Source organism: Scleropages formosus, chromosome 25, assembly GCF_900964775.1.
Source record: "Scleropages formosus chromosome 25, fSclFor1.1, whole genome shotgun sequence".
Lineage (NCBI taxonomy): Eukaryota > Metazoa > Chordata > Actinopteri > Osteoglossiformes > Osteoglossidae > Scleropages > Scleropages formosus.
This window is the reverse complement of record NC_041830.1, coordinates 5649772-5793950: the sequence shown is the minus strand read 5'-3', so window position 1 is coordinate 5793950 and position 144179 is coordinate 5649772. Positions and strand designations below refer to the sequence as shown.

Below are 144179 nucleotides of genomic sequence, written 5' to 3'. Positions count from 1 at the left end.
TACGATGCATTTTAGGCAAGGAGTAACCCACAAGGGTTTCTTCTAAAATTCAACAACTCGGATGTTTTAGAGCACTGGCTGCCTGAACAGCTCAGAGCCTGAAACCTTTCAGTCGGATTCCTCCACTTATTCAACGCTTGCGTTGTGTCAGACTAGGGAAACGTAATTAGTTGGAGATACATTTCATTTAATTGGCCAAGTGCTGAGGTTCCTCTTAAAAAATGCATCCTGTCAAATTTCGACTCACTTGAAAGGTCTCACGTTAACTCGAAACTGTCTCGTCCACTCGGTCTTTTTCTCCCCCCATCTCTCTCCCACTCTGTACCTCTATTTCAGAACATTTCTCAGACTATGCAAGTTTGAAAGGTGGAAATGGCGGAATGCAAGAGACTTGTTACAACCCCCCCTTCACCCCCCAGAGAAATACCACAGCAGATGGCTTCTATTCTGAGTGACAAACCATGCTTGGATTACCAAGAGCTTCTACACTTTGTTCCTTTACACTTCCTGGAACAAAAATGTGCGTGTGAAAAAAGTTTAGGTCTGCTTCGAACTCGCCAAAGTACTGTTATGAAACGAGGCCTCACAAAAGTGCCGCGATTTCACAATAAAGAAAATCGTCAGAAGGATTAAAGCAACAAAACGACCAAAACCAGAATGAAATTCTGGACACTGCAGAATAAAAACATCAATGGAAGCTTGTCTATGACATTACTCAGTTTTTTTGCCTTCTCATGAAATGTACCATTGTTTACAAAGCTTCCTGGACATTAACAGATACTAGGGTAGAATAGAAAATAAACCAGAGAATAATTCTGACTAACCCATTACTATATGCCAGTATGTTATAATTTGAGAGAGAAAAATTATGCGTTTGCCTCTTCTACTCATGTCTGTGTGGGTTCCTTCAGTGCTCTGGTTTCCTCCCACATTTGAAAGACATGCAATTCATGTGGATTGATGCCAAATTGTTCTTAGTGTGGGGGTGGATGAAGGGCTGTATGTGTGTGGCTACGCTGCAATGCATCAGCATCTTTGCTATAGTCCCCCCGTCAGCCTTGTCCATCCATCCATCCATCTTCCTCCGCTTTTATCCGGGGCCGGGTCGCGGGGGCAGCAGTCCGAGCAGAGTACTCCAGACCTCCCTCTCCCCGCACACCTCCTCCAGTTCCTCTGGGGGAACCCCAAGGCGTTCCCAGGCCAGCCGGGAGACATAGTCTCTCCAACGTGTCCTGGGTCTGCCCCGAGGCCTCCTCCCAGTGGGACAAGCCCGGAACACCTCCCCAGGGAGGCGTCCAGGAGGCATCCGGAACAGATGCCCGAGCCACCTCAACTGGCTCCTCTCGATGCAGAGGAGCAGCGGCTCTACTCCGAGCTCCTCCCGGGTGACTGAGCTCCTCACCCTATCCCTAAGGGTGCGCCCAGCCACTCTGCGGAGGAAACTCATTTCTGCCGCTTGTATCCGCGATCTCATTCTTTCGGTCATGATCCAGAGTTCATGACCATAGGTGAGGGTAGGAACGTAGATTGACCGGTAAATTGAGAGCTTCGCCTTACGACTCAGCTCCCTCTTCACCACAACAGACCGGTACAATGACCGCATTACTGCGGACGCCGCACCGATCCGTCTGTCGACCTGCCGCTCCATTTTTCCCTCACTCGTGAACAAGACCCCAAGATACTTAAACTCCTCCACTTGAGGGAGCAACTCCCCCCTAACCCGGAGGGAGCAATCCACCTTTTTCCGACTGAGAACCATGGCCTCGGATTTGGAGGTGCTGATTCTCATCCCCGCCGCTTCACACTCGGCTGCAAACCTCCCCAGTGCACGCTGCAAGTCTTGACTTGATGAAGCCAACAGGACCACATCGTCCGCAAAAAGCAGAGACGAGATCTCGCGGCCACCAAAACAGACACCCTCCGTTCCCTGACTGCGCCTAGAAATTCTGTCCATAAAAATAATGAACAGAATCGGTGACAAAGGGCAGCCCTGGCGGAGTCCAACATGCACCGGGAACAGGTCTGACTTACTGCCGGCAATGCGAACCAAGCTCCTGCTCCGGTCATACAGGGAACGAACAGCCCGTAGCAACGAGCCCCGAACCCCATAATCCCGAAGCACCCCCCACAGGATGCCACGAGGGACACGGTCGAATGCCTTCTCCAGGTCCACAAAACACATATGGACTGGTTGGGCAAACTCCCACGAACCCTCCAACACCCTAGTGAGGGTATAGAGCTGGTCCAGTGTTCCACGGCCAGGGCGAAAACCGCATTGCTCCTCCTGAATCCGAGGTTCGACTATCGGTCGGATTCTCCTTTCCAGTACCCTGGCATAGACTTTCCCAGGGAGGCTAAGGAGTGTGATCCCCCTGTAGTTGGAACACAATCTCCGGTCCCCCTTCTTAAAAGAGGGACCACCACCCCGGTCTGCCAGTCCAGAGGCACCGTTCCCGAACTCCACGCGATGCTGCAGAGGCGTGTCAGCCAAGACAGCCCCACAACATCCAGAGACTTGAGAAACTCGGGGCGGATCTCATCCACCCCCGGAGCCTTGCCACCGAGGAGTTTTTTGACTACCTCAGCAACTTCAGCCAGGGTAATGGACGAGTCCCCCTCCGAGTCCCCAGCCTCAGCTTCCTCTACGGAAGGCGTGTCGGAGGGATTGAGGAGATCCTCAAAGTACTCCTTCCACCGCCCGAGAACATCCTCAGCTGAGGTCAGCAGCGCACCACTTCCACTGTAAACAGTGTTCGTGGAACACCGCTTCCCCCCTCTGAGTCGCCGGACGGTTTGCCAGAATCTCTTTGAGGCCGACCGAAAGTCTTCCTCCATGGCCTCACCGAACTCCTCCCAAGCCCGAGTTTTTGCCGCGGCGACTGCCAGAGCCGCGCTCCGTTTGGCCCGTCGGTACCTGTCAGCTGCTTCAGGAGTCCCATGAGCCAGCCAGGCCCGATAGAACTCCTTCTTCAGCTTGACGGCATCCCTTACCTCCGGTGTCCACCACCGTGTTCGGGGATTGCCGCCGCGACAGGCACCGGAGACCTTATGGCCGCAGCTCCGAACAGCCGCACCGACAATGGAGGAGCGGAACATAGTCCATTCAGACTCAATGTCCCCCACCTCCCTCGGGACCTGGTTGAAGCTCTGTCGGAGGTGGGAGTTGAAGACCTCTCTGACAGGGGCCTCCGCCAAACGTTCCCAACAGACCCTCACTATGCGTTTGGGCCTGCCAGGTCTGTCCAGCTTTTTCCCCCGCCATCGAATCCAACTCACCACCAGGTGGTGATCAGTTGACAGCTCAGCCCCTCTCTTCACCCGAGTGTCCAAGACATATGGCCGAAGGTCAGAAGAAACGACTACAAAGTCGATCATCGACCTCCGACCTAGGGTGTCCTGGTGCCAAGTGCACTGGTGGACACCCTTATGCATGAACATGGTGTTCGTTATGGATAAACCGCGACTAGCACAGAAATCCAATAACGACTCACCGCTCGGGTTCAGATCAGGGAGGCCGTTCCTCCCAATCACGCCCCTCCAGGTATCACTGTCGCTGCCCACGTGGGCGTTAAAGTCCCCCAGTAGAACGACAGAGTCCCCAGTGGGAGCGCTTTCCAGCACGCCCCCCAGGGACTCTAAAAAGGCCGGGTACTCTACACTGCCGCTAGGCGCATAAGCACAAACGACAGTGAGAGACCGTTCCCTGACCCGAAGGCGTAGGGAGATGACCCTCTCATTCACCGGGGTAGACTCCAACACATGGCGGCTGAACTGGGGGGCTATTAATAAGCCCACACCAGCCCGCCGCCTCTCACCTTGGGCAACGCCAGAATAGTGGAGAGTCCACCCCCGATCGAGTAGAGTGGTTCCAGAACCCAAGCTGTGAGTGGAAGTGAGCCCGACTATATCTAGACGGTATCTCTCAACTTCCCGCACCAGCTCAGGCTCCTTCCCCGCCAGTGAGGTGACATTGTGAATTTGTGCCCAGTGAATTTGGGATAGGCTCTGGATCACCATGACCCTGCTCAGGACAAGCAGAGACCAAACTTGCCAAACTTGGACAGCTGGATTTACTTTTTCAGTCAGGGAATCAAAAAAGTAGCACATTGTATGGATTGTTATATTACATCATTACATGAAGCCTTTTTTTTTTGGCTTTTTTCTGTTTATGCATAAATATGAAGGGTGTGCAAAGTGAATTAAGTTTTACAGTGGTGTCCTTGAGGCCTTACACCTATGTGCATAGAAATAATGAAGACTGATTAAAAAGGATAATTAATTAAATCTATATTTTATTATCTTTCGCACTTGAAACATACAATATAACAATACCAATTTAAGTCAAAGCAGTGGTCTTGCCATAGTAAATCTGAAAAGGTGTATAACGTGCATTGCTTCAGTACCTTATTGAGCTTTATGTCTCAGTCTCCATGGATGAAAACACAATCAACCCATTACACATTTGTTCCTTTTTTCATTTATATTCACCAACTACTTGCCCTGGCAATCTTGTTTGATGTTTCTTATACTGGACTAAAATATACTCAAATTACTTTCAGCCTCATGTCTGAGAAATATTGATTCTCTCATATGTTAAATATGCATTTGCTCATTTTCTCTAGTCTCTCCCACATCCCCACCCTACACCACTCATACTCGTCCGGTTTTCTGAATTATACAGATGGAATAATCAGGCAGTTAATGTGTTAGGAAAAAATTCTCGCTGTACTCTCAGAAAGGCCACTTTTGTAGTATATATTCAGATCTTCTACATCACAGAAACAGTGCGTTTTTAGAAACTCAAGCTGAGGCGTAAACAAAACATTTAATTAATGGAAGAATCAAATTTTATTTGGGCAGCATCAAAACATGTTATTCCAGTTAAATTAACTTTACAGCATACATCTGACCCTTTTTTCTTAGTTACTAAAGTAATTTAAGGTTTCTGTTTTAACCATTTTGTTTCCTTTCCATTTTTCTTCTGAAATCATATAAAGGGCTGTATTTTAAAGCTAGAAGGGGGTGCAGTGGCGCAGTGGGTTGGACCGCAGTCCTGCTCTCCGGTGGGTCTAGGGTTCAAGTCCCGCTTGGGGTGCCTTGCGGCGGACTGGCATCCTGTCCTGGGTGTGTCCCCTTCCCCCTCTGGCCTTATGCCCTGTGTTGCCGGGTAGGCTCCGGTTCCCCGTGACCCTGTAAGGGACAAGCGGTTCTGAAAATGTGTGTGTGTGTGTGTGTGTGTGTGTGTGTGTGTATTTTAAAGCTTTCAGAATTTTTGGTGCTGCTCAGTTTATAGCATCTCCACCGTTGCAAGGCAGATCCCTCCAACCGTTTGCCTTAAAAAAAGGGGTATTATCAGTAATCACTACCACTGATGTATGGATGAATGACCCAGTGTAAGCCACCTTGGTCAATAAGGTGTGTGGGTTCATAACACTATAGTATCCGTTGGAAGTCGCTTTGGAGAAAAAAAAAAAAAGAGTACTAAAATGTAAATGTAATCTGGCTGCATTAAATCCACTTTATTAACTCGTGACACCACCCTCTAAAAAATAACCATGGCTAATATTTTGAGCTTAACTTTTACTTTTCAGCATGCCATCTATACAAAAGATGTTGAGCATGAAGCTGCAACTGAACAAATCTGCCTTGAGACAGTAGTTTCGAGGTCCCAGGTAACACTAAGTGGCAATTGGCCATTGTGAACTGTTCCTTAGAAACTACGGAGAAACACTTGATAAATGTGGCTGGCATTGTATAGAATAGAAAGTCAGGACTGTTGCTTTAAAATATGAGTTAGAGGATACTGATTAAAACTCAACAAGACCATCATATGGAAATTCTCTTAAAATATAATCATAACTTAGCCAATATAACAGGCAGCATGATGGCACAGTGAGTAGCACTGCTGCCTCAACGTTTGGGCATAGGTTGGCTGGCTCAGCATGTGTGGAGTTTGCATGTTCGTCCCATGTTTGCTTGTTTCCTCTGCCACACCAGAACATGTAGTTTACATGAACTGTTGACACTAAATTGCCTGCAGTGTGTGAATGTGTGGCTACTCCTCAATGGATTGGTGTCCTATCCAGGATATTAACCCTCTTGGCTTGTGCCGAGTGATTTTAAGATAGGGTCTGGACCTTGGTAACCCTAAACAGGACAAGTGGCACCATAGTGGTTCAAGCTCCTGCCTTCGGACTCAGAGGTCACAGGTTTGAAATTTATCTCCAGCTGTAGCACCCTTGAGAAAGGTACAGATCGCTCCAGTAAAAATTACCAAGCTGTATGAATGGGTTATTGTCGGTAGATTAACATTGCAAGAGGCTTCGGAGAAAAGCATTAGCTAAAAGAAAATTACAGGCAGTTTATGAAAATGGATAGGAAGTCAGTATAAGTTTGAAATGCACAGAATATAGGAAAATATGCACCTCACAAATAAAAATACAAAATCATTCATATCCTTGGAGAGCATGACGAATTGTTTGACCTGAAGAATGCAAATGGCTATATTGTTTTTATATCTTTTCCTTTGAAATCTCAATTTTCTTTTCCATCTCATTTTTTCAACACCACCAGAATATCAACTTTGCTAGTCATTGTAAAAATAGCAAGAAGGGGGGGAAAGGGGAAAAATGTCTAAACTTAACATTTTTGCAAATAAAACATCTTTAATAGACACACACTAGTAAATGAAAATGGGAGCTTTGGGACATCATGGCTAGCTGATGTTCTTGTACAGCACGGAGAGTGGTTCTCATCAGATGTTAAGACCTGAATATAGTATTAGTTATAAATCCAGGTTGTTTTAAGTTACATATATTGCAAGTCAAGGACAATCTGTATTCACTGTAACTGAAATAAATAGTATATCCAACTTATGCCAAACAGCTGCGGAGAACACACCTAAGATTTTCACCACCTGTACACTTGTGGTTATGATGACTGACAAAATGGTTTGATTTGATATTAGTATAGTAAGGACCCACATTACTAAAAAGCATCCCATTTGAGCAGGAACGTATTTTAATTGTAACTAGTTGGTAATAACGGGAATTGTGGTAAATGTAAAATAGTTCTTCAGCAGTCATGGGGGCTGTCAAGGACTACAAGGAGGTGAGTGCCTATTGAGGAGTACGTTAGGCTGGCTTGAGGCGCAGGTCCTTGAGTGAAAGGAGTCCTCGGACCCAGAGCATTATTTCCATATACTCGCTGATGCCTTTTGCTGTGTGCCTGTGTCCCAATAAAATGAAATCATGAACGTGTCCATATGGCTTGCTTTACTCCATCAGAACCCAAAGTGGCATGCACTACAGTGTAAAAAATATATAAAATTTACAAGTCCTCAACATGAGGTCACGCATGGACGCAGTGGCATAGTACTGCCGTAAAAGTCCTGTTTGTGTTGCTTTTTCTCGTTTATTGAACACTGCCTAATTTTTACCCCCCAAATACACAGATAATACATGCAACTACACATGCACTTTGCCTGTCTTATTTGTAAGTCTTTTGCCTGTCTTACTGATCTGCTGTATTTTGTTTAAATTGTTTAATGTCTTATTTTTATACGTAAGTGTTTGTGTTTTTTACTGTTGTCTGAACTCAGGGAATACCACTAATTTCCTTGTATTGCACAGCAGTACAATGACAAAGTCTTCAATTCATAATGAATCTTTTTATATGCATCCTCCTTTAGTGGGGGAAGAAAGCCTTTACCAATCTGAAAGGACCAGAAATAAGGAAGGGGTATCAATTATAAAAAAGTAGATATCCAAATGACAACTTGATGAAAGCATCTAAAATGAGAATGATAGACCTTGACTAACTAGAATGTGGAAAGAGAAAACGGAGGTAAAAACAGCCAGAAATTCTCAAGTGGTGGCGGGTTGGAGACTTCCCAGAGCACACTCTCGGACTGACAGTCTACTGGAGACAGCTTGTTATGGAAGAAAGGAACACCAGGTACGGCCACCTCAAACGAGAAAGACATAAAACGGACTTTGGGAGGGTAAATAGAACTGTGGAAATTTTGATTTGATGCTGAAGTCAGAAAATTGTTAATCTGGAAGTCTTTAAATTTTAAAAGAAAATTTGGTGATTTGCAGGAACAATTCTTTGGTTATTGAGAATGTTTTATTGTACAGTTGCAATTTTCAGCTGATGGTCTTAGTTTGAAGCCAAAAAGTCAATTTCATCCCAGTTTATTTTTTGAGGGTTTTAATGTGCTTTACAGTGGTATTTAGAGGTTTGTGAACTCTTTAGAATTTTTTCTATTTCTCCATAAATATGACCTTAAACAGCACCAGATTTTCAAAGTCCTAAATTTAACATACCAGAAAAAAATTATACTTTAATGAGGGAAATAACCAAGTGTTACATATGTGTATAACAGAAGTATGCAGATGGCTTTGTAACCTTTTCCAGGCCGTTGAGTATCAAACTTTTTCTGATATCCTCATAAATCTTTGTTCCAGCCATGACACTTCCACAAATTTGTTGTGAATATTAGATTTGATAGGGAAGCCTCAGATTTCTATTCTTTAGACATCAAAAATATCAGAACAGTATGAAGGCATATAGGAAGAGAGCACTTCCAAAATTGCCCAAAAAAGTTATTCCACAAATAACTCTCTAATGGCCTCCTGGAAGTTTGTGAACTTGGGAAATCCTGCCTTTCCAGTTCAAAACATGCCACCTCTCCCAGATTGATTGACGGACAAATGTCATTGTAAATGACAGTCAGGGAGTGGGGAGACCAAGAATGGAAAACAAAATGGACAATCTTATGGATGCAACAGTATGTATGCATTGTGTTAACTTCTGTAAGTCCACCCATTACCGCTTCATATCTGATGTGCTGCATGTTATATTGGCAGATGAGCAAACTTTCCTGTCTAAGCTGTTGCTGACAATAAGTAGGCTTAGAAGCCATCAATTGGGAAGTAGCTGTTTTTTTTAAAAAACACCCACCACAAGGGGGCAGAGTATCTAGTGCCCAGGACAAACAGCTAGGCCTTTGGATTTCCCAGACTAACCAGGGGAAACAGTAAGAGACATTCAAGATACATAGGAAAGGATATTATACCCCATGTGCATTTTTCAACAGCTGCACACAAAGACCCAGTCCACCCACACGAAGAAGCCATCAAACCACAACCACCCACACGAAGAAGCCATCAAACCAATTCAGACCCACCAAGTCTCACCCACCAACACAAAGAAAAAAAAAAAAACCATCAGCCAACCTCAACAAAGTCAAACCAACAGACCAAGCCTAACTCACCAACCAAACCAACAATCCACACCAGCCAAGTACCAACACGAGTATTTCATTGAGGTTATCAAGTGGGCACTTCCCTTTGTGGGTGTTTTGTTGAATTAGGCCCACAACACCTCTGGAAGGCTCAACAGTGCAGTCTGGTGACCCAGACCCAACCCCCTCCAGACATGTTCAATTCCCTTCACCCTCAACAAATACTGCACCCCCACCAACTCAACCAGTTAAACCACAGCTCCATACATGCCTTCTAACCTTTACCTCCATACCTACTGCCAAACGAACTGAAAATGCACCATTCCACAAATTTAAACTATCCTACTCAACAAGGCCACACCTTCTTAATTATCACTAGCTGCCTTCCATTACTCACCACCTGCCACCAATTTTCCACCACTACACACCTCCCTCCAAACCTGTAACCCCAACTACCCTGCTCTCTTTTCAACCATAACCATTGACTTGCCTTCTCAGCTGCCTCAGACAGCTCTTTCGCTGCCACCTTTAACGATCGGCCTCTAACATCAAACTCCCCCAACAATTTCGTAGCTGATTTAGCCACAAACCCTCTAACACCTACCTCTACCGGTCTCACACGAGCCCGCTATCCGGGGTTCCTTGCCTCTGCCACCAGATCTGTATACTTTAACAGTTTCTGCTTGTATGCCTCCCCAACAGCATCCTCAAACAGCACTGTTAACCCTACAAAGTACACAAATTTAAAAGGAACTAAAATTTATTTGCCAAGCAACACTTATGAGAACTCCCGGCACTAGAACTATTAAACAATTAATGGATAGGACAAAACAAAAATAAATACTACACATCAACCTGTAAAATTTTCTGTGCATAACACACCAACCCAATCCAGAACGTGTCCAGCAAGGTTTGCTCATACCAACGTGGGTCGACCTGCTCACTAGTCCAACAAGTTGGCAACCCCTGTCCTTGCCGATGTAAATAACAGTCCACTGCTAAAAGCCAACTATATTTAAAAGTTCAGTGATGAATGGTGAGGGAGGCCACACTGCACCCAACTCATCACACTCACTGGCCACTCACTCCACCTGAAGATCAAGCAGCTCAGGTTCTTGGCAATCAAACCAAAAGGAAAACAGCACACAAAATACCACAAAATACGGACACTCCAACAAAAGCTGTAAAGAGGGATACTTCCCATTGTGCAGCTGAACTGCTGGCGATTTCTCCACTTAATTCGGTCCGGTTCAACAGTATCTGACTGGCAGCACGTCCTTCTTAATAAATATCATCCGCGGGCCTGTCTTTCCCATAGTAAAAAAAGGACCCGCAATCCAAATTCTCTTTGCTCAAATAGTCTCTAAATTGCTGATTGTCTACCTTTGAATCACTTCACATAATATCACATAAAGACATCCTTTAAGCAATGTCATCTGAATGCCCAGGAAACAAAACATATACTTGGTGCCAATATGTAGAGTTATAATGGTCCAATGCAAAGAGGGGCTCAGAAGTACCATAGAAATAGAACTAGCACAGCCTAGACAGTCTTCAACAACTGAAATAAAATTTGGTTTTTAATGTCATCTGGATAACATTTTTTGGGCACCACCCACATTTTTACAGTACACTGTGGTATGAAAACATTCCTGAGCAAGCCTTGTAATGGAAAGTGACTGATTTTAAACATCGAGAAACTTCCCTATTTGAGCAACAATTTAAATGAAGAAATCCTTTTGAACCTGTGCCAAAGCACTGTGTTAATTAATATGACATTCCGATCTTATGTTATGGCGTAAGTTTTTTAGGTTTTGCAGCAGCATAGAGTATCTGCAGCTAAACAAGGTTATGCAGTCACAAGCACTGAAAGCTTTCTTAACTCTAGCTCATAAAACCCTTTATACTGACTTGTGGCTTTTGATCAATTGTAAGGCATTCATTAAATACAGTTTTATATATTTACTGAACATGTTACTATCACGTGTTTTTATGTGCAGCATAACCGTAAAAAATTTTTTTTATATATTTACTGAACATGTTACTATCACGTGTTTTTATGTGCAGCATAACCGTAAAAAATTTTTTTCCTTTACAGATAAAGGTATAATAATGAATCTATTTGAAAAAAAGAGAGAGATATTTGCAGTATAACAAAACCTAGAGGTGGAAATGTCTTCTTTTGCTCGTCTCTTTACATTTCTCATTCGAACATTGCTGCTTTAAGCAGTCCTAATCAATGTATTACTGTGTTATTGTTGAAAGAAGAGAGCAACCAAGGTGCTCACCCTGACTGACAGTGGCTGGAGTTGTTGATGCCGCGACAACTTCAAGTTCAAGTTTTATTTGTCACATACACAACCATACTTAGTACGACGTGCAGTGAAATGCTTTTCCGGCCGTCCGTAATAGACTGATGGAAGAAATAATATAAATAAGGCAATACAAATAAAGTAGAAATTAGAAGCATGCTGCACAAGTATGAAAAATATATAATGATGAAAATAGGATAGAATAAATAATAAAAGAAATAATAGAAGAAATAAAGCCAAACCCGCTGCGCCACTGTGCCCCCCCCCCAGGAAATGGGTGTCCTTCATTTCTAATCCCTTTGCCTTCACCAAGAAATTGCTAGGGGATAAGAGCAGTGCCCACTCAAGGATTCAGTGGAAGAAGTGGATACCTTCCTTCACAGCACCCTGAGTGACCCAGATAGAGGATGAGATTTTGAACACCACAAGGCCCTCATTAACCCAGCACCCCCCCCCATACTTCAATTTGCTACTGGAGGGAGGTTCAAGAGGTGGTAAAAAGAGCAAGATCAGCCTCCACCCCAGGACCCAGCGGAGTGCCGTACATTGTTCACAAGCGTTGCCCAAAAATTCTTTGCCTATTGTTTAAAATCTTGAGAGTGATATGGTGCAAAGGAAAGATCACTTCCCAGTGGAGGTACCCAGTGGAGATTTGGATCCCCAAAGAAGAGAACTCAAAGAATATTGACGAGCTTAGGGCCACTTCACTTCTCAGTGTGGACTGCAAGATATTCATTATTCTTATCGCTTCGACTGACGGAGTTCCTTTTGAAGAACGCGTACATATTCCCCTCGGTGTGTCTATGTCTCTGCAGTGCCTGGTGTCACGCCCACGCCCTCAGCGCAACCGCAAGCACCTGCTCAAGGTGAAAGCAGCCGGATATAAAGAGCACCAGTCCGCCGCTCCCGGCTGCAGAATTTTTTGAGACAACCGTCCCTCCTGCTAAGGCTAAGGCCAATTTTTATACAGTTTAGTTCAGTAAAATGTGATCTGGAAAATCAAAATATTGCTGTATTTACACTATGGCCCTTAGCAAGGTATAAAACAAAGCAGGATTTAAGGACATTAGAGGACATTTGAGGACATTTAAGATCAATTTTGTTCAAGCTAGACTCTGTTACTGTGTAATTTTGATGTATAACATTAATAACAATAATTGTAATAATAGAGTGCTGCAGAAAAGGGGGTGTGGTGGTGCAGTAGGTTTGACTGGGTTCTGCTCCCTGGTGGGTCTGGGATTTGAGTCCCCCTTGGGGTACCTTGCGATGGACTGGCGTACTGTCCTGGGTGTGTCCCCTCCCCCTCCAGCCTTACATTCTGTGTTGCTGGGTTAGGTTCCGACTCCCCCGTGACCCTGCATGGAACAAGCAGTTTCAGATTGTGGGGGTGGGAGAGACAGTGGTGTAGAGGATACCACTGACTCCTCACTGTACCTGGGTTTTTTGGGCATAGGTTCAATCCATCTCAGATTGTTTGGAGCTTGCATGTTCTTTCCATCTCTGCATGGGTTTCCTCCCGCACTCTGAAGACATGTAGTCCAGGTGAATTTGCAGCACTAAACCTCCTAAAGTGCTCTGAATGGGTAAGTGTATGTGCGTACCCTGTGATGGACTGGCATCCCACTGCAAATAACCCCATAGCTTTGCACATAGTGATTCTCTGATAGGCTCCAGATAGAGTGTGAATGAATATATCAATTTCTGCCTAACTATAAAATTATATCTGCTACTTTGACAGTAAAAATTCTTAAATTGTGGCTAACCCTTCAGAGTTTTGCTTTTGTTTGGATTTCAAGGATCTGAACATTTGCCTTTTTAATTTGTTAGTCATTTCAATAGTGTTATTGAATCTGATTTTTCTTATTGTGGAATAGCTGGTAGTGTAGCATTTAAGGATCATATCTTGTAAATTAAAAATTATTCACCTTCCCCCTTGAACTCACATTGAATTGCAGTGTCAAATGACAAATGAATGATGTAACCAGTGGAGGCAATGGGTTGTCTGGGAGTTACAGCCACTCCTTTGCAATCAAAGTACGCCAGCAAGAATGTCTTTTCCTGCTGTACTGACCTTGATCAAGTCACAGATCCCAAACGGCTTGAGTAAAAAATTACCCTGCTGAATAAATAAGTGTAAGCAGCTTAGTATACACTTCTGACTTCATACAATTCCTTGGACAGAGGTGTCATAATGGCTAATAGCCTACAGACTGAAGCCTTTCATTTGAAGTAATCTGATTAATATTAATTAATATTTGTCAATTAATAATACTAGTAATAGATCATTTTATTGGCACAGCTGATTTAATGTAATGAATAGACATACACATTCGTCCTATTAAAGAGCCCGAATTCGTTCTTGAAAATTGACCCAATATTGAAGCAACAAACATGACATTAAGGAAAACATTCACATCACATGTTCACCCCCCACACACACACACACACATTTTCAGAACTGCTTGTCCCATACGGGGTCACGGGGAACCGGAGCCTACCCGGTAACACAGGGCGTAAGGCCGGAGGGGAAGGGGACACACCCAGGACGGGACGCCAGTCCGTCGCAAGGCACCCCAAGCGGGACTCGAACCCCAGACCCACGGGAGAGCAGGACTGCGGTCCAACCCACTGCGCCACCGCACCCCTGCTCACCCCCCAAATCACGTTAATTAATGTAAAGTGTAACAAGGAAAAAGGAGTGTCCAATTTTTCTGCTTGACGTTTTTGCTGCTTTTCCTGAAAAATAATTTTAAATAATTTATTTCTATTTTTTGTGAGCTCTATGAAGTGTTTCTGCATGTATGTGAACAAGCACTATTGATTTTTTGTACAGCTGTTTTAAAAATGGGTGCACATCTAAAAAGCTTCCTTACAATTCCACATTTGAGAGTTTTTTAAGTCTACATCTGGAATAGTGGTAAGAACATTAAAAAGGAAAAAAGTTTAATGTTTAACAGATGTGGTTAGGAATCGGTGGTATTCTGGTAAAATTTTATGCAGCTAATTGTGTGATAAACATCAGTGCATACGGTGAAGGAAACTAACTGTACATAAGAATCACACATCTGAAGCTATGTCTCTCTCCCCTAATGTAATGCACAAGTTGTATTTTCAAATGTACGTCACTTTGGAGAAAAGTGTCTGCTAAATGAAAAAATGTAAATGTGACATCTGTTTTCTTTACATTTTAAATGATACAGAAACAGTTAGAGATTTGTTACTTTAAAGTGCTATTTTTTCTTGGTTCCCTCACAGCTACTGATGATGATACGGTCATAACCGCCCCCCCCGCCACAGAGTACACACTCTGGGTCTTCAGGGTAACACCGAGTTATTTGAAGAAATAATAAAGAAATTTCAATGAAAAGATCTTTGTGGTGCTGAATGTCCTGTGCGTGGTTTTCTGTGGGTGGCACGGTGGCACATCGAGCAGCGCTGCTGTCTCATAGCGTCTGGGTGGTGTGAGAGGACATGGGTCCTCGCTGAGTCTGTGCTCTGGTTTCCTCCCACAGTCCAAAGACATGCCTGTTCAGGTTCCCCCATAGTGTGTGAGTGACAGAGAGAGAGAGTGTGTTACACTGATGCATGGATGAGTAACCCAGTGTAAGTTGTGTATCTAGCAGTGTAAGTCACCTTGGTGAATACGGTGCGTGGGCTGGTAACACTACATAGAGTTCAATGGAAGTTGCTTTGGAGAAAAGCATCTGCTAAATAAATAAATGTGAATAATGAAGGGTCTAGTGTATGTGAAACAAATTTTAAAAATAACAAATTTCATAAATGAACCTTCCTGGGGCAGGATGCATAGACTTGCTTAAGGAAGACAAAGGCTATACATCACATTTAAATAAATGAATCATTAAGGTACAAGACGACTGGCGTGAACTCCAGCACGCAGTTTATTTACGAGTGTGTGGTGCATTTGATGCTGACTGTGGGCACAGTGCTGCGCTGATCCAGAGACTTGGTGATGAGTCGTCCCAGCGACATAGACCTTGTCAGATGAACTCAGGTAAACACAGAAAAACAAAGACAGCGACCAAGAGCTACATACAAAGACTCGGGACCAGCTTTCACTCGCTAATGAGGAAGTGACACTGATCAAGAATGTACAACTCTGACACACAACTGCTGGCCTTTACTCTTTTCAGAGAACTTTTGATTAACTCATCATGACTAGGCGAGTCAGGTTCAACAAGGTGAGCCTGTACGGCACCTCTTGGGGTGTGTAAAAAATGAATAATAAGAAAACTAAATGTCAGTGCATCTTAGTATCTCTCACAAAGCCACTTGATACAGGTTCAAATGTGGTCTCAGTATATTGTAAAAGACCAGATGTTGTAGGCCTGAACTGAATGCAGCAGACTGTATTAATGACTATCTGGAAAGATAACGATCAGCGATTCTAATATTCTGGTGATGGATGGAAGTATGGATATTCGGAAAGGGAGACAATTATGAACAGTTTATGTTGGACAATCCAGTGCATTACAATTTTATTTGTTAAATATTTCTGCGGAATTTTAAAAAAACCAAACCTTTAAAAAACCACTTAATTAAAAATAATTTTCAACATCCATAACTTTTTTGGAAATACAAACCTGGAACAAATCTTGTTGTCCTCCCTCTAAAAATCATTGTTAATTTGTCTCCCTGTCTGACAAAATTAAACACGTTGTTTAAAATTATTTATATTATTTCCTATATTATTTTTGTAATAATAGCAATGATCATTTTTAATGTCAAGGAAAATGAAAGCATGCTACTACAAAGACACAACGCAAAAACTGTTATTAAAGTTTGCTAAAATAAATTTGTGTATCACATGATTATCTTCATTCCAAACTGATATTAAAAAATCACATATATAATATATTGGAATGATTAGCCAATTACATGACCAGACCCCCTTCCAAGCAGACCAATCATGAGAGAATAAACAATAAATATATAATTTTTCCATGAGCTTAAAGTGTATCCAAGCTGTTAACACTGCTAGAGGTTCATAACATTAAAAAACCTCATCTGAAAAAAGTAGAATGAAGCCTGAAACAATTTTAGAGCCTTAACTTTTACTCACATAAATTTTTAGATGGGTAGTTTAACTTTTATTTGAGCACCTTTCATTTATCTCAATAACAATACTTTAATGTGAAAATTGATTTTGAATATTACCACTACACGCCAACCAGACCGCTTAGCTCATCTGCTTTTGCCCAATTGGTGGTCCCGGGCACAAAAAGTAAAGCACGGAGGTTCTCAGTTCTGGTTCCGTTGTGGTGGAATGACCTCCCCCTCTCACTCAAAACTGCTGAAATTCTGTCCACATTTAAGAAGGGTCTGAAAACTCACCTCTTCTGGTCTCGCTTGATCTCTCAAGCTCATGTAAGATGTAAATGTTCATGCACCATAACTTCATGATCATTCCCAGACAAGCCTTTACACAGCCGCTACTCCTGTATTGTACGTAAATGTTTGTTTATCTGAAAAAAAAAAAAGTTGTAAGAAGGTGATCAGGAATTGTCTAGTCTGAGTTTTCATGCACCTACTCGTGCGATGAACATCGGTGCGTATAGTGGAAAGAAATAAATTTAGATTACTAGGTTTACTTAAGAATCACACATCTGCAACTATGTCTCTATCTCCTAATGTAATGCACAAATTATATTTTCTTTGAGATGTACGTCACGTTGGAGAAAAGCACCTGCTAAATGAATAAATGTGAATATAAATGAATATGCATTTATGTCTGCCCGTTGTACGAGAAACAGAAATATGATATTATGATTACATGGGGAACCGTAGCTACACCGTGAGGAGGGCATCCATAATTGGAAAGCGGAGGTGAGTTCACGCTGGGCAGTGAAGAGGGAGGTTTGAACACACCTCTGGGGAGAAAACTAAATAGAAGCAAGGTTATGGTAACAAGGCCCTGTACAGGGGATACACCTGCAATCCTCTCTTTGTCTCCCCGGTAGGTGCCTGGAGCAAGGAGACAGCACGCTGAAGAGAAGCAAAACTGACAGCCAAAGCCCGAAAAGGATGTAGTATTTCCATCGCAGCATCTTTGCGTAGTTTATTTCTGCTGTTTTGATTTGCTCATTCCAGGGAAGCCATGAGGCAGAACTGGGAAATATTAACTTTATTTCATTTAAACGTTGTGCTCAGTATCCAATTTTTAAAAGGCAATAAAACATGAAGTCTTGTCTAACTTCAACAAAAATGGTCAGTAGGGCAGCTTGTCCTTGACCTGCTGAACTTTTAAAGTCCAGTGCATATCACATGTGAATGCACACACAAATGACCTTTACATACCTGAAGATAATAATGTGAACTGCAAGTAACATATTGGTTAATAACAAAGACCTGAAAGCCGACTGACTGACAAAGTACCCTTGAGCAAGGTTAACTGGAATTGCTCCAGTAAAAAAAAAAAAAAAAAAAATCCACCTGTTCTAATGGAAAAAACATTGTTGTCACGTTCACACCCACAACCCAATTGACAGGACCTGATTCCAGTTCCTGACTAACTGCTCACCCTTTAAACAACCCTCCTCAGCTCCCATACCTTTGCGGAATCTCATCAGAGACAACCGCCCTCCTTCGTAACGTCCAGTGCACACTCAACCCTTGTTCTCAGTTCTCGTCCCCCGGTTTTCATCCCTTCGCTTTGTTTCCCGACTACGTCCACGGATCTTAGTTTCAACGCCGACCGCCGATCGACCGACTCTTCGCTTTGTCTCCTGACTTCACCCATGGATCCCCGATCGACCAACCATTCGCCTGTCCCCGACACCGAGAACTTGCCTGAACTCTTGAATCCAGACGAACGACTCTACGCTTGAGTCCAGCCGTCCCGGTTCCCTTGGTTCCGCATGATAAGTTTAAGTGGCTTTGGACAATAGCATGAACTAAGTGACAGGATAATAACAATTGTAATAAACATGAAAGAAAACTGCTATCATTGACTTGTTCAAAAACTTTATATATTTTTATCCATTGATAAAGAAGGGTAATATTTTGAAAGAGCTGCATACTGTATGTTGCCATTAAATTTCATTGCCATTCAGGTTTCATTCCCAGCAGCTCTGCTTACAGTAGACTGGGCCACGGTGTCGTTTTACCACAAGACTGGTGAAGTTCAATGAGACACAAACCACAAGCGATTCAACAAATTCTCTCTGTGTGCTAGATGTGGCCTGGATGTTTGGTTGCTAGACGTTTTGTAGGCATGATCCTGGTCCTTCCCATGCCAGAGGGATGTCTCTTCATATAGAGTATCACCAATATAGGGAACTTTTAGTTAACTGTTGTTTGTAAACAACAGGCGCCCATGTTTTGTCCCAGTTTCTGAATAAGTCTGTATAAACACACCAGATCCTTCTTCACTGTAAGCAGGTGCTTAAGTCCAAGTTCTTTCTACTGTCTGAATTGATGCAGATATTCAGGTGACCATGTACAAAATTTAAAGAATGTAAAGTCCGGGGGGGGAAAAATGGAACTAAGACGGTGCATCCTACGATTGACAACAGACCTGTACAAGGAGCAAAAACACACAAAGACACACACACACACACACTGTCTAAAACTGTTTGTTCCAAGGGGGGGTCGTGGCGAGCGGGAGCCTAACCCGGCAACTCAGGGCGGAAGGCTGGAGGGGGAGGGGACACACCCAGGACAGGACGCCAGTCTATCACAAGGCACCCCAAGCAGGACTTGAACCCCCAGCCCACCAGAGAGAGGGACCCATCCAAACCCGCTGTGCCACCACACCCCCCTACAATAGATAAACAGAGAAAGGAATAACAAAACACACCGAAAACCTGTACAGAGAGGTAACATCCCCACCCATAAAAGCAAAACCCCCCAGGCATATGCACAACAAACACAAGCATACACTTCATACATGAGAAAGAGCATCAGCCACCACATTAGTAGTCCCTTTCGTGTGTTTAATGTTTATATTGTAATTTTGGAAAATGAGAGACAAATGCATGTGACGCTGATTCTGACTGTACATCCGGGAAAGAAATACCAATGGATTGTGGTCAGTATAAATTATCACAGGTAACACCCTGGAACCCACATAAACCTTTAAATACTGTCAAGCTAACAGCAGAGATAAAATCTTTTTTTATACAGTGGAGTAATTCAAGAGGATGGCCAACCCCGTTCCCATCTTTTTGAATTAGAACAGCTCCAGTACCAACAGCCCTTGCGTCTACCTTGAGTTTAAATGGTCTGGTGCAGCCAGAATAGGAGCGCTACACAGGAGAGCCTTCACACTTTAAAACAAGGATATAACAGCATCCCTGCTTTACTTTATGAAAGGCATAAAAGAAGATAACAATAATTGTGCCCTGCTCAGCGAATGCTTTTGAATTCCAAGCGAGGTGTAATTGTTAAAGGAAAGGAGTGCAGGTGTCTAACGCAGAAATACAGATGAGCCTCCAAATGTCTTTCCGACAGGGGTGATCCTTTTTGCATACGCAAACAACAACAGGTGAACACCCATCGCTGTCAATGACGGACAGCGAATGCCTCCCAGCCGTCGATGGGCGACATGCAATTGAGCAAATCCAGTTTCCTAGGTGTTCTTTCTTATGTGTCCTTTGACAGGTGTTTATTTCTGGCTGTTAATGGGTAAAGGGCAGATGACTACTCTTTGGGAGAGTTCTTGCAGGTGCACTAAAAGACTGCAGGCTGTAATCTAGACATTTGTTTTGAGACCATTTTTAGGAGGTAGACAGGGAGCTGTGTTTTCCCACACACCTCAAGTTCAACCCAGACCCATCTGCACTCTCCTTCTGCTATGCAGAGGAAAGGTGCTGTAAGTACACTTACCCAATGCTTTTCTCCAAAGCAACTTACAATGTTAAGGTCACAATTATTACATGCTTACAGTCATTTACCCATTTATACAGCTGGGTAATTTTACTGGAGCAATTTAGGGTAAGTACTTTGTTTATGGTTATTACAGCTGGAGGAAAATCAAACCTACAGCTTCTGAGTCCAAAGGTGGTAGCTCTAACCACTATACTACCAGCTGTCCCTGATGTGCTCATTTCATGTTGAAGAATTACACCTTTGTCTCAATTCTAAATGACTATGAAAACTTTTTAAACACTAGCTGAGTAGAGCTGCAGGTGGAGTTTCTGCTAAACTTTGACATTAAATATTAAATAAGCAGTCTGAGAAAATTCATGGGCTGCTCTAAAGAGGCCAGATTAGAAGGACAAGGTCTAATACAGGGCAAAGTGACATAAACACAATACATAATGTAAATGGCTAGAAGACTTCTGGAATCCACTTCTCCTCTGGTTATATCTGAAGGCTGTACAAGGTTAATGCAGGAAGAAAGCATCTTCTCAAGCACCCCTGCCATAGCTGAAGGCTATGCACAAACGCATTATCATGCCATAATATTCCAAAACCCTGCATACAATTTCAGGACCCTTACACCTCTAGTATTCCCTTTGTAGAGTGGAGCAAAAGCAATGGTCCGTAATTTTGCAGCGTGTATAGCCTGTGGGACCCTGTGAAAAGCAAGTTTAAATTCTGACAGGGACACCCCAGCTCATACACAGGACAATTATGTTGGAAGACAAAGGGTCTTCAGATGTCGGCTCCATATAGCTGCCGCCGACTCCAGAGTAGCAGACAGCTTTGCGATTCAGGCCCAATCCAAAAAATAGACTGTTCCATGAACACCTTCCATCCTTTTTGTGGAGGGGTGGGGGAGTTCCAGATATTATCTAATTAGACAGCAAGTGTCCCTCTAGCAACTGGTGGGCCCTGTCAGAACAGTCTTCCCCTCATTGCGCATAACAAGGTATTTCCAGGGGCCTCGACAGCCGCCAGAGACTTGACAGCTCCACAGAACATGTGGGCGAACCTACACCTGTCCACACAGCCTTGATTAGGTAGGTAGTCTATGGCAGCAGTCCCATTTATGAGAGGGGGCCCAGTCCAAGAGGTTGGTCCCAGTCCTGCAGCTGCTTGTTGAAGACCCTACTCAGCAACTTCTGTAATTGGAAATGGGCAAAAGACAAGGCCACCTGAGGAATTTTCCTCCACCATGTCAAATCTAAAGCAATGGAACAGTGAGGGTAAGTGAGATCCTGCGCTGGAAGCTCTATGCGATTTATATGTCTCGCAAAATCTCTTAAGCCAGCGTTTAATCAGAAATCAAAGAGGGTGTGCACTGAAGTATGCCAAAATCTTCTACAGTAATATGATAGTGTATGTGTATTGTGTAAAGGCTTTTTGTCATTGTGTCACAATTTTACTCTCAACAGTGTCGTTCTGTTAACATTTTTATACTGCATTATACATATGTATTCATTCTATTACCTGATAGAGCTCTAATCTTATCACAAAACATGGAAATCACCTGTCACTACTCTAAACTTAGACTGTGAACAAGTAGGTCAAGTGGAGGGAAAAGATGAATTATGAAGTATAATTAGCAAAAGGAGAGTGAGGAAGAGAAAATACAGTGTTGGGCCAATAAAGATCAGTTTACCTCTTGTACTGCCAAGGACATATAGGTCAACCTTGCACTATTGTAAAATTAAATTTGGGGAAAAAAAAAACCATATTCACTTATTCACTCTCTCTGCTTGCCCTTCTGGACAGTCTCTCCTTCAGAAGTCCTCAGCTAAGAAAAGATTCCCTGCACGAGATTCATTGCCGCACCTCTGCTGGAATTCCCATTCAGACGAGATAGAGAGAGATCCAGGATCAGAGCAGGCTGGAAAGATCTGAGTTTCAGCAGTTATCAGGGGGCAGAGATGAACTCTTTGTGACCCCCCCCGCCATCTGTCCAGCTTACCCCTGATGTTCAAAAGAGGCACAAAGACTCGGGAGTTGAGGGAGGATGAGAGACTGGGCCTCCCACTGTCTTCTCTCCCAATATCCAGTTCAAACACAGCTATTAGGTCACTCCCAGGAAGGCGTTAAGTTAAGCTTCAGGGGCCTAAATGGACATGTAAGTGCAGACACTGAAAATGGCAGCCTCTGCTACAATCCTGTTTTTCATCTATTTTCTTTTATCCATTTTGTGCCCATGGGGACACAGCAGGTAAACCATCCATTTGATTTAAGTAATACGGCCCAGGTGCTTTTAACCATCTCTCGGTGTATTATTTGACTCTTCTCTGATGACCTCTTCTTGTCATCTTGCAGCATCACGGGAGAAGAGCCTGAGATTTGACTGGCTCATTTCAAAGGTGTTGAACCACGAGAATGGATGGTGGAGAGATTGGCTGCAGTCTACACGTACATTGGTCTCAGTCCCTCAACACCTCAGTGAAGCTCCTCTAAGTCCAGACAGCTTTTGCAGAGTAATTAATAGCAGTTCGTAAGACCGATTATCATAGCTCAGAATTAACTCATCTTTTATTTAAAAGCTGGTTCTTGAAATCTCATGGAACATTTATGTCTGCTGAAAACAGATATATGTCACGTTCATGCCCACAACCCAATTGACAGCACCTGATTACAGTTCCTGACTAACTGCTCGCCCTTTAAAAGACCCTCCTCAGCGCCCATACCTTTGCGGAATCTCATCAGGGACAACCGCCCTTCCTCGTGACGTCTCGTTCGCACGCATCTCTAGTTCACAGTTCACGTTCTCCGGTTAGTGACCCCTCGCTTTGTTTCCCGACCACGTCCACGGATCCTCGTTCCAACGCTGATTGCCGCTCGATCGACCCTTCGCTACATCCCCTGACCACTCCCATGGATCTTCGCTCTGACCCCAACCGCCGATCGACCAACCATTCCCCTGTGCCTGACACCGAGAACTTGCCTGATCCCTTGACTCCAGACGAACGACTCTGCACTTGGGTCCAGCTGTCCCGGCTGCCTTGGTTCCGCGTGACAATATAAACTGTGTGCCATGAAAAAATAAATGAACTTTAATAGAATATTTATTAAGGCCATGTTAGTGCAAAAAAAATGTCACAAAAGCAGCGGTCTTTGTTCTCCTCATAGAAAAAGAGCACTTAAAACAGACTGCTGGAAATTTATAGGATTCATTAGCTTTCTCTCACAACTTGTCCTGGTCAGGAGGTCTGGAGCCTACCCCAGCATCACTGGCCACAAGGCTGGGGGATACATCCCAGACAGAACATCAACCTACTGTTAGACACACAATCATTTACACACTATAAGAAATTTAGTGTCACCAGTTCACCTGGATTGCATGTCTTTAGAGTGCGAAAGGAAGCCTACACAGGCATGGAGAGAATATTCAAACTCCACACAGATTGAGCTGCATTTGAACCTATGCCCAAATACCACAGATACTATAAAAAGGCAGCGCTACCACCTGTACCACCATTTCACCTTTTTATAATTTATAGAACAGTGAATAATTATACAAACGGGATTAATGTTAACCATGACTCTCATTTGAAAATACAAAGGGAGAGATTCTGCAGTTCAGTAATAACTGAAGATCACTGCCCTCCTGTCAACTGCTACTGATTCTGACAGTTCCGACTGGTCCCTGTGAACCTGTTGAAGTAACACTCAGCCTCTGCATTCTTCACAATGCTGGAAAGAAAAACACCACTGCTGGATCACGATGGGAGAGAACACACTGACGTCCCAGTCTTTATGCTTTCAAGTCATTGTCATAATGCATTGTACAAATTTGTATGAGGTCATATTCCTGTGGTGTTTTTACAGAACCATTTGAGGTATGTGAGAAGACAGACCATGCAGATGCAGCATAGCATTTTACCATGTTGTATGGAATATCACGCACACACACCTACACCTATTCCAGCTCCTAGTTATCATGCTGGTAACCATACCACTATAGCACATACATTGCATTACTACAAACACCCAGTTGCCGTGACTCTCCTGTTTAAGTCTTGGCGGTGAAAAAGTACTTTCTCTGGTGAGTGAAAGACAAGGAAGGACCAGTTTTTACTCCTTTCTCCCTGACACCTTGCTCAGGCTAAGGTTTCAAAAACAATCACTACTGAATCCAGAATTCCTGATTTATTATCTTCTTGTCCCACTACATTTATCACAGCATTCATGGCTGTTCTATAGAAATTTTTGCATTTGGTTATTTTTTATGACCCAGTGCATTAGTTAAGTATGAACCATAATGCAGTTTTACCTCTATAATACAAAAAGGTGCCTTGACATACAACCCAGCATGTGTTGTGCTCCATATTGATCCAAAACATTTTATTCTTAACATTTTTTCATGGAAAGGTTTGTGACCAGTAAATTCGACAAAAGAGCTGCTCTGATTGGTTTAATGTCACATATACTACCAGAAAAAGTCATTGCATATTATTTCTTTTCTGTTTAGGAATCTTTTACAGACATTCATTTGGTAGTTGCATGACAATGTGGGCTAATGGTGGAAATATTTCAGCAAAGCGATATCTGAAAGCTTCTGCATCTGCTGAATTCAGTGGAGGGTGAAGACTTAGAGCATTACTACTCTCAGCAATGAAAGCAAAACACAATTTGTGATTTCTACACTGCTGCCAGACTTAAGACTGCATCTGTTCCTAACAGGGATTTGTTTTGCATGGTCTCATGTGGTGTATTACAAAAATGCAATTGCGCTTTGATGGATATGACATACATAGGTAGTTATTTACATTCAAAACTGTTTCCATCAAGTGTTGGGACAAAAGCATGTAATAGGAATATGGACTGCTGTCTGTTCCTGTTATGTATTTTGTTTTCAATGTTAAGACGAACGCCACAAATAAAAGCACTGATTTGACATTTACTAAAAGAAAAACGTGAAGACGTCTTGTGCTTTTCAAATATCTCCCTCAAAAAATATCAAGTTTTATTGCCTTCTAATTTGGCTGTAACAAATATCAGGATTTTCTCAGTAGAATAATACTTTTTTCTTCTCTGAGCACTGAAGAGGAACAGTCCAATCAACACAGCCATTACGATCTAATAAGTTACTGTATGAACCTGCAGGTGACATAGTAACAGGCATGCAGTCCTGCAAAGACCAAAATTATAAACAGTAGGTATTGGCAACACACACATTTTCAGAACCGCTTGTCCCTTACGGGGTCACGGGGAACCGGAGCCTACCCGGCAACACAGGGCGTAAGGCCAGAGGGGGAAGGGGACACACCCAGGACGGGACGCCAGTCCGCCACAAGGCACCCCAAGCGGGACTTGAACCCCAGACCCACCGGAGAGCAGGACTGCAGTCCAACCCACTGCGCCACAGCACCCCCATCGGTATTGGCAACATCTATTAGAAATCTGAAAGTGTCTTAGTTGTATCACACACACACACACACACACACACACACACACACACTTTCAGAACCGCTTGTCCCATACGGGGTCACGGGGAACCGGAGCCTACCCGGCAACACAGGGCGTAAGGCTGGAGAGAGGGAGGGGACACACCCAGGACGGGACGCCAGTCCGTCGCAAGGCACCCCCAGCGGGACTTGAACCCCAGACCCACCGGAGAGCAGGACTGCAGTCCAACCCACTGCGCCACCGCGCCCCTTAGTTGTATCAATAATTTTAAATATTAGATGTATTGTGGGGAATTTACAGGTCTCACAGTTAAACATGGGAACAAAAACATTATAAAAATTGATTTTTTTTAATCTGTGAGAATACTGCTGAAGAAAACGCATGCTAATGTGATAACATTTAAATCTCGTCATTGACCTGGAAATTGAAAAATTCTCATGAAAACGATACATCGCTGTTAATTCTTAACTCGTCAAAGGGCATGAAGTTTGGCTGGGATTTTTAAACAGTTAACGTTGAAGAGCAAGTTAAATTGAAAGTATTGAATGCATAGGCGTAACAGTTTGGATGGGGGATTGTGTCCCTCCAATGATCAAGCCAACCTTCTACTCCCCCCTGCCCCAGCATTCATGTATAATTCCGCAAAGTGTGAGGTGTTCGGTTGTTCGCCGAGCTTGGCATTTAGGTTGCAAACGTTTCATCACCAGTCAAGGTGACATCATCAGTGCCCAAGTTGTGTGATTTGTGTTGGATGCTTCCTCCTTTATATAAGGTTTGATGGGTGGGATTGCCTGAAGCTTGGACGTGATTGGTTGGTTTCATGTGACCTTGAGCATGAGCAGTTCTTCTGATTTCTGATTGGTCGGTTGCTGGTTTCGAACCGGAACCGGTTCTATATCGGTTAGGTCCTCATTGGTCCTTGCATTGTATTGGCTTGTAGATGGGGTCCAGTTCGATATGTTTGTTTATGGAATTGACCGAAGAGTACCAGGCCTCAAGGAACTCCCTCAAATGCTCCACTAAGTGCTGCTGATCTTTTTTGTTGGAAACAAAGCTGAAAGTATTGCATTCTTAGTACACACATGCAGCTGATGTAGCTTTAACTACACATCAGAGTATAACAAGGAGCTACAATCTATCCCAAGCTCAATTTTCCTTAAAGAAGAGTCGTTTTTCAGCTTCCATAATTCCATTTCAGGGCCTTCCTCTCTTTCCCGTTCAACTTTCTAGTTAGTTAACAATCTTTTTCTGCAGCTAAACAAGTTGCTGTAGCAAGAGGGGGATGGCGTGTAGAGGAGTGATCCCACGGGCCTTTCTCTGACACCTGCCTGGTCTAAACACTGCAGCTGGTACTCATTTTCACATTAATAATGTTAAGCCCTCCCTCAATGCTCACAGTGACATGTTTGGTTTGGACCCCACCTATTCACAATCACAGACAGACACACACACATAAACACCCAGAGAGCACGGAAACACACGCTACCCTTCTGTGCCCTCTTTCGGTTCTCTGCTAATAAGCCTCATTTGCAGTCTACCCTCTTTTTCTCACCCTGACAAGCAGAACAATGTAAACAGCCCACTAATCTCACATAAGCCTCTATCAGGAGTGATCTGGCTTGGAAAGGTTCCTGTCACTGAGTGTTGGTTTGGGTCTTTCACTGACTACTAAAGATCCTGTTTGCGTCTTCAGCGCTTCATTAGATGCAACATTCGTGAGAACTCTGCAGCTATAGCTATCAATGCTAATCTTCATTGCAGCGCATTCTTCAGGTGCATGTAGCCCATATAGATGTGAAGTTGCACTGGTATGACTGCCGGAAATCCTTCGAAAGCAAAACTCAGTTGGACCGTACATTTTGGATCGAGGACTGCAGTATCGTGTCTGCGGAAACAGAGGCCTAGCTGTAGCAGTAACCATCTTTTGTCTTCCACTGTTTATGCTCCTTATGGAAACAAAGTAGGGCTGACAGAAATATTTTAACCGAAGAACTGCAGTGGAAAGGAATGTTACGTTATTTAATTTGTCTTACTGAACTCAACTCTTTCACTTGCTTTTTGTTTACATGTAAAGGCACCTTCTCACAGAGAGCAGCAACTCTGTAGAACATTCTTGTCCTTTACTCTTTTCTTCAAAATGCTTGTTCCACCTGGAATGGAAATGGAAAGAAAATTCAATTTATCTTTATTAAAGTTAAATTCCAATTTACCTTCAATTAACACTTTTCTCTGAAGTCACGTACTATGACTAAAACTATGTAGTAATTAGCTGACACCATGATCCAAGGTAACTTAGTGTTAGATTGCCGTTGGCAATAAAGAGTCAACAGTTCACATTAAACACATGTCTTTGGACTGTGGGAGGAAACCAAGACAAACGCAAGAAAAGCAAATTTTCATAAGACGAACTAGGATTGAACCCACGTCCAATTGCAAAGCCTAGGTGGTGTGAGACAGTAACGTTACATGTTGCACTACCACACCATCCAGGGACTTAAATGTGTAAATGTACTGAGAAATATTCTCCATGAGCCATGTGTTTGCAAGTCTTGTTCAATGCCGTATTCTGTGTGCTGAGAGAAGTGGGCAGGGAGGCAGTTGATGGGAAGATGCTGATGTGGAGGATAAAGAGAGAATGGCGGTGGTGGTGCATGGCAGCGAGTGATGAATGAAAGATCAGATATTCAAAAAAAGTCACGACACATGGGCACCCAACTTGCTATCTCTAAAGCTATTGCCACTTGTTCATAGACCCCGATAGCCTCTTTATCTTTTTTTCTCTCGCATTTTTCACATTGCACTGAGCAGACATTTTCAGAAGTTGTTAAATAGCCCAGTACAGGTGTGATAAAGAAATGATAAGATAAGCTCCAACCATCCACCTGCAAATATGAGACAAAGACTTGGCATGGCTGTCTGCTTTACCATGTACACAAGGGAAGTTAAAAACAGTACCTTGCTTTAAGTTATTTGCAACTTAACCCATTTCTAACATTTTCTTTTTTTTTGACTTAGCTGATGCTTTTCTTCAAAGCTCCTTGGGATTATTTCCCCCCCATTCGTGCATCTGGGTAATTTTTACTGTATTGGTTCAGGGTAAACACCTTGTTCATGGGTACCACAGCAGAAGGTGGCTATCAAACATGGGTCGTTCAGGTTCAAACCCAGCAGCTTTAACCATTATGATCCCTGCTACCCCTACAATTTTCTAGTAATCATTGCCAGATGTCCAGTGGTTATCACTTCCCCATTGAAACAGGACACAGGTTCAATGATTCCAGTAGAGGAGAAATATTCTCCTTGCAATTCTGTAGACACAACTCTGAACAGTGAGGGGAAAAGAACCCCTTTTATGCCCCTCACCCAAGGAAACACAGGTCAATTTATTGTTCCCTGAGTTTCCCCACCTCACTGCTACCTGGCATACCACTAGGGAGGCCACCTGTCTTATTGACATCTGCAGTCCAGGGCAGAAAATTATATCACACAAAGCAAGTGCACTGACCAAACGCAATCTCAGTTACTTAAAAGTTGTTCCTTTAAAGTTTAATCTACAGACCATAACATAGCTTTATTACTGTGACTCAGAAGATACCAATATTTTTACAGTTCCCTTGTACCTTTTTATGTCATTTAGCAATAGAGCAAATGGATTCTTCAAAAGAAAGGAACAAAAGGAAACAATGATGAAGGTAACCTCCTTCACTGCATGGGAAAGAAAATATATAAATATATAGTGCACTGGGTTTATTAGGGGTCTTCCCTGGCATTTTAAGTGCAGGATTTTGCCTTCACGCCTTACAGCAGCTACCATAAATCCGTTTTCAGCTGGCTGTGACAGCCATTAGGCCGGATCCTGACAGTAATCCCTCAGTTTCTCTGCTAATAAAGGCAGGGAGGCAAACCGGCTGTCGGGTGCGACGGCACGTCGCAGGAGAGCCAGCATGCATTCTGAGGAGGTCATTTTCAGCCACCAGGGCTGCATATCAACAGGTCATTTATAAACTCCAACAGTGAAGAACCTCCTAAGTTGGCTACGGTATTACATTCATCTTACATTATTTTCCTTTCTCCTTGACCATGGTCTTCCTGCCATCCCACAGTCCTTCATTATCTTTCATTCATTCTTTCACTTTTGAGGTTTTATTCTGCACAGATAGTCTGTACTAATGAAGCACAGATTTTTTGGTTGATAGCATATGCTCCCTTTCTTTCCATTTCCTCAATATTTACTAAAGGGTCCTCGTATGTGTCAACCCAACTGTTTTAAGTGACAATATTTCTCGGAAGACTCATTCCAAGTTACCAGCTGCTGTTGCTAATCAGCATTTTGTTAGCATGCATCGCAGTAAGCTTAACTTTAGTGTTTAAATACTTGATATTTTGCTTTTCCACCATCTCCTTGATCATTATGTGTGTACCTATTTGTAACTTACTATCTGTTTAGCACTGTATTGCACCTGATATTGACTGTAGGCAGAAGCGTCTGTAGGTTTTAAGCCTCAATGCTTACATAGAGACAAATCAATTACACTAAAGTCTCTTTAAACTGATTACACATTTTATAAACCTGAAAGGGAGACACTTTACTGAAGCAGCTGAAACTCCTGACAACATTACATTTAACAGAAGCTTTTCTCCAAAGCAACCTATAGTTGTTGTTAAGCTATTTACAATTACTAACCCATTTATGTAGCTGGGTAATTTTATTGGAGCAATTTAGGGTATGTACCTTGCTCAAGGGTACAACAGCTGGAAATGGAATTCATACCTGCGACCGTTGGGTCCAAAAGAAGCAGCTCAAACCAGCACGTTACCAACTGTCCTACATTACATAATAAAACATCTTAAATTATTTCAGAGAAACAATTTAAATATTTTCCTCAAGGGAACAAAGGGGACAGAATAAGGGTCCAAGTGCACTGTCTTGACCTCAATACTACATACTGCTTAGAGTAATTATTTATTGTCTAATTGCTTAACAAAAGTATTTTACTGGTGAGTCAAAGTGAATGCAGCTCAAGTGAATGGACTAAGGAAGGATTGTGCCACATTCTCTCTTTTTCTGATGCAAATCAGCCTGTCAAAAATTAATGAATTCCCCAATCATATAATCATCTATACCAATAGGCTGGCCTTTACAACCCATGATCATCTTTCCTATTTAAATATATAAATAATTTTATAGATATAAAAACATGTAGGGGGTCACCACATCCCTGAAAGTGCTTGATTAGCTAGGCCTGAATATTCATGAGGCTGCTCAGTGGTATTATCTTATTCATTTATGCAGTTAAAATTCATATATCATGCCAATATACAAGAATATTGATGAACCCCATTAATAAAAAAGCAGATTTAAAGCATTGAATTAAGTTCCATCAAAGAATTGAGGAGCTGCATAAATTGTGAATTATCTGTTGCTGAACTACAGTTAAACTACTAATCTAATTCTTCTAACTCATTTACAATAAATTTACAGCCTAACAGTCAACATATATGTGAACAAGGGTAAGAGGGACTTTCTATTGTTTTCTCAATGTAAGAATGTAACTTGGATGGCAATACAATTTTACTATGCTAATCCAGAAGTGAAATGTTTTGCTGAAAAGTATTGTGTTTGCTTCAGAATCAATCTATACATAATACCTTCATTATTCATGTTTCAAATTTCTCCAAAAAAACACCTCTTTGATGTAATACTTGCATTACATTGATTCATTTAACAGACGCTTTTCTCCAATGCAACTTCCAGTGAACACTGTATTACTATCATCCCACACCTCGTTCATCCAAGGTGGCTTACAATGCTGGATATGATACCTAGACCAAATAAAAAAAAAAGTGTTGCAGTTCCCATAACACTACCGACCCTATTGAAATAGACTTAGAGTCACCCTGTTGACTTTTCTGGCAGCAGACGGGAGTTTTAACCATTTTGTTTACAAATTGCATAATACAATCAAATATTCATCGGCAGTCCCTTAAGTGAAAATTCATGTCAATTAAACACCGCCATGGAGTACACATTTTATAGACTGATGTGCATCACAAGTAACAAAAATGGTGGAAAGAGGTACAAGGTTCTTTTAATAATTTCATGAAAAAAGAATACAAATATGGTTTTAGATACACTCAAATACAGATGGTCCCTGATTTACGATGGGTTTACATTCTGATAAACCCATCGTAAGTCAAAATACATTTAATACACCTTAACAGCATATCTTTGCACTGTGAGAAGAAACCAGAGCACCCAGAGGACCCATCCACACAGACTGAGCAGAGATTGAACCTGCATTCTCTTACACCACCCAGGTAATATGAGACAGCAATGCTATGTGCTGTGCAACCATAGTGAATATAAAGTTATCAAGTTCATATTGTTTTAAGAATATGTAAAAGTAAAGAGAATGGTACTGAAAATATGTAATGCTGTTATGTTACAGAATATGTAATACTGTAGCTGCGAAAAAGACTAAAAATGTGTTCCTACAGTGATAAACAGGTGCTTTATTTGCATAAAATGGAACCTGTGGTCAAATGCAAATATGGGAATTGGAATTTTTAGACACTATTAGTTAGAGTCCATATAAAACCCACACACACATTTACTGAAGCTGCTTGTCGCAAGTGGGGTCACAGTGAGCCGGAACCTAACCTGGCAACACAGAATGTAAGGCGGGAGGTGGAGAGGACATACCCAGGATGGGACGCCAGTCCGTCACAAGGCACCCCAAGCGGGACTCAAACCCCAGACCCACCATAGAGCAGGACCTGGCCAAACCCACTGCGCTGCTGCCGCCACCACCCAACCCAACCCAACCCAACCCAACCCAACCCAACCCAACCCAACCCATATGAAATCAGATGGTGAAAATGGATACATTGTTTATGCTACCCGAACTACATTGTAGATGTATGAAATACTGTTTGAAAAATGTTAGATTATTGGATGATTTTGTCGTACTTTAACTATAAGGTGGATTTTTTAATGTTATTTATGCTAACTGGACAATGGAATGGCAGAAGATGGAGCCTATTGTATACAGGAAGTCTTGTTGTTAAGGCTGCTGCTGTTATTCACTAGTGGAACTCTTAAGTCTAGATGGCCATTATTGGTTTAGTTGCACCATCTCATTGCTAGGCCAACCAAAACACAGCCTCGCTTAAATTTCTCCAAGACAGTGGAGGCTCTGAGTGTAGAGTGTTACTGCAGACTGCATACTGGGCCCTAGCCTTCGGATGCAAAGGGCGCAGGTTCAGATATCACTTACTGCAGTAGTCCCTTTGAGCTTTGTACTTATCCTGAATTGCTCTAGTGAAAATTAGCAAGCTGTATGGGTAAATAGTTGTAGGCATCTTAACATGCTTAACACTGTAAGTTGAGAAGAGTGTCAGCTAAATAAATGTAGTGAAACAAGAAAGGATAACGGGGGCAGTCCAAAAAAAAACGTATACATGGAATTATTTTGAGAAGTCAGATTCCGTGTTAGCAACAAGAGGAAACTGTGAACACAAAGCTGTTATCGCTTTCAGCACAGGCCTCACCCCAAGGTAAAAACAGCGGTCATGGGACTGAACTCTCCCTGAAAAATGTTTGTTTAAGGAGCTGTAAACCATTAAGCTACAGAATCACAAAGTTCTAAACCATGACAGGAGATGCAACACGGGACAAAGCGTAAAGCGACGCCTGGGCAATTTTTGACTGAGAGTGTTTGAACAGGGCTGGAAATATCCTCTCATGAAAGGGTGATACGGCTTTTGAGACCCATTTGCAGCGCCAGGATTGCTGGGTGGGTGGTCGAGGCCAGGCTGGTGAGCCGGGCTGGGAGGATCAGCACCAGGCGGCTCTGTCTGTGTGCTGGTGCCAGGGCAGCCCTTAGCCGCCGGCTCTCCAGGGGAGCCAATTCATCCACAGGGCAGCCAGCACCTTCATCTGCTTGTGGAATTTATGCAGTGCTCTAGGGGGAGGAACAGAGGGCGGACCAGTTTCCGTTCCCCTGTTTCATGAAGGTCCCAGCATCAGCAGGCTCCAGGAATTTGTGGCCTAGAGGGTCAGATGGACAGGGTTTGGAATCCTTTTGAAACAGCAGGCTGACCGATATAGCAGCATTCACAAACTTAGAGGAAAGGACAAAGGTTTTAGAAAAGGGGTCAGGGAATTTGGGGTCTTCTTTCCATAAAGCAAGAGGTACGTCTAAAAGTAGAAGCTTGAAACAAGACTGACGTTTAACCGTGAGCGTAAGCTGATGTCATACAAATGTTTGTAGAATATGGAAGACATATAAACTTAAATAAGTGTGTTCTCAACCATTCCCCAGCCCACATATGGGACCAGTGTTCACAGACTGTTTTAAGAATCACGGACGCATATACTTGTTGGTCCACAGATAGATGATGCATTCTACAATTCATGAGCCCAAAAATGAAATGAAGTCATCGTAACTCCCATTATTTCAATATTAACTTTATTTTTTCCTATCTGTCTCAAGACCTTCCCCAAAAACTTATACCATGCCGAACTTTTTTCCTCTTTCATATTTTGGTTGTTGTTCTGCAACGGAAGAACTCAGGGTGCTATATTACAGGTCCAGAATGTTCCATGTTCTTTCCTTTTGGCCTCTGTAGCCATCCAAAAAAACCTTGTCACACCCAAACCAAAAAAAGTGAGGTATCTTCAAAGACAAGCATTTTTTTGTGTTTTTCCTGTTTAGCCCCACTTTTGGCTGCCTAATGGACGTAAAGACTAGGAGAAAAGCCAGGCAACAATAAACAATGCCGTGGTAATTTATTTATGGATCGTAATCTATTTGGGTTGCCTCCGCAGAGATCCAGTCCTGTCAGACAAGTGGAGGGCGATGAGATTTCTCCTGTCAATCTGTTTTTTTGCAGCCTGTAGAATAGCAGTCCAGAAGAACAAAAGGATCCTGTTGCTTCAGAAAGACAGAAAAATAGTGGTTCATTTTAAAGTATAAAACTAAGTGTTTTGTTCAGTTTGATCTCAGTTCCTACATTTGAAACTACTGAACTGCAGTATTAATACCTACTGAACTAAAAAAAAAAAATTGCTAAATTTTACAAAATCACAGCACCAGGCAGCTCTGCTATTTAATGGGTTCCTTTCTTAACAGCTGACAGACACTGAAGATGCTCCACAAACTTTTGCCTTCCCTTTCGCACACACAGGCAGCTGTCTCAGAAACCGTTCCCTTCTACTGGAGACTAGAACAACGGAGCCTTGGCACGGTTGCCATGGAAAAGGCAGAAATGGGCCAGAAAACAGTTCAATGGGAGAGCAGAGAATTGGTGGGTCTGGGGGGAGATTGGGGAGTTTTACAGTCTCTGCCTGTCAAGCCATCAGGTTCTTTGATGCGTGAGAAACAATAAGAAGGAAGGGGAAAGTGGGAAAAAATGAGTATTTCACTCAGAACGGGGAAAAAAAAATGTTTTGACATGTTGGATGATGCCGGCAGGGTGCTTGGTTTTTAGGGGAAAAGCTCAGAGTGCTCGAACAGGGGAATGAGTCAACAGTCCCTTTCTCAATTTCGGGTGTGAACTATTGGCTGAACGAGAAGTCAAGTTCTGGTTGAGTTTCTCTTCTATGTTCCTGGACTACAAATGGGCTTCATTGAGAGCTAGCTGGCGTATCACACCTGAACCACGGTGAGCCCGTGGGATTTGGAAGGTAGTGCTCGACAGATGTCTGCTTCTTATTTGTTCTTGAACTAATAACAGGAAGACATTTGTCACTTATTACCACAATATACAATTATTCTTCAGTGAAGAACAAGTCTTCAAACCTGCATCTGCAATAATGATGATTAGAATTCAAAAAACGGTATTTTGTGTAATGCCATGTGAATGTGAAATCTGAGCTTAAAGAAAAACAGTATGGGAAAAGTATAAACAACTTCAAACTGCGATGCTGGAAGAGAGTTTTAAGGATAACATGGCAAAGGCAACAAGCAGATGGATATTTGATCAAATCAGGCTCAGAAACTCTCATTAGAAGTGCAAATGCTGACACTGAGGTTACCACGTGAACATCAGATTCTGCCAAAAAGCCAGTGATGCTTGGGAAAGCTGAAGGGAAAAAAAGAAACAACCAGAAATCAAGAGGACACATCCCATTCCCTGGCTGGCAGCATACCTAGAGAAAACTCACACACAGACACACACACTGTCTGAAACCGCTTGTCCTGAGCAGGGTTACGACAAGCCAGGGCCTAACCCAGCAACACAAGGCTGGAGGGGAAGGGGACACACACAGGATGGGACGCCAGTTCATCACAAAGCCCCCCCAAGCAGGACTCGAACCCCAGACCTACCAGAGAGCGGGATCCGGCCGAACCTGCCGCGCTCCCCCTGCCCTGGAGAAAACTAATTGAGAGAAAACAAGTACCAGGTGTGGCCAATAAAGCTCAATTCATGACCTTTTCAAGGAAACTCAGGGAAGTGCTTAAGGTAGAGTTTTGAGAGTGAATTTTGATGTTAAACTTAGATATGGGCTTGGAAGAGTTGCGCGCATGTAAATGTCAAGACTGTAGGCCATGAGGTACAGGATGATTTTTGTTTCTACCTCCCCCCATTAGCTCATTGGTAACACCTGAGTGCTATGTAAAGACTTTTTTTTAACCATCCACCCATCAAACTGAATACAGTGAAGCATTCCTCAAACAAGACAACAAAATGCTTTTTAGCCAATTAAAATACACTTAGCCCCAGTTTTCTGGTCCTAATTCATTCTTGAAAATGAACTGAGTATGAAAATGAGTATATAAAAACCAGATAATGAAATTATTCCATTATTTTTTATAGGGAAAAATTCCGGTTCATTCAAAGGCCATCTCAGGTTCACTCTAAAATCACCCTAAATGATATCTAATGTCGTAAGGGAAAAGTTGTGAGGGATTAGAACAGTATAAAAGCAAAATAGTATAAAAGAATAAAAGCATAAGTAGAAAAGTGTAATGGGGAATATGTGTTCCACTCCCAGTCCAGACCTCCCCCTATTTTCCTCTTGTAATCCCTCAGGGTTTTTATGCCACTGCCTACAAAAATAACAATAATATAATTTAAAAAATAACTTAAATAAATATAAATCAGTACACATACACAAATATAACACCATGGTAAACACTGACAAAAGCACAATATGTATTCAACTTCACAAGGAACTGCAACATTTATAAACTTATCAGTTCATAAAAACTGACCATGGAAGTATCTAGAGAATATAGTGAAAAACAGAGGGACTTATTAAAGCTTAAACAGCTATAACAGTGTTTTTGCATGTATTGTCTCCAAAATTGTTGATATTATTGGGGTGAATGGCAAAAATAATGGAAAACGGAAATAAGGTAAAGAAGAAAAGTATCACAACAAATTGCTCTCTCCCAAAGCACAATGTTTTCAACACCCCGTGCAGTATTTGCCTGAAAATAAAGAAGATAATGGTAGCAGGAATCAGGAATATCCCATCCATTATAGTTTTGATAATCCCTAACCCATTGGAACACCTCATAATGGTGTTTTTGGTAAAGGTGAGCACAGTAATTGGAATTTCAGTATAAGTAAATTATGAAAATGGATTTATCTGAATATATATGTGCCACATTTTTGCTCTGAGAATGTAACATCGAGCTATTAAAATTTGGTTCACGAAGGCGAAGTCCAGCAGTTTTGTTAGTTCTTCTTGCAAATCCAAAAACAAATGCATTGAATGCTTTTGATATGCAGTGCAAGTAGAACAACATCAGCATTTTAATTTATTGATTGAAAAATTTTTATGGTGTTTTAGTGACAACATTTTTGTAGATTTAAAGGAGACACCGTATGAATGAGATATTTAAATTGTTGTGGGGATTCACCTAAAATATTTATTCACCTTTTCTTGTGTAAGAGGCACTGGAAATATATATGTTTGTTTAGCTGATGCGTCTATCAAAGGAACCTTAAAGTGTTCCTTTGGTATTTATAGTTGGCTGCTTACAATGATTCACCTATTTAAGCACATGGGTAGTTTTTACTGAATCGATTCAAGGTAAATACTTCTTTTACAGGAGTGGGGATTTCAACCTAGGAACTCGAACTGTCTCAAAGATATCATGTGTTTATGCAAAATATAGTGTATATGCAACTTTAACAACATAACAGATAAAACAATATCAGGATTTTGTGCTCATAACATTTCCAAGTATGACCTCTTTTACTCATATGGTGCGAGGATAAAATTACACACACTTTACGGGGTATCACTGATTGCAGTTTTGTGTAATGGTTTACGATTTTTCATTTTTGCCTCAATTGACATTTTTATTCTAACTTGCTATATTATTAAACAGAATGACAGGAATAACAAGAGCATTATGGTGTCAAATGTTCACATGCTTTATAAAGACTTTTCTCTAATTACAAATGTTGACAACAGTGAAACCCTGTGAAGCCTTCTATATGTGGCTCAACCATAGGGGACAGAGAGTATCTCTTGCTATCTCTTGAAGCCAGCCGTCCCTGTGCTGTCAACTCTGCTGACAAATCTGACAACATTATACAGCCTGTCACTATAAATAAATAATCAATCAATCAGGTTTAAAAATATTAAGGATGCTTTGCAGTTTCATATGTGTCCAGGTATAAAAAAAAAAAAAAAAAAAAAAAAACGCAAAGAGAGGAGAGATGTGACGTTGCATTTCAGTAGATCCAGCCCTCATTCTGGCCACACCTCCAAGAAATGGTCAATAGGAGTGTGATTAAACACAAGGGACTTTCTAAGGGCTGAACTGCTTCACAGCACTTTTCCACTGGCAGCCTCAAGTCGGAGCTTAAGAATATGTTCCTGAGCAGCACCAGGATCCAGGAGTCGTCATCTGTTCTACCTGAGGTTGCTGACAAGCTGTCCTTGCTCAGCAGAAAGAATACAACAAAGAGACTCAATCATTGACCCTTTTTGATTCTTTTCCCATGGATTTTAACTTCTGAGGAGGGTATAAAGTGTGAGGGCCTGACCAGTGGATTCAGAACAGGCTCACAGTCATGTTTCTGCTCAGTGTGGGTCATAATGAAGCAATGTTGCCTCAAAACTCCATAGATGCAGAAACTCATCCATCCGTTGAAGTTTGCTCATCCCCGCCGGGTTTCATGTTTTCTTTTCTTCAGGTACTCCACTGTAAAGGTGTGTGTCTCCAACAGCAGTTATAGTAGCTGCAATTGTGTGCCAGCTCTTTCATGTCTGAGACATGTGCCACCTGTCATGCATGTTACTCCTGATTCAGGATCATATTAGCCATACAATTTCATTATATATGGTTGTAATCAGTATGTAGGGGTTGGTGACTTAAAAAAATGCTAGTGCACTCAGGAGAGAGGTTGTGGGCCTGTAGTCTCTTGGGATGATAAATGATTTGGGGCAAAGTATTTCATCTTGGCACTAATAATCATTTCTAAAGAAAGGCGAAAAATAAGAAGGAGCAGAGACATATAAGAAGCTAGTCAGGTCATCATGCACCTGTGACCCCTCACTAGACTTGATTTCATCCTTCTAGATGTGATTTTTGTGTGCCCTTCTCTCTGCCCCTCTGCCATCCATGTAGAAAGCCTGTCATCTGCTTTCTGTGACACCAGTAAAAAACCGGGGAAGGATTTCTGGGGCCTAAGGATACCTGGAGGAGTTCATTTCTCCCAAATATATTTTGAGATTGCCTCCTCCTTTATTAGATTTTGCCCTGAAATCTGCTTTCTCACTTCTCTCTGTCTATAAATGGGCCTTTCAAAGTGATAAAGTGATACTTCAACATCTTAAGAAATGTCTGGAGGTAAGCTGTGCTAAGGACAGACATGCACAACCTCTTCAAAGAGTAAACTCCGGAGAAAGACAGAATGAATCATGGTTATGTGGGGTGGAGATGGATAGTGAGAAAGAGACATCTTGGAAAGCAGGGGGACTTTCTCACTTTAGTGATAGGGGGTTGGTTTCCAAGAAGCAGATCTGGCTGCGGGGTCACTTGTCACATCGGCTAATGCGATAGGGCACAGAGAAGCCTTCTCAGGGCAAGTCGGACTGCAGAACTGGACCGGAGTACCATGTTGGCACTGTAAATATTTCCTGGCTTCATATATTCTCAAATGCCTCAGGTTGTATGGGAAGAAAGTTGACAAAGGCTGCAAAAGTGGGACTCCAGGAGCTATAAGTATGTATTGCTAAGGGAAGCTGCTAGAATGCTGCACTAAGTCAAGTCAAGTCAAGCTTTATTGTCATTCCACTACATGTGTGGACATACAGTGGGACGAAATGTCGTGTCTCGCAGGACCACGGTGCTGTGTAAAATAAGCATAAATATAAACATGCAACACTAGACCTAAGGACAGCTTTTAGACCTACATAACTAATTTACTAAGTCGATAATCTGAAATTAGTGCAAATATACATATACTATAAACAGTTAACTATACAATACAAGTACTTACATAATAACTGTGCAGTAGAGGTATTTAAGAAGGAATAGTGCAATATGATTTGTAGTGCTATTTGCATTACTTTGAATGTAATATTGGAATCATAGAGAATCAAAGTTATTAGTTATGTAAAGTTTTACATATAGTGCAGTTGGACATTAATATAAAATCCGCTATGTTATATCCAGTAGGGAACACAATACAAAAGCTGCTTTGTGAGGCACTGCATTCAAATACCGGATAGATAGGCTGTCACATCTGTGGCAGGAGAGGTAACAATAAAATGCATAAATACAATTTTTTTCAAGCCAGGATGGGGAATTGAATGTAAAAATCCCTAGTAAAGGGAATTAAATGTAGAATCAACTATTACTCACCAGGATTTTAATATTAAAAAAGACAACAGTAAAACAATTAGCACAGTGAAATAGAGATTCATGTAAAAAGTGAAAGAGTGAAAGTTTCATTTTCCTTATTGAATTTAATGCACGGGATATTTAAACCTTTTATAACACATGACTTTTCCTAAATTTTGTAGGTGAAAAAAATTATGGGCAAGTCTTTGCACATATAGCAAAGCCAGCAGTCCAGAATGCCGGGATAAGATGTGCGAAATGTGCAATAATAATGTCAACATCACTTTGAAAGGTTACTTATAAGCATCTTACAGCATTTTCACAAAGCCCTAGCGTGTATTACATACCAGGTTCTATGAAATCTAACTAACTTAAGAGTAATTCGCTGACCGATGGTCCTCTTTGAGGTTACCGCTGTGCATACTATAGTGTACTTGAATAATGATTTTTATACCTTCAAATCTCATCTCCAGCTGTAGTTACCCTGAGCAAGGTACTTACCCTAAAATTGCTTCAGTATGAAATTACCCAGCTGTATAAGTGGGAAAATAATTGTAAGTATTTACAATTCGGTTTCCTCCCACAGTCAAAAGACATGCTGTTCAGGAGGACTGGTGACTCTAGGTGACCGACAGTGTGTGAATGACAGAGTGTTTTTCACTTATGTATGGATGAATAACTGACTGTAAATGGTGTCTATAGCAATGTAAGTCACCTTGGATGGGGGCTGACAACACTTCATAGTGTTCATTAGAAGTCAGTTTGGAGAAAGCGTCTGCTAAAAAAAACAATGTAAATGTTTGTATCATGGGGGTGAGTTTTCATGAGAAAAAAGTTGACATTTCAACCTGTATACTCATATTTTTTACTGGTAAAGGTGGGACGTAGCTGTTTTTGCTGAGAGTGACATTGTAAGTAAATGTATAGATGCTGTATGTGTGTTATTTTTATATTCTTTCAAATTCAGTATTCTTATTATACTTTCTTTGACCTGTGCTATCTAACACTACACTGTACACAATGTCTGCTCCATGTTATAAAATATTCATTTACCCCAGCCTAGGAGTTACTTGTGTCTTTCGCAAGACATGATGAGGTTTTGTAGATTGCTTGCTGTCTGTCACAAACTCAGATCTGCATGGAGAAAAATTTTATTCCCAGGTTATTCTGATATAAATATATCACTGCTTAGGTAACATTTAACTCAAAGTGTCATACAGCATGTAGGATCAAACTGTAAATCAGAATAACTACTTTGTTCAAGGCTACTAGAGTGGAGAGTGTTTTGGGACATTAACCATTAAACTTCAATTTACATATCAATGTCCATAATCAATACACTGAATTCAACATTAGGAACTCTGAGCGGCAGTGAAGCTTTCATGTGTTATAAGAGAGACATACGGGGAGGGTAACCAAAATACATCAGCTTCTAAGCTAGGGTATAATCATGGTTGCTGTGCCTTGTATTAAAGGATCTGGTCTTTTCCTTGAAAGAGAGATTATCCTTGGTATGACACATGGCCCATATTAAAAATGCCATACAGGACACTGACAAGGCATGCTATCAAATAAGAAGGATACAGAACATGCATGCTAGCATCCAAAGTAAATGGTTCAAAGCCAACACTTCAAGCTCCAGCTAAAATGCAAGTTAGCTGTGTTTGAAAATAGAAAAGTTTTGTTTCCTTCACTAGGACAAAAATTTTTTAATGTCAGACAGATTTCAGAGAAAACTCCTGTCTCCCTGCCACCCTCTCAGAGCAGCGCTGATCCTTCTATTATTCTCCGATCCCCCTACCCAGAAGGGATTCTTATTCCCCAAGTCCCCACCCTGTGAGTAAGACTTATATTTTTGGCAGATAGAAATATTAAATGCATGGCTATTTTGCTTTCATGGTTGACAACTCAAATGAGCTCTCAGACCCAAAAATCAGAGGCTGCAACATTGCCGGAATCCATTAGAATTGTGCTCGTATGTGGGCATCACTGAGTTCTATTTCGTTGTTGAAAGATGGGGTGTGCTGATGGTGGCTCCAGACTTTGGCTTGTGGTGGGTTCTACCACTGTGATGCATCCGCACATCCATCTTCAAACAGCACAAAGTCAGCACTGCAGCCTGCCATTGCAATTGCATTGACACCTTTTCCAAGACAACATAGAATGATGCAAAAGAATATTTACAATGATTTACAGTCATCGCCCGGTTAACACCCTATGAGGTCGATGATGAGGCATCTAAAGTATTATGGCATTACTCACTGATCACTTTATCTGCCATGTAAGTACTTATTTATGAATGCTCACGTTTTGGACCAAACCTGTGTGACCAATAATACTGAGTTATTCACAGCTCATGTTGAAAATTATTTCTGTTTATAGTCAATGACTGAAGTCAAATACAAGTTTTGCAATGTTTTTTTTTTCACAAAAATAATACACGAAAAAGAGCTAGTTCTAATTATTGTTATGTGTGAAAATAACCCACTAACTTGATAAAAACTTTTTTTAAATGGAACACAGGTGACAGAGCAGTCCACCACCAGCACAACAAACAATAAATCAGCTGAAAACGGACCAGGTTTCTTGCTTTCCCTTGCGACTTTATACAAAAAAATATCAGCTACTGAAACACTGGCTCTGCAGATACAACAATCAAGACAAATTGAAATCCAATAATAGCCCACAGATTCAAATATGCACAGCACTTTGTCACTATTAGGTTACCAGAGCGGAAAAGCTTCCTCCAATTATGTAATTAGAAAACAAAGAGGAAGAGGCAACAGGGATTTACGGTTACACTCATTTTTAATGCACCTTTACATCTTCCAACCTTTCATTGATTTGTTCTCTTTGTAGGCGAGCTGAACGATTCGTCAGTGGTTGGTTCCCAGGCAAAGCAAACACATACAGTATAAAGATGATGTAAGATCACCGGTGTTAGATAAGGAATCCAGGTATCCATGAGGGAGCACAGTTGCAGATTTTGTCCAAGGGGTTAATTCATGGGCAAATGCATGAGCGACAACAAATGCTCTTAATGAGGATCTCAGGGTCAGTGACAGCAGTCAGTTCTCATCCATATCTAAGAGTATTTATGGTCCGCAGGGTGCCACCTCAGTGGAGGAGGCAAGGCAGCGGTTCGTGGAGAGCGGAGGCTTGTCAGGACCATGACTAGAGAGCAGGTGGTGACATCACGCCAGGGTTGTTATGGCCTCAAGGACCAAGACACTGTGGGCACAGACACATGCATACACACATTGTTGGAGGCATGCTTGCCAATGCTCGCAGGCATACATTCCAATCCTCCTTTCCCATCTTTAGTTACCACGAGGCAGTGGTCCGCAGGAAGCTGCCGTTTGGCCCACACATAGACGTCTGGCTCAGGTACGAAGAGACCCTGCGGGTCCCCGGAAGCAGATGTCATGCCTTCGCTGTTTGAAAAACTCCAATCCCGGTTCCAGCAGAGCTCATCCACCTCGCAGAAGCAGGAGGATCAAAGCAGCGGGGCTTTCTGTTCAAACGGGATCGCGTGAGAGGAACAGAAGGGTTTAGTCTCTCTTGCGTAGGTTCACTGTAACAGGCCCAGATCAGCCCATTGTTAGATACATTTTCTGTGCATTTGCACTAATCCACAATGAGTTCAGCCATGCGTCTTCCTGCTCTCAATTTTCTTTCTCTTTCACTCCCCTCCCATTTTAAATTGGAACTTTACAAACTACAAAAAATTACAAACCTAGACACCTAACATGCTAATTCAGTTTTTAGAGTTCCATTGTCTTAGAGCTAAGGTGTTTAACTTTCAGATTGCTCCTCTGTTTTGCGGAGCCAATGCCCCTTGGCTCTTGTTATTAGTCTGACTTGATGAACTTAAATATTTAATTCACTGGAATCTCTTTGAGACTTAATTTAGAATCGGAAGTAGAACTGCAAGTTAATTGGGCAAAGAAATGAGAGAAGTCAACGAAGGGAATGACATGATAACTACACAGATGAGTCTTACAAAAACTTATTTAATGCAAGTACATGCAAAGTTTTCTAAGTAGGCTAATATACATCATTTTTAGCAGTTTAGATCAATATTTAACAAATTGATCTGTATTGCCTCAAAACTTTCATATATTCTTGGAGGACTTTATTATTGATATATGTCCAGTGTATTGACAAATAAACCAATCAGCTGACCTTAGTTAATTTGGTTGACCTTATTAAAGCGGCAAAGCCGAAAACCACATAAGCTAAAAAATAAATAAGTGATCGTGACTGGGAGGAACTGGGAAAACTTGTTTTGTCAAGCTTTATTTTGAGCCAGGGGCATGTAGAGAAGGGACTTTGTTGCAGGCACTTTTGTTAAACAGCACCACAAGGTAGTATCTTTACAGAGCTCATACCCTGGATTTATGAGAACCGTGGGGGGGGGGGACAAAGAGAAAAGAAAAACAAAGCAATTGATATAAATGATCTGCCGGCTGCGCAAGCCCTTATGGTAGAGGTGAGAGTAGGCTTTGCTCAATACAAATTGATTGTAGGGAACGCCAGACATTTGTCTTAATTCTGACTAATTATAGAGACGGCTTAGAAGGGCAGAGTGAGGTACAGACTGGGGCCCCTTGCAGGCACCATAAACAAAGTCTCATTCACAAAGAGAAATGAGCCTAGAGTTATGTAAACCAGTGCGCGGGGCAGGTTGGTCTAGGCGGAACGCAGGGAGGGAATACATTTTTGTCACCTCATTGACATGCCACCAGCACAGATACACGGCAACATCTCTCTTTATGAAAGCTGTTTGTTACTTGGCTCCCTGCTGTCAGAAAACAGTCCGAGGCTGACTTTAGTTTTCTACATTCTGAATATCATTAGCCGGCAGGGACAAAAAAGGGACACGGCGAGAGCAGCCCAATGCGGCGAGCAACACAATAGGTTTAAAGCCCTAAAAACTTTGGGTGAATTATCAGACCGCAGTCTTTATGTGAGGCATTTGGAGAAGGCACCAAATATAAGTCATTGTAAAGGTAGAGGCCTTGAGAGGGAGGTCTTGGGAGCTGGCACGTAGGCAGTAGATGGAAAAGTCTGGGAGATAACGTGCAGCGGGAGATGCCGATCTCTCCTCATAACAAAGCGCGTGCCAGCCAGCGTCCGAAAAGGCAAGAAAGGAAAAATGTCATGGAATATAATAGAGAGGAAGGGACATGCCTGACAAGTGGACAAAAGATCCCAGAATGGTTGACACCTCCCTGTCTTTGGTAATGTCCCTCCCCTCCCCGTGTTCAGGAAAACACTGCACGTATCAGCACCCAGATGCCACGGTATCAGCAGAATCAGAGCTCCATTCATTGCTTACCCACCTCGCCTCCTTCTTGCTCTTCAAATCTTTAGATAACTGCAGAATGTCTACAACATTATAAGTTTACATTAAAATTCAGCAGCATCATTGACTCCTAGGTGAACGAGAGCTGAGGCCACACTTCAGTTGTTGCAAGTTCTAAAGGTGTATAAATAATGTATCTGCTGTTTCCTCTTTGAATTACACCATTTACATAGAATGCAAAGCAACATTAAAATGTAAAGTAAAAACAAATAAAAATGGTTATGGATAATAATGTGTGAAAACCAAAAACGACTTCCTTTTTGCCTCTGAAAAAAAAATCTTAATGCAAAGACTCTTCGGAGGCTGAATAACTTTATGAAACATGAGAACACATAACTAGGCTGAATATGCTACGCCTCCTGGCTTTTATTTGTCGAGAAATATAGGATGGAAAATATGCTGTGCGATATTTAGGTTGTACTGAACATATGGATTGTAAAATATTCCATTTGAATCAGGCAGGCTATTCAGAACTATTGCTGTGACAGGGATGGTAAAGTCAACACCTTTGGTGGCTAGGTACGGTAGAGAGAGTCTCTTACTTATGAAGGTAAGAGCATGATCTCAAGATCTCTTTGATATTAATAATGGAGCATTTTGAAGTATATTATCTATAACAGGAAAAGGGAGTTCCTTTCAGGGCTGTAGTTCTGCAACATTTACATTTACATGTATTCATTTAGTAGATGCTTTTCTCCAAAGCGACGTACATCTTATAGAAAATACAATCTGTGCATTACCTTAGGAGAAAGAGACATAGCTGCAGATATGTGATTCTTAAGTACAGTTAGTTTCCTTCACCATATGCACCGATGTTCATCACACAAGTAGCCACATAAAACTTCACCAGAATATCGAGGATTCGTAATCGCCTTCCTGAAGGATTATTTGTTTTTGGAGATACATAGAAACGTTTATGTTACATTGCAGGAGTGGCTCCGTAAAGGATTGATCCGAGCATGACCTTAAAGTTATGGTGCATGAACATTTACACCTGACATGAACTTAAGAGATGATGGGAGAAATGAATCTGCAAGAGGTGAGTTTTAAGACCTTTTTTAAATGTGTGGACAGAGATTCAGTAGTTCTGAGTGAGAGGGGGAGGTTGTTCCACCACAATGTAGGCAGAACTGAGAACCTCCTTGCTTTACCTTTTGTGTGTGGGGCCACCAACCAGGCAGAAGTAGAAGAGTGAAGCGGTCTGGTTGGGGTGTAGCGGTTGATCAAGTCTTGTAGCTATCTGGGAATAGTTCCATTGATGCATTTGTAGGCAAAAACCAGGGTCTTGAATTTGATCCAGGCAGCTATAGGAAGCCAGTGGAGAGACATGAGTAGAGGAGATACATGGGAATGCTTTGGCAAGTCAAACACAGCTCATGCAGCAGCCTTCTGTATCAGCTGCAGAGGTTTGATGGCAGTAGCAGGAAGGCCACACAAGAGAGAGTTGCAATAGTCCAGACGGGATGTCACCATGGCGTAAACACCATGTATTTAGCATACATTTCAATTTGCACTTAATATACAGCTGTAATAACATACTGTATAACATTGTTCCCAGGGAAATAAGAACTGTGCTTGAAATTGTCGCACCCTGCAGCATTATGGGATTTCATTTTCACCGACTGGTGTTTAATCACTTAGTCATATCAAATAATTGGTTTAGGGCAAATTGTCAGTACGTAAAAACGTAAACTGACACTAAATTGAGAAAAAAAATATGGATAATGTGATTTATTTTTATCGGCGCTTCTGGTCTGTAAGTTCGTTTAGGCAGAAGCCTTTGCACATCGTACGAGGAGGAGTGCTTTGGATGACATGAATAATACAGCAGCGTTAATATAATCGTATTGCAGCGTGTCCCTGTGGTATTCACTGTTCCCTTCAGACTACATGCACCCCTTGGCTCTGCATGCCAGTTGGGTTTTTCTCTGCTTGTTTTCCAAGTTGTGTAAAGGGATGGGGATGACGCCTGCTGCGCAGACAATGTAGGACGTTTCCCTGGCGTGTCCGTATTGCTTGCTATGGAACGTAAGCAACGCTGCAGTCTCAGTGCCCACATTCTGTGTGCATAATGTAGCCTTTAATAGTGTCATTAACTAATGTGGTGCTAGACATGCATAGCTCTCTTTTATTAAAGAAATGTTGCTACTTTTCTAAGTGCATATGTTTCATAAATGCAGAATGTTCGAAAGATTTGCTTTAAAAATGCATCTAGTCAATTTTTGCTCATTGCACTTCAAAAACCCAAAATAGTGATGTGGAAGTTATAGAGATTGTCGAAATGGGTTAAATTGTGATTAGAAGTTATAATTCATCGTCATCTGTACTATAGATGTGGCAGCTTTTGAAATGCATTAGTTTTATTCTTTACAATAAAACTTTAAGTGTAAAACTTTCAGTCCTTCATGCTCCCGATTCTCATAATTATATTGGTTGCAGACTGAACCGTCAACCCCGGCAACATTTCATGGAGCTTAAGCCTGTGTGCTCTGCGCATATGAACACGTTTCTCCCTCAGCTAAACACTGCTGTCACTGCCACGACGGCAGGTAAAGTTTTTCTGGTAGAGGTCTGGGTAGCCAGATGACATTAGAATTGTTTACAGTATGCTTTACTGTTACTCGACCAGAAGGATTTAAACTGACATTTCTGGCTGACATTTAAGTGCCATTTAACTTTTGTGATGGTACAATCTTGATTTTGATTATATCAGGATTGGCTGCAGGACTTCTAGCCCAACATAAATGCATTGATTCAATTTAGAAAAATCTTGGACATTAAACTCAAACTTTCGGCACCGTAAGTTTCTTGGTCACATTGTTGCTGCTGCTATTACAGCTAAAGGGGGTAGAAGGTCCTGTAGTGGCTAGTACCATTGCCTCTATTCCAAAGTCCAAGGTTTGATTCCCATCTCCTGCTTCAGTTCCCTCAAGCAGGGTACTTACCTTAAATTGCTCCAGGAAAAATTGCCCAGCTGTACAAATGGGTAAATAATCAGAAGTCATTTTGGGGGGAAATGTCAGCTAAATGAATAAATGCAAACTATTAAAACTTTGCTGTAATTTTTTATTCAGCTCTTGTGAACTAGGATTCGTGACTGAAGAAGACTTTACACCAGAGAGTCCGAGAGGTCCTGCTCTGCTTTTTCATGGTATGATTGTAACTAGCCCTCAGGGTCTCCGCTGAAGTGTCCATGTGACCGGACAGGCACATTGACCTCTCCCAGCGCTAAGGCAGCTTGGCAGGTGAAACCTTACGGCAAACTACTGATGGTGCGTCCCCTCCTGCTGGGGAGCGAGGCTCCGACAGACAACATGCAGGAGTGACTTGTGTCATCACGTTGATCTGACAGCTCCTCTGTGATGCCCTTGGGGCAAATGTAGGAAACTTGCTGTGTGTGTGTGTGTGTGTATCTTTCGATTTTGTCTATGACTCTTTAACCTCATCTTCTGTCTGTATTGGAACACAAGAGCCCTACCGCCGAAAGCGCTTTAACAATGCAGCATGGGGGGAGCACGGAGATGAGTGAAAGAAGTCCTACTTTTGTAGTGTTGTGTACTATATAGATGAGCAAAACTGTAAAAATCACCAGCTATCAAACTGAACAAATAAAATATACTTCTGCATAAAATTCTGAAAATACTTTATTATACATTATTTTGATTTATCGCAGCTCTTATTCTTCCAAACTGCCCTTACCGGGTAACATGAAGGTCTAATACCTTAGAACGTCCGTTTAGGCCATATTGTAAGCTTGCGGGTGACATCGCTGGGGTCTTGATGGGCTCTGACCTTTGCAGCTGCCACTGTTGAGAGCTCTGCAAATATTTGAATGAGGGCATTGCAAACAGCCTGACTCTGAGGTTTGCCTAATCGCTGACACATCTCTCTTCGGACGACTTTGCCCCACTCAGAGAGGATGAGCCCTCTCCTCACGTGTGGGTCATTGGCACATTCACAGCAGCAAGTCACCTGATGACTGACTGACACAACTACTGGTATCCTGTTTTCGGAGAAGACCACTAAAAGGAAAACAGTGTTGACAATGTTCGAGGTTCTTTCAAGGCTCATCGACACAAAACATCACCAAGCTGACATAGATTGTCTATTAGCTCCACCGTGCCTTCCAATCAGTCAACATGAAGGATGCGACCTGAGTGAAGGAATGGATGAAGAACACATAATGGCAGAAACACTTAAGAACGATCCCTGCGAAATCCCACTTTTAAAAAGGAGGCTATGATTTTTGAGAAGACAGGGCGTCAGGATAAGGTACGGGTGACAAATGTACGTGGCCATCATTTTCTTGCAGTTTGTCTTGTCAGGAGATTCGCCATCAGGACATTTTTGTTCAATCCTCTTTAACCGCCTACCCCGCCCCACAACACCACAAATCCCAGACATCAAGCGAACCCTTCCAGTTTAATCTCCTTTCAGCTGCACACTTGAAATATTATCCCTGAAATGAGAAATGTGACCCTGAATACAAAGAGATGGGGAATCAGCAGGAACAACAGCTAGATCGTAGGGCTACATCTGTCTCTGCATCTAGGGGAGGACCAGCAGAAGAGAGGAAGCCCTGAAAACTCACTTCAAACTACAGAGCTAAATATTTCTCCTTTGTGCCACAGCCACCTAGAGTGGAAACTTACAGAGCCTGAAATATATGCCCCGATCTAACTTCTCTCCTGAGCCCAGCAGAAGCAGCATCGTATGCTAAAAAACTATCCCCCAAACCAGCCAAACTACTTTAATGAAAAAACTAAGAGGCATACATCTAAATGTGTCATCTCGCAAACAAGAACAAAATAAGGAAATTTATGCTATTTTTGTCTCTTGTATTATTTATTTCCAGGGGGTGCGGTGGAGCAGTGGGTTGGTCCTGGTCCTGCTCTTTGGTGGGTTTGGGGTTCGAGTCCCGCTCGGGGTGCCTTGCGATGGACTGGCGTCCCGTCCTGGGTGTGTCCCATCCCCCTCCGGCCTTACGCCCTGTGTGCCGGGTTAGGCTCCGGTGTGCCGTGTGGGGCGAGTGGTTCGGACGGATTATTTATTTGCTACAGGTACAGTACCAGAATGGTGCACTTGGTCAGGGTTGTGAAAGTGCAGAGCCTACCCTGGAACGACTGGGCCCTAGGCTAGGCTAAATACACTCAGGACATGATACCAGTCCATAACACACACTCTACAAGCCATTTAGAGCCAACAACTGACCTGAAATTGACTTGTCTTTGGACTGTGGGAGAAAACCTGCAGAGACACAGCGAAAACATGGAGCAGACTTGAACTTGATTTGAACCCGTATTCCAGAAGCCGACGTGCTGTGGCATTGTCGAATGCCTTGTTTGCGCGGTCATGGGCCTAATTCAAGAAAACACTGACGAAGGGAAGTGCCCACTTGACAACCTCAGTGAAGTACTCATGTTGGTACCCTGCTGCTTTGGTTGGTTGGTGGACGTGTTGGTTTGGTTGGTGGGTTTGTTAGTTTGGAGGGTTTGGTGGGTATGGTGAATTTGTTGGTTTGGTTGGTGGGTTTAGCATGTTGGTTTGGTTTGATGGGTTCGGTGTGTTGGTTTGGTTGGTGGGTGTATCGGTTTGGTTAGTTCAGTTTGTTGGTTTGGTGGGTTCGGCGTGTTGGTTTGGTTTGTCGGTTTGGCGGGTGTATTGGTTTGGTGGGTTCGGTGTGTTGGTTTGGTTTGTTGGTTTGGTGGTTTGGTGGGTTCAGTATGTTGGTTTGGTTGGTGGGTGTGTTGGTTTGGTTTGGTGGGTTCGGTGTGTTGGTTTGGTTTGTTGGTTTGGTGGTTTGGTGGGTTCAGTATGTTGGTTTGGTTGGTGGGTGTGTTGGTTTGGTTTGGTGGGTTCGGTTTGTTGGTTTGTTTGGTTCGGTTTGTTGATTTGCTTGGTGGGTGTGTTGGTTTGGTTGGTTGGGTGTGTTGGTTTGGTTTGGTGGTTTGGTGGTTTTGTGGGTTCAGTATGTTGGTTTGGTTTGGTGGGTTTGGTGTGTTGGTTTGGTTTGTCGGTTTGGCGGGTGTGTTGGTTTGGTGGGTTCGGTGTGTTGGTTTGGTTTGTTGGTTTGGTGGTTTGGTGGGTTCAGTATGTTGTTTGGTTGGTGGGTGTGTTGGTTTGGTTTGGTGGGTTCGGTGTGTTGGTTTGGTTGGTGGGTGTGTTGGTTTGGTTTGTGGGTTCGGTGTGTTGGTTTGTTTGGTTCGGTTTGTTGATTTGGTTGGTGGGTGTGTTGGTTTGGTGGTTTGGTGGGTTCAGTATGTTGGTTTGGTTGGTGGGTGTGTTGGTTTGGTTTGTCCGTTTGGTGGGTGTGTTGGTTTGGTTTGGTGGGTTAGGTGGGTTCGGTGTGTTGGTTTGTTTGGTTCGGTTTGTTGGTTTGGTGGGTTCGGTGTGTTGGTTTGTTGGTTTGGTTGGTGGGTGTGTTGGTTTGGTTTGTCCGTTTGGTGGGTGTGTTGGTTTGGTTTGGTGGGTTCAGTATGTTGGTTTGGTTGGTGGGTGTGTTGGTTTGGTTTGGTGGGTTCGGTTTGTTGGTTTGTTTGGTTCGGTTTGTTGATTTGCTTGGTGGGTGTGTTGGTTTGGTTGGTTGGGTTCGGTGGGTTGGTTTGGTTGGTTGGGTGTGTTGGTTTGGTTTGGTGGTTTGGTGGTTTTGTGGGTTCAGTATGTTGGTTTGGTTTGGTGGGTTTGGTGTGTTGGTTTGGTTTGTCGGTTTGGTGGGTGTGTTGGTTTGGTTTGGTGGGTTCGGTGTATTGGAGAAGGTAGCTAAGCTCCTTGGTCTCGGCTCATGGAGATGTCTGTTGACTACGCTGGATATTCTCTGTGGCTTCATGTTGGTTGGACTGAGTCTTTGTGTACAGCCGTTGATAAATATGCATGGGGTATAACATCTTGTCCTGTGCATCTTGAATGTTTTACAATTATTAAGAGTAATCAGACACAACAAAAACATGGTTGCCCATATCATTAAAGATCTGCATTGCTGCTCAACACCTGGCAACAAGCAATGCTGGTTGAATACATAGTGTGGTAATCTTAAAGAGTTCAAGGACCACATTTTTAGGAATCTAAGTTTTGTTGTTATTATTCTGTTAGTTTTTCTTTTTTTTCCCCCCAAACTGGCCTTGGGCAGAATAGCAGACCAACCGTATTCTGTTATTTTTGAAGCTGAACCTAACCCAGAGCTATCGATTCACTTCAGTCTAGTCATTACGTCACGGCTGTTTTGTGATTTTTAACAACTGTAGTGTTCGCCTGACTCTGTCGGAGACTTTGACTTGTGAAAACCGTTCTTCTTTTCCAGCGCCGATTTTCCTTGTTTGCCATATGTGGGTTCCATGTCCTGTTTCTTGACAGCGTTCGAAATTTTTCGTGCTGCTCAAAATTATTAAATAATTTAATCTTTGTAGTGACTGACACACCTATGTTTTGTACACTGACTGTTGCTGTTCAGCCTCTTTCTAACTTTTAGCTGTCTTACGTGACTTTTTTTAACTGCTGATTGTCAGACCTCTGCTGACATATTCAGTAACTGGGATTTAACTGAATACGGGTCACTTGCGCAGGTGATTTTGTGAATGTGAATACGTTACTCCAAACTTATGTGGTTCCATGGTTATGCCTATACCTTACATATACTGTATAAACAAGTCTAAAACTGGCCACTAAATGATAAAGCGAAACAATTCTGTCAACAAATAGTTACTTTACACTCATCCCTCAGCACATTAGAAATCAGTTGTATGTGTTGCTGTCATTCAGGTCCTTTACGGACAGGTTAACCTATAAAGTGAATATGAAGAGAGTGTCATTCTGAAGAAGAGGGAATTAAAACAGTTTCTTGGCCTTGTCACCTTTTTTTATTGTTTTCTGTCACTGATTTGCATGTGTGTGGATAACTAATGACTTTTCATTTGAAACCATCATGTTTTATATTGTTTGTTTGTATTAGGGGTCCATGCGGTAACACTGCTGGAGTCCTACTGTTGTTATTATTCTGCTGCTCTTCGGAAAATATTCCAGATCACGTCAGTGACAACCTTTTATAAAAATTAGCGGGAATCCTAGGCCATGTGCCCAAACCATTTGCTTTGCTAGATCCTCGAATAGGAGGTGGTAGAGCAGCCTTTAGAAATATTTAATCATTTTAAACTTCTCAGAAATCAGTTTTTCCAAGAAATTCTGCAGGTCTAGCAATGCCCGTTTTGTGCATGCAGACTGTTTGACATTTTCTGCAAAATTTTCAAAAGAAAAATAAAACTTGTAAAAGCTTGCTGACTGAGTTGAGCATGACCAGCATGTTGCTGCAGCTGGACTGCCTGGGCTGTGCAAACGGGTATCGCTTCGGTTTGTGTGGAGACCTCATGTTCTCCCTGTGTTTGTCTGGGGTCCCTCCAGGTGGAAACAAAGACTGCGTTTCAGGCTACCCTGAATTGCCCATAGTGAGTGAATGTGGTTATACTGTGATGGAGTGGTGTCCTGCCAGCGGTGCACCCTGCCTAGCCTCTCGTACCTTGTGCTTCTAGGATAGGCTCCTGATCATCATGACCCTGGGTTAGGAAAAGCAGTCACTGATAGTGAGTGAGAGGATTGCACATGGTATATGTTTACTCTGAACTCGTATATAGTACAGGTGGTTCTTGACTTACGATGGTTCGGGTTACGGTTTTTTCGACTTTACGTTGGTGAGCTGGCGATAGACGTTCAGTAAAAACCATACTTCGAATTTTAAATTTTGATATTTTTCCCGGGCAAGCCACATGCGGCGCGATACTCTCTCGCGATGCTGGGCAGCAGCAGCGATCCGCATCTCCCAGTCTGCCACGCAGAGGTGTGTATTAGGTGTATTTTCAACTTACGATGGGTTTCGTGGAATGTAACCCCATCGTAAGTCGGGGACCACGTTGTGTTCACGTTTAATTTTCAGTTTCACAAATCGTTTGTCGTAATCGGGCTTGCGGTGGTCCAGAACCTATCCAGAACACAGAGAGTAGGGCACACCCATGATTGGATGCCACACCATAGCAGGGAATACACACACTTTCACATGATATAAGCAATTTTACTCTTTCACATTTAGTAGATACTTCTCCAAAGCATCTTATAACTATTATTAATTCTTATTATTAAGCTGATTCTTTTATCCAAGGTGACTTAAAATGGTAGATACACGGCTCAACGATTTATCTATTTATACAGTAGAGCAATGTTACACACACACACACACACATAGACAGATACTAAATTTAAATTTAAAGTCATCACTTAACCTTGAAGCACAAGTCTTTGGCCTGTGAGAAGAAATGAGAGCATTTGGAGGAAACTCACACAAACACAGGGAGAAAATGCTAATTATGCCCAGAGTTAGCCAGACTCAAACCCATATGCAAATGTGCAGCTGAGGAGCTGTGAGAAACCGGCACTACCTGCTGTGTCACTCAGGGACTTTTCAAATACAAGCAAAGAGTGCCTCCTAAATAGACATTTTGAAACATCTAGAGGGGATCCAGACCAATGTGCAGTAACTCAATGTTATGCATTAAAATTACAAATTATATTGTTAATATGCACTCAATGTTATGCACAAAAATTGCAAATTATATTGTTAATAGACACATTAATATTATTACTGAATACTGAATTAGTCAATTATTGTATTGGAATTAGAATTATTAGCATTATTACTACTACTCAGTAATATTATTACTGATTACTGAATCACTGAAAACTGATTTTTTTTTTAAATTATTTTTATTTTGTGTTTACCTCGCTAGTGTTCTGTTGTATTTTGGACTTTAATATTAGTTATTAGTATTTATGTTAACAAAATAATTTTTAAAAATTATGAAATGGGTAGTTCTGGGCGGCACGGTGAGTTGCACTGCTGTCTCACAGCACCTGGGTGGTGTTTGATCCCTGCTCAGTCTGTGTGGAGTTTGCATGTTCTCCCTGTGTCTGTGTCGGTTTCCTCTGGGTGCTCTGGTTTCCTCCCACACCCCAAAGATATACTGTTCAGGTTCACCCATACCGTGTGAGTGACAGAGAGAGTGTGTTCCACTGATGTATGGATGAGTGACCCCTTGTAAGTAGTGTATCTAGCAGTGTAAGTCACCTTAGTGAATAAGGTGTGTGGCCTGATAACACTACATAGAGTTCATTGGAAGTCACTTTGGAGAAAAGCATCTGCTGAATATGTAAATTATATTATTACATACTTTACATTTGAAATGTATCATTTTTCTTCTTCAGTCATCACAGACCTATGTGATGTGTTCACCATTGTGCTGAACTTGTCACGTATGCTAGCATAAAACAACATGGCTACAACAGCAATCTTTTGGTGTATTGTGCAGAATGTAATACCACATGTTGCGAGGGTTTTCCTTCAGTCATAAATATTTTTGTTGTTGGCACTGCCTTCTTCCTCGATATTGTGACCAACGGGGAGTGACTCAGTTTCTTCGCTGAGTGTCTGAATTTTTACAGTTACACTTCATCCACACCACTAGGGTTTTATTTAATTAGCCACATAGATGGATGAGTTCAGGGTGGCACCCGGGTGATCTGTGAGAGAATGTGGATTTGAGCCCCGCTCAGTTTGTATGGAGTTTGCATCTTCTTTCTGTGTCTCCATGGGTGTGCTCTGGTTTCCAAAGACATGCAGTTTAGGCGGATTGATGACTTTAAATTGTCTGTAGTATAAGCCTACTGTGTGATGGACTGGCACCCCCTCCATGGTGTGCCCCTCAACTTTGTGCCCTGATTCCATTAAGCACAAAATCCATTAAGGGCGATTAACACACCAGTGTTGTTGGGAGTGCCTCCATATATAAAGTATGACAGTTTGAATGAAATGAACCTGAGATCAACAGAGGTGATCTTATTGAACACCTTATTGGTCAAAATAATCAGTGACACGCAGTAACGTCACAATCGGGTGTCAAGGAGCAGCTAGATGAATGTCCTGTGTGTGATTTTGGAAGTTATGCTCTGTTCGCTAGTTGGTTATGGCCTACAAGACCATCAATAGATCTGCTCCCCAATATCTACAAGACCTGATCACTTGCTACACCCCAACCAGAATGCTATGCTCCTCCACCTCTGGCTGCTTCATGGTCCTACACACAAAAGGTCCAAAATCAAAAGCACAAAGGCTCTCAGTTCTGGCTTCACTATACTGGAATGAGCTCCCTTCCTCACCAGAACTGCTGAATCTCTCTCAAAATTCAAGAGTCTCAAAACACATCTCTTTCATGCTCACTTCTGCCCTGATCTCCTGTGGTCTCCATGAAAGTGTACTATTTTGTCCTTAAAAAAAGAAATGATATGCAGTTACTAGTGATATGTATACAGGTATATATGGTGGTATGAGACAAACTGACAGTCTGTACTCTAGAATTGCATATCTGCATCTAGAGCTCTTCATCTGTTGGTGCACTTTGGAAAAAAAAGTGTCTGCTACATGAATAAATGTTCATGCAAATGAAAGAAAAGTTTACTCAGAGAACTCTGTGTCCACTCGGACTCTACAGAAGGGAATTTTTGGCAATCTCAAAACTGAAGAAAACTTGCTCCCATCTTTTTGTTTGTATTTTCAGTTACTCCCTGCAAGCAAAGGGGCACTGACCTCCTGGTCTTGGCAGCACCATTTGCAGCAAACAGGGGCCTGGATCAACATTGGATCTAGCTGGCCTCTTTCAAAGTAACAAATTGACTGTCATTAAAAAGTTTTATCAAGATGCTTGCCCATGCCCTGTCACCTTGAGGGACATGTGAAGGCGCTATTGACAAAGATGCTGCCATTGACAGAGGCCTGTGGGTTATTTGGAGGGGGTGGCACTAGGAAAGGTGGAGATCAGAGGCAAGGAGTTGGGTGGGGGGGGCAACTTGTGACGTTCTCTCACTCTGCGCCTCGCAGGCCTAGTCACTTTGCATCAGCCAACAGTCCCTTGAAATAAAAAAAATAGGACTACAGAGGATCACCAACACAGTGTATGAGGTGACCCAGAGGGCCTATCTTTTACTGATTCACACACACACACACACACACACACACACACACACACACTGGTAGAAACCGCTTGTTCCATGCAGGGTCGCAGCGAACCGGAGCCTAACCCGGCAACACACGGCGCAAGGCTAGAGGGGGACACACCCAGGACAGGACGCCAGTCCATCACAAGGGACCCCACGCAGGACTCGAACCCCAGCTCCAACAGGGAGCAAGACCCGGCCAAACCCGCTACGTCACCGCACCCCCTACCCCAAAAATACTGACACACATTACAGACTACACACAGATAGACTCCACACTGCACAATAACACAGCATACAATGTAAAACAAATAATAAAACAGGCTACATGTCACTGTAAAATCACTGAGGCTGAATTCCCACGTTTCTGAATTCCTCCTTTAGCCACCTCTCCCAGAAATGCAACTTCCCTGAGTTTGAAATGTTTATTTCCCTGCTGCTCATTCATTTCTTTTCACCCTTAAAATATGCTACTTTCTTCTTGTATGAAAAACCCAGGCCTTTAAGATGCTTCCTTTCTTGATCCAACATGTATTTTTTTTCTAATTAACTGTTCATATGCAGTGATCCTTTAGAGCTTCAGTTTAAGAAATTGTACATATACACACTATGTCCAAAGTCCAATCGTGAGCAAGCTATAAGTTCAGCAGCTTCACTAAAGATCACCAGTTAACCAGAAGTCCCAGTATTCCCAGCAAAGTTATCATAGTTGTTGTGATTTGGCATTCATATCACTGGTGCATGTTTCTTTTGTGCAGTTGTTTACAGTACACAATATAGTACTTCTAAAAATTGCTAAAAAATTGGTAAATTCATCACTATGGAAACAGAATAAGAAATAATTCAGTTGAAAAACATTGAGAAAACTACAGATGTCATCAGTGCTCCCAAAAATTAAACATTTGACTTTCAGACAAAATTGCTACCATATTTAATCCAAATGATAATATTTTGATTTAAGAACAAATCAACTCTGAACAGATCTCTGGTTGTCATTATGTTTATAAATTATGTTTGCTGGTATGATGCTTCACCACCCATTCGCCATTCTTTCTGCTTCTTTTAAGAGTTCTTCCCTGTAAATTCTTCCTTTAGATTTCCTGGTACACAGACTTGGTCTTTCTCTATATACTCAGTTTTTTTTTTTCCTTTTCTTTTCCAGCTGAACTGTTATCTTGACTGAGTGGCATGTTGTGACATGTCATTGAATGAATGGCATGATTCAAATCACATTAAACTCAACAGAAAAAACTAAGGACTTACTAAGTTTTCCCTTTTATACTTTTTGAAACTTGGAAAACAATAAATACCAGAAAATGGGTTAAACAACCTATTTACCAAAACTTACAAACAATAATGTATGCATGTATGGTTAATAATGAATCACTTAAATAAAAACACCACATTTTGTATGTCATAAGATAAAAGGAAGTAGAAACCTGTTTACTGATCCTGTCACATTGCAGGTATTCCATAATATTACATTTATTACCGGTATTCCATGAACCTTAGCTAATCCCTTTGGATAAATGAATCTGAATTATGCAATGAATGGCTCAGTGAAGAATAAGATTCCAAGATCTTCAAAACTGGCATACATGGTAGGTGTCCTACTAAGTCTAGAAATCAGAGCCATTGCCTCCAAAATACACATCTATTATTGTTATTATAACATTACTGCAAAATACCACTGCCCTAGTTTTATACTGCAGTATGGCGCTATGTAATTTTGAGGAACACAGAACAAAATTTAAGTCTGGAGTATACAGCTACAGCACAATGACACACACACACACACACACACACACACACACACACACACACACACACACACACACACTTTCTGAACCGCTTGTCCCATACGGGGTCGCGGGGAACCGGAGCCTAACCCGGCAACGCAGGGCGTAAGGCCGGAGGGGGAGGGGACACACCCAGGACAGGATACCAGTCTGTCGCAAGGCGCCCCAAGTGGGACTCGAACCCCAGACCCACCGGAAAGCAGGACCCGGTCCAACCCACTGTGCCACAGCGCCCCCCTTAGCACAATGACAAAGCGCTGAAAATGTAACAGTGGAAGGGGCTACAAATAGTACTAATTCAATTCTGTCAGTCTCTTTGAGCATATAAACATTTACATGAGTTGACCGATGGGTTCTGAAGACAGCATTTAGTATTTTAAAAATAGCTGATATTTTATGCATTTATTAAAATACAGTGGTGTTTGAAAGTTTGTGAGCCCTTTATAATTTTCTCTACTTCAGTATAAGTGGGGCCTAGAACATGATGAGATTTTCATCTATCTATTTTCCTCATTAAATAAACGAGCAAGTATAATCTTTTTGTCTCAATTGTTTAACTGGGTTCTCTGTCTTTAGTTTTATGACTTGCATGAAAATCTGGCCATGTGACTTTTTTTAAAAATATATATACAGTGTGTGTGTGCGTATATACATATACACAGTGTATATACGCGCATACACAGTATATATATTTTAAGCCATTCTACTTGACTCAGTATACACATTATAAAAAATGAGCAATGCAGAATATAAAGCATCATCATCCTGCCATAGTCTACACTAAATTTGTTGCTGTTTTCACTGGTAATTTATTAAAGTGTAGTAGTGATGATGACATTTATGTAAGGGATTTTCCAAAGAAAATGTGTACGTTGAAAGAGATTTTTTTTCTTTTAATTCAGTAATGGAAATAGGAATGCACAATAAATGTGAGCAATGTGCAAAATGAAAGTGCAAAAGTTTCTTTAATTTACTTGAATGGTTTCGCTCCTGTGATAAGCTCTGCACTGGTATAATGCATTTAAAACTCGTGACAGGCACACAAAGAAGATCTAAATTATTTTTCACACAGTAGAGTAGAAAATAAATCTAAAACTCTTCTGTAATTTGTATTTTGTGCTATAAAACTGATACAAAAGTTCTCCTCGTCTGTCCAGCTTTAAGAGAAACTTTGCTAGCCTGGTTTGTGTTAACTGTACAGATGTATTGCATCCCCATCTAGTGGTGAAGGTTGCTGCAATACCTGATCTATACTCCTAATAACTCTAAATAAAAACACTCATGAGCTTTATAGTGGTTTTGTTTATTAGGTGAAACATAAATATATATAGTATCTGTATTTTCGATATTAATTTTGAGAGGAATAATGTAGCAAAACTAACATGAAACACTTTGCAGATCATATTAAAAAGTTCCACACCACTAGATTACACGACAACTGAGTCGTAGGAATGAGACAGTAGCATGAGATGTCAACATTGCTCTGATCTTTCTGTCAAACATCAGCAGCTAACACCAAAAATCTTTAAAAATTGTCCACCGACATTCAATAAAAATAAAAAATCTAATTCGTATTAATATAAATATTTTAAAAAGTTGTGTTTCAGTGCACATTGCACAATTAGGAATACTAAACTGCACTGCAACGCAAAGTAGTGATTTCTATAGCCTAATAAAGATGTACTCAGTGCTATGATCCCAACAACTTTACTGTATAGAGAAGCAAGCCTCCGAGTCCCAGTGCTAAAGCGACTGCCAGACCCCTCACCACTAGGAATTCCATCGAGTCCTCCAGCTTGGAGTGCAGCCTGAGAACCTGTCTAAGGGTGTCCTCACGGCTGCCTGAGTTCTCAATGACATGGTTAGCCAGCCCGCGCTTCTCGTTCAGGGGCATCTGAGCAGCAATGCGCTGCTCTGCCTGCTGCTGGGTCAAGCTGTCCCTCTGCATCAGGCGTGACAGCTGAGTGGTGGGGTCACTGAAATAACAGCAAAGGGACACAGGGAAGTGGTGAACTTGTATCAACACTCCAGACACTGAAAGTCAGGTGCGGGAATTACAGTGTTAACCAGCAGGCTATTTCAGCTGCGGTTATTCCAACCTTCATTCCTCCATAAACACAGAATAACACCTGCAGTATGACTTGGACATTTTAAGAAATGACAATAGGTCAACTTCCAGTTTTTTGACCGTTTCCCTGCTCACTATCAGATTTTAATTATTCTTTTTCAGTGGGAAATGTTTTGATCACAATTACCGAGATCAAGCGAAGTGAAAATTTGTTGCTTCACGGGACAGATGGTCATGTTCACAGATCTTTATTTGCACAGACGCAGTGCAGCAAGATTGCTGGCCGACACAATGAAGAGAGAGGCAGACCTACCAGTACACCACAACTGTGTGATTAAGGAAGCGTGTGAGGCGGCGTGTCTCAAACAGCAGCGGCACATCCAGGATGATGTAGTGGTATCCTAAGTAAAAGAGACAAGGGGTGGATCTTCACAGCAAGGACACTACAGCTGGTTCTGCAGTTATCAGAGAAAGCAATCGGAGAGTAGGAGAGGCACAACCGCACCTCTACCATCCTCACCTCGGAGGAAGTAGAGAAGAATGTGCTTGAGCATGGCCTTGTGGATCTCCGGGTGAGTGATGGAGTTGAGCAGGCGTCGCTTTTCTGCACTAGTGAAGATGATCTGGCCGAGCTTCTGCCGGTCGATCTCTCCATTCTCAAGAAGGACTTCCTGGCCAAAGTGTTGCACAATGCGGCAGTATGCTGAGCTGTTGGGTTCCACCACTGACAAGCATGGGATTAAAAAATGAGCACAGTATTACCGTTGGGTTCCGAACACTTCTCGAGGGGGTAGGTAGTTGTCAATGGACTCTCACCTTGTCTGGCAACGACATCGGCATCGATGACGGGACAGCCGAGCTCTCTCAGCATTGAGGATACCGTGCTTTTCCCTGAAGCTATCCCTCCTGTTAGTCCCACCAGAAACATCCTGTTTGCAAACACAGACAAGACACACACATGGTGAGCATGACTCTGTTGCCAATGCTAGGAGGAGGAGCTAAGAAACTTATTTTCTGATGGAGCCCAGCATTTCCATTATGGGAGTTTCAGGTTGGTCAGTGATCACACTCTGCTGCAATTTTTTTGGGATGGGGGAGATGTTTCTCTTAATTGTTCTTCCTCCTGCACTGCATAGTACCACATTTTTACACTGGCTCACCACAAAAAGGCACTGAACCGGACTCAACCCATGTTCAAACACCACTTTGGGTTGGGTGAAGTTACCCACTGTTATGAGAAGAACAGGATCTTTACACCTACTACCGCTGGCACTCTGTGTACAGAGAATAGGGAATTCAAAAGCCTTTCTGGTTCCTGATCATCTGAAGTGTGTTAAGTGTTCCCATTTTGTATTATATGAGGAAGAAGGAAACAAAAAAAGTACCTTTACTAAAACTGCATCAGTTCTTATTTTCAACTGAGAACAAAGGGGATACAATTTCAAAGAAAACTGCTGTGCAAATTATGCTTCAATTTATTCTCCAGTTATGCTGTAGTTATTCCCCAGTTCACGGAACAATTTTGGCAGCAAATCACCCGAGAAGTGTCATTCATACAAGATAAAATCCATTTTCATTTTGTTACTGGTACAGTGCAAATCGTTTCCAAACTTAGGGCAGCAGGTAGATGACTGGGTTAGGTTGTGTGTGGCCTTATAAACGTAACACTTGATCACAGTTCTTACCCTGAATTCATAAGAGCAAGGATACCATTCTGTACAAAATGTGCAAGTTCCTGTAAATCTGAATATTCATACGAATCATAGCCACCCCGCACAGGCACTTTTCTCTTTCCTGCTGTTTGGAAAGCGGCTCAGGTCTGTTCGCACCCGCATTGCTAGGTACAGGAACAGCTTTTACCGCACTGCTGTAAGAGTATACAACACTCACCAATGTGCCACCTTTTGTAACTAGAGTTGGACTTCTCCTTCCAAGCACATTGCTAGATTACACTGTCACTTCAAGCATTCTCATTCTCATCTTCTGAGTTCTCTGGCTGCCTACTGTCATTTATTGTTATTAGCATTCCTCATTGTCATTGTTATGTGCAGTATTATCTACTGATGTTGCTAAAAGTCTGTGAAGAAGTGTTCAAGAAGTATTTCATGATACTTGTACATGGTAACGAACGATATTTGAACACCAGCACAAGGGAAATGATGCTATCGGTCCGATAACCCCGTTACTTCCAGGCCGACCAGCCAGCACCCCTAGGTTCTCTTTCCTGACATTAGGAGACAGGGTCACCCTACCATTTTCCCCATAAGTGTCCCCAGTGGTTACACACATTTAACATTATTTCCCATAATGCAACTATTTACATTGAATCAGTAACGCGAGTCGTTACAATAATATTATATAGTATATACTGTATATATATTAATGTAACAGCTCTAGCTGGCTCTAAAATACAGTTTTACTAACAGTTTAGGTATGTTAGGTATGTTTGTGTGTCTACATAAAACACAGAGATTCCAATAACCTTTCACAAAAATTAAATGAAATATAAGTGATTTACATGTTTTTTGTAGTCAGAGAATACAGATCACATCCCCAGTACGCGGACAAGAGCTGTGATGTACTTTTGTAAAAAGAAATATATTAGTAATAATTAAATTAGTAATTAAAATTATTAATATTACATACGCAACAAAGAAGACTATTACTACTAATAAGAAAAAAAGTTAATAATGATAATCGTATAATTAATAAAACTTTGGACGTGCCCCGACAAGTCGTCATGTCTAAATAAACTAAAGATTTTCACTTCAGTTAATTAAATAAGTAAGTCGGCATGAAAGAGTGAGTCAGATGCTGTGTTAAGACTACAATATGATTTCGAGCTTAATTTCCACACTTTATCGTGTTATAACGCAATCTATCCATTTGCGCCACTTCTAAAAAAACAAGATAATATTAATTTTGTCAGCGGCTGTTACAGAACACTTCCGCGGTCGCTACCACTTACATTCAAGTCGTTCACTTCTTTCCCATAAACAAGTTGCCTTTGGTTTAACCGGAAACTGAAGACAAAGTTACTGCGGATGTAGGAAAGACGTCAGAGGTTAAGATGGATCCAAAATGGTAGCCCTGAGGCTTCACGAGAGCGTGCAGTGGCACTAATAAGTGCGTGCTGTACTGTGATCGCGACTGCTGAACGCTCCTATACAATAGCCCAGTCACAGGTCTCTACAGATCCAAAATGGCCGCCCGGATGCTTCGAGAGCCTTCAGTAACACAAACTGCATGACTGAGCGTCTGCCAAATGAATAAATATTATTGTTAAGTGCTTAAACTATGAATAAACTCTGAGTAAATCTGGTCCAGGGTTTACCTTTACGATTTCAACTTTCTCTTCATAAATATACGGTCATCCCCGAGATACGCCATGAGAATTCGGTTTAACGAAAAGTTTCATTTTGTCGCTACTTCGTTGTAGCAGGTTTTTCTTCAGGGTTGGATTTCGCGCGGCTGTGGCCAGCTGAGCATTGCAAGACATTTACATTTACTTATTTAGCAGTCATTAGAACCAACACTAACTAGTATTTTGCTGACTGCTTTATCCCAAGTGACACAAAAATGCTAGACACACCGAATTACCCACTCAATTACCTACAGTCGTTCATCCATTATACAGCAGCAGAGCAGTGGAACACAAAGACACACACATACACAGCATGTAATTTAGGGTCAGTCTGCCTGATCTACATCTTCGGACTGCGGGAAGAAATTCAGTCAAACATAAGGAGAAGGAGAGGAGAATTTATTTGTGGGGAGAATTATATGCACATTTATTCTATGTATATTGGTGTTTTTACAATGTCTTTTTATACGTAATTGCAATGTGTTTTATGAACATGCTTAGTATTCTGGCAAGTAGAAGTTTATTTGCAGCATAACCCATAAGGTTTATGTGGTGACAGGATTGGTTGCATGCAATATAGTCACCAATCCACTTGAAACACAAAATCCCAGACAATCAATTCCCCATAACAGAGCCAGTCTCTCCAAGACCACCTTTTTGGCAGAACTGCAGTTACTGTAGTAATTTAATGTACAACCAACATCTTATTTATGACTCTGCTCCTTTGTTCAGACCTCTGCGTCACTATTAGAGAATGTTTGTAAGTCGTTTTGGGGAAAAAAAAGCATCAGTTGAATACATGTAGAGAAGAGCGCTCTATGAAAGTGAATTGAAAATTATAATTTGATACAGAATTTATGATGAGTCTCTGGCCGACCATGTCCCATTTGACTTACAAACTTTGAGGAAAAGCCTCTGAGGTTTGTCAGTAAGGGACCAATTACACTCATCATGTGCTGGCATATGAAAAAAAATTCTACTCCATGGAAAATTTTGGCTTTTCTAAGAAATTTGGACATGCAGACATTTGATCTTTATTTAAACAGTTTCTGTAGATAAAAAGATGATATACTTTTCATCTACAGAAACTTTAAATGAAACAATGAAAAATTGATTTTCAATTATTTATTCAACAAAAAAAAAAAAAAAATTAACTGATATAATATGCCCAAGTGGAAAAATTTCTTTAACTGTGAAATGTTTGAGGGTTTTCTTACATGTACAGCCCATTTCAAATCCCCCCACAACATTTCAATGGGATTCAAATCAGAATCAGATTTATTTGGCCAAGTATGTGTGCACACATACTTGGCCAAATAAATCAAAAATACAGGCTTTGACTTACGCTATTCCATAACCCTCCATTTCTTCTTTTTGAGGTATTCCTTAGGAGATTTACTGGTATGCTTCGAATCACTATCCTAGTGAAAGGTCCATTTCTAGTTCAACTTCAGGTTTTGGACAGATGACTTCATATTGTCTTACAGCACTTTCTGATATGATGCAGAATTCATAGCTGAATATATGACTGCAAGTCAACCAGGCCCTGAGGCAGCTAAGCAACCCCAAGCCATAACATTTCTACCACCATGCCTTACAGTTGGTATGAGGTTCTTCTTCTCAAATGCTGTCTTTTGGTTGGCGCCAAACATGTCTTCTGGTACTGTAGCCAAACAACTATCTCTGATTCATCAGTCTAGAGTACATTGTTCCAGAAGTCCTGGTTTTTGCCTAGGTGTCCATTAGCAAACTTTAGTCTTGTCTTGATGTTGTTTTTGCACAGTAAAAGCTTCCTCCTAGCATGCCTCCCAAGCAGATTAAAGTTGTGCAATCTTTTTCTGATGCTAGATGGATGCACGTTAACAACAACAGTTGCAAGAGTTACCTGCAGATCCTGGGATGAAATCTGAGCATTCTCAGAGACTGCTTTAAGCATCTTACAGGCTGCTCTCAGGCTGAAGTGGCTGGGCCGGCCTGTCCTACACAAATTGGCAGTTGTTTCAAATCTTTTCTACTTGTACATGATTTACTGTACAGTACAATAATTGATGTCAAATAATTTAGAGCTCTTTTAAAATCCATTCCCAGACTCACTGGCATCCAAAATCTTCTTTCTGAAGGCCTTAGAGAGCTCCTCTGATCAAAGCATGGTGACACCACACAATTCAGTAACAAAGAGCAAACCACACCCTAAACGTCTGAGGTTTAAATAGCACGGATTCCTCTGGGATACTCTCTAACAATATTCTAATCATTGGCACTTCATCTGGCTCACCTGATTCTAATTTCGTGCATTGGAAGTTGTGATAAATTTAGGGGTGTACTTACTTTTTCCATGTAAGAAATCTGTGCTTCTGTTTAAATTATAAAAAGGACTACATAATGCGAGTTTGAGGTGTCATTTGTTCAGGTATTTCACTTTTATATATAGGCAGTTATTAAATGAAGATGAAATGTCAACATGTCCAAATTTGTTGAAAAAGGCAAAATTTTCCATGGGGTGTACTTACTTTTTCCACATGACTATATAGCTTACTATAAAACAAGACTAGGGCTCGTCTTCAAATGCATATTAAAGTTAATAAAAAAGTAAGTCACTGATTAACTACACATTAGCATTCACCAATGCTACAAATTCTGACCTTAGCAACACAGGAATTATAACTAATTATTATCAATGAATGCTGCAGTGTGAATTGTTTTCACAAAAGAATTAATTCAAACAAATATTCATTGTATTACAGTATGAATGAAATAAAATTAAACTCAATTTTAAAAAATAGTTCAGATAAAAAGCATCAGTGAACAACAAAAAATCAAAACATGACCTACATTTTCTTAATCCTGGTCAGTCCCCATTCAGCTGGAGGTCAGAGGTCAGATATATTAGTTACACTGGACTGATGGCAGGATTTCTCCTGACATTTTGCCCTTTTGCCCCTGTGTACAAACTCTTCACCATCCTCGTCCTTTTCACGCTCGAGTCTGCCTCTTTTAACAAAATGCTCTATTCTAGACTCCAAGCTTTCACAGCAAGGACGCTCAAGCAAGGGACGGTAGTTGCGCTGTTTAGTTCCCTCAAGGAGCCAACAGGGGTGAGATGACGACTTCTCCTCTGTAACAAAAAAAACACAAACAAGAACACTGAAATTAGTAAAGATTTTGCTTTTTTTCAGTTTTTCTTTTTTTTTTTAAAGCATTGCTTTTAAGTCTAAAATACTTCCACTAATGTAATAACTGTTCACCACATATTTCATGAAATTTGTAACAGTGATCAAAAGGGAAAAGGTATGAAAATTTTTGAAAGGCAGGTCATGCAATATCATGAATTTTTTCCTAAATCACTTAAATCTTTGGTATTACTAAAGCCATGCTTCAATAACTTTCTTAGACACCTGAGCTCTGGAGGCCCTGGATCATTCCCTGCAGAATTTGGCTCTTCACCGCTGAGAGGGTCCAGTGCTGCTGCAGCGTGGCCAAAACACGATCCACCTCTTCAGCTTCTCTTTGCCAGCTCAGCCCCTCAAAGTGGCAATCATACAACACCAGGGGGTAGTCCATAGCCATGCTGGCAAAGTATATGGAACAATAATTCCTTTACAGAAGTGCACAGATCAATGGGCCCTTCCCTCCCCTCCCGCCCACTGCACCGTAGTAAAATCTAACAGTTTAAATTTTACATGTAGTCACTTGGCAGACACTTTTCTAAAAATCAGTGCACACCTAAGAGTAAACAAAAGTGCATTACACCAAAAGATGAAGAGCGAGGTACAGACACACAGTTCAAACTAAAGTCAATACCAATACCAGCTCAATACCACCACTTTTGCCAGCAGACATTGCACAAATAGCTGCATTATAGGATTTTAGGGCATACATTTTAACAGAAAATGTACTGAAATTTTGTGAAACAGACAGAAGATCAGGAGAGAAATGAGTCCAAAAGAGTTGAGTTTTGAGAGTCCTGAATGTTGAGAAGGATTCAGGTCTGAGTGAGAAAAGGAGCCCATTTCACCATACTGTAGCCAGAGCCGAGAACATGAAGAGTATAAATTTCTATCAATATTTTTATCCATATATTGTTACAAAAATATATATGATGGGCCTTAACTGAAGTATTCTGCAGATACATTTAAGTAACGAACTGCTGCCCCCCCCAACATCAGCAATGAAGTCTTCAAAACAAACGTGACCAGAATTTGCTGACAACCACAATAGCACAGAGACCAAGTTGTACAGTTTTGCTGAAAGATAAAAATATCTCTGAGAATCCATGCTTACTATACCTATACTGGGGTTTCCTTGGGTTCTTCTCAACATCCAGTAACTGATCAATGACGTCTGGTTTCTCCAGTTTCTGTCCAATCATGAACAGGACAGCCATCATGCAGCGCACCTGGAGGAAAGTTAAACACTCTTGTACTCCACGACAAAGTCTTTTGATCTTGGATTTGCTCATTTGGGAATCAGCAATGAATTCCTGACCTGGTGGTACAGAAAGGCCAGACCCTTGACCTCGAAGAAGAAGAGGTCATATGAGTCACTGGAGGCTGTCTTTTGGAGCTGAGCTGCCTGAATAGAAGCTGACAAGATAGTCCTTTGGAACTGAAGAACCCCGTTGCCAACATCCATTTTGCAAAGGTTCCGAAAATCATGGGTACCTTCGTAGCTGCAGACAAATGCTAAATATTAGATGATACCACCCCTATCTGCCCTTGTTTTCGGTTTCACGGTCATTTTCACATCAAAATGACATAAATCCTCATCTATTCACCACTGAGACATGGCTTAAAAACAAACGAAACATGCATCTTTAACGAAAAATAATATCCAGTTACCGTTTTGCAGCTTCAGTCATGAGTTCCACATCCAAATCCCCACGAGGAAAATAATACCGGTAAGTTCTGGACTGACAGTCAAAGCGCGCGCTGAAGCCAGTCTCTACAGCAGCCCAGTCTAATACTCTAATGTCTGGGGGCAGAACTCTGTTCAGTATCTTGGTGTAGGGAAGCTCTGCAGTGTTTGGCTTCTGCTTGTCATCAATATTAGGCGGGAGGATCACCCCCAAACCGCCACAGAACTGCGTGGAGCGCAAGTCAATGGTAATAACCTAGAAAAACAAATTGTCATGTCATGATTGCAAGACACAGAAACTTGCTGCTTTGGAGATGTGCATTTTTTTGTGCTACCTGAATAAACTATGTTTTATGAAGAGCAAACTTTAATCTTTTCAAAATGAAGGAAAAAAAAAAACATTTACAAATACACATGCCTCTGCATTTTTTGCAAATGTTTCTATTCAGTGGTACTGAAAAATTTCAAGCATCCAAGATCCTCATTAAATTTTCTAGTGTTGCATCTCCATACACAATAATGAAGCAGTAAACAGACGTCATGGCGAACGGAAAAGCCAGTTTCTTAAAAATTATTAATAATAATTAAATAGTTGATTCACGTACAAAAAGTATCCGACACATTTCTAGATTAGGATATTTTTTCAGGAGCAGTTCAGGGTGAGCATCTTGATTAAGGGCAGCATGAGTAAGTGGGGTTTAAACTGGAAATCTTGAGATTGTAAATTCCTGTCCTTTACCACTAACTTTCCTAAAACTTGACCAATTTCAGTCACAACTCTTCAAAGACAAAGTCACAGCTACAGAGCTATTCTAAAAACTTATTATATATTACATATGTATTATGGGGACAACTGGGGTTGTAGTGGTTAAAGCTGCTGCCTTTGGATCCAAAGGTCACAGGTTCGTTTCCCACCTCCAGCACCCTTGAACAAGGTCGTCGTCCGTACCGCTCACCGCATAGGGGCACGGGGAATCGGAGCCTAACCCGGCACACACCCAGGACGGGACGCCAGTCCATCGCAAGGCACCCCAAGCGGGACTCGAACCCCAGACCCACCAAAAAGCAGGACCTGGACCAACCCACTGCGCCACCGCACCCCCCTTGAACAAGGTACTTACCCTAAATTGCTCCAGCAAAATTACCCAGCTGTATAAATGGGTAAATAATTGTAACCGTAAGCCACTTTGTAAGTCACTTCAGAGAAAAGCATCAGCTAAATGAATAAATGTATTTGTTGGTGTTTGTTTTGGGTTCTCATTGAAAGGCAGGAAGAATCAGATAAAGACCTGCGAGAAGGCGCTGACTCCCTTGTCAGTGCGACCACATCGATGATAATTGGAGGTCTGGCGGTCCTGAATCAGCCTGGTCTTAAGTAAGGCCTCAAAGAGTCTGGCCTCCACTGTGTTGTCCGTGTTTTCCTGTACAGCAAAGCCTTGGTAGTCCCAACCCAGATAGGCCAGACGCAGGGCAACATGACGCCGGGGGTGGGCTGAAAAATCGAATGCCCGGGTCTGACCCCCTTTCTTCCCCTTCTTCTTGCCCTCATCTGCTTGGATGTTCTTTCCTCCAGGTTCAGATTCAGGTTCCATTTCTTTCTCATCCACCCATTCCTTCTCCTTCAGCAGAGCCTTCAGCCTTTTCACTTCCTCCTCCAACCCCCTCAGTTGCTCTTGTAAAGACTCGGACATACCAGGGCTGTGGATGAAAGAAGATCTGGGGGCTCGATTTGGTCTCAGGAGAATGTTAAAACATCATGTGAAAAGATAAGTCTTCCAGACAATCAATACAATACCGTTAGCGAATCGTATTAATCAAAAATATCATAATTAAGACAACGACACATTTACCTTTATGTAAACTTTCTTATTTTGCCTGTAGTTCAACAAATTAGTTTTTTAAACACATTACGTGCAGATGTTATACACAGCTTCCCTCTACACGTGGATCAAACTATTTCCGGAAATATGGCGAGTTCCGGTGCCTCTAGGGGTTGTGGGATTTGTAGTTATGGAGGGTTTACTTTTCTTCTGACGAACATCACATTTTGGCCTCGAGATGTCAGTAAATCCCACTGTACGATTTATTTGGCTCGTATAGGTACTTATTACCACAATGCAAGCATGCATCGATGTATTTATACTATGTAATAAAATGAAACATTTAATTTTTCTTCAAATATAAAAATATTGGCTTACAGCACTAACAATTCTTTTTTCAGAACTCATAAAATATCAGTCACTGTTTGATTTGTTGGGCTAATTTCAGGTTCTATGTTGATACAGATGTCTACAGATTGTTTTTTGTTATTTTAAAGTGTAAATCACTTTGGGTGAATAATGTGTGGGTTGATACTACATAGTGTCCTCCAAGTCGCTTTGCAGAAAAGTGTTGGCTAAATGAAGTAATGTAAAGATAGGTTGACTAGTCTAGTATCTGTTTAAAATTTACAGTACTTGATGTTAAGGGGGATAAACAATGTGGGAAAAGATTTTCACATACCACAAATAATCTCAAAGAATGCAGGAATGTAAAGGTATGCAAAATCATTGTTGCATTAGAAATATCCTCAAAAAGGGCCTGGGGTAGGGATGAGGGCAGCAGATGGCACAAGGTGATAGCTTGCAATCTGAAGATCCTGGTCCCCCTCCTGCTGTGATATCTGTTATTCAGGGTATAACAGCGTATAATATTGTAGTACCCCGAAATTGACACAGTATGAATACTCTATAAAATCGTAAATGATTGTACATGCAAGACAGCATCAAACATATGATCTTCTGTTGTTAATTTGTAGGCAGCAACATCTGGATATAATTTATTTTTAACTATCTTACACCAGTTAACACATGTCTACACTCTGCAAACCTCAGTCCCACCCAATTGCCTATACATATTTTTCAAAAAAAAAAAAGAGAAAAAGAAAAAAAAAAAAAAGTCTGTTACAAACTGCATAGCTGAATCTATCAGGTCAGGTGTGATTGAGAAAAAAAAAATGAATTTAATTTATTCACATTAACAACATATGTCTAATCAAAATAGATTTTCACAAAACAGGGTCCTTCTGAACTAATATAATTCATCAAAGGATATTTTACATAATCTTTGCTAAACACAGCAAATTGCTCTTAGGCGTTATTACGACGTGTCGTGTTACGCAGTTTACGCGCAAAGCTACGCAGTTTACGCGCAAAATTCCTCATGCATTTATTGCGGCGCTGAGTGAGGAGAGTCTCGTATGCAGGTGGCTCTTGTTCCTTCAGTACAAACACAAACTAAATACTAATACAAAACCACCTTTGTCATCTCCCTTGGAGAAGCGTACATCATGGTTCCCCCCCCCCAGCAGAAAGCTATAACTCCTTTATGTAGCATACGTTGAATATTTTAAGAACATAAACCGTGTGCGAGCAATAATAAAACTGAAAGGGTCCCTCAACAGGAAACTAGAAGTCACCAAACCTGTGATCAATTAATCCTTTTAAAAATATCTCTTTATTAAATTATTGATTCATCTTTAACTTAGCAAAGAAAAACTAGAAAAAAAAACCTCTAAATAAGATCGTCGAACTAAATCGTCACACACATTAACTTAAGGAGACAGATACTACTAGTAATACGCTTTAAGATGGAACCATTTTACAGAAATTGAATTCGGAAATCGCGTTCGTCTGACAGAAGATTAAACCACAAGCCACTTAAATCCATTCAAATAAGGGCTTAAATGCAGTTAACATGTGTTTCAAACCGTCGCCAAAAAGTGCCACAGACTTTATGACCACAGATCTCCTCAAAATTCCGTCGTCAGTACCCTCCCTAAATATAAACACATAAAATAGACATTCATACCGGACTCAAAAAAAATCTAAACATCACTTTTCAATATTAAAACATTCAAAAAAAAAAAAAATCAAAATATCAACAAAATGAGGTTAAAACAGATTAAAACCAATTAGTGATCAATTAGCCCAGATCAAGTTACCAGCTGACAGCATAAAACCACAAGAAGAGGAGGGACCTTGAGGGAAGAAACTCATAATGTGTGGTTTTGTGTGGAGTCGTAGCTAAAAGATTAACAGGTGGTTTTTCCCCTTGCTCTTTTATTACCCAAACAAGGTGTGCTTTCCATTTTGAGGGTAATTTCAGTGTTTTTGTGATTGTAGTTGATCCCTGTCATGCATATAGCTGATATCATGGGGGGAGGGGTTGATTCCATCATCATGGTGTATGTGTTTCAACAATGGCTCAAATTCTTTAAGAATAGTTTTTTTTTGTGATGGCAGACTCCTAGATATGGGAAGAAACATTGGTACTGAGTGGTGGTGTGGAATAGTAGTGGGCAGCAGTAGAGATCTGCAGTACAGAGTGAAAGCAGGAACTCCTAGTATTGATAGTGCATCTACATTCAATGGGTCTAGTGCAACAGCCATGGGTAACAAGCTTTAATACACTAGTTTTACATTATTTAATATAGCTTATCTAATTTGTTGCACACATCCAGCTACATCTCATTGTTTTGCCATCTTTTCCCACACTTTGTTTACATTTATTTATTTAGCAGATGCTTTTCTCCAAGGTGATGTACATCTAATAGAAAATGCAATTTGTGCATTACATTAGGAGAGACAGTTGTGGGTGTGTCATATGCATTGATGCTTATCATATGAGTAGCTGCATGAAACTCAGAATGTTGATTCCTGATCACCTTCCTAAATTTTTTTGAGATAAACATTATGTTACAGGAATAGCTGTGTAAAGGTTTATCTGGGCATGATCTTAAAGTTATGGTGCATGAACATTTACACCTTACATGAACGTAAGGGATCATAAGTGAAGTGAGTCTGGCAAAGGTGAGTTTTCAGACCCTTTTTAAATGTGGACAGAGATTCAGCAGTTCTGAGAGGGGGAGGTCATCCCACCACAATGGAGCCAGAATTGAGAACCTTCATGCTTTTCCTTTTGCACATGGGACCACCAAGTTGGTAGATGTGGAGGAGCATAGCAGTCTTTTTGGGATATAATGGATGATGAAGTCCTGTAGATATCGGGGAGCAGTTCTATTGATGCAGTTGTAGGCAATAACCAGGGTCTTAAATTTGATCTGGGCAGCTATAGGAGGCCAGTGCAGAGACATGAGTAGAGGAGATACATGGGAACGCTTTGGTAAGTCAAACAGAGCTCATGTAGCAGTGTTGTGTATAAGCTGTAGAGGTGAGATGGCAGTAGCAGGAAGGCCAGACAGGAGAGAGTTGCAGTAGTCCAGATGGGATATCACTATGGCCTGGACAAGTAGCTGGACAGAGTCAGTTGTGAGGTAAGGATGGATATCTGTTGTGGCTTTGATGTGCTGAGGTGATGTGATTATAAGTGATAGATAATGTGTATTTTAGAAGCTTTGTCCAGGTAGTTGTATGAGTGGTCTGTATAGAATGCCTCCCTTTCTCCTGGAGCAGATCATAACACTCCTGTTGTGTCCTGTGGATTCTAAAGTCAAGTCCCAGTGGCAGTTTGGCAGGCAGATCTCAGCGTGAGACATTTAATGTGAACTTCACATGTTCAGTAGTAAGATATAAAAGGGACAGGGACATGTTGTGCACTTTGGGATAATTTTATGATTAACTGGTATGTGTGTATCAACAGAGGTTGTTTTTTGAGATCTTTGTTCCAGAGTAACTTTACCGGACATCTTTCATTCCTGTCACGTCATTAGTGTACTCTTGTGCTGCTTTGACTCTGATGAATGGCTGAATACTTCCATTTTGTATGTAGGCATGAAAAACATCCAGCCCTTAGTATAATGCCTTCACCTGTTTGACAAAAACACTTAAACATGTCTGTAAAGAAGGAAACTTGCTTGCTGGTGAAATACAGAAGATCAGCAGATAACTTACTACACCTGCACTGCTTTTGAAGTATATCGGTGGGCAATATTAATGCTGGATGAGAAAAGACGGTTCTAATGAATGCATCCTGTTCAGCATGTTTTATTGAATTCCTAACCTCTTGAGTGTCACTCTTACTATAGCAGCTATTCAAACATGTTAAACAAGGAAAATGAAAGTCTGCTTGAAAGTGCCTCCTATAATTCTCAGCTTTTTTTTTTTTTTATTGCCTTGCTCCTTGTCCGTGATAATGACATTAGTAGATTTTATGATAACTCAATCTTGCTGAATGAAAGATAGGTATGCAACAGGTTATTCCACTCCCTGCAGAGATTTTTGTCATCTCTCTCTGATCACCCCATTCCCCCATGTGTTATTGCTTTGATAATGACTGCTATATCATGTCAGGAAAACTGAGACAGGCTATGTGATGAGCAGTGTAAGATCTAAGAGTTATTGACAACCCATAGGATGAAGAGGGGAAGGAGTGGGTGGTTTTAGAAAGAGACAAAACAGAAAGCAAAGGGATGATCAACAGGGTTGTCGAGAGAGAGAGAGAGAGAGAGACTAAGGAAGTGTGAGAAAGGCTGAGAGACAGAGAAAGGGTTTGATAAGGAGACTGGAAATGACTCTTGTTTTGTTGCCTTCTGCGTCAATAGACTCAGTCCTCTCCCGCTGCTGGATATGAGTAGCAACAGCCCCAGAAAGATGTACGTGTCCACTTTCAGGATTGATCTCCAGCGACCCAGAAATGCTGGGGAGAAGGTGAAGGAGAATGGGACAGTTGACAGGATGTCCATCTCTGAGAGGATGGCTGAGATTCCTAACGCAGGTAAGGACAAGTTTCTTTGTGTTTCATTCAGTGGTGACATTTTTGCCTGGAATGGTTCATACAAATATACTCTGGTAGTAAAATGAATGATATTAAACATTTTATTTGAAAAAGCATGTTGGTGCATCTTTAATCTGTTATGGAAAGAAAATTAAAACTCCTTACATGGGCTTTTTATCTCTATTTTTCTCGGGTTCTTGTTTTGAGTTAAAGGTCATTTTAAATTTATAGCATACCAATATTTTGCAATTAATGTGCAATTAAAAAAAATAAAATGACTATTAATAAGGTTTAATATACAATGTATGATTTTTCAGGATGCTGCCAGTACTGAGATAGACAATCTTTTTCTGAGTTACCATCACAGGGGCAGCTACTGACTGGGTTTAGTAAACAAAGAATATGTGTAGCAACACAGAGTGACTATGTATTTACAAAATGTGGGTTTTTTTTTTTTTTTTTTGTGCGCCCTCTGATCATATTTGTTTTAACTTGCAGATAAACCTGTGACATGAAATTTTACAGTAAGCTGTAACTGAAATGAACACTTAGGCTTTAAATGTCCCATTACATAGGGTGCAATGTGATCTAAAAGCCACTTAATGTGAATTTCAGATGCTGTTTCCTTTTTTATGAACTGTATAGCAGGAAGTGACTAATCTTAAAAAGGCCAGCTACATATGATTTTGAATACAGTACAGTTGACCAATGTTTTTGAATGTCATACAAAATTTCACGTCTAAGTGACATTCTTGATAATTAAGCATACTGAAAGCTTTGCACTTTAAGTATGCACTCAGTTAACATCCATTTTCGGTAAGATTTCTACATGTTTTATTATTTAGCATTTGGTTTCAACATAAAGGGAAGAAAGTTTGAGTAATTATAAAATACAAGTAACACATTTTTTCAAACACAATGGGAGTCAATGGGTGATATATTGGTATGAAGCTGAGAGGTCATCTTCATGGTTCATAATTATTGTTTCAGCAACAGGGGGGCTGTTACAGGTTTCTGTACTTCCTAAAGCAAGTTTGTTTGCATGTTCCTCGAAATCTGCAGATCAGTTTCTCAAGTGGAATACGTTGAGTTCATCTGAAACCAACTTTGAGATTTAAACCTCATTTATTTAAAAAAGGTTGTCACATCAGGAAACTTGTGGCTCTAACCCTTCTTTGTGATTCAATTGCTTCTCACTTCCTTCTAAAATATCTAGATTATCTATATTCTGGCCTTTTAGACCCTGTTAGCATAACTAATATTTTTAAATGTATTAACATATGTAGATTTTCTGAAAATGCAACAGTTAATTTGTGGATAACATTTACTCTGAAGTTTTGGATTTCCATCCAAACCACATTACCACACATCAGTTTGGGAAAAGCTGTAAGCATTTTTAAGACTGTAGTTATGTTTCAGATGTTGTAAAATGAAACAAAAAATTGACTTCCCTCCCAGACAGTTTGTCCAAGTGTTCATCCTGTAGCACTTCCTCATATTTTGGATTGTCATTGTTCTGCTCCAGGTCGAGACCACATTCTAAACATCCTGTATATTTATAACTTTTCTCAAAAATTGAGTATCTTTTTCTGCCAACATTCAAGTTCTCTTTATCAGGAATACTGTATAGGGCAAATGTTGTTAATCACAAAAATGCTTGATTAAGTCTGCCAACCATCACCAGGTCTAACACTCTTACTTGTTTGCAAGGGAAGGTACTGGTGCTTTCTCCATCAGCACATTGAACCATATGAACCCTAATTTAAGCCTAGACACAACGGGGGGGGGGGGGAGGGAATCTACACTTGGAGTAGTTTTTGTTAATCTACCTGAAAGAAAAAGGAGGAGAAAAGCACCTGTTGTGTAACAAAGGGGTTGACTTTGTCTGCAGTGTATCTGCAAGTAGGAATATTTATGCTACAACACAAGTGTAATGTAGGTTTGATCAGGATCTTTCAAGCAAACCTCCTTTCAGCCTCAGTATATGTGTATATTTTATTGTGCATATTTTTGGTCCTCCTGCCATTGTTTGCCAATTAATGCCACTGTCATAATGCATGAACTACTGATACATTCAAATTAAATTATGAAAAGATTTGAAAATGCAAAGTATGGGGGGGGGGGAATAGAAATTAACCACAAAATTGATTTTCTTTTTAGTGGTTCTATTTAAGGTCTAGAGGGGAGGCGCAGTGGCATATTGGGTTGGTCTGGGGTGCAAGTCCCGCTTAGGGTGCCTTCAGATGGACTGGCACCCCGTCCTGGGTGTGTCCCCTCCAGCCTTTCGCCCTGTGTTTCCAGGTTAGGCTCAGGTTCACTGCGACCGTGTGTGTGTGTGTGTGTGTGTGTGTGTGTGTGTGTGAGAGAGATTCATTCCACACTGCACAGAAAGCAAACCATTACAGGAAAGTGGGAGTGGGGTTGATACGGCTCATATAAAGCAGATTGATGTTGCCAAATTAATTCATTAATTTTCCTGTCATACTCCCAGATTCTGTCCTTCCCAAAGGCAACCATATGATTGTCAATATTATCTGACCATTGTTGGACACGGTTAGAAATATGAAACAAAACTTGGCAATGCCTACATTTTTTTTCTTTATTTAGGTGTAGAAGGTTCTAGATATTAACCAATATTGGAAGTAATTATTTAACTAAAAGGCAAGTTTTTAAAAAAAAAAAAAAAGGCAATCTATTTTCAAGGCTGAAATAGTACCTGCAGGCTTCCATTATTGTGACCTGAACCAGTTGAAACTACTTTCTAAAGAGCATTGTGTCGCTCAGTCGTGTTGCTGGAAAACAGGTGAAGCAAGTCCACCGCTACTGTAAGACTTACCTGGCTGCCTTACAAACTGCTCAGTTCATGAACCAGGAAGAACATCATTAATCCAGTTATTCTTACAGGTATTGTATATGGGTGTATTGACTCAGAAGGATTAAAAGTGATAGTCCTGGGACCTTTGGGTCATCATCAAATGCATACCAGCATTTTGCAAGTTTTCTTGCATCACATTATCAAATACCTGTCATTCAGGTATTCCTTTTTTTTTTTTTTTTTTAAAATTTAATTTTATGGCTTTGGGTCTTCTCTCCTGCCTGGAATATGAAACCAGCTGTCTCTTTCTCTGTCCCTGACAGAATGTAACCTTGGGATCACAAGAGGTAAACCTTCTGCTCAACCTCCTTGCAGCGGAAGCAAAGGAACTTCACCACCCAACAGCCACGTTAAGGAACAAACAACTGGGCCTGTTGAACAACCCAGGACTCGTGCAAACAGAACAGGTAGCAGGATGTTTTACTCATAGCGGAAGATGTTTACTCGTATGTCGGCTCCTCTGTCTAAAATGAGATCTAACGGTCTATCCGCATCAATTTATAACCTTAAATGACAATATTCAAATATATGAAAACTAAAGCAAAGATGGGACAGCACACACAAGCTTACCAAAATAGTTATATTTCTTGTAACATGATGGGCGTGTTTCAGCAGGATGCTTTCATTGTGCCACCGTACTGCATTATTGAAGAATATAGAATATAACGATAAAATATGCGGATGAAGGTATCCCTCCAAAACGCTTCAGTCATGCTAGAAGAAATAAAATTATTTTGGTAAGTCTCTCCCACTTTTGCTTTAGTTTTCATATATACCAAGGCGTTCAGAGCGCCCGAGCCCTTTCAGTATTCAAATATTTAAATGTTTGCCTAAAGATAGTGGATGTGGTTGGAGCCTTAATTAGCTGCTTGAATGAAAATTTTTGCCTAAGTCCGCTCACTGGGTTTGCGTGACAGCTACTTATTTGCACTCATTCGTCGACCCCTTGCTCTCCTCCTCGCTTCCCATCTGTCATATCTACTGTGAAGCCACAGCCCCAGTTATATATTCGTCCAGGTTATAATCACTTTCAGCTGAAGTTACTCAAGACAGGCAAGTTGCAGCAGGAACCGGTAAGGATTTTTAATGATATGATGCTGTTTTCGGTGAATGTTCAAATGGGGAATTTCTTCTGTAAACATTCTCTTATCTCATGACTTGAAAGCCAGATGGGTTTTTTTTTTTTTTTTTTTGTGTGTTCCCCCCCCTTTCCTTCACAGATCCAGCCTGCTTCTTTAATAAAGCTTTCCCTCTGAAAATGCATCCGATTACCCTAATGTACTGTTTAAGGAGTAATTCTTTAAGGTCTAGTTAATTCATTTTTACAAGTCTTCAGTACTCCGTACTGGGTGTTTTATTTTTGCTGACAATTTATAGTGTTAGTGCGGATACATTTCCGTGAAATTCAAAAAATTAAAAATGATTTCTCTTCCGCTATTGGACTTCAGCGCAACCAAACTGAACGTAGGATGGCATTGTGGTGCAGGAGGTAGTGCTGGTGTCTCTCAGCTCCTCAACTGTGTGTTTGGATCTGTGCAATTTGTATGTTCTCCCTGTGTTTGTCAGCTCCGGTCCAAACACATTTAACATGAATTGATACCCTAAACACCACTTTTGGTTGTGGTGTGTGAACGTGCTACACTGCTCTGTTATATGAAGATCTGCGAATGACTGTAGGCGTTTTGTTAAAAAATCACCTTGAGCGAAAGTGTCATCTACTTAATGCCAGTTGTATGTCGCTTGGGTGAAGAGCATCTGCTGAATGAGTAAATGAAAGTGCAATGCTTAATGGTACACTTGATATGTTATTAAATATTTCATGCAGATTTTTTTTTTTCTTTTAAATCTAAAGAAGTCGAGTGGTTGATTTTTAGAACAGCTTTTCAGTTTTTTTTTTTTATGGAGACACTTTAGTTATTATATGATCGTCTATCCATTCATGATTGTGCAATGGCATTTTTACATATATAATCAACTTGTGCTCAACCAAAGCAGGATATGTTGGTGGAACAGAGGCTCAAGTCACACTAGCGAAACATGACTTCCTTTGAAAATTTGAATAATGGTAGTCGCAGGAAACTTATCAGTAATAACTGCAAATTCAGTTAAATTAGGGTGAGAGAATGCCAGCAATTCCTGCTGACTTGAACCATATACGGTAAAATGGAATGCCGTGGGAAAGAGCTGTATGTTGTTCAACTGCTAACCCCTCTGTTTTCTTGAGAGTAAACACAATTATGAATTTGCTTTGATATGCGAGTGCAGTTTGTTTTTACTGGACACTTGGGAAGGGTTATTTCTCAACCCTGGGCCAGTGGCTGGAGCTGAGATAAAGTAGCACATAACTTCATAAGATGTGCACCACTTTTTACTCTTATATATTTCTATAATGTTGCAGTGTGGCACAGTTGTGCAGCGGGTAGTCGTGTGAGTGGACATAGGTTTCATCTTCACTCATTATGCGTAGCGTTTCCATGATCTCCCATTTGACATGGTGCTCTGGTTTCCTCCCACAGTCCAAAGACCTGTGTTTCAGGGAAACTGGTGGCTTGGCATCCTGTTTTGTGTGAGTGTGGGGTGAAGGGCACCCTGCAATGGACCGGAATCATGTCTGGGCTGTACAATGACTAGTTATATAAAATCCTATGATTCTGCGATAGACTCTGGACCTCTGTGACCCTGCTGCAGGAAAGCAGTTATGAAAAGTCAGTGAATGAGTGAGAAGTTGGCAGAAAATCTTTAATCTGACAATCGTGATCTTCCTCCTGTAAGATTTCCTTGTGCACCTAATGATGTGGTCTGAATAGTAATAAAGTGCACTGCACCCAGATCGACCAACACCCATCTCGATGCCTGTGTTCCTCCAGAAGCTCCGCTGAAGTTTGAGAAGATCCCCGAGAGCCTCGAGGTGAGGGCAGGAGAACAGGCCCAACTGCAGTGCACCTTCCACAGCTCGTTCCCCGTTGCCTGCTGCTGGATCCACAACAAACAGCAGGTTGCGATCTCACCAGCAGAGCCCCACAGCTCAGCACCTCCCCCTGTATCATGTGATTTGTGGCACCTGTACTCAGTATCTGAGTTTATTGTGACGCGTCTAGGTGGTAAGCGGACTTCGGATCCAGGTGGAGAGCAGCAGTCAGGGTAGCAAGCTGGTGATCTCGAAGGCGCAGCCGGAGGACGCAGGCAGCTACACTGTTGTGGCCAGAGATCAAAATGGTTCAATTCAACACAAAGTCAACCTTAGTGTAATTGGTGAGTCCTGTTCCCCCTCAATGTTCTCCCAGACACACACAACCATACTTGCCCTGATTGAAGGCTTCATTTTCCTACTGTCACCTATAAGCTGAGGAGCACTAGCTCATTTGACATCATGGCTGATGAGGGGTTTCAAGCTCTGATCTTGCGGGGTTAGTCGGTGTCAAGAACAACTGTTTACCCTTCTGCTCTACAGATCGGCCCGAGCCTCCAGCATCTGCTCCTGTCATTTCTCAGCTGACTTCTAGCTCTCTGGTTTTGTCCTGGTCGGGACCCAGTTACGACGGAGGCAGTGCCGTCACGGGATACGTGATAGAAGTAAGGGCAGGAGGTTCTGGGAAACCTGGGAACTGGAGTGAGGTGACCAGCTGCTGCACAAGTACCTCATACAGGGTGCAATCGGGTCTGGAGCCCCAGAGGCAATACTGCTTCCGTGTCAGGGCTTACAACCGAGCGGGAGTAAGCGAACCCAGCCAGCAGTCGGAAATTATCAAAATGGACAGCCAAGGTGAGCAAACGGCTGTAAGATGACATCGGCTCTGTGTCGTCCGCATGTGGAATAAGTAACTTGCGGTAACATTTTATAATTGGAGTGCTGTCAGTTATATTCCTGATAGCAATGCCGGATCAGATCCACATTTCCACATGTAAAGGACTTCTTGAAAGTGTTTGTGGGCCAATGATTGATTTACTCCGAGAAAGGGTACTATTGGTGAATACCGTATGTCAGTATGCTGTCCAGCTAGTGTCATCCTCGGCGTATGTGAAACGACCCAGCAGCAGTCTGTTCACATATATAGTAAATGTGTGATGACATTCCTTTTCTGTGTGCGTTTTGAGCCGAGCCGCTGGAGGAGCTCCAGGAGTACGTGAACGTCACCATCGACACAACCAATAGAGTGAGCGACCACTACGATGTCCTGAACAAGCTGGGAGTGTAAGTGCCTTCCAGCTTAACCAGATACAGACACATTGGAATCCTAGCTCATTTATTTACATTTAATCATCATAGCAGATGCTTTTTTTTTTTTCCGCCAAAGCAACATGCATCTTGGAAAACAATACAAAAGTGGGCTACATAAACAGAAGGAAAAATTTGGATGCAGATGTATGATTGTAAAGTACAGGCAATTTGCCACATACCACCATATGGACCAGTACACAATGCATGAGTGGCTGCATATATATATATATATTTATTAAGCATAGTATATGTTTATCAAGCACTTAGGAGGAAAGGAGAATTCTACATAATCTATATAATCCTTCACAGGAACGGATTTTTTTTTTTAATGATAAGGGAAAGAACGTAATACAAGACAGCAGCCACAATTAACTCGGAGGCAGAACAAAATACTTGTCTATTTGTGTTGACAAAATTGAGCTCCCTCCCCAGTTCCTAGTGACCTGCAAGTCACCCACTGACTGTTTAGGCAGAAAAACGGGAATATTTTAGTGTCTAGACAAGCAGTAGCTTGTTGAAAGGAATTTTCTATGGAAAGAAAAAATAAATAAATCCTGGCAAACTTTAAACAAATCTGGTCAACTGGGGGGGGTGCGGTGACCGGGTCCTGCTCTCCAGTGGGTCTGGGGTTTGAGTCCCACTTGGGGTGCCTTGCGACGGACTGGCATCCCCGTCCTGAGTGCGTCCCCCTCAAGCTTTATGCCCTGTGTTGCTGGGTTAGGCTCTGGCTCCTCATGACCCCACATGGGACAAGCAGTTTCAGATTGTGTGTGGTCAACCGGAGATTTCAGTGAAATTTAACATGCCTTGCAAATGGCTACAGAATTCGCTCGGGAAGCACCATATGCTTTTTTTTTTTTTTTTTTTTTTTTTTTTTTTCTCCTCTCCTCCCTCCCCGCACTGAGTAAAGATGAGCTACGTAATTGATACAAACAGTTGCCGCTGGTGCTGCAGTGTTGTACCTGCTATATTATAAATCCAGCTACACCAATGGATAAAAGCATCTAATTTTGAGCTAATGTAGCTGAAATTAAACTTTTCAAAGAATTGTATTTGATTGGTGTTTTGCACAGCAGGAAAACCATCACAGTTCAGCTGACCCAGTGTTGAGAAAACAGGCTCTATGAAGCGCAAAGACTGCTGGTCCTGCAGGCAGATTCCATACCTGGTCATATGACCAGGTTCAAATAGCTTTAGTGCAGTTATGCAAAGTAATTGCCTTAAACTACTGCAGTAAAAATTACTCAGCTGTATAAATGGGTAAATATTTGTGAGTTCCTTTGGAAAAGGGTGTCGGCTAAATTAACAAATGTAAATCTGTGTGGTCTTTCTGGCAGGGGGAAGTTTGGGGAGGTCTTTCTTCTGAAGCACAAGAAGACTGGCAGGGAGTGCGCGGGGAAGTTTTACAAGGCTCGCCTGAGCAAGGAGAAGGTGGCGGCCCGCAAGGAGATCGAGCTGATGAATGAGCTGCACCACCCCAAGCTGGTGCAGTGTCTGGGGGCGTACGAGAGCCGATCGGAGCTCGTCATGGTCATGGAATTGTACGTTGCAGGCCTCCGCCTTCCAGCGCGTTGTAGCACCTGTAGGAATCTCCTGCCTTACAGGGAGAAAAGATCAGCGGGGTCCGATTAATGCGTAAAATGCATTAATGTTATTGAGAGAAATTTTATACATCAAAAATCATAAAGACAAACCCTTATTTCTGTAATTACTTAATTGGTATTTTATCGCTTGGTAAATACTCCTCAAATGTGAGTTTTTCATAGTCTGCAATGGACTGGCATCCTATCCAGGGTGTACTCCCCTCAGTCTTGTTTCCAACGCTTCCGGAATAGACTCCAAATAACCGTGACCCTGCTTTGGACAAGCAGTTACTGATATTGGATGGATGGATAGATGGAGGGTTGGGCTATCAGTTTAGTACAGTGGCGACCAACTTTGGTTGTCAGTGGCTGCCTGTGGGCTTGAGATCATAACACTCATCTGTTGGTGTGAAGCTGCTAAAGATGTACAATAATAAGGTGTTATGAGCTTGAATGAGCAGAGATTCAGACACCTCACCATTCATGTGTCTCTGCAGCATTGCTGGTGGAGAGCTTTTTGAACGCATTGTGGATGACAGCTTTGAGCACACAGAACCCACTTGCGTCCAGTACGTGCAGCAGATCCTCGAAGGCATCCAGTACATGCACCAGAAAGGCATTGTGCACCTGGACCTCAAACCCGAGAACATTGTGTGTGCTGACAGGACGGGAACCTTCATCAAAATCATCGACTTTGGTCTGGCCAACAAGCTGGGTGAGTACTGGGAAGGAAGACGACGGTCAAAAAGAGAAACTTCGGAGGCTCTTGGGAAGCCCCATGTAAAGTGTTGTTTTCTTTTGCGTTCCTCTTAAGGCAGTTAATGTGAGAGACCAGAACAATGACAAAAATGACATGATACTGAATCTGTTGAAATAGCTAGTTGCTACTGAAAGAAAATAGGTTTATATTCATGAATTGTGTTGTGGATTTGTCTGTCAGACCCTAAGACTCCCTTAAAAGTGATGCATGGAACACCAGAGTTTGTGGCCCCCGAGGTGATCGCCTATGAGCCGGTTGGTCTGGCCACTGACATGTGGAGCATCGGTGTTATCTGCTACATCTTGTAAGCAACAGGGGCCACTTTCCTGCCCTCTGCAGCCTGTTGTTTTCTCATGTCCAAAGTTTGTGTATTTGCACACCCAACAAGGAATAATCCCTAATGTCATCTATGGGTGCTTTGGTGCAGGGCCCAGATCTGGTAATCCAAGTTCTGAGATGTAAAACTTTCCTGAATTATTTTTGCATTTCAAACAGTATAATTTGGCTAAACTTATTATTTTTGCTAGGGGTGGAATGGTGGCACAATGAGTACTGCTGCAGGAGAACGTGGAGTTGATATGTGATGTTCTCACTTCATCTGCATGCGTTTCCTCCAGGTGCTCTGGTTTCTTCCCTCGGGTCAAAGACATGCAGTTCAGGGAAACTAGTGACGCTAAATGGCCCTTAGTGTGCGAATTGGAGAGTGAATGTATGCATGTGTGGCTACCCTGCGATGGGCTTATATCCCCTCCAGGGTCTAACCCCTCAGCCTTGCGCCCAATGCTTCCAGGCTGAGCTCCAGTTCCCTGCAACCCTGTTCAGGAGAAGCAGTTACTGACATTGGATTGGTGGATTATTATTGCTAAATTATGTTTAAATTTTACATATGACATATCTAGCAGTAGAATATTCTTTGCATCTCCTTTTAAACGGATAAATTTTAATCCAAATTTTAAAAAGTGGAATCAAATTAAGATATAAATCCAATTTTTATAAGGTAAAACAATGCACAAAAGAGTAATTGCAGTCAAGTCCTAATACTAAATCTGGCACTAGTAAACTGGGAAAGTTTTCATCCAGTTTTCTGCTCCTTGTCTGTGTTTGTCAGGTTGAGTGGGGAGTCACCCTTCCAGGGAGACAGTGATGCGGAGACGTTGGCTCTGGTCACAGCAGCTCAGTGGGAGTTTGATGAAGAGAGTTTTGAGGAGATCACTGAGCAGGCCAAAGACTTCATCAGCGCTCTACTCAAGAAAGACATGAAGTCAGTCCTTTGACCCAATGAAGCTATTTTATCTCTGGGAAAAGGGATTTACACCTGCAATTTATAGTCAAAGAAAGAAACTCTAAATCCTGTGTCTGGCAGGTCTTTGAATATGCCATTTTATAAGTAGCTAAGCAATTGATTTAACTATTTAATATTTTCCAGATTAAATTATTTTCTCATTTTATTACTGATTTGCCTAGCAGCTTCCAGACTGCTGGAAAAAAATGTTGAGAAATTCCTACTGTATCGCATTGATACACGGGCAACTCTATGCTGGCTACTAAATTTGATTACTGATTGATTACTAAACTTACGAACATAGTTGGGACCAGAGGTCTGTCTAAATCAATATGTTCATTGCTTCAAATTCAATTTAACAGTTAATCAATAAAAGGTACATAATGCATATACTCCAATTATTAGGTTCTATGAAAAACTTTATAAATGGCCACACCTCATATGGGATGTCATTACATTGCAGTGTAACACTTTTTATGAATTATCCTCATCCTCCTGTTGAATCCTACTAACTGGCTGATTTGTCAGATAAGCATGTTTGTCAGGCTTTTTAATTGTCTAAACAATCAGTAAAAGCTTAATACAGACATTCCTTGACTTATCTATAGGTTATGTCCTGTGCTACCTCCCAATGCTCAACTGGTTCCGTTGACCAATTAACTCAGCACTACACTACTCCACAACTGCCTACAGCTCACAGCCATACCCATGTCCTACACTGTGTATTTATTTATTCATTGTCTTGTGCCATGTTCTGTCTTGCACCATGGTCTTCGAAGAAACGACATTTTGTTCCACTGTATGCAAGCTGTATGGAGAAATGACAAAAACTACTTGAACTTGAAATCTTGGATGTAGCAGCTAAAATAAATTTAAATCACTTTATATAATGTTGTATACACTCTTAACTTCAAACTAAAATGAAGAAAGTGTCACAAAATTGAATTCTTGTTGAATGCTGGTTGTCAACCAGTTCATCCCATGAACATGGACAATGTTCATCTTGATCACCATCACTCAAGAAGACCAGACATGAGCTGTAAATTTTGTGAAACCCAGTTTAATTGCAGTTGTCCCACCCTCAGATTCTGGTTGGGTGCATTTTAATGGCATCTAGTTGCAGAAATGAAACAATTTTTTTTCCTCTACATAAGATGGCAGAAGGGGTTGGACCAGTATCTTTGAAAATAGTCCATTTACATTTTTGAATTTGCTAACTAGAGGACTGCCTCATTTCTCATAGGCGCAGGCTTTCTTGTGAAAAAGCACTGGCCCACCCATGGATGGCGGCCTTTGCTTCTGCTGACCCCCGTGCTGCCAAGTCTCTTTCCAAGGAGAAGATGAAGAAGTTCCTGGCCAGGCAGAAGTGGAAGGTACTTTATAACTAAACTTGCAGAACCTGTGGTTACTGTATAAAATCTTTCATACACAGATGGTCCTCGATTTACGATGGGGTCACGTTCCGATAAGATATTTTTGACTTACGATGGGTTTAAGTCGAAAATGCACTTAATCCACCTAACCTACCAAACATCACTTCTTACCCTTTAAGATGGTCGAGATCATTGATTGCGAAAGTCCAAGTTCACGTGTGATTACGAGCTTGTCACCTTCAACAAAGTGGCTTTGTCATTTCAACCATATACAGCGAAACAAAACAATGTTCCTCCAGGACCATGTTGCTGCATAAAACACAAAGCTACTTACACAGCACTACTCAAAGTGCATGTGTGCAAGCAGCAGAAGGCAGCACAGTAATTACTAAAGAAAACACAAAAAAAAAAAAAAAACTGCTCTTACAATATAAAAATAAATACTACAGATATAGACATACTAATTAGTTTCTCCTTAACAGTAATTGCTCTCCTCCTCTTCTTCCTACCACTAGCAGGAGACACAGATGGACAATTCTTAGACATGATGGATGCACAAAATACAACATGGATACAGCAGGATATCCAGAAAAAGAACTCTGGCAACACAGAACGCTGTAGAGTATCAGTTGTATACACTAGCAAGCGGGTGGCAGACTGGGAGATGCAGATCGCTGCTGCTGCTGCCCAGCATCGTGAGAGTATCGCACTGCATATTGCTTGCTTGGGGAAAAAAAATCAAAATTTGAAGTACGGTTTCTACTGAATGCATATTGCTTTCGCGCCATCGTGAAGTCGAAAAATCGTAAGTGGAACCATTGTAAGTTGAGGAACTTCTGTATACATTTATTCATTTAGCTGATACTTCTCTCTAAAGCAACTTAACTATTTACCAAATTATACAGCTGGATAATTTCTACTGGAGCAATATAGAGTAAATACACTGCTCAGAGGTAATGCAGCAGGAGGTGAGATTTAAATCTGCAACCTTTGAGTCTAAAGACAGCAACTCTAACCTCTATGGTATCTGCTGCATACACAAACTTTATGAACCACCATGTTTCTGTTTTTGTTCTGTTTAGAAAACCGGAAAAGCTCTTCTGGCCCTAAAGAGAATGGCATTGCTCTCCAACAAATCAGTTGAGTCTGAGTCCCCTTTCAGCAATGAAAAAGGTAAGGGAGTGAGGATACATCACTACTTGAACATAGTGTACATCACTAGTTCCACAAGATGCCAAACCAGTCAATCACAATTAACTTTGTTGGAAACTATATATGTTTACAGAAACATTTTGTGGTGAAGCTAAAATGAAGAAATTTTATCATGTCCGTAAATGAAGCATAAGCTCAAAATGGCATGACATGGCAACCCTCTTTCCAAGAGTCAGCTTGTTTGTTTACTGGGGGTCTTTGGTGTAATGTGACTTGATCTCTCCGGCTCCTAACAGATTCTGCCCTGGGCCTGGAGACAGAGCTTGCTTTGGAGAAGCAGCTGCAGCAGGAGCCATACTTTACCAAAACTCTGGTGGATCAGACCAAGCCCTTGGGCTCCACTGTTCACCTTACATGTCACATCCAGGGTACTTTTCACCCTCTATTGGCCACTTGAAGTACTGTCATTGGGTGCCCAATTTTAGACTGTTCTTACACCAGCAAATCTTACAAAGTCAGAAGTTGGACACTGTCCTAAAATGGCATTCTAATCACTGATAAAATATGCCATACATTAGTTGAAATATATGAACTATATTAGTTGTATAGGAACATTTACGTTAAAGTGGGTCTTTTCCCCCCCCCAATATTTTAGATATGCCACAGCTCTGGAAGAAATTGCAGCATGTCACTCATCGCTCTTTCTGACCATTTTCCAAACAGGGTATCCGGCCCCAAATGTGCAGTGGCTTCAGGAGGGTGAACTCGTGGTAGAGTCCCCAAGGGTGCAGGTGGAGTGTGATACAGATGGCAGCTGCAGCCTGGTTCTGACTGATTTGAGGATGGAGGATGCCGGGGTGTACGCCTGCAAGGCTACCAACAGTCTAGGGGAAGTGATGTGCTCTGCCAAAGTGGCAGTGACCTGAGCAAGGTGAGACAAGTTTAAAAAAAGATGCACACACCACCTTTAGGGAAACTACTGCTCATTTTAGCACTTTATTGTGCCTTTATATATTTTTAATGTCTCTAGATGATGGTTAACAGAATTATGCCATAATGAGTTCAGTTATCAGTGGGGCTGGGAATTGCCAAGTGTCAAAATATAAAGTTATTTGGCCAAATTGTGAAATTTTAATTTTGTGCTTGTTTTTGCTTTGGTTTCATAAGTCAGTTGGCATGCACCTGCAATATAAGTGGTTAGTTCTCAAATGTGACACTGACGGTATATTTTACCACAATGGGGGGAAAAACTGCTTTAGTGCATCTTTCAAAATCACACTTGAAGTATAAAGAAATGTTTTTGTTGTACAATGAGTTTTAATGTTCACTTTTAATGATCCTCAGACCTTTGTAAGCATTAATTATCAATATGTGCTGGATAAAACTCTTTTCCATAAATAACTTGTACAAAACCAGCAGCAATGCTGTTAGTAGGTCCTGTGTGTAATATATATATATATATATATTAGTTATCCAATATTGAAGCAGTATCTAAATATAATGCATTTTATTGTAACCTTCCTTAAATGAATATTTTAAATCTATTAAAAGCCAAATCAATTCTTTGGGTTTCTGTGTGGTTTAATTGCTGCTTTTTTTTAAATCAGTAATGCTGTAATGAAGTCTGAATTTGGACCTGGACATCTCAAATTATTTGCGCATGTTGAGGCACACAAAACACTTTTCTAGTTAGTAGGAAGGGCAGCAAGCAGTAAAAAGTTACGGTTACAGAAACTTGGAAGAAATGGCAGGTAATGAAGAAACATTTTGCTTTAGGACTAACGGAACTGAAGCATTTCTCAATTCTGTTGCTTTCTGAAATTTAGACACACCCAAAATCAGCTCAAACTATTTTGTAGGTTTTCAACATAAGTCAAAAGGGGATTATAAAGAGGAATTACAAGCATAAAACCTATGATCACATCTTACTTGTGGTTTATGTCCACTTGTCCTATTTCGACAGCATTATCACTGGGGTACTGTTGTTTGGCGAGAGCATCATCGTGCTTATTTCAGGCCCGTGTGTACTGTATGCAGTGATGTCTGGCCTGGAAGTTCAAAATTGTGTTACAGGCAGCATGACCTAGCACCAATATGAGATATTTCGGAGAGGTGGGGTGTAAACGCCATGTACACAAAACTGACATAAGCATAAGGTTAATGAAATGCTATACAGACTGCGATATAAAATTACATCTTTCCACTCAGCAGTCAATATTCAAGCTATGAAGTGTGAAACTTTTTTTTTTTTTTAACCAAGTCTTAAATCTAATATTTTACCTTAAACACTGCAATTCTATTTCCCTGAACAGAATTTATGATCTTCACTATAAATAACCATGAAAACTAAACAGTAGTGATGTGATAAGGAACATTTTGAAATGTTGCTCAAAATACATTACCCCTCTGACCCATTAGGATGGAAAGTTTGTTTTTCAATACTTTGGCATAGCTGCTGTTATGCTGGCATGCCAACAAAAGCAAATTTACCTAAAATATCTACCCACCAGACAGGGGGGTGTGGTGGCGCAGCAGGGTGGACCACGTCCAGGTCTAGGGTTGAAGTCCCACTTGGGGTGCCTTGGGACGGACTGGCGTCCTGCCCTGGGTGTGTCCCCTCCCCCTCCAGGCCTACACCCTGCATTGCTGGTTTAGGCTCCGGCCCGTCACAACCCCAATTGGGATAAGCGGTTTCAGTCCGTGTGTGTGTGTGTGTGTGTGTGTGTGTGTGTGTGTGTGTGTGTACCCACTGAATTTTATAACTGGAATGTACAGAAGCTGTGCAGCATGTTGTAGCCCCTGGTCCCCTAACCCCTGTGTACTCATGATTACATTTCTCTATCAAAGGGGTAGAAACATAGAAGAGATATTTGGTTGACAAGAGAACTGTCACTGTGTGAGAAGAGCACTCTATAAAAATAAAATGAAATGAATTGTCAATGTACAATGGAATGTCCAGCTCTGCTTACATGTTTATAATATTCTTCTCTGTAATATTAGTAGTTACTCATAAGCTATACAGCCAAAAATAAATTTCAGCTGGAAAACAAAATAATGTAAAAAGTACAGTTATGGTATTTGGGAACAAAGAACTATTGACATTTACAGGAAAGGTTTCAGCAGAACATTGCATGTTTAAAAACAATTCCACAAAGATATAAAAATACATATTCTATCAAATTAAAAATCAGATCTCTCCTGCTGATGTAATGCACGTGTATTGCTCTCTGAGATGTATGTTGTATTGGAGATGACCCTCTACTAAGTGAATAAATGTAATGTGAAGAGGTCAAATGAATCTGAAAATGTCCACAATGATGTTCTTGCATGCTGACACCATGGTAAGTTATGTATTTAATGACTTCATGGGGAGAAGGGGGTATATCCTATAGCCCTGTTCCTTTGTGGCCCGTCCTGGACGGTTGACTGGAGTCCATACAGGTCTTTCGAAAGCGTTAACCAACTATGTGGCTACCTCATCAAAGAACACAGCTACCAGTCCAGAGTGCAGCACTGACCAAACTCAAATGCAAGCAAAAAGGTACATTTATAATCAAGTTTCAGCCCGTGTGCAACATGACACCTAAATGAGCATAAAAATTAGTGCACAGATTTTAACTTAATATAATTCACATGTTGTAAACCAGCAAACAGGGAAAACTGTGTTAATCCTTACTGCCCTTGAAAACTCAGTGGAAGTAGATTGTTTCCCAAAATACACAAAAAACACAGAACTGATATTTGTTTCTAACAGGTGGTTCTTACATCCCAAAACAGCAGTAAAAAATCAATAAAGATGTGACATCACAAAGCATTCATACAGGGTTAATGTATTTTCACCTGATCATGAGGAGTTACATTAATTGCATTCACACGTTGGGGTGTACTTTTTCACAATTTCATTATTTATACTTTATTACAGCAGAATTTTTAGTTCTTAAATTCCTCTGTTTTATATCTTATACGAACATCTGGAAGCATAGTGGTTACAGCTATTCCCTGTGGATCTCAGGGTTACCGGTTCTATCCCCACCTCTCTTTGTAGTACCCTTGAGCAAGGTACTTACCCTAAATTGCTACAATATAATTACCCAGCTGTATAAATGAGTGAATAATTTTAACCTTAGATTATAAGTTGCTTGGAGAAAAGTGTTAGCTAAATGTTCTATTATTCATAATATGGTACTCACTTATGTCTTTAAATTTTACCCCATTATGTCTCCTTTTCCTTTCTCTGCCATAGAAATTTCTGGAATACCAAGGTCCTCTTTTCCGGACACTGTGGATTTCCTATTTTTTGGGCACAACCTGTTGAGGGAGAGTATGCGGGTCTATAACGGGCTGTGGAGAAGCTACAGGGCCAGAAGTCTGCGATTTTGTAACATCTGGGAAGAATCCACAGGATCTTATTTATACCTCATTACTGAGACTCTAAAGAACAGAGTTGTCTGAAAGCGATAAATTCTAACACACACATAAACTAAAATACAAAAAGTTTATTTAAAGTGAGTCTGAGGAGGCTTTCTTTCACTGTACTATATCTGGCCTGTACTGCCATCTGGGCTGCAGGGAAGGTCTTTCAATCCAATGATAGGTTTCCAGTAATTTAATCTGGTTTAATATTTCTAACAGCTTTCCTAATTGAAGAAAAAAAATCCCATCACTGATAAATTACATATAAGGATAACTTAGAATATAATAAAAATCTCGTGAAAGTGACAGGAAAGGGGTTTAAGATTCAAAGATACTTTCAAGGGGCTTACGTAGAAGTCCATGTTGCAGGAGTCAGGTCGGCTCCTGTCCACAGGTTCAAAAGTCCACAATGTTTCTAGGTGACTGAATAGAGGGCTGTCAGCACACGTTGTCTGGAACATACAAACACACGTCAGCGGCAGGTCCAGGCAGCAGGACAGCTAACAAACCTGAATCAGACAGACTATAGGAACCATAGCCTTTACAGTCACGGCCCAAACTCTCAAATTTACACATTAGCCTTTTTGCTTCAGCACCATATCTCAAAAGATACGGTGAACAAGCTAATTCAGCTGGAACAATGGATTTGTGTAAAAACAGACATAGGGAAAAAATTACTGAAAATGGAAAAAAAATTTAAAATAGAAATATTTTCAGAAAGTAAAACATACAAAAATGGGCATTAAAAAAAACAAAAAAAAAGCATAAATACACACATACATACAAATGTACTTACATATTCCCGTGTGGGAGCACAAACATTTACATTACAACCCCTGTTATACATCAGCCAATCAGAGCGAGGTTAGCACATCACCCAGGCTCAGTGCCTCCCTCTCTCTAAGTCTGCAAAGCCAGCACTTGCTTGCATGTATTTCACAGCGCTCTTTAGCCATTGTTTTCCTGTAGTAAAACATTGTTTATGCATACAAGTACGTACAGTATAAGTGTGTTTCTGTGTGTGTGCATACATACACATAGTATAGAAAAATATGCAGCATCAGGGTCAACAGATTTTTGGAGAAACCCCAAGAAAGACCCAAGGAAAGCCCTGCTGCTGTACAGTTAAGCAAAGTACACAATGGGATTTGCTTCAGTAAAATAGTCACATTAAAAATGGAGAAAATTCTAAGCTGTGCAAAACTGCTTTGGATGAAAATGTTTGCAGTGAGCAACACTCATGGTGTAATGCTCTGCGCAATCTGTGAAAGGATGAGCTGTAACTACAGGTCACAATTTTTAAGAGGATATTTATTAGTGCAGTAATTTAAGCAAAATTAACCCCAGGCTTGTCCATTTTTAAGCAATATCATAATTTCTAATAATTCAGTCATTCATTCAACAAAACACGAATATTTAAAACAACTTTTTAATGATTTTTGACATACAACTAAAAATTTTTTAAAATTGCAGTATTTACATTTTGGTCAAAACTAAATTCAAAATATGAAAATTTATTATTCTTTCACATTCCAATGTTCTTTTAAATATAAAGGGTAGAGAAGAAAATGGCCTGGGTATGTTGACATACATACTGAAGATTTATGAATCACCTGACCATCAGTAAACCAGCAAAAGGAACATATTTAAATAGTGTCATTCATAAACAATGTTATTCACAGCTTTAGATCTACATTACAGGCACATTGCTGTACTAGGTCTGGCCAGCAGCAGGTGAAGTATCTTATGAACAGGACTTGTGATCAAATGTTTTAAGGTGGAAGTCTCAGGACCAGAAGAGTTGCTACAGCCTTATCAGAATACTTACCCTAAAATGGATCAATATCCTAACTCTGCGCTGTTTAATGTTATGCAAGTTCCTTTAAACAATAGCTTTAAAAAAATTAATTGTGGTAACTGTAAAGAAAATGCCCAAAAGTCACATGTCAAAGTCAATCCTGAGCCACTAACATAGTCACGTACAGTTCTGATGGTAATATAAATACAGGCCACCCAGAAATGGCCCGTGAACTGAGCTGGGTTCAGTGTGGTTGCAATTTCCTGTGAAGTCGACCATGTCAGCAGAGTCACAATTCATGGCTGCCTGTGAGCTGTCTTTGAGAGATGCGCTCCTGGAGGAGGTCCCAGGCCTTTTGAACCTGTCAATGAACACCCACAAACGACATGAGTCCAAACAGCATACAACTACTGTATATGGACTGACACCAGTATATGATCACAGGGTAGCAATGTTATTAGATGCCACAATTTTGCTGCAAACTCTCTCAGGTCCATATTTCACCACATTTTACAATTGCAGGATGTACTGTGATTATCGCAGCATGCCAAACCTACTCCAGGGAACCGGTGAGAACATGTTAAGGTCTTCACAGCCAAACATTAACACTTTTATAAAAACTGAAGCAACATGTACATGTGTAAAAGCTATTGCTTAGACATGGTCCTCGTACCTGTCTCTGTGTGACTTCGGGGTCCCAAAGGGTACACAGAACCACATTGGCTTGCTCCACCTGCTGCATGTTGGACAACTGGCTCTGCAGTCTCTGACGCGCATCTTCAGCAGTCAGCCGGTCCCGTGTTGTGATCCTAGAAACTGCCTGTAAAACAGATGAACTTCAACAACTCCAGTAGCACTGAACATCAGGAAGTCAATACAGTAGTGACGGAGTGACAGATCAGCAACTGACTGAGAATCAAAGTTCACTAGCACCAGCAGTGATGCATAACAGGAAATTAAATCAGTAATCACTGATAGCCCTCCTGAATGTACTTCTATGTTGGTAGTTGTAGTAAGAAATAACTAATAAGAACTGACTACATACAACCAGAAAAATCATGAAAAGACAGCTGTGGGTACCTCTTCCTCTGGGATTATCGTAACCCAAACCTCATGCACCATGTCTACCCAGCCAGCCTCCAGCAGCACAGCCGCATCTACCACACACACTTGCTTCCCTGGTGGACACATAGACATGAGTCCATTAAACTCACAGTACAGTCATCCTTGTTCAATGGACACTCACATGTCACACACCCAGACGACACCCATCACTATTATTTCACTTACATACAAGAGTACATCCATCATTGCGCATACACAAAGGTCTCATGCACACAGCACATTTATCCTTAAATATAGTTACAGACATTTCTCCTATAATAAAAATTACCATTATACCTTACGGAAAACAATACATTTGGTTTCCAAAAAAAACATGTAATCTAAAATGAAATAAAATACCCAAATAAAAAGGTATTTTTTTCATGCAGGATAACTACATCAAAAATATTTTATAATATTTGCGCATCATTTGTAACAAGCTTGTCTTTTAACTTTATACGTTCATTCATTATCAATAGTCATGTATCTAAGCACTGTCGTGAGTCTACTCAGGGATTATTGAGTGCAAGACAATGTACACCCTGGATGAGGACATTGTGATAACTTGGCTCATAGATTATGATATAAAAGAATAAAAAATCACAAAAGTGTGTCAGAGTGTCACAAATTTTAGATGCTCTCATTTGATTGATTATTTCTGATAACCTAATAGTATTCAGATTCTAAAAGCTGCTTGTATTGTTTACATTGCATTTAACAGTCACTTGTTCCTACCTTACTTGTAAAAGTTAGAATTAAGAAAGACCATGTAGCATAGTGATTAGAGTTATCACCTTGCACTAGAAGGTCCCAGGTTTTAAACCCTACTCCATCTGTAGTACCCTTGATCAAGTGATTTGCAATGAATTAATACATTAAAATTACTTGATGTATAAATTAGTAAAAAACTGTAACACTAAGTCAGCTAGGTATATCAGTAATGATGCTATGATATGCTGTTTTAGTTGTGATTTATATTTACTTTAATTGATGGTTATCAAACAGGAAGTAAGAAATAAAAAGTATATAATTACCATTTGTTAATTTCCATTTGTTATGGAATAAGTGTGACCAAGTTAATAAACTGAAGTGAAAACAGCTAGAATGGCATCACTGGGGCACATAAACCTTTTGTGTTCAAGGCACCAAAGCATGTATCATTCTAAGTAAAATGCAGAATTTGGAAGTAAAACGACTATGTAACAGACAAAAATACCACTGTACTGAAAAATAAGGCTGTTGTTGGGCATATATTTTCATGAGCAGCTGTAGCAGATTTCTGTTGTATGGGGCCCTGTTACATGGTCTTGCAGGAAAAGCTAAGTCAATGCTATAGCCACCTCGACATACCTTGCTCTCTCGCCTGTCGGATTCTCTGTTTCACAAGAAGTGCAATCTCAGGCCACACGATGTCAGTAAGGCATTTCAATCGGTCCTGGGACACCAGAACTTTCAATTAGCATTTCCCAGCATTAACCAGCAAAGTACACCAACATGTGAAAATGTTAATTTTGTTTGAAAACTTCAAAACTGCTACATTACCTTGTTGTTGAAGACCTTACGACCAAGGCACCGTCTATTGATAGTTTTATCCTCATTCAAAATGTCTAAAATGGGAAAAAGAGTGACATCACAGGTGCATTAAGTAAATCATAAATTAATGGCACACATATTTAAAGTACATTACAGAAGCCAGATCAGGAAGCCTCGGAGCATTCTAATTAATGTGCATTAAAAGCTGCAAATAATGTCACAACCATTAATTTTTCATATAATTTTTGCACTAGGCTTCTCAATCGCTTTCTTTTTTTTAAAACTTGAAAAGGTAAACCATAACGAAAGCCTCTGACTCATGTAGTGCCCATTCACTGTCTGAAAGTCCATGCAATAGGAGCACAACGTTGCATACCTGACCCAAACTCTTCAACCACCTTCTGGTAGGCGACTTCCCCAGGCTGGTATGTCTGGTGCCCCAGCTGGTCAGCATCAATGCGAATTGCACCAAGGGCCTCCAGACGGCAAGCCACAGAGCTCTTACCACTCCCACTGCCCCCGGTGAGGCCAATCACATAGGGGAAGGGGGTAAGATGAGGCCGGTCCTATAGGAGCCACACAGCACAAATTCAAGAAAGAGAAAAACTGCATCAATGAGAACAGAGTGCAAACACAGGCTCCTCAATGAGCTGAATTAACTACTTACTTAGCTCTTTGCTTTAGTACAAAATGAGCTCACTATACTGTGTTTATTGCAGAATACTTAAATGACAGGGGGTGTGGTGGAGCTGCAGGTTTGGCTGGGGCCTGCTCTGTGGTGGGTCTGGGGTTCGAGTCCTGCTTGGGATGCTTTGTGGCAGAGTGACGTCCCATCCGGAGTGTGTCCCCTCCCCCTTCAGCCTTGCGCCCTGTGTTACCAGGTTAGGCTCCAGCTTACCGTGACCCCACTTGGGACAGGTGTGTGTATGTGTGTGTACTTATATGATTCTTCGAACTGGAAATGTAATTTAAAAGAAAATCAGCATTCCAGGGTATAGATATGAGAGACATGAAAGTCTTCACTGGTTTACCCCTGGTTAACAGACCCTGGCTAACCTACAGTTGGACTGAGTTTGGATATAATACAGACACGATTAATATTTAATATGTATTTTGGCATTATGTCAAAATTCAGCAAGACCAACACTCTAATGCTGTATAATTATCTCCTTATATTTCACAGCATAAAAGTAATGTTAATACTTGCTTACAGAACATTTCAGTATTTTCAGTCAATAATATTACTTTATACCAGCTCCCATCTTTTATAAGAGCATTTTCAGGGTTCATTAAGCTTTATTTGACAAATTTTTCAAGATTTGTTGAGCAACTAGAGCGGACTGTGATCTTAGAAAACCAGGAGTTTCTGACGAGAAACAGTTGTCAAGTGTAATCAAAAGCTATGTTTAAAAATAGTTTTGCACATGATACAGAAATGACAGATTGATGGGTATTCAGACGTGGTCAATGCAGGCCTGAGTTGGAGTGACGCACGCAATACGTTTGTCAAGAAAAGGGAGCAGAGTGTCTCTGAATACAGTATTGTTCGACAGCCTTCCAACTTCACTAACTAACAGGTTTTTTCAGGGGGAAAAAAGATCAAAATGTCCTTCTATGAACAAGGACTTTCTCCTCCAACAGTAAAGAAAATAGAGCGGTAGTAGCAAAAGATGAAAGAGGATAGTGAAAGGGATGGAGATGTGGGAGGTCATTCCTCTGATTTGGTTCATGCGCTTTTGTTTTTCCAGCGACATCTGTCCTTTTTCAAATTAGGTGAGTGACATTATAGGAGAAGAATTAAATAAGGCTTCTGTGACCCAAAAAAGCACATACACAGGGATCACTGAAAGGCAAAAAAAAAAAAAAAAAAAGAATTCATCACTGTGCCTTCAGCTGCTAGTGATCTTTAAACACAGTACATTTCCTGGTGTCTGAAGCCATCTCCAACATTAGCTAATCCACAGAGAAAGCATACCACTTTGTGCATGCCACTTCTGCAAACACAGCTAATACTGTAGATACATAAATAAAAACAAGCAAAACTAAAGAGCAGCGTTAAACACACTCAATTCAAATTTTGTACTTCAAGTAATAAACCAACTCTCCCTCACAATTAAATTTGTAAATAGGGGACTAACTGTATTGTAATGCACTCAACTGTCCAGTAGTTACAATATTCAGTCATCTGGATGGGACGCTAGTCTGTCTCAAGGCACCCCAAGTGGGACTTGAACCCCAGACCCACCAGAGAGCAGGAGCCGGCCAAACCCGATGCGCCACCACGCACCCCCCCCCCCGTCTTAAGGTCCAACTAAGGTTAATTAAGAGCTAAATGTGGAGGTCTGCAGTGGTCTAAATTCCAACAGCATCGAAGTAAAACGCTAATTTTCTGCAGACAAGGGATTTACTATTAATAAGCAGTAGCAACTTCTCGTTTCAGTGTTTGAGCAGCATACTAAAACGCAACATGTATTCACTGTCACTGTTTTCCAAAAGAAAAGAGACTTATCCATTCAGTGACAAATATGGGTTCAGCAAAATTTAGAAAAGCAAAGAGCAAACATATCATAAACTCCTTACACCAAGAGAATGTTTTCACATCAATTAAACCACAGGCCACTTGGCTCCTGAAATTCCAGTTAAATATTAGATGGCAAGGCCAGCAGACTGTTCAAAACATGCACTTTGAACTAGTTTTCAATGTCTTGCATGTAAAAGTCAGATGTCCTTTATTCTAAGTAACCATGCCTGTTTGAGAGCCTAATAAGAAAATTAAAAAAATGAACAATATCCATCCATCCATCTCCTTTCCCGCTTGTGCTAGCAGGGTCGCAGTGGCAACAGGGAGAGCAGAGAGGGCCAGCTGCCCCTGTCCCCCGACATATAATCCCTCCAGAGGGTCCTGGGCCGACCTCGGGGCCTCGTCCCAGTTGGCCGTGCCTGGTGTACCACCAAAGGGAGGTGCCCAGGGGCCATCCTTACCAGATGCCCAAACCACCTCAACTGTCTCCTCTCAATTAACAATAGTTATATAGTAAAAAATTTAACAACAATTTTAAAACTGTAGAAAGCACTTAGCAGTAAAACTAAAATTAAAAAAAAGTGAACAAACATGACTCACCATATTACAAATCTTGCATTCCTATACTTGAGCAATACAGAAATTTGCAACCCATTAAGGCTAATGATAAAATACAGCCTCTCCCCTTCTTAAGACCTATGCAACTTACAACCCTCCGTACATTCAAACAAAAAAAAATTCTGTATAAATTTAAAAAAAAAAAAGTCATATGAAATCTACAATAATAAAGCAAAGACAAGGGAATGTTGTACAGGTATACGACTTCTACATGCCAAGCTAACTTACGTCCATTTCGAGATCCGCAGACGTACGGTATGTCGGTGAATGGAAGTATATAGTAAATACTTGATGTCAACACTTATAGTGTAGTGACGGACTATACACTACCTTTGGCGGTGTGAGGAGGGTCCCCAGTAGACGAGTCCGGAGACTCGACGAGCTGATTTTCTCCTCCTCAATCTCACTGTGGTGGGCATCTTTGAGCAGCTGAATTTCGTGCAGCACCAAAGTTGAGAGCCCCTGAAAGAATTATTACACTGAACGACATCTCCCACACATATCAATAGCCATTAAAGGCAAAACAGCTATTGTATATACAATATATGATATATGATATAGAAGATAAACCAATACACAACAGCAATAATACCTTCGCACTAAATTAATTAATTTTTTAAAAGTTATGAACATAGAGTCCAAGGAATGTTGAAATAATAAAATTTACTTACATTTTCCTGGCGCTTTTTGTTGACGGCCTCACCTCCCTTCCTGGTTTCCTCGCTCACCACAATGCATTCCAGGTTAGGGTCTGTGATGGAGGGGCCAAAGGGATCAGAGAGAGGCACTATCTCATACTGCAGCGAGGGTTTCACATCTTGCAGGAACTCCTTGAGCTTCTGAACCCGCAGATCATAGGGTTCGATTAGTTCCTTCAGTACCTTATCTGGGTGTGAAGACACAAGATGACACAAAAGGAATAAGTGAGAAATTAGCAACTATGTTATGCACTTTTGGTATGTGTTCAGACGTCAGTTTGCTTTGCATTCTGTCTGCAGCCATACATAGCCGCTGACCATGAAATTAATCTCATAATCCTACACTTCCATTAACATTATAGCTAGAATTAACATGGAACCTTCACTGCAAATATCTAGATTGAACTTAAAAGGTGAAAATCATGTAAGTATTTTTCTTTGACCACATGGTTCATCAAGGTCTTTCAAGCCATATCAGACTGCATATAAATTTAATACAGAAAAACTAATGCAAGTGAAAGCTAAAAATGGATTACTCACACGGCTGAATCGGCAATGACTGGACATTTCAGAATCAAAGATTATAGTTTTTTATACAATTTTCTATTTGAAAGAGACTACATTTCAGTAAATCAAGAGCAATACAATGCAGTGACAGCACTATGAGGCCACATTTATGTTTAACTGTATGTATATCGGAAATGGACTGTGCTTCTCAGTTTTTCCATTCTCCAGCTTTTACCTTATATAAATTATATTACTAACCAGAGATCGGCATGCACTGAAACACTGCTTCAACCTCCTCAATTCTGTATTGTTATCGGGCATGCATGTTGCTTCGAAGAAAAGTATCTGCTAAATGAATCTATAAACGTAAATCAAGGCGCTTACTTTTCAGCAGCTCTTTATCACAAACCCCTATCACAAAACGCTTGTTTGCCAGTAGACAGGAGATGTTCAGGAGAGTCTTGTGGGCCCCATGAAGGCGGTCAAAGGTGCCACCCACCACTACGTCACTGTAGGTTTGCAGGGGCTCAGGTTCCTCAATGTCAAACCCTTCCTGCTCTGGCAGTGGCTCCAGCTGTGGATGCAGAAGCACAGAGGCCAGTGTAGGGGTGCAGACATAGCAATGTCCCGTGTACTTCCGCAGGCACTGGGCTACCAGCGAGGACTGGCCAGGGTCCTGCAGCGCAAAATCAGTGAGCACCACCTCAGGCCGCTGGGAAAGGGTCTGCGGGGAAGGGAAGGGGTTACCAGCTCCCGTAAGGGGTGGCAAGCCCTGCTGCGCTCTAATGTTCGTCAACAGCACCCGCACATCCAGGTGTCCACACACATTGGCGGCATTGCTGTAAAGCCGGGAGATGAGGCTGGACACGTCTGCTGCCGGGGGAATGAACACTGGCCTTGCCTGAGCCGCACTGCCCAGGTTCAGTCCTGGGTGCAAGTGGACATACAGGGTGCGCTCCACCACCTGGGCAGCCGAACTGAGGACAGGTGCAATGCGTAACGGTAGGGTGTTCAGCGGAGAGGTGAGAACCAGGATGCCCGTGCTGAACGCAGACATGTTCACTGACCAGTGTGAAGTGCGAGGTGACCGCCTGGGGATCAGACACGACACAGTGTTAATTTAATAACGCAGCACAAAAACCACATAACCACAAATACAACACCTTTCACATTACTGACTGAGGCATGAAAAATAGATGAAACTGTATAGTCACAGCAACATATTCTTTTCCACTGTGGCTATAGTTTTAAATCTAAAGAAGAGTCAGAAATCGCAATGACTGGAACTAATTCACATTATAATCAGGACATTACCTTTGTTTGTCTAAATAATTCTGAAGCAATTCAATTCAATTGTGTCTGAGTCTGAGGGTGACTGTTCTAGTAAGTTCTTCTTGTTGTAGTTAACCCAGTCTAAGCGGGATCTTGCAAACTTTAATCTTGGTAAACTAAACATCCTGAAATTTGAATTGCTTTAGCCTAGGTAACTAGCTATAAACAAACTATTATTATTTCATAACTGGTAACTTAAGGCGGAACGATTACTCTGCTGTTCAGTGTTCTGACTCTCTTTCCACTAGCTAAAGCTACAAGACCAGTTACCTCAGAAAAAAAAAAAAAGTCTTACTGCATCATGGCGTAAGCGCTCACTGCTGAATTACCGTACCGTTAAAGTGAATGCCCGACAACTTATATAAAATTCATAATGGGTAAAGGGTTCGAAAGATTTAATTCTTCACACGTATGTTATAAACTGTATTATTATTTTAGCAAGCGAAACATCATGTCTCTTTCACCTACCAGTCGAGCAACCACCTGATAGTTTTCTAGGTGTTCATTGGTCCATGCCGTGGCCCACGTGATGGAGCGACTAGAGCCTTTCGGGAAATGTAGTATCATCTTCGACTGCATAGCCACATTTTCTCTCCTCGTGATGTTGTTCATTAAAATAATTATAAGTATAAGTGTTACATACTGCATCTTATTTGTTAATGTAAGCGTTACATATAAGCCTCTTAACTTTTTACGTGAATATGTCCATGCAGGTTTAACGCTGGCACAGGCTGATGTGTGTAATTTTATCAATGAATGACAGAGGCCGCTATATATACTCTGTAATGAATTTTACCCAGTTTAATTTGCTTGTTTTCCTTTACTGTGCTCGTTGTTTCAGAAAAAAATCTGAACCTACTACTTACTATTGGTTTCAATATAAGAATTATTCAGAAAATAAATAAAGTGGAAGAAAAAGCACTTTCATTTTTGTATAATTGAAAAACCTTTTAGAAATGTACAGTATTGTTAAAAATAAGAATTGTGTTGAAATAAATAGTCTATCATACATTTACAGTAAAAGAGGTACAAAAGCAGGATGTAAGCAAAGAAACATATATTTGACCAAAGGCACCTTCTGCTATGATACACTATGAATCATTTTTGTTTTGGCCAATTTTATTTTTTTTGTTTATTTATTTATTCATTTATTTATTTACTTGTTTGTTTGTGTGTTTTATTTAATAAAATATAAACATTACGTTTACATACAGTACATACATACTTCATACATACTACATATGCAAAGAGTATATATGTGTGTAAAATGTACACATATTTATATACAATTTATGAAAAATGTAAAAGTTATGTACATATAATGTAAATATGTACATCATAAAACAAGGTTATAAACCTGACAATAAAATTACAAATAAAAATATGGAATTGTATCATATAGAGTTACAATACAATTTAGTCAACAATTTATGATAAGCCATGGCAAAGTATGTATGATAATAATTTAAGATATACATGATGACAGTTTGTAAACAAAGATTTAAAATACATTCATATTAGAAAACTGGTCATGTTCAGTGCAGACTGAATTGAATTGCTGTAACACAAAACAGATCAGTTCAGAAGAATGGAAATAAATTACTGGTATGATGATGATGATGATGAGGACTATTATTATTATTATTATTATTATTATTATTACTATTCTTCTTATTATTATTTATCAGTAGATGACAGTGTTTCTGAAAGGGAGGGATTGAGTTGATTAAAATGTTTTCCTGGCAACGAGGGACCTATAAAAGACAGACTCACTCCTGCCCTTGATGATACTCTTACAGTCGAGCTGAGGACAGAAATACTGGAGGTAAGAAAATCTGTCTCAATAGGGGCAAGTTGTTTGGCAAGAAATTAATTTTCAAATTATAAGGTATTTCTATATAATATTATATATTTGTATATCATATAATATGTGTGTGAATATATATTACATAAAGGAATATATATATATTATAAATATAATATAAAGAAAATTTAAAAAATTAAGAAATATTATATATATACAGTATATATATAATAAACCCTTCAATTCCTTGCTCAATATGTGTGTTGGATAGTCTCAAGAGCTGTCTAGGATGAAGCTGGCAACACAGGTTCTGTCTGTGTTATGGATCAGCTGTCTGCTAGTGGGAGTCCACAGCAGACCTGCTCCTGAGAAGAAACTCTGGACACTGGACCTGGCCAGGAACAGAGAGTTGGTGAGTGCGCTGATTTCAGTATTTCAGACAATAACTTGACTTGTTTTTAGCAAATTGTGCATTATGTAAGTAGCAGATTTTCATGCATGTATCTGGTATCTTGTCCTGTGAAACTCATAGCCTTCCCTTCCATGTCCTTGGGCAGTTTCTAAGCGCGCTGCAGTCCTATTTCATTAACAAAGGGCTGCACGTCGACCGCAACGCCCCGGACTTCTTCATGTTTCCTGACAAGAACCAGCAGACTCGCGCAGCCCTGCTCAGCACCACTGACTTCGGAGAGAACAACTCGGAGTAGGGAACCTGGGAATAAGTTAGTGGTGTTTCAATTCTTTCATTTCCCATCTCTACATTCTAATAAGTAATAATAACAGTAACCTAAATCAGTGCAAAACACTGAAAAATTGCATAATACCTCAAATTGTCTTTTCACGTGTAATGAGATTCACAAGCTGAATTCTTATTCAAATTGTAATTGGAAAGGAGGCAGCCAGAGCAGCCCGGATTTCTTTCTTGGAGTATTTCTCCTCCTTACCTTTGAGGCTTTCACACTCATACACTATATATTTTAATCTGCTGATATATAAATCTATTTATAGTATGCCGTGTATTGTAGGCACTGGCATGCTACAGTGTACCTTAACAGCTGTGCTCCAAAAATAATATTTATACTGCGAAAAAATGTGAATGATTTTAATAGCAAAACACATTTGAAGTGATGCTGGAATATGGTGAATAAGACAGAATTGCATTTTGACTATTACAAGGTCTAGTTCTCTAAATTCTAACCCTTTCATCTTTATTACTTTATAAACTGGCCTTTATTACAGTGTGTCGTGACGTGTCAGTCTGATTTTCTGACTGGTGACTTAACACTTGGATATTTATAGGGAAATTTACGACAATACATCTTTCTGTTTAACAACATGAAGACTTAAACAATAAGACTGGATATATATAATTTTAATCATAGTGTGAAAACTAAAACATATTGAGCTAGAGATAGATATAACAGGATAAAACTGACATATAACATATGCAGTGCTGCTTGAAAGTATGTGAACCCTTTGTGTCTCCTAGTTTTACCCTAAAATTGTTGTTTAATCAGAACCAGTTTTTCTCATCTGACAAAATAGTTGTGTAACGACCAATTCCATATGTTTGTTTAGAGGAAATCATGTGTTTAGTGCAGGTGCAAAAATAAGTGAACCCCAAGTTGTATTGGTCAAACCAAATACGTAAATGTAATCATAATCATTATTTTCATAAGTCTATTTTAAGATTTATATTTTCTCAATATTATTATTATTATTATAGTGTGTGAGTGACACAGAGAGAGTGTGTTCCACTGATGTATGGATGGGTGACCTAGTGTAAGTAGTGTATCTAGCAGTGTAAGTTTTTGGGTGCTCTGGTTCCCTCCCACACTCCAAAGACATGCTGTTCAGGTTCACACAGAGAGAGTGTGTGTGTTCCACTGATGTATGGATGAGTGACCCAGTGTAAGTAGTGTATCTAGCAGTGTAAGTCACCACGGTGAATAAGGTGTGTGGGCTCATAACACTACATAGAGTTCGTTGGAAGTTGCTTTGGAGAAAAGCGTCTGCTAAAGAAATAAATTTATATGTCTGAATATATTTTAATATTTTATATACAAGAACAATGACAATACCCATAGGGTTCACATACTTTCAAGCAGCACTGTATGTCTGGCACACGCAGTAAATGAAATGTACTGATTACATCCCAGTTGTAGACTGGGCCTCTTGTCCAGTGCTATAAACAAGCATTTCTATAAGATGAGACCTGAGGGACTTTGAATGATCGTTCATGTACATGTGCTGAGTCAAACAACTACAGAAACTGCTAACTTCCTAAAATGTATCTGTCCAAAACGTGCTAATGTCAAAAAGCAACAATGAATAGGCCCCCCTCCCAGTCGCAAGACTTCACAGATCTCACAGAACAGTGGCGGGAATCTCTGAAGGATACCCATGACGGGTGTCTCCGTGTCCATCAAAGCAGCGCACACCTTTGGAACGAAGAGTGCCCATTTTCTGCAGAACGGCTCCAGAGCCTTACCACTGAATCTGATTCTCTGATATCATTGATTCTGCTGTTTCATTTATTTGTCCGCTTTCTGTTCATTCCCATTAAAAAAGAACTGTATTGCAACGAAATAAAACACAGAATTGTATGCAATCATTTTTTTTTTTTTATTGTTTCTATTTCTGGGGGCGCGGTGGCGCAGTGGGTTGGACCGGGTCCTGCTTTCCAGTGGGTCTGGGGTTCGAGTCCCGCTTGGGGTGCCTTGCGGCGGACTGGCGTCCTGTCCTGGGTGTGTCCCCTCCCCCTCTGGCCTTATGCCCTGTGTTGCTGGGTAGGCTCCGGTTCCCCGCGACCCCGTCTGGGACATACGGTTCTGAAAATGTGTGTGTGTGTGTTTCTATTTCTTGTTAGAGATTAGTTCATAATCAAAATTTTTAATGCAATTACTTTCGGACCTCGTGGCCTGAATGACAACTGGAAAATTTTAAGGTACATGGAAATTTCACAGCTGCAGATGTTTTCTCACTAAACGTGATCCATATTGCACTTAAAATTTAAGAAATGGTCAATTCCTTTCATTTGCCCATATTTGTCTCTGACTGAATTATAAAATAGATCTAACACAATTCAAGTGTCAATTTCTTTGTGAAATCATACAAACATCTGCATAGCATAATGGTGAAAGAACTGAACTTGGGACTCATGGTTAAATCCTTGGCTAGCAATCTGAGTTCTCATCTGCTGTAATAATAAGATAATACATACTGCTCTTGCAAACATCTCACCATCTTAGAAACACACTGCATAAGAGTAATACATTAATTTCTGCTAGTTTATATTTAAGTGCATCAACACAGACTATTCCCTCTCCAGAATCCTGAAAATACGCCCTTAAATTAAACTGACGCACACAGTGAATATTTTGGCTGTCTAAAGTGGGTAGAATTTTTATTGAGTATTTATACAACAGCAAGCAATGTGAGGATATCTGAAAAATATGCAGTTTAAACAATTGTTATTTTTAATGAATACAAAGCACAAAAAAAAATAAAAAAAACTAAATACACCAAATTCTGATATGCTGCCTTTTTGGCACCATTATATGTCTTTGTTGCATGTTTTTGTAATTGAATCTGTTCATACTAGTCTTATTTGTCTGAGCAGGGAAACTTCTAGCAGAGTAGTTCTGCTTAAAATAAATGGGCACTTCCTGATACATCTATTCTTTAAGTAAATTTAATCTCATGGTGTTATTAGTCTAGAGGACTACATGACAGCGCTGTTGCCTCCCAGTGGCTTGACTGTTTGGACATAGATTTGACTCCAGCTCAATCTATGCAGAGTTTACATGGTCTCTCCATGTCTGCATATCTTTCCCCTGGGTGCTCTGATTTACTCCTACAATCCAGAGATGTGTTTCTGGTGAATTGGACACTAATCACATATTTTGTGTTTGAGTGTGTTTGTTTATGCGTATGTGGCTATCCTGCAATTGGCTGGCATCCCATCCAGGGTGGACCCCTAGCCTTGTCCCTAGTGATTCCAGGACAGGCTACAGGCTACCACACACCTGACATGGACAAATCGTTAAAAGTAGAAAGAATGTGTTGGTGTTATTCTTTTAAACTGAAGAATGCAAATTTACTGTGATGGGAAACAGAGGATACGGAGGATACTGGACTCAAGTGCAGGATCATTAATTCAGAATGAAAGGATTAGACTTGTTCTCGTGGTCGGGGACGGGCGAATGGTCGGACGATCGGAGAACTGGACAGAGGCGAGGATCAGAAGTCGTGGTCGGGGGAACAAGGCATGTGATTAAGCTGACTTATCTCCCACTACATTAGACAAAATAGGTAATGGAGGTATAATGGAGCACAAATAAATCTGGAAGTCTTCAGGCAAAAAAGTGTATGTAATATTAGATCTGAAAGATCACATGTATCAGAAAGTAAGGAGCTTCAAATATAAATCATGATTCACATATTTTATACTTAAATACATCCACAGTTAAAAAAGCCCGTACTCATTCAGCACTTAAACTCATCCTTGAACATAAATATCCATTCAATATACTACACATGAAAGTAAACTGAATGGATGCTCAAGAGTCTGGAGATGTGGTAAAGGAAAGAACTATGCCCTATTCTTTGTAGTAATTTTAACTTCCCTGAAATACAGATTGGAGAGCAGTGAATAGGAAATATTCTTTCTTTTTGTTGAGGAGAATGAATCATTTGGGGCTTCATGATCAGTCATCCCAGTCCCTGTGTAACTGAAAAAACACAATCCAACTCCACCCCATCTATTATGAAGTACTGTTCCTTTGAGATACACATAAGATGCATAAGTTCTTTATACAATATGGTTTATCTTACTAAACCCTAGGAGTTTGGGGTAAAAAAAACACAACCCATAATTGCGAAAATGGAGGTGAATGCAGTGTGATTATATTCCTATTGTAAAAACTGGTAATATTTTTCTTTTGATAAACCTTGCGATTCCCTCTGATGTTGGTTCTGAAAAGGACCCCAAGTACTGAAACCCCTGGACTTGGGGTAGCTGATCTCCCACCACCTGGAGAGAACAGTCTACCCAACCCCTGATGAGAACCATCTCCTCAGATTAGGAGGTGTTGACTTTACTCCAATCTCCATCACACTCTAGTGTAATCCTTTGTAGTGTATTATAGGGTGATGAGTCTAACTACATGAATACACTTGATGACGGTAGTTATAAGACCTTGGTGCCTCCAACTTGGATATTGTGCAAAACATGAATGGACCTTGATGTTATATCCATGAATACCTAAATCAGAAGAAGAATCAAGTCAGGAAAAGTTCAAAATATACACCAAACACATTCAAGTTAATACCTTGGAAGAAGAAACAAATGAATGTAGAAATTACTCTGGTAGCCTTTATTCCTATGACATACTGGATTCTAATCCAGGCCAGCAAAGCTCATGTGGAACGTTTTTGTAGATTCTCACAACTCCTTTGTTATTCTTCCATGAGACATCGTTGGTGTTCTGTTCCACTACCAACATGAAGGCACCATTGTTCCTTCTGAATCTGAGGCTCAACTTCAGCTGTAGTCTCCTCTTAAGAATCCTACCACAGGCTTTCTCTCTCAAAGTCATAGTCAAACCAGAACCTTTGGTCTCTCTTTTTAAAGTTGAGAACCACCACCTCAGTCTGCCAGTTAAGAGGTACCATATTTCCTTCCACACAATATCCAAGACCATCTGGTTCTTTTTGCAAATTTTGACCAATGCCATTGACCTATTTATCCCTGCCGCTGTTGAGTTGAGTTGTTTCTCTCATAGTAACCTCTCCCTGAGAGAGGAACCCTGATCCTTTAGAACTTTGTGGAACTGTCTTCTGTAAGAAGACCCTGTCTTCTGGGTTCAGAAGTCCTAAAGGTCACTTTTCAAGAATTCTCCTAACCCCTTCCACATCTGGGATTCTGTTTGCCACTGTGGTCTTTTCAGTCTGTTGTTACCTTCTGCTAAATCTGGTGGCCTCTGCACCAGTAATGCCCAGCAGGTTTATTTCTTTAACTTGGAGGCTTTCTTTTACTATTGGTGTCCACCACTGGTTCTTGCTCTGCTGCACTGACAGGCACTGACCACATTCCAAGTTTAATTCATTGCAGTAGTGCTCATTAGAGCAGGTTTGGATAGAGTCCAATAAGACCATTGTCCCTTAATCTAATCATGAAATGAAGCCACTTTCACACTTGCTATTTGTTCTAGCAGGTACTGATCAGGTGGCAACTCAGCAACACTTTTCACTTAGGTGTCCAGAACATATGGCCTTAGGTTAGATGACTACAAAGTTAACTTTTCAGGTGTTCCGGTACCAGTTTCACTGGTGAGCTTCTTTGTGAATGAAAGTTGTGTTTGTTACGGTTAAATTTCATGGTTCCTATCACTACTATTGATGGGAAATTAGTTGTTTTTTTTATCTTCCAACGTGTTCTCATGTATCTCCCCTTCTCGTCTCTCTGCATTGGCTTCCTATACTTTCCCAGATAAAATTCAAGACCCTGCTTACAACCTACAAAACCATCAATGTGCTCCTCGAATAGAAGACCTGATCATTTGCCACATCCAGACTACTACACTCTTCCACTTCTGTCTGCTTGGTGGGCATCTATTTCTGTGAGATAGCCATCATTTTGGAGAAAAGTGTCTGCTAAATAAACAAACATAAATGTACTATACCTAGATCTTTTTCTCTTTTTGCCCTGCAGCTACAGATGCATCCTCACACATCACTGTTTGCCTCTCGGACACGTCTTTCCTGATGACTGATCACCATCTACAGCTCAGCCTCTCCTAAAGTGAAATCCTTCACCTCCCAGCTAATCTGTCTTCTTGTCAAAAACTCTCTATCAAACCGGACAACTTGTTGATTTTATCTGTATCATTGCTTAAGAACCTGGGAACTTGTGTCTCTGCTTCTCTCAACACATGCCATATCCCTGCATTTATGTCTCTCCATTTGTTGGTGAAATGCACTTTTGTTTCCACCAAGATGCACCTTGCTTTGGAGAAAAAGTTTGAGAAAAAATGAATAAATGCAAATGCAAATGTACTTTAGAACTAGCACAGATTTCCAATAACAACTCACTGCTTGACTTGGGATCCAGTAGATGGTTCTTACAAAACTTAGGCCCCTCCAGGTTGCTCCATCAATACCAAAGTGTATATTAACTTCCCCCAGGAGTACTAGAGATACAGTAGGTGTATCCTCTACACCACTGTGTTCACTGCCTCCAGGAAGGCTCAAAACTCAAAACTGTTCAGCACAAAAGTATCCACAACCGTCAACAAAACTGAGAAGATTCTTGCTCATCAGGACAGCCTCCAGCTATGTAGCACCCACCTATGAGCTAAAATTCCCACACCCGTGCAAGGTGTTTCACAAGTGGCAACTCTAGAAACAATCACTTACCAAGAAGTTTAAAGCTAGGGCCAATACCATGTGTGGAGGTAAGATCTACTACGTTTCAGGTATACTTTTTTACCTTCCATGTGAGCACCAACTGTGTTTTGCCATTTTGGTGATACATCCAATTTTCTCAAGAGTCAAGTTTCACTGCCCTGGTGTAACGCAGGTCAACTTGTTAACACGTGCTTGTTGGCAAACCCCACTCAAGGTTTGAATCCAGGTGTATGTCCCAGTAACTCCAATGTGGGGAAGGCAGAATGGTCATATAGTGGATAGCAATGGTGCCTCACAGTGCATGGTCTGTGCAATTAGATATAGGTTTGATTCCCTCCTAGCCTCTGTGGTGTTTGCATGTTTGTTCACACATTCCAAAGACAGGTATTTTAGGTGAATTGGTGACTCTGAATTAGCCATAGAGTATATGTGTTGCATGGCTCTGCAGTATAGATGGGTGAATGGTTGTAAGAAGCTCACTGTAGTGTTTCTCTCATTCTAAGCCACCTTGGCTAAAGGCATCAGCTGACTACTACATAGTAATCATTGTGCGTTCCTTTGGAAGAAACTGACCTTCTAATACAAGGTATTCTTTGAATTTGCATTGGAGTCTTATCTGGATCTCTTTTTGTCAGGGCTCTCACTTTTGATCAGTTTGCTGAGGGTGACCCCAGAAGGCTTCAGACAAAATAGGTCTCAGGACACTTTGTGTTCTCAAGCCCTTTCACCATGGCAAGGTTGTTTCACATTTAAATATGTAATCCCTGTTGACCTGTAGAGCCTTAAAAATCATGCTGCCAAACAATAGGATGAATGCAACACCATTTGTTTTAAAAAGAAACAGCACGTTTCACTTTTTATCACCCATTTTTATTACAATGATCCAAGAAAGACTATTGTGAAGCAGACATTTTCAATGACAAAGTTTTATTTAAGAAAATACAAAAATAGAATTTCACAATTTTTTCCTCTTTAATCAGTCTAAAAAATTAATATATAAAAACAACCTATCCTGCCACATTCTATTTTTGTGTTTGTCTATTAATAGCAGCATAATCAACATAAGATTTTTCCATGAGGCTAGAGTAAACTGTTTCAATCACCCCTTCTAAGTATGATTTATGAACTTAATATGCAACACTGCAGAAAGCAAAAAACTCAACTGCTGCAGAGCTAAAAAGCATAAGTTACAGTCAAAGTCTACATAACAGATTCTTATGCATTCACCTATGCATAACTTGTGAACAAGGGTCAGACATTCCCATGGTCATTTACACAAAGGACTTTTTCCATAATGAAGACCATCTTAAAAACATAGTACTGACTTAGGCTACAGCAACTCTGCATTTTTCAATTCTCTGTTGCTTAGATTGCACTAGACTTTAATTTCACAAGACAAGGGCAGCAAAGAAAAAAAAATACTTTTAAACAAAAACACACTGCTTATGTGAAGCTTCCTGATGAAACACTAATTTAAGGTAGGAAAGAAAATAAATACCATTCTACAGATTAAAATGTCAATGAAATCTATGGACCAAAATATCCAATTAATTGAAATTATAGGGTGCAACGTTTCAGCACATGGATTTATGACATGAAATAGTGTACCCATGCACAAGCAGCTACATTGGTGTGTCCTTAGAGACAAATATTAAAAAGAATAGAAAAAGTAAAGAAAACTGCATGAGCAATAAAGAAACATGAAAACGGTACAGGAAACAAAAGTAGTGTAGCAGGCTGAAATGCCCAATGCAGAAAGTGTCCCCCATATTCACACCAACATTATAAAAGAAAAAAAAAAAAAAATACAAAAAGGACCATAATTCAGACTGAGACCACAAAAAAAGTGGCTCTCCCTACTGTTTAGAATAGAAAACAGTTCCACAGCATTACCAAGACAGCGTGCATGCAGCAATACAGAGCATTTCAGCAATTTTTTTTTTTAGCAATGCTACATTTAGAGCATTATACATGTTTTAGATTAATTCTAAACATATATAAACTTGATGAATCAACATTTGTTGACTTTCACCTTACACAAAACTGCCTGTTAACACGAGATACGTTACTCAATTTGCTTTCCCCTAAATCATTAACAATTGGTATGACAAGTATTTTTCCTCAGATCCTACCCCCAAATCTAATAAAAGGGAGTTATACTGTTACTCAGATTATACTGTTATAAAAGATTAAACAGTTTTAACACCTCAGTAAAAATACATTTCAAAACATTTTCTAAAAAAAAAAAAAAAAATGTTTCCTCAGATTCAGGAGCACCTGAAACAATGAAAGTGTTTAAAAAGGCCACAGCTTTTTTTTTTGCCATAATCTCAGTTTAGTCTTTTTAAGGCCTCTGGGTAATACTTCAGGAATATCCGTGTGGCAATATCATAGGTGTCTCCTTGTGGTTTAGAGGGGTACTTCCTCTGGTTGAAGACAAAACCCTTCTCTACTTTAAACACAGCCTGGTTGAAGGCATCCTGCTTGAAAGGCAAGCCTCTGTCCAGACACTCAACTAGTGTGTTGACAAACAGATTCCACCGCTGAGCATAGTAGTCTGTTATTAGGCCACCCCACTGCTTGCTGGCATAATCCAAGATGTTCCCCACTGGTCCCCACAGAGTGATCTGGTTACGAGCATTAAATTCATATTGCTGCGCTTCCTGCTCGTTCTGTGCAAGGGAACGAGCTCGCTCTAGCCACACCCCAAGCAGAAAGTGGGGCTCACTGGACAGCAGGCAGTCCAGCTCAGGAAAGAGATCATATACCAGGACACCTCCTGCCGTCAACAGCTCTGGTAGTTTTTGGAGGTGGAAGGAATCCTTGATCTCCAAATAGAAGTCTGTGGTCAGAAGCTCCAGAGCCTGCCTGGTGATGTCCACCAGGTCATACCTGAAGGTCTCCACAGACATAAGTGAATGAGCAGCAGAGTACATGAGCCTCCAGGCCTCATACAGGTCCCTGCGGTTGTACCACACATCAGTGGCCATGCGCAAGGAGGGCCGGCGAACCAGCGGGCTGTGGTTGTGGTTCTTGTACTGTGGCAATGTGCAGTTGTACACACTACGGAACAGCAGCTGCCAGGAAGCAGTTAGATTCTCATTATTGCTGGCATAGCGACGAGTAGCATACAAGGAGACCCACTTGGCCAGGTTGACAGGCTCCTTGCGCCAAGCCAACTCACTCATGAGCTCATATACCACCGGGTTCTGCTCAATGCCCTCAGGTGCCATGCCAAGCCCGACAAGGGTGGAATTAGGGTATCGAAGAGCCTCAAATGGACCCAGATTGATGCTCTCCACTGTGCCAAAGAGTCCACTATTGCCCCCAAAGTTGTGCAGCATGCACCAAATGAATGGCTGTCCATAGAAAGACTTTGTGGAAGAAAAAACTGGCATGGACTCAGCAAATAAGTCTAGCACAATCATTCTGCCAATGGGTACACCATGCAGGAGGGCCTGGATCTGCTCTTGCTTCCAAAATGTGGTATTGTGAACAAACAGCCAGCCCTGCATCAGCCAAATGGCACTGGGATCAACTGAACAAAAAGAGATGAAAGAACAGTTAGATGTTACTAAACAACCTACTGGGAAACATATCAGTATTGATGGGCCTCATATTTCAGTTCCTCAATTTTTGAGGATGTATCTCTTGGATCTGCAAAGATCCCATAAAAGATAAATACTGATACTGAAAGTGGTACCAGTCAGCCAAGACTGGTAAACAATTGTAAAAAAAAAAAAAAAAAACATGATTAATTGGCAAGTCCAGCAACACAAATCCAAAGCAGGTCAGTTTCCATTTTTACCTGAGGTCATGGACACAAAGATTGCACGACTCACTGCAGACAGATACGTTGGATCTGATGAAGCAGGAGTCATCTCATTAAAGGTGTCTGTGTTGTAGATATGGTCTGTTCCAAATCGTGCCACCAATTTGGACAGGAACAGCGAACCAATGCGATTGAAGAGGGGGTCACGGGGATCCAAGATGTAGGCACAGGAGTAGGTGCAGTTAAAATGGCTCCAGGGGCTTAACTTGGTCACATTTGCCTTAGGAAACAGCCTGTAAAAAGTGAGCATAGAACAACTCAGGGGCAAAGGACACAGAGGCAATGAAAGGCTTCCATTAACAAAAAGGTCTGACATTTTGATTTGAAATTTCAACTCACTTGGTCATTTCACCAAATACAAGCCAATGCCACCAACAGAACCTGAACTAGAAGTACAAAGTATTACCTAGTAATAGCGGCAGGAACATTCCCTGAGAATGCAGGCAAAACAGGCATCATTCCTAGAGATCTCATTCGGTCAAGGATTTTGTACTGGAAAAAAGGGCAAAAGAATGAATAAGATATTACTGAAAAATACTACTGGAAAAATAAACTATGGATGAAGTATTATGAGACAGTACCTGTACATACAGCTGCTTTACATGCCAGGACTGGAAGAGTGGGCCACCCCACTTAAAAAGGTTTCCCATGCGGTTCCAGGCCAGGAAGGCCGGACCTGTGAAGAACTCATCAATGTCTGTCTGATTAAGGCCCAGAGAAAGGTATACCTGTGCCAGAGGAACACCTGGATGTCAGCTGATCCTTAAACATCAAAAATACTATTAGAAAAATTACGATCAGTACAACACAAAGAAGGATTGCTTGTATGAAGCTTCACTTATATTTCACTGGCACCTTACAGTTTGACTCCCGAGCAACATACACTGGCGACCCAACTTAGAAACATAACTGGGACAGGAAGTCTATCAATTTATTCATTGAAATCTAAGTTAAATCCATAATAAAAAACACTAAGATTTTATTATACTGACTAAATTAAAATGAATTTAAAATTTGATTGAAAAATTGAATTAAGAGTCCCATGTTCCATTTCGGTCCAACTGTTTTATTGCCAGCTATGTAAGTACAGGTCATGCTAGCTCAAAAACAAATATAAATTTCACAAGTTAGTTAAGAAAATTTTATTTAAAATAAGTAGAAAATATTTTCTTTGAAAATCTGCAACTCAAATGCTTGCAAGACGAGGATCCAATATACTTTAATTGCACAAGACTTGGAGAAGTTACCTATGTATTGACATAAAAAAAAAAAAAAAAAATCTTTGCTCTAATTTTATGATAGGCTGCAACGTATTGCCTACACTGTGTCTCACCTCCTGCCACAGTGCCTCTTGCCCAGTAAATGCCAGTGGTAGGTTGATGCCATTGAAAGCCATCCAGTCAATCTCACGCTCCCATCGTGACCAGTCCCACCACACTGTTGAGTAGCTCTGCGTGCACACGTTCTGGTAATACCTAAACCTGTCAAAAAGGAGCAGTCATTGGAGGTAGCCGTCAGAAAGACTTAAATGAAAGCAGTTTCAACAAGTAGGACAAAATTGGGATATGCTGTACAACTTCAACTCATAAGACATTGTCTCAACATACCATCTTAAACTTGTTCCGCTTTCCAGCCTATCAGAAGAATTATCCATAAAGACAACTAAGCACTATGTGCTGTATGCAGCAGAGTGCAGCATGTTAGAACTGAGCAGAAGCAGTGTGATTAAACGCAGTGCCTGGACTCTGACGTATGGGCACCCTATTTAGAATCTAGCTACTGTACTCATGATGCAGGGGGTGCCAGCCAGGACAGCACTAATGAGCTGCAGCTCATTGAAAGGGACATTAAAAGCTGGCTGCTAAGGGCTGCCACTGCAGGAGTGTCCTGCACTCACAATTAACAATGAAGTGTTAGTCGTTGCCCTATTTTTACAGCAGAACACTGCACTGTATGCTGGCAACTACACAGTTGCTGCCATGAAGAGCCACAAAAGCTTCTTGGTACTGAGAGGAAAATACAGTTTGGTCACTTCTATATGCAGCACTGTGACTGAAGGTTAATATCACACAAACTGAGACCAACTTGCTGGCCATTTCTGGGATACTTTACCTACAGTAAGCCAAAAAAAAAAAAAAAACCTTTCACTGCTGCCTCACATCTCCTGGACTGTCAGTTTGGATGTGGGAACCAATCAAGCTCAGTCTGTAACACGGTTGCATCGCCTTATGTTCACGCAGGTTTCCTCCCACAGACCAAAGACATGTGTTTCAGATAAATTAGTGACTCTAAATTTGCCCACAGTGTGTGTGTGAGTGAATCAATGTGTGGTTGCCCTGCAACGGGCTAATATCCTATCTAGGGTTCAGCTTGTTTCATACCCTATGGTTCCAGGACAGACTCCAGGCTACAACTCTGTATAAGCAGCAATCAATGACAAATTAACTGATGTAGCTATTTTAGTGGTCTAGTAACACTACGGCTCTATGCATGAAGACTTGATGAAGAACGCAGATTTGGAGCTAGGGTGGACTCTTTGGGGGAGAGAGTAATACATGGGACTGTGAACAAATTCCTATTCATCATAGACTCATCTCAAATTTTGCAGGCTATGGTGGTTAAGTACATTGAGCAATAAACTGGTCCAGCTGAGCTACTCCAAGGAGGGCTACCTGAGGTCATTCCTGCCAAATGGCCATTAGGTTCTACAATGAGTCCTCATGCTGTTTGGGTAGTACTGACCTCTTATTGTGACTTTTTATTTGAACACTTGCAGTTCTCCTCCTAATGTGATTTTCACCTAAATGTGATTTACTTAATCATTACAGTGTCTTTTTTGCTTACTACTTTTTTCAATATACACTGCAGCAGCCACCTGGAATTTCTGTAGGGTGTAAAAACATTTGTATTTATCTTCATTTATTTGTTTAGCCAACACATTTGCCCAAACTGATATACAATGTTAGGCTACTTACACAGATTTACCCATTAATACAGCAGGGTACCTATTATTATGCAGGGTGAGCACCTTACTCAAGGGTGCTACAGCAAATGGTGGAATTCAAGCCTGGGTACTTCATGTGTCAGTCAGCAGTTCTAAATACTATACCTCCTACAGCTCGTGTTTATCCATCTTTTCATTGTTGTATTACTTTTAAACACAAGCTAGAACATACGAGATGATGTCCTGTACATGCAAAGCTAAGACACTCGTGCACTGTCACCAACTGCTTGTCCTTCTCAGGGTCACAGCAGTCCAGAGGCTATCCCTGAATCACTGGGCACTACACAAGGAGGGGTGCATCCTGAACGCAATGCCAATCCATCCATCCACACACTACTGGAAATTTAGCACTGCCAATTCACCTGGACTGTGTCTATTTGGACTGTGGGAAGGGAAATCCACACCGACATGTGGAGAGCACAAAAACTCCACGCAGACTGAGCAGGATTCAAACCCACACTCACACAACCCAGGCGCTGTAAAGCAGCAGCGCTACCAATAGCGCCATCGTAACGCCGGCAACCTAAACCGTGATTTCCATTTTTCTGCTACAAGGCAGCTGCACGCTTTCTGAAACTTGTGCTCTGAATTGAAAATACTGTAATACATGCAGCCTGTACATCTTATTGACCATCTGCCCAAGTGCAGTGAGTTTGTCATCCGCAACCGTTTCCGCTTCAGTGAGGTGGACTGAGCTCCCTCTCCCCCTCACAGCTGCTGAATCCCTTTCAAAACCCACGACGGGAGTCAAAACGCTTGCGTTTCAGATCCACTTCCCTCCTCCTCTCGCTTCATAAAACTGCATCACACCACCTGCCCCCACAACCTCGTGTCTGCAGCTGCTCCTACCTGTGTGGAGTGCTGATTCTCAGGACCCCAGTGACAGGAGGCAAAGGGCGCGGGAGGTTCAGCTGGTTTCCGGACCAAGACACGTGACAGTTACAGAAGTACTTCAAGTAGTTGTAAATGCCGGTAGCCACAGCCACGCCGGAGCTGCCCTTCACCACAACGCTGTTCTGTGCTGAGCTAATTTCACAAACGTCCAGGCTGTCCGTAGCCAGGCTGCTGTTGACGGAGACCACGAACTCGGCGGCCCTGTCGCCCAGGAGCCGCCGGACGAGCTCCCTCACAGCCTTCGTCTGCGTGCGGCTGCTGCTCTGCGCTCTCAGATGCGCCAGCGTCTGGAACTCCGACTCACACGTCAGAGGGAAAACAACACAAATTATGAGGGCTGGGAGCAAGCAGCACCACTTATGAGTCATTTTTATATAAATTACCTCCAGAAAACACTCCCAGCAGCCATTCAGTGCAATGTACGGCAAGTTAAACTACGCCGCTCCCGAACCGCACTCTCCTAAAGAGAACAGGAAGCGGAGTGTTTGTGTATTTCCGCCGTCCAATCAGCGCGCGGTATCCTGCTGTCACGAGAACGGAAGAACCTCTAAAATAATATCATTCCAACGATGTCACAAAAAAAAAAAAAAAAAACTGTAGAAGGGATCATATGACCCTTAAATTATACACAAATATGTGCACGTGGCCAAGGCAAAGCGTTCTCATAAAGCTATTTCGGGGTAAGTATTGATGAGATACCAGTGACGTCAAATAAAATAACTAAGTACCCTGCGATGGACTGGCATCACGTCCATTGTGTACCTGTCCCCAGCATTGCTGTGTAATGGATAGGCTCCAAACCACCGTGACTCTGATTTTGACAACAAGTCAAGTGGTAGTTAACAAAACAAGTCAAGAGTGATTGTTTTTGTTTGAGAAATATTTAGAAGGATTGTTCAAGTTTAGGGGGCGCAGTGGTGCAGTGGGTTGGACCGGGTCCTGCTCTCTGGTAGGTCTGGGGTTCGAGTCCCCCTTGGGGTGCCTTGCGATGGACTGGCGTCCCATCCTGGATGTGTCCCCTTTCCCCTCCATCCTTACGCCCTGAGTTGCTGGGTTAGGCTCTGGTTCCCCGTGACCCCGTATGGGACAAGTGGTTCAGAAAATGTGTGTGTGTTCAAGTCTAAAAATGACCTTTTTTATTAGATGTTGTTTCACATTTATTAATTTAGCTGATTCTTTTCTCCAAAGCCACTTACAATGACATTTGTCTACCTACAGTTATTCACCCATTTAGACAGCTGGGTAATTTTACCACAGCAATTTTAGAGTAAATAGCTTGCTCAAGGATACTAGAGTGGGGGATCAAACCTACAACCCTTGGGTCCAAAAGCAGCACCTCTAACCCCTACACTACCAGTTGCCATGTTTGGAGGGTTTTCTTTACAGTAATGACTATTGCCCAGGAATTTGAATAGTATGGAACTGTCACCTGTTGTTTCCTTATGTTCTGAATGTTTTGAACAAAGAAAATGGGTTTCCTTATGTTTTGTGTGGAAGAATCCGTTTCAATTTCAGCATTAACTATTTGAAAATTCCATGCCATCAATCTACTGTTCTCTCAAAGAGTTCATGACCCTGCAAAATACATTAACCATATAGGATTGTACTGCAAATGTAAGTAAATTATTTCCATTTACATGTTTATTTAGCAGGCGCTTTTCTCCAAAGCAACTTCCACTGAACTCTGTGTAGTGTTATGAGCCCACACACTTTATTCACCACGGTGACTTACACTGCTAGATACACTACTTACACTGGGTCACTCTTCCATACATCAGTGGAACACACTCTCTCTGTGTGAACCTGAACAGCATGTCTTTGGAGTGTGGGAGGAAACCAGAGCACCCAAAGACTTACACTCTAGATACACTACTTACACTGGGTCACTCACCCGTACATCAGTGGAACACACACATTCTCTCTGTCACTCACACACTATGGGTGAACCTGAGCAACATGTCTTTGGACTGTGGGAGGAAACCAGAGCACCCAAAGACTTACACTGTATATACACTACTTACAATGGGTCACTCATCCATACATCAGTGGAACACGCACTCTTCCTGCCACTCACACACTATGAGGGAACCTGAACAGCATGTCTTTTAATTATTGAATGGAATTCTACCCAGTTAATGGATTTCTTTATTTTAAGCAAAATGCACAGATAAAACTAAAGCACACAGGTAACACCAAATATTATCCTCTATATCAATGTTTATGAAATCTTTGAAAGACCACCGTTTGTGCCTGTGACAGTTCTTCTGACATGAACTTCCCCATCGCCCGGCTTTTTATTGCTCTATTTATTTCTGCTGTGACCCCTGCTTAGCACAATGCTCTTGTTGGCCTTGTTTGTTCCAGCCCTTGCTCTTCTCTTTGTTTCAGCCTTCAGATCTTCTCTTTTGTATCACTGATCATGATGTTACTTGGCAAATGCAGGAACAGGAACTTTGGAACGATGAACTACGTAACATTACTCCTCACATGCCCATAAAATTGCACTATTTTGAGGGCTGAAAAACATTTACACCATACAGTATATCTTTTATTTAGGTACAGGCTGTAGAGAAAGGTTCACGTTCTTGGTACAAGAACACTTTGAAGAATCCACTGAAATATCTGCCATTCCCTTTCAAATAATTTCTCAGATAAAACACATATCACATCCTTTTAAGAACCGCAGTCGTTTGCTTTATTTTTGAATTTGTGTTCATGAAGCTGCTGGTTCAAAAAACATGAAGGGCACAGCCATCGTGTTTTTCAGAGAACATTTTTTCAGTAAACATGTTGGTATACAGGTAATAGATGCATAAAACTGAATTGTTCTCTTATACGCTGTGAAAAAGTTAAATGCAATAATTACTTCCCCGTTGCTGTCAGACTTTTCTCTGATATCCTGTGGTTCTGCCTCTTAAGTGATATTCTATAAACTAGTAATTTCATATGTAATTTTTGTGCATGATCTTTCAGAGTGAAATCACAGTGTGGCTTTAAGACTATTGCTGTTTAATGATATTTGAGCTGAAAAGATTTCCGATATGCAGGACTGTGGTGGGCTGATGCCCCACCTATGGTGTCCCCTTCCTTGCACCCATTGCTTCAAGGATAAGTTCTGGATCTCCATCACCCTGCATTGTACAATGAACATATACAATGTATCCAGTTTCAATAATTGCTTGTTCAGAGGGGCATGGGAATCTGGAGTCTATGCTGGAAGCATTGGGTTCAAGACTGGGGGGGGTGTCGCAGGGTAGTGAATATGACAGTATAAAAAAATCATTCTTTAATGATCCTTCCACATTAATGCATAAGTTACATATTTGTATGCTGAAAATATAAAATATTGGCTTGACTGACTCCTGCTCGCTGGTGGGCCATGGGTTTGAGTCCCGCTTGAGGTGCCTTGTGATGGACTGACGTACTGTCCTGGGTGTGTCCCCTCCCCCTCCAGCCCTGTGCTCTGCATTGCTGGGTTAGGCTCCACCCCACCGTGACCCCGCTCGGGACAAGCGGCTTCAGCCGATGCGTGTGTGCATTTAAATCTGAAATAAATGTTTGCTCATATTTACACACATTACTCCATTGACTATATATTGCTGAACCTGTTTTTTGACATGTGATTTGAATTGCATTACTCTGAAAGAAATAATCACTGCTGGTGATTATGTCAGTGTTCGTTTACAAGTATGTAAATGTCCATTGTACAATGTTTGTGCACTTTATATTATATTAAATTCTGAGGCCTTCATGTAAAAGTTGCCATTGTTATTATGCCTATGAGTCAAGCACTTATGCTGAATTGCTTTGTTACATATACAGCTGTAGATTATTACATATGCATGATGTACAGTACATCTTTTGCATTCATTATATGCACGGTGGCATGGCGGCACAGCAAGTACCATTGCTGTCTCACAGTGCTGGGTGGTATGAGAGGACATCAGTTTGACCCCCACTCAGTCTGTGGAGTTTGCGTGTTCTCCCCCCTGTCTGTTTGGGTTTCCTCTGGGTGCTCTGGTTTCCTCCCACCGTCCAAAGACATGCTGTTCAGGTTCCCCCATAGTGTGTGAGTGACAAAAAGAGTATGTTCCGCTGATGTATGGGTGAGTGACCCATTGTAAGTAGTGTATCTAGCAGTGTAAGTCTTTGGGTGCTCTGGTTTCCTCCCACACTCCAAAGACATGCTGTTGAAGTTCACACAGAGAGAGTGTGTTCCACCGATGTATGGATGAGTGACCCGTTGTAAGTAGTGTATCTAGCAGTGTAAGTCACCGTGGTGAATAAGGTGTGTGGGCTCGTAACACTACATAGAGTTCATTGGAAGTCACTTTGGACAAAAGTGTCTGCTAAATAAATAAATGTAAAAAGGTGTTCTCATCTGTATCCTCTAGGTGGCAGTAAAAGGAGACTAAATAATGGGTAGAACTTTCTGAGCAGGTCACCTTCTTCAACTGAAACCAGCATCAAAATACTGGCTGGTATCCAGTTGCTGATAAATATGAGTTATTATATGTATTGAAACAACATTTTTTGATAAACAGTATGTTACAGTTCAGGTCTTAGAGCCTTTCTTATTGGTCCTAATCCGAATGGGCTAGAAGGAAGACTACAGACCGTGCTGGTCTCACGTCACCACGCAAGATCTATGATCCCCGAGGACGGGTGATTTATAGGAAACCTCCATATGGGAAAGTATTTGGACCTTGACCCTCTATAAACTCAGTCCTTTGCGGGCCTCAGGAGAATACATTTTTATGTGATGGCATCCGAGACCTTAGATGATAACTGTGAATATTGCTGGGAGTGCAGCTTTAAAACAGATTAGATTTAGAGTACAGGTGAAAGGTCTTGAGGTAAATAAGGTCAGGGAAGTTTGAGACTAATCCCATTAGCAGAGGTCTAAAGTTATAAAGTGCAATGATATAATTCAAAGGGTGCCTAAATTTCTTCACAGGAGTTTTTACATAATTCATTTCAGTGTTTTAAGACCCTGGTTATGGCCTCCAAATGCATCAGTAGAACTGCTCCCAAATATCAACAAGACTTGATCATCTACTACTCTCCAACCAGACTGCTACGCTCTTCCATATCTGCCCGCTTGGTGGTCCCACGCACAAAAGGTAAAGCACGGAGGTTCTCGGTTCTGGCTCCGTTGTGGTAGGACAACCTCCCCCTCTCACTCAGAACTGCTGAATCTTTGTTCGCATTTGAAAAGGGCCTTAAAACTCACCTTTTCCAGACTCAGTTCGGCCATGATCTCTTAAGTTCGTGTAAGATGTAAATGTTCATGCGCTATGACTTTAAGATCATGCCTGGATCAATCCTTTATGCAGCTATTCCTGTAATGTAACGTAAATGTTAATATGTATCTCAAAAAAATGAAACAATCACTAGGAAGGTGATCAAGAATTGTCGATATTCTGATAAAGTTTTATGCAGCTACTCCTATGATGAACATTGGTGCATATGGTGAAAGAAACTAACTCTACTTAATAATCACACATCTGCAACTATACCTCTCTTTCTCCTAATGTAATGGACACACTGTATTGAGAGGTACGTCTCTTTGGAGAAAAGCATCTGCTAAATGAATAAATGTAAATGTAATGGATCAAAATCATGTTTCTTACTCTCAAAGGGTAGATAATGAACTGCCCTATAATACTCTGCAATATATGTTGCAGAGTGTAATAATTTGTCTATTTGAATAAATCATTCAGAATGTAAAAAATTGCAATATGATAAGTTTTTTACTCTGGAATTTCTGAAAGAATATTTAGTTGTATAATTCTTAATGCTACAGGCCACCCTTCCTCTATCTGACAAAAAGGCTCATCTACAGGATGCAGGATGTTTCAGCCAAGATAAGCAGAAATGAAACATGTACAGCAGGTATCTTGTGGCTGCTGAGGTTGGCCGTGTTTTCATACCATGCTGGGCGTTCATTTTTCTGTTATTTGCTCTGTGCAGTGCTTTTTTTTTTTTTACATTTTCAGAACAGAAGTAATAGAATAAAATGAGCCCTGTGTTCAGCAAAAAGAACAACTTTAGTTATATGGATGACTACAAATTTTTTATTTTCGTTCTAATACCATGCAGTATACATGGGTAAATCAGTGTACCATTCTAAGTCATCTTTGAGAAAAGTGGCAATTAAATACATGTTAATAAAAACACAGAAAGAATAACTTTTGTGCTATTTCATCTCCTACTGGTTTCATATAAGCAATGTTTCAACACTCTACAGCTCGAAATACTGGTACATTTATTATATATTGCAGAATTGTAACTGCGTATATAGAGTACACATATTTAATGGAAAAGTAGAAAGGCAGGATATTTAATGTCGTACCTCATAAACTTGAAATAAATTTGTAAATATGAGCTAATTCCGACTGTGATGCCTGCAACAAGTTCCACAGAATTTGGGACAGGCGACTACTTACCTGTGGAATGTGTCAAAAAAAAAAAACCTGTTTGGAACTTTCCACAGGTAATAGGTTACGCTATCATGATTGGGTATTAAGGGATCATCCACGAAAGCCTCGGTCGTTTACGTGCAAGGATGGGCCGAGGCTCACGACTTTGTGCTAAGCTGCGTAAGTGAATAGTTGTACAGTTTAGAATCACACACGCTCACTGAAACCGCTTGACCCAAGCCAGAACCTAACCCAACAACACAGGGTGTGGGGCTGGAGGGGAAGGGGACACACCCAGGGCAGGACACCAGTCCAGCACAGGGTACCCCAAGTGGATCTCGAACCCCAGACCCACTGGGGAGTAGGACCCATCTAAACCCGCTGTGCGGCTGCATCCCCTGTAGTTTAGAATCAACATTTATTAACGTAAGATTGCAAGCATTTGAGGGATTTCACCATCTACGGTCCATAACATCATTAAAAGATGCAGAAAATCCAGGGAAAGTGGTGTGTGTAAAGGGCAAGGCCACAAACCAATATTGAATACCCGTGATCTTTGAGCCCTCACATGGCAGTGCATAAAAAACCGACATTCTTCCGTAATGAATGTAACCACGTGGGCTCGGCAGTACTTTGGAACGCTGTCGTCAATAAACGCAGTTGCTCACGGCATCTACCGCTTCTAGAAACACGGCCGACTTCTTTTCGCCAAAGCTCCTTTGAGACGGACTGATGCAAAGTGGAAATGCGTGGTCTGACGAGTCCGTCTTTCAACGTGTTTTTGGAGAAAATGGACATCGTCTTGTCCGGGCCAAAGATGAAAAGGATCATCCCGATTGTTATCAATGCCGGGTTCAAAAACCAGCTTCTGTCATGGTATGGGTCTGTGGTAGAGCCCATGACGTGGGAAACTCGAACATCTGTGAAGGAACCATTAACGCCGAAGGGTACAACACGCATTTTAGAGCAATGTATGCTGCCAGCTAGATAATGTCATTTTCGGGGACATCCTTTCTTATTTCAGCAACAGAACGTAAAGCCACATTCAGTGTGTATTACAACAGCTTCACAGTCAACTTCAATGTTAGACTGGCCTACCTGCAGTCAAATGACCTTATGAAGGTCAAAATACGCCAATGGAGACCCAGCACTGTTGAGCAGCTGAAGTCCTGTATCAAGCAAGAACTGGAAAAAAATCCCATTTTCAACATTGCAGCAATTAGCGTCTTCAGTTTCCAAATTATTATTTAACGTTATTAAGAGGAACGGTGATGTAACAATGGTACACGCACTCCTGTCCCGGCTTTTTCGGATCGGATTGTCTTGCAGGCATCGCAATTAGAATAAATGTATATTTGCCAAAGTAAATGAAGTTGACTAGTTCAGACTTTATATACCTTGTCTTTGTACTGTTTTTAGTTACATTTGGGTAAAAGAGCATTTACAAATCACTTTTTATTTTTATTAGCATTTTACATGCTGTCCCAACTTGTTTGGAAAAGGAGTTGTACTGCTTTGAATGTAAAGTGAGAGACAAGCCCTGATTTGGGACAAAAGAGGCTTATAGGAATTCTGTAATAAAAAGAATTCTGTGCAATATTTTTCAAAATACTGCAAGCATGGATGTATTAGTGGTGTGTTGTCTCATTCTAGTTTAGATGTATCTAGGGTTCCAGAAAAAGCAGAGAATGCTTCGTTTTCCTTAGACCATAAGAAGACAGACTGGAATTTCAACAGATTAGTGCACTATATATAGATCAAGTGATCAGGAAATGCCTTTCTTCCTCATGTCCAGTAAGCCACGAAACATCCAAATGTGTTTCCGAAAACATCTTAGGTCGGACTGAAACAGGGCAGAATAACAGAAAGGCTGTAAGAGAACCTGATTAATCTCCCCCGATGCAGATGCGAAACAGGAGTTTCCATGAAATGGTGCCGTCTGCCCATGAGCTACAAATACGTGTCAGTAATTATTATTTTTTCCCCCCCCTCAAAATCAAAAGCGTCTGCTGAATAAATAAATAAATAAATGTAAATGTAAAATGAAGGTGCTTCTACATTTCGAAAGACTGCGAACTGGCAGTTTATCATATTTTGAGCATAATTACACGTTTTATGTGGGAATGCACGGTATAAAAAATGCTCAGTGTATAGAATATCTAGTCCAGGTGAGGCAGGTCATAAAATGCTAGGCACTTTTAATTTCAGGAGTATGGAATTTTATCTGAGCTATTAACTGAGTCAACAGCAACTTTAATTAAGCCTCTAGGAGTTTCCCTAATATTTATTCAGTTTCTTAATTCTTGGGACACATTTTTGTCCCATGACTCACTCGAAATTACGCTGAGCAACATATTGTTTTTCTCTCTGTCTCTCTCACGCAGGTACCTGTTTGTTTTCATGGCTGTATCCATAGCAACAAAAAACAGCTGATAATACTTAAAAATGTGGGAAGAATGTCCTGCCCTCTCTGCATGTTTGTACCCGGTCAACAAAGGGATCATTTCGAAACTGCTGTGTAATGTATGTTATTTGGTATTTATGACCACATAACAATTTACAGGAAAATCAGAACATACACATATAATTAGAAACCACTTTCCCATACGGGGTCGCACGGAGCTGGAACCTAACCCGCCAACACAGGGCGAAAGGCTGGAAGGGGAGGGGACACACCCAGGGTGGGACGCCAGCCCACTGCAAGGTACCCCAAAGAGGGCTCGAACCCAAGACCCACCAGAGATCAGGACCTGGTCCAACCCACTGCGCCACCGCACCCCCCTAAAGCCCAAAAAACCTTAGCAATTTCATTTTGAAATATCATGAAAGAATAAAATACAAAATATAAAAATTGCTCGGGCTTCATGTCAGCAATAGGACAGATTTTTCAAATAAATCTGGGAAGTAAATCTTTTGTGATTGTTTTTCTCAGCATGTATGTAGAGACGCAGTTGTCAGTTTCCAGTAGATTTATGAAATTCTTTGCTAAAAATGCCGTCAAGACTTCATACCTTAGACATAAAACTGTACCCGTTTCTGAGAAATTCTATTCAGTATCTTTGTTTGGCTTGAAACAGTTTCGCAATTCCTGCTGTAGGACATATCTTGGGTGATTCATAGGCTTTTCCTTGAAAGTGGAAGCCAGACAAAAGAAAGTCACCCGACTCCATTCCCTGCTTGCCTTGCGCTCATGCGATACATTTTTGTGCCTTTTCTTCGCGGTTTCTCATCTCCGATTAATTCTGGACTAGACTGACAGCTGTCTGCAGTAGCCAGGTGTGTCTGTGTACATGTGCACAGTGCGATAAGGCTGCACAGCACACCAGACAGGCTGTGGCAGGTCATCATGTTCACAGATGTAGTCTGCTCTGTGACATAAAACAGCGTGGGAGGGCGATGATACCACAAAGTTGGGCAGCCAGCTGGTAGTATAGTTGTCCGAGCTGCTGCCTTTGGACTCCGAAGTGGCCGATTCGAATCTTATCCCCAGCTGTAGTATCCTGGAGCAAATAAGTTCATCTTAAATTGCTGCAGAAAAAAAAATTTATTGTAGATTTTAAGTTGCTTTGGAAAAAACACTATGGAAAAAAATCCTGGTCACTGTTGTGACAGTCTTTTAACTGGAAAAACTTTTATATATAAAAACTATTATATTCCCATAGACTGTCGGAATACATTATTTCACCGGCGCATCTATTTCTGATGTTCATTTGGTTTCTGTTTAGTTTGTGTCATATAATTAGCTACAAATTAATTTTATATTTTAATTTTTTTTAAAAATTTCGTTTTAATCCCATTGTACTAATTATTTGCTTAATATGCTCTGTAAATTTCAAATACTGAATTTTGATGACATAATGAGGCTAAGGCTTTGAAAATGCAATATTGCCGCCTACAAAAGGCTTCAGGTGTAAAATAGCGCTAATAAATCACTCATGCTTTATAATGTCAAGGAGAGCAAACCCAAAAATATTATAATTGCCGGTTAGAATCGCAATGGCCCATTCAAAGACATTTCGGCTTGCTTAAATGATTGTGGCAAAATCACAGTCAACGCAATGTAAAATAAATTAAGCCTCTGATAACCTTAATTAGCGTCAGGAGTCCAGAGAGGCTTTATTGTCATTTTGACCATATGCAGCAGCACACAGTGAAATGAAACAACATTCCTCCAGGAACATGAAGCGTGATGGCTTGGGGAAAGAAACTGTTACGCAGTCTGGTCGTGAGGCCCGAATGCTTCGGTGCCTTTTGCCAGACGGCAGGAGGGTGAAGAGTTTGCGTGACGGGTGCGTTGGGTCGTCCGCAATGCTGGCGAAGACAGTTGACTACCGATTATCATAATGTAACGCTTTTATAGAGCCATAAATATGCCTACCGGCCATGGAGGAAAAGAACAAAAACTCCCAACTGAAAATCAAGTGAGAAAAAAAACCTCTGGGGGTCCAAGGGCCAGTGGCTGCCCACCCCTCCTGGGCATTTTGGATTAAATAGGACTTCTAAATCAGATTACAGGTAACAATGGCATTGCTGCTGTATGGTAGCTCGAATCCCCAGCTCAAGGTACGCCTCATCCATCATGGCAGTTGGTCACCTTCAGTCGGCACGAGGCGCGTCTGTGGCCGCCGGCCGGCCTCCTCAGGTCTTATGTAGGGAGTCAATGCTCAACAAGAAGAAAGAATAAATTTAATTTGCATTGGTATAGAGGTGGGAACAAACAAACGCAGACAAGCGGAATTACATTTCGAGGTGGAATGCCTGAGTAAACATGTAAGTCTTCAGTCTGGATTTGAAGACGGATGCAGACGGGCCGTTTCTGACAGTAACTGGTAGACTATTCCACAGTTTAGGTAGATGTCCATGACGGAGGGAAGAGAGACCGCAATGGTCTTCTCAGCTGTCCTCACCATCCGCTGCAAGGTGGGATCATATCAGATGATACATCATGTCAGATAATAAAACCAGCCGAACGCTGATCAGTCAGAAGTGATAAAGTTAGAGATACAAAATAAAGCAAACGCTGACATTTCTGTAGCCAGTTAGCAAGTAGCTCACTTTAATTAGCCAAAGGACAGCTTCCAAGTGTCCTAGTTCCACCCGTTGTCATTGCCAGGACAGACGGAGTGGAGACAGGTGAGTGTTGGACCCAAGCGCGGGTTTTATTTCGTGACTGGGTTCGTGGGACAAGGCTAAACTCGTGGGTCGGGGACAGGGGAAGGTCGTCGGGGCGCGAACGTCACAATGCGGGCAAGGCAAACTCGATAGTCGGTGAAAACAGGCTAGGGTCAAGAACCAAGAGCTGGGTAACCAGGCAGAATGCGAAGAGCACGAGGAGACCGCCGAAACTGCAAGGCCACTAGGGCGATTGCAAGAATCCGCATCGTGGCTTGGATTCGGGGCTCATGTTATCCTCGGTGTCATCAGTTGGCCGCAGGTGTCACCGATCCGCTTGTTCCCGGGGGCGCGATGTCTGTATTGTTTAGGGGTACTTGCAGAGGCCCATTCATTGTTTCCACAGCCATGAATACTAACAGTGATGAGTGCAGGATATTGTTCCATGAACACATCTGCACAGCAAAGCTGGATAGCAGCTTTGCTCTTGAACAGATCCAAGTTCTCCGAGCGTTAGACAATTAAGAATCCATATGTGCAGCCATTCCAAACCTTTTAAAAGGATTTACGGTTACGTAATGTCAGCCTTTCCAGTTACGTAAGCTGACTGCAACGGATTCGCGCGTAAGTCCACTTTCCACGTACTCTGTATTTTTTTATCACGTTGCATCGGCAAAAAGTACGCCTCCCATTTAATGTTTTGCTACTTAAGCTGATATATACTGAGATTCTGCCCACATTCCACCCCTAAATTATGAAGAAATGCGAAATTCTGAAACGTTTCTTGCATGTTTTATAATTTCAGCTGAGCCCTGATGGGTACTTGAAAACGGAATACAAATGTAAGCACGTTCAGCTCGGTTGCCGTGAAGTTTCACTTGTTCTTTTCCACAGTTTCTCCTTTTTCAAATATATTTATCTTTTCCTAATTAGTACTTTGACAGGCTTTATTTAATATATGTTTCACACACTGACATTCAAGTAATGGCTTCGGGTCCCTGCACTTACTGAAATAGTACACTTTATCAGTGCTTTCAGTCACTACATAGGCAGGTGATCAAGTGTATTATATCATCCAAATTTATGAAATTACATTTTTCAGGGGTAGCGTGGTGGCATAGTGGGTCGCACTGTCACCTCACAGCACCTGGGCTGTTCCAGTATAGGTCTGAATCTGGCTCAATCTGTGTGAAGGTTGTATGTTTTCATGCATGCACTGGTTTTTTTGGGGTGCTCTGGTTTCCTCCCACAGTCCAAAGATATGTAATTTAACAGAACTGGTGATGCTAAATTGCCCTTAGTGTGGGAATGAGTGAGTGTGTGCATGTGTGTCTACCCAGCGATGGATAGGCGTCCTGTCCAGGGTGTACCCCCAAACTTGTGCCTATTGATTCTGTGATAGGCTCCCTACAGCCACAACCCTGACCAGGACAAGCAGTTTGTGAAAATGAATGAATCAATGTTTTATTTGCTGTCTAGCCATATTTTTTCCATGCAGACATGACAAATGTTATGGTGGACAGATTCAAGAAAATACAGTCAGGAGGTCATTTACATTTTTTGTGCACCGAGAGACTCTTTTGACAGCTAGTCATCAGTAAGAAATGGCAGTGCTGACAACCCCAGCATTCCTTGACCATGGCCAGAATATTCCAACTGCAGCAGACAAAACAGTCATAAATTACCAAAGTGTAGTGCATTTTACAGTTTCCAAGACATATCATAAATTTGGATGGAAGTGTCAGAACTTGAACTGTGGTGTCTAAATATGGTTTTGAAAGAGAGAAGCCTTACAGTTATCCACTCATAAATCAATAAATTGATTTTGATGTTTGCAATTTCTGTTAATCTCACAGACTGGATATTTATTGGAATACGTCTGCCACTTATATGTACAGTTAAAGAGTGTACAATGTTTTATGGTACATAATGCTTACAAACCCATTTGTGATGTGCAGCAGAAACTCGATGCTTTAAATGTGAAGCGCCCAAGTCCCACAGCAGGTGCAGTTTTTTAAAAAAAAGCTTAGGTGTAAATCTTTTCCAGAAAATCTGTATTTACTCGCTTGTTAGTACACTTTAAGCATTTAGTTTTAAAACGAGGGTTTAACAGCATTACTTCTTTCTGTGCTGATACCCGTGACGGCTCACATTTGCGATGTTATGATGCATAGAATAACAACCTGGATTTCTGAATCTTAAAAGTAGGTATAATTTAAAAAATAGTAAGGCTTGTCCAAAGGGTTGCACAGCTGTATTTTCTTGCCATTGAATGATTTCAAACCTGCTCTATTGCTCACTTGTTGATGACATGTTTCCTTTTGTCCATATTTCATATTTTCTTGAAAAAAATGCCAAATGCACCTTCAATTAACAGAATTACATAATTATTAGAAAAATAAATGGGTAAAATAAATATGTAGATAAACTGGGAGGTGTGGTAGCGCAGCAGGCTTGGCTGGGTCCCGTTCTCCGGTGGGTCTGGGGTTCGAGTCCCGCTTGGAGTGCCTTGCGATGGACTGGCGTCCCGTCCTGGGTGTGTCCCCTCCCCCTCCGGCCTTGCACCCTGTGTTGCCGGGTTAGGCTCTGGCTTACCACAACCCTGTTCAGGACAGGTGGTTTCAGACCAAGTGTTTATAGATATACTGTATGTTATAAATGTATAGATATATATACAAATAGTTCTTGATGAAGATAAGCAACTAAAAATCCTCAAATACAATGGATGAAAAATAAATAAGGGTGTAAACGTAATTATGGCATTGCACAATAGTGCATAATATAAACAGCATGGCTTCCAAAATTCATTCTCATAGCTGGGCCACGTGAGGGTACAGAATTTTTCCATAACCATCTAGGCTTAAGAGAAATGGAGTGCAATATTTATTAATTCACACACTTTTCTCCAAAGCAACTTACAAGGTTAATCTACTTACAGTTACTTAGTATTTATACAGCTGGGTCTTTTTTTTTTTAACTGGAGCAATTAAGGGCAAGTACCTTGCTCAAAGGTATCACAGCCAGGAATGAGATGTAAACCTGCAACCTTTGGGTCCAAAGGTAGTAGCTGTAACCACTACACTACCAGCAGTCCTTTTTAATAGGCCTCAGAGGAGATAAATATTGTAAATGATTCATTTAATCTGAAATGAAAGTGTAATGAAACCATAAGGAAACAGTTGCAGCAAAAACACGTGAATTTGTCTGAGTCATTTTTAACCGTGAGAGGCAATGAGGCACTAACCCTTCCCTGTACAGGAATCTGCTTTTAGAACAGGTGTCTCTACTATTCTTGCTTTGCAGCATGCAGGGTATGTATGAGCCATAACCAAGCCCTCGTTATTCAGTTTTGGGGACCTGCTCAAAGATTACAGGACATTCTGACTCTCAAACATGAAGTCAAAGGCCTAGCTCTCATACCAAGTGACATGGGACACAGAATGTTAACACCAGAACTAAAAATTTGTAAACGTTCAGAAAATTCTGATTTTTCATATAAAAGACACTTGATTGTGCAAATGTAGTCAAATTCATGGACATTTGAATATTCAGTACTTTCAGTAAGCGGGACAAGTTAATTGTCTCAAAAGTTCAGTGGTATATGGGTGTGATTAAGATTTTTTATTGAGCCGATGTTTTTCTCCAAAGCGACTTCCAATGAGCTCTATGTAATGTTACCAGCCCACACACCTTATTCACCAAGGTGACTTATACTGCTAGATACACTACTTACAATGGGTCACTCATCACTCTCTGTGTGAACCTGAACAGCATGTCTTTGGAGTGTGGGAGGAAACCAGGGCACCCAAAGACTTACACTGTTAGATACACTACTTACAATGGGTCACTCATCCATACATCAGTGGAACACACCCTCTCTGTCACTCAAACACTATGGGGGAACGTGAACAACATGTCTTTGGACTGTGGGAGGAAACCAGAGCACCCAGAGGAAACTCACGCAGACACAGGGAGAACATGCAGGCTCGCACCACCCAGGCGCTGGGAGACAACAGCACTACTTGCTGTCTCACTGTGCTGCCCAGATAAAACTCTAAAAATTTGCCCAAAAAACAGAATGTATATAGTTGCCAGTCAGCATAGTGGCTAAGGGCATGTTTTTATAACCTGAAAGAGTCTTACCATAAAACCCTGGAAAAAAAACTATTTAAACTAGGCTGGTCCTGTAAAAAACAAGCTTGTAAATTTGTGGGTTAAATTGTCATTAAGAGCCAAATAAAGATTAGATAGATAGATAGATAGATAGATAGATAGATAGATAGATAGATAGATAGATAGATAGATAGATAGATAATCTTGCCATTTTATCTACTGAATCCTGCCATCTACTTAACTTGAATTAAAAAAAATTGGACAAAATGATAATATAAAATATAACAACTTGCATGACTTATCTTCAGTTTACAGTTACCGAAATCTGTACTTTCCAAAATACTGGAGATAATGGGGGAAGTAAAAAATCAGAGTTTTCGTTCAATGTTTATTCAGTATAAAATGAAATATAATATATAATTTCTGTGACCAGATTAAGGCAACGAAACCCTCAGAATGCCGTTTTTCTTACATAAAGTATAGCATCCCAATTTATAGTATTCTACTTCTATTCAGCCATAGTATATTCGAAAATAAGAATAATATGTCTGTGAGAAAAAGACCCAGAGCATCCACAGCAATTATTTTAATGATCAGAAGTGGTACAAAGAGCACGTTCAACTGAATTCCTTCTCCCACTGTAAAGCGAACACCAAATGCATACTTTAACATTAAAATACAAGTTCTTAATCAAAGTCAGAAAAAAACCTTTGACTTCTGCATTATCTTGTCAACATTGATTCATTGTAGGGAAGCCATGAGAACATATAAAACATAAAGACTTTACAATACAGATGTTACCATATCATGAACGTCCACACAAGAGTAACGGAGACACGGATACAAAGACATCAGGAATAAAATGTACATGACTTCTTGGAGTTCGGAAAAAGTCATAAATGTGTGGAAAATAACCAGGTTTTTCTGTATTCACCTCTTATACAGTGCTGCTTGATAGTATGTGAACCCTATAGGCATGGTAACTGGTCTTGTATAAAATATGAAAATAAATAAAATCTAAATCTTAAATCTTAAAATATGCTTATAAAATCATTAAACGATTACGATTTACACATCTTGTTCTATTCACGTACTTCTGTTTTTCTACTGCACACATGATGTAATCTAAACCCACATATGAAATTAAAAAATCACACCTATTATATCAGATGAGAAAAACTGATTTTGATTAAATAATGATTTTGTGGTAAAACTAAGGGACAATGGGTTCACATACGTTTAAGCAGCACTGTATGTAATGCTGAGGAAATCCTAAATCATAGTGAAGAAACTTCAGTTTTGTTCTCAGTCATTCTGTTGAATACTTTCCTTCAAGAAGAGAATTTCAGAAATGGAGGCAAAACTAATGACTTTAAATGCTTTGTTCTTTATTTCTGGGGTCACCTTGCTGTTCAAAGAATGTATGCCTCTTCAAGGGTGCAATGGGGTCACTGCTTCCCCTTAGCTAATTGTCATCATGTGGCAGAGGTCTGAGAAGGTGCACGTTCCATGCATGACATTCAATCCGACACACTACTCATGCGTGTGAGGAAGACACTGTGTGTAACCAACCGGTGTTGACCCAGGGTGTTTGGATTGGATACAAATTGTAAAATTTTAGAGGTGAGCCTCATTGTAACGCTGGCAGGCAGGATAGAGGTTAGAGGTATGACCTTTGGATCTGAAGGACCCAGGTTTGATTACCACATCCTGCTGTAGTACCCTTGAGCAAAGCACTTACCCTGAAACTAATATGGTAAAAAGTACTGTCCTGTATAAACAGGTAACTCATTGTAAGTGGCTTTGGAGGTAAGTATCATGAAAACTTAAAATAGAAAGATTTTCTTTTCTTACGCAGATCATATTCCATGGTCTTTAACAGCATTATTTGTACAGCTGCCCTAGAAGATGAAAATGAGAGGTGACAGATTTCCAAATCTACAAGTCAGAGAAACTGATGAAAGCTGAAAATGTAGGCCTCCCCGCCCAGTGCCTGTTACCTTTCTTTTTCCCCGATTGTGTTTTTTTCTAGCCGACATGAAGAACATACCCTTTCTAAGCTGAGGCCCTATCACAATTTTTTCCATTCTCAGGGAACCTTTTGCATGGACTCCAGCTCTTAAAAGCTAATCGGAAATGGCAGGGTGCTTTTCAGAAGCACACTGTGCAAATTTGGTGCCCCTTTTTTCATCTGCATTGGGTAGAATGGCCCTGAAAGGCCAGGAAACGAGGACTCCAGTGCACTTTTTTTTTGCCTGTACAAGGCCATCGGAAAGAACTCTGAGTGGATTTTTGCTGGAATCAGCATGGGGACTGTAGAGGAACAAGGCGCTGGTTGAGAAAACACGTGGACACGTGGCTGGGAAAACCCCACAGATGAGCCTGGAAGGAGGGATATGGAATAAAGGTGGACTTCCCAAGAAGTCCCTGGCTCAAAAGACCACCTGGACTGACTTATTTCACATAAATATTTCCCAAAGTAATTGTAAGATGTTACACTTCACAGTCAACACTGTCACATCCACGCCCACAACACAAGCGACAACACCTGACTCTGCACTAGCTCCTGAGTAATCGCTCACCCTATAAAGACCCTCTTCAGCTCCCGTAACGTTGAGGAATCTCGTTTGGGACAACCGCCCTTCCTCACATTACTTCGCACACCCACTTACTCTATTCTCTGTTCACGATCTCCGGTTTTTGACTCCTTGCTTCGTTTCCCGACCACGTCCATGGATCCTCGTTCTTGTCCTGTTGGCTGATCCACCGACCCTTCGCCTGTCCCTGGTTTTGAGAACTTGCCTCTTCCCTCAACTTCAGATGAACAACGCTGCACTTGGGTTCAGCTGTCCCGGCTCCCTGTGTTCCGCATGACAACACTATTATTATTATTATTATTATTATAATAATAATAATAATAAGAAGAAGAATGATAATGAGAAGAAGAAGAAGAAGAAGAAGAAGAAGAAGAAGAAGAAGAAGAAGAAAAAATGATAATGAGAAGAAGAAGAACTCAGTATAGAGCAGTAAATGAAGAATTCTCTTCCTGAGGTATATTTTTTGCTTGTTCCATATTACACACAACAAAGTGAAATGAGTCAGAATGCAGTCCTCACCTTAGCTTGCATAATTAAGTGTAGTAAAAAACAAGTTAAATGAAAATAAAGCAGCTTATCAGCATCACCAAAATAAGTCACCTGGTTGACCTTCCCCTCCCAGAACATTTATACATGGAGGCTATATTGACAAGTCACTGATGCAAACAAAGAGCAGATTCTCAGAACGGAGAAGAAGAGAGATAATGGGTCCAACTCTTAAAGCGGATTATGGAGGACACGGAGAATGATGGCGAGATTTATGGGGCAGGCGTAAAGGGCTTTCATACCCTTGAGGACCACACAGAAACTGTTAATCTTGTCATAAAACAGAGTGTGACAGCAGATAAAACTCTACATTCCTACACACCATCTCTGGCACTTCCCAAAATCTGTGTGGTCTTGAAAACCATTACACTCTCAAAATCCGAAGGTTTAACCATTAAGTTAGTGTTGCTATATGGAATGTTTCTCTATCTGTAAAATAAAAAATATTTTTTGCTGTGTCTCATTGTGTTCATCTATTTCTGGAGACAATATTTAGACTATTTTATAAAGTATATACGTGTTTCCAACCATTGTGCACATGACGCATTAGGGTAACTTTAATTTATAATGTGCAGAACATGACAATATGGGGCACCAACAGTCTGGTTGAAAACTATTATAATGCCACATAATTCCACTAAAACTTTTTAAGTATGTGGGATAGAAACATCTTAAGTCTTGGACATAACCTCCATGGTTTAGGATCAGATAACCTTAGAATAACTTTGCGTATATATTTACCATTCCTAAAATCTGTTTAGTAATTCGCACCTGAGAAGGCCAAAATCATAAAGAGATGTCAAAAACTAAACCCAAGGATGCTGCAAACTGAATAAACAGTATTTGTTTAGGGCAAGCGAAGAATTATACACAATACCGCAGTCCCACCACCCTTACGCGTACCTAAATGTGTACCCTGACATCAACCTACAGCACAGAGTGATAAAAAGGGAAATACAGGAGGTTAACATTGGAGTCATACACCCTGCAACAAAGACAAGGAAAATCAATAGGGAGTCATGCCACACCATTTCTCTATGCATAAATACACAGTTTATAAATAGCTACAGATACTTTCACCATTATTACCGTAATAGATATAGGATAGTAAACTGCCTACAGTCTTTCACCTATCTATTCCCCAGAGTGCTGCTTAAAAGTATGTGAACCCTAGAGGGATGGGCATTGTTCATCTGTAAAATATTAAAATAAACTTATAAAAACTAAATACAACCAACATCCACAACGGCTTGTCCCGAGCGGGGTCGCGGCAAGCCGGAGCCTACCCGACTCCGCAAGGGGCAGGGCCAAGAGGGGAGGGGACATATCCTGGACGGGATGTCAGTCCATCACAAGGCACCCCAAGCGGGGCTCAAACCCCAGACCCACCACGCAGCAGGCACTGGTCAAACCTGCCGTGCAACCACATCCCCCCAAAATCTAAATATTAAATCTTAAAATAAACGTATAAAATGAATAACTTCTATGAGATGTAGGTCACTTTGGAGAAAAGTGCTGAATGAATTCATGTAAATGTAAACGAATAAATGACTGTGATTTACAGACCTCATTCCACTTACCTTCTTGCTTTAAACAGTGCAATTTGATTTTCAGTTATTTTTGCACCTACACTAACTTTCGTTTCTCCACTACACGTGTGATTTTCTCTCTACACCTATTGTATCAGAGGAGAAAGACTGGTTCTGATTAAATAACGATTTTGTGGCACAACTAAGAGACACAACAGGTTTACATACTTTCAAGCCCCACTGTAGATGGAAACTACAGGCAATTCAGAGTGACTAATTCTCATATCTGGATTGTGGGAGGCAACTGGAGCACCTGGAGGACACCCACATGAACAAGAGGAGAGCGTGCAAACTTCTCGCAGGACATGTGGGAACAAACCCACATCAAATTACACCGCCCAGGAGTTGTGAGACACCAGTGCTATCTGCTGTGCCACATATGTTTCTTAGATTTGTTATTAGTGCTACATTTTAGCAGAGCTTTCCATAATGAGCTTGTGCAAAAATAAAACAGTACCAGCAATACAGTATAATCTTTAGCAGGAAAACAAACAGTTAAACAGTGTTTTGTATTTCACGTGAGTGATCCATGAAACAAGTGTTTGGTATTTATTACATCACTCTAGAAGGTATTACTTGAGTGGTTCTCACAGGTAGGCTGCGATGTTCTCACACCTTAGGCAGTTCTCCTTCGGTAGTTTGCTTTGTTCAGGGGCCAGGTGAAATATTTTTTTCATTTCTGTTGGATAAGTCAAAAAGCATATCTTCTTTGGAGTCAGATAAGCAATAAACCTGCTGTTTGTTTTCCTTTTTTGTGCTTTAAATTGCATGTCCTCTTTCAAGGGCATCACAGCTCCTGGCATAATGTGAGGGCTGACTGTGTTGCAACTGCAGAGAGTAAGTTGGGCTTAGAGGTCCATTATGGATGAACTTACACACACACACACACACACACACACACAGCTTGCCCCGAGCAGGGTTGCAGTGAACTGGAGCCTAACCCACCAACACAGGGCATAGGACTGGAGGGGGACGGGACGCACCCAGGATGGGACGCCAGTCCATCACAAGGTACCCCAAGTAGGACTCGAACCCCAGACCCACCAGAGAGCAGGACCCTGCCAAGCCTGCTGCGCCACCGCACCCCCCTGCTTATTTGTAGATTAATTTATATTTTTTAGCAGCTTAGCTGGTGCTTGTATAAAATTTACATTGACATTAATTTTAAGTTTTATCCATTTATATGATTAGATGATAATTCTTTTCCAGCTGGGAACATAAAGTGTTAGTTTGCCCTTGACATTTCGCCAGATGCCTGTATAACAAACTGTTGCCAATCCAAATAGAAATGCAAATAAACATTGCTTAGTCGACTCCCGGTCTGTGTTAGAGTCAGAACAGCAGCAAGATTTTCGCATTTACCATAGCCAGGCTTCACTTTCATTAAAACACAGCACTGTCTGAAGGTATTTCTGCGGTGGGGGAAGTGGACGGCTGGACACGGTCCTTCGGAATATGTACGGAGGTATCGGACTGCTGGCACCAGATGAGACAGACTTGTGCCACACGGCGTGTAGCAATGGATGCAGCCCAATGAAGCCTGGGAGGACCTATTGTTAACAAACATATTCTCCTTAACAGCTGTCAGGGAAAGGCCCATCTGCTGAATTTCCAGAAGTACGTTTGCATAAAAAGGTTTTTTGACTGCACAACATTAAATCCTTCTGGCACGCTTGTTTTCTGTAGCGATGACGTATTTAAAGCAGAATTGCGTGTTATTTTTAACAAACGTGCAAAAGTCAGCGGAGATTGTTATCACAGGCTGTATTGCTTGCTGGTTCATCAACGCAGAAAATTCTGATTTCTGACTACTGTATTAAACATTTGAAGCAACATGGTAGGTTGGGAAACATATCGTGGAGAGCACACGCCCACGCAAATGTTTATCTACCTATACGTGGCCTGAACGTCAATCTAACGGCAATGATCTGGCCCTTCTTTTGTTTGCTCTTGCAATTGTTCACGTCATGTCCGCTTTGTGGTTTTCTGGACACGTATCAGTATGGGTGCGAATTGTATTGTCGCACACACACCTGAGCTGTAGAGTAGAGATTCAGTGACTCTACACAAATAGGCCTTGCATTTGAGCCTTGTACTCATACAACACAACTTTGAGAAACACGTCGGGTGCAAAGTGTAGACGTGGTTTCAAGGTTGTCGGCTTCAAAATTCTGCACTGGAGTTTAAGCAGGATGTGGTGAACAATCTGGGTCACCTTTGCATATTCCTGATGCGCGTTCGTCAC

At 41.1% G+C, this 144179-nt stretch overlaps 5 protein-coding genes across 9 annotated transcripts; 1 reads left to right on the top strand and 4 right to left on the bottom strand.

Annotated features, from left to right (window-relative positions):
* Positions 1 to 60948: 60948 nt before the first annotated feature.
* dcakd (dephospho-CoA kinase domain containing) lies at positions 60949 to 64952 on the bottom strand. The gene is made up of 5 exons (XM_018741951.2): positions 64880 to 64952; positions 62728 to 62840; positions 62432 to 62635; positions 62225 to 62312; positions 60949 to 61819 (listed from the first exon to the last, which is right to left on the bottom strand). Coding segments are annotated over exons 1-5 (693 nt in total). The 5' UTR covers positions 64882 to 64952; the 3' UTR covers positions 60949 to 61533.
* A 3093-nt stretch (positions 64953 to 68045) lies between these two features.
* Positions 68046 to 72084, bottom strand: pus3 (pseudouridylate synthase 3). The gene is made up of 7 exons (XM_018741912.2): positions 71980 to 72084; positions 71419 to 71827; positions 70114 to 70385; positions 69761 to 69944; positions 69562 to 69671; positions 68671 to 68843; positions 68046 to 68390 (listed from the first exon to the last, which is right to left on the bottom strand). The coding sequence occupies exons 2-7, from the start codon at positions 71818 to 71820 to the stop codon at positions 68146 to 68148; spliced, it is 1386 nt and encodes a 461-aa protein (XP_018597428.1). The 5' UTR covers positions 71821 to 71827; positions 71980 to 72084; the 3' UTR covers positions 68046 to 68145.
* Positions 72085 to 74155: 2071 nt separating this feature from the next.
* On the top strand, positions 74156 to 91497 carry LOC108928141 (myosin light chain kinase, smooth muscle-like). 2 transcript variants are annotated; one of them, XM_029249343.1, is made up of 15 exons: positions 74156 to 74208; positions 76671 to 76843; positions 79982 to 80125; positions 82586 to 82713; positions 82817 to 82970; positions 83170 to 83481; positions 83814 to 83910; positions 85275 to 85478; positions 86018 to 86235; positions 86461 to 86584; positions 87389 to 87541; positions 88806 to 88935; positions 90018 to 90108; positions 90384 to 90515; positions 90811 to 91497. In XM_029249343.1, the coding sequence occupies exons 2-15, from the start codon at positions 76696 to 76698 to the stop codon at positions 91011 to 91013; spliced, it is 2238 nt and encodes a 745-aa protein (XP_029105176.1). In that variant the 5' UTR covers positions 74156 to 74208; positions 76671 to 76695; the 3' UTR covers positions 91014 to 91497. The 2 variants fall into 2 exon arrangements, with proteins under 2 accessions (XP_029105176.1, XP_018597441.2); XM_018741925.2 differs by lacking the exon at positions 74156 to 74208 and having other exon boundaries at positions 76625 to 76843.
* Positions 91498 to 96060: 4563 nt separating this feature from the next.
* coasy (CoA synthase) lies at positions 96061 to 105097 on the bottom strand. 3 transcript variants are annotated; one of them, XM_018741918.2, is made up of 10 exons: positions 105080 to 105097; positions 103664 to 104370; positions 102746 to 102960; positions 102405 to 102536; positions 99312 to 99501; positions 98945 to 99009; positions 98753 to 98837; positions 97379 to 97476; positions 96972 to 97118; positions 96061 to 96659 (listed from the first exon to the last, which is right to left on the bottom strand). In XM_018741918.2, exons 2-10 carry the CDS (start codon positions 104334 to 104336, stop codon positions 96588 to 96590), a joined length of 1677 nt encoding a protein of 558 aa, XP_018597434.1. In that variant the 5' UTR covers positions 104337 to 104370; positions 105080 to 105097; the 3' UTR covers positions 96061 to 96587. The 3 variants fall into 3 exon arrangements, with proteins under 3 accessions (XP_018597434.1, XP_018597432.1, XP_018597433.1); XM_018741916.2 differs by lacking the exon at positions 105080 to 105097 and adding an exon at positions 104907 to 105073; XM_018741917.2 differs by lacking the exon at positions 105080 to 105097 and adding an exon at positions 104594 to 104671.
* Positions 105098 to 114805: 9708 nt separating this feature from the next.
* Positions 114806 to 122023, bottom strand: naglu (N-acetylglucosaminidase, alpha). 2 transcript variants are annotated; one of them, XM_018741846.2, is made up of 6 exons: positions 121939 to 122023; positions 118991 to 119138; positions 118239 to 118385; positions 118064 to 118149; positions 117634 to 117890; positions 114806 to 117363 (listed from the first exon to the last, which is right to left on the bottom strand). In XM_018741846.2, the coding sequence occupies exons 1-6, from the start codon at positions 121962 to 121964 to the stop codon at positions 116156 to 116158; spliced, it is 1872 nt and encodes a 623-aa protein (XP_018597362.2). In that variant the 5' UTR covers positions 121965 to 122023; the 3' UTR covers positions 114806 to 116155. The 2 variants fall into 2 exon arrangements, with proteins under 2 accessions (XP_018597362.2, XP_018597361.2); XM_018741845.2 differs by having other exon boundaries at positions 121511 to 122021.
* Positions 122024 to 144179: the final 22156 nt, after the last annotated feature.

Coding starts and splice junctions, on each gene's coding strand:
- dcakd (XM_018741951.2), bottom strand. Junction 62,313..62,431: donor TCTTCTCTACTTCCTCCGAG/GTGAGGATGGTA, acceptor TCTTTTACTTAG/GATACCACTACATCATCCTG. Junction 61,820..62,224: donor CACACAGTTGTGGTGTACTG/GTAGGTCTGCCT, acceptor CTGTTATTTCAG/TGACCCCACCACTCAGCTGT.
- pus3 (XM_018741912.2), bottom strand. CDS start 71,820: ATGTCCGAGTCTTTACAAGAGCAACTGAGGGGGTTGGAGGAGGAAGTG. Junction 70,386..71,418: donor GAGTCAGCGCCTTCTCGCAG/GTCTTTATCTGA, acceptor TTGTTTTTCTAG/GTTATTACCATTGACTTGCG. Junction 68,844..69,561: donor CCAAGGAAACCCCAGTATAG/GTATAGTAAGCA, acceptor ATACTTTGCCAG/CATGGCTATGGACTACCCCC.
- LOC108928141 (XM_029249343.1), top strand. CDS start 76,696: ATGAGTAGCAACAGCCCCAGAAAGATGTACGTGTCCACTTTCAGGATT. Junction 83,911..85,274: donor GTCCTGAACAAGCTGGGAGT/GTAAGTGCCTTC, acceptor TCTTTCTGGCAG/GGGGAAGTTTGGGGAGGTCT. Junction 88,936..90,017: donor TGGCCAGGCAGAAGTGGAAG/GTACTTTATAAC, acceptor TGTTCTGTTTAG/AAAACCGGAAAAGCTCTTCT.
- coasy (XM_018741916.2), bottom strand. Junction 99,010..99,311: donor GGTTGAAGAGTTTGGGTCAG/GTATGCAACGTT, acceptor TTCCCATTTTAG/ACATTTTGAATGAGGATAAA. Junction 97,119..97,378: donor CGATAATCCCAGAGGAAGAG/GTACCCACAGCT, acceptor TCTGTTTTACAG/GCAGTTTCTAGGATCACAAC.
- naglu (XM_018741845.2), bottom strand. CDS start 121,923: ATGACTCATAAGTGGTGCTGCTTGCTCCCAGCCCTCATAATTTGTGTT. Junction 118,386..118,990: donor AAGAGGCACTGTGGCAGGAG/GTGAGACACAGT, acceptor CCTCTGGCACAG/GTATACCTTTCTCTGGGCCT. Junction 117,364..117,633: donor CTTTGTGTCCATGACCTCAG/GTAAAAATGGAA, acceptor CTTTTTGTTCAG/TTGATCCCAGTGCCATTTGG.